The sequence below is a fragment of the Ambystoma mexicanum genome, chromosome 1p (genome assembly GCF_040938575.1).
Source record: "Ambystoma mexicanum isolate Mex_15411 chromosome 1p, UKY_AmexF1_1, whole genome shotgun sequence".
NCBI lineage: Eukaryota > Metazoa > Chordata > Amphibia > Caudata > Ambystomatidae > Ambystoma > Ambystoma mexicanum.
This window is the reverse complement of record NC_090921.1, coordinates 1,090,644,867-1,090,789,045: the sequence shown is the minus strand read 5'-3', so window position 1 is coordinate 1,090,789,045 and position 144,179 is coordinate 1,090,644,867. Positions and strand designations below refer to the sequence as shown.

General features: G+C 46.1%; 1 protein-coding gene across 4 annotated transcripts; it reads right to left on the bottom strand.

Moving 5' to 3' along the window:
- Positions 1-38,233: 38,233 nt before the first annotated feature.
- On the bottom strand, positions 38,234-137,773 carry LOC138448292 (persulfide dioxygenase ETHE1, mitochondrial-like). Of its 4 annotated transcripts, XR_011260145.1 has the most exons (8): positions 137,625-137,773; positions 112,814-112,958; positions 86,805-86,953; positions 76,757-76,886; positions 73,623-73,712; positions 63,596-63,695; positions 46,344-46,460; positions 38,234-38,455 (listed from the first exon to the last, which is right to left on the bottom strand). XR_011260145.1 is itself a non-coding variant. In XM_069604682.1 (7 exons), the coding sequence occupies exons 4-7, from the start codon at positions 76,815-76,817 to the stop codon at positions 38,406-38,408; spliced, it is 318 nt and encodes a 105-aa protein (XP_069460783.1). In that variant the 5' UTR covers positions 76,818-76,886; positions 86,805-86,953; positions 112,814-112,958; positions 137,625-137,772; the 3' UTR covers positions 38,234-38,405. The 4 variants fall into 4 exon arrangements, 1 of the variants encoding a protein (XP_069460783.1); XM_069604682.1 differs by lacking the exon at positions 63,596-63,695 and having other exon boundaries at positions 137,625-137,772; XR_011260142.1 differs by lacking the exons at positions 38,234-38,455; positions 46,344-46,460.
- Positions 137,774-144,179: the final 6,406 nt, after the last annotated feature.

Here is a 144,179-nt window from a genome sequence, read left to right as displayed (position 1 = left end):
AGACGTGTTGTAAACTGGATGATTCTTTTCTTTGCCTTGGCATCATTGCCCCATCCCTCGTCACTGGTTCCAGCTCTTTTCTATTGTTCACTCTGTGGTGGGTTCTCTGGTACATTGTTGGCTGGCAGCTCCATGTGGGGCTGAAGAGTGATGTTTCTCCACTGCCTCTCTCTTGCAAGGCATCTTCACTCCTAGCGGCATGTCAGGTGATCTGGTCTACAACTCATTCAGGACTGCTAGGGAGAGGCTGGGGGGACTATAGCCCCGGGTCTTTTGATTGTAGCCCTGGATAGAACTCAGGGGATACAACCAAAAGGCTGGCTAGCCCCGAGCCCCAACATTAGCTTAGCCTCAGATCTTTTACAATACAAGCAACACCCCTGATGCCACCACTTCTCGGTCTCCTATCATTTTCTTCCTCAGTGGTCCCTTGGAATGGGTCAAATGATCACCCTTAGGAAAACCACCTAACTTTGGTATAGCAAGTCGAATGTTTGTCACAAATAAGATTAATAATTTGGATCCTTTTTGTGTCAAACTGGGATGGATGAGCCATGAGTTGAAATGCCAGGATTCAAACTTCAAATTCGATACGTTCTCTGAATTGCGGATGGACCTGAGGTTTGGCCCAGCACCCCTAGGGTTTTAGAGCATTGGTCTGTTAACAAACAGACAAACAACATTCATTATAAAAACGTTATACCTCCAAACAAATCCATATGTGACTTTTTGTATAATGCCATGCCCAATAATCCTTTAGAGCTTGAACATTTTTACAATGTTTTGGGTCTCCCTCCCACTGCACCCCATCCGATCTCCATGTCAGTACGTGTAATGCCCATTTGCACTTGGGGTAGAGCAACGGGTGTTTATCAGCCAATCATTTTCCTTGGAAGGTTTCAATATTTTCTGGTATCTGTTGTCGATTCCAAGTAAGTTGTTGCTTCACGTGCCTCAGTATTTGCTTCAGCTGCCTCCCACTTCCCTTTTACATCATCCCAGCCTTCTTGGCAGCTCTGTCATTACTAATCCAGACATTTTACCCGCACATGTTGAATGCATTTGCCTCAAGAGACAAGTCTTCCTCTACTTGGAGGGCTTACAGGTGCCAGACTGAGCTTTGTCATTGGTTTTTCATTGGAATGGATACGAAAAGATAACTTACCCTACCTGTTTTTTTGGGTAGTCCTCACTAACAATGAAATGTAAACACTGCAAGTGATTTGTTCACATGTCAAACGCAATGGCTGCTCATGGCGTCTAAGCACATTGCCTTGTCTGTATGCATGTCACTCAGCCACTCACCTGACTAATATCTGGATCACTGTAGCCTCATTCCCTGCATTTTCAGGCAATAACAGCGTTTAATTGCCCATAACCCACAATAACTGCCCTTGCTTTGCTCTGGTCCATTACCTCAGACTGTAGCAATTAAGAATGGGTTTTGACTTCAAACGTAGAATATGATTTATTACATTGGAAGAGTTATAATCCATTGTTGTGTAGAAACCAGGCGTAGTAGTTAACGAATGGGAAGAACGGTTAAAGACATATCCTGCCGTAATGGGTGGAGCAAGAGACAAGGGGGAGAATGTGCTCAAAAGATGTAGCAGGTGTGGGAGGGGGGCAGTTAAAGAGCCATGGGGAGAACTGGGCCCAGAAACAAGGTGTGGGAAGGGGCAGGCAAGAGACATGATGGAGAAAAGAAGGCAAGAGGGGACAGTTGTGTGCAAGAACAGATGTCTAAATGGAGTTCAAAAAGCTGTGGGAGGGGCAAGAGATATGGCAAAGGAGAGGCTCTGAATGGGAAACAGACGGTGTGCGAGGGCAGTGCTTAGCAAAGAAACAAGTAGAAGTACAGAGCACAGACACCAGTCTGGGGGGTGTAGGTCAAGAGCAATAGGGAAAATAGGCCTTTCAGAGAGGCAAGGTGCTATGGGGCAGACTTTGAGACATGGGGTGGAAATGGGCCTGAGCAACATGGGTTTGGAGCGGGCTCCGGTTCCTCCATGTGTCCAGGAATCTGCAGCAACACATATGTAAAGTTGGCTGTCAAGACTGGAGATAGAAACTCTTTCCGAAGCGCAGAATATACACCCAGTGAGTAAAATAAATCTGGATAAAACATCAAAACAGAGTAGTCAAGGAATCTAGTATTTCAAGTATCTGCAAACACGTGATGTCAACGAACAGGGAACTGCTGACCTGCTCAAATCCACCATAGTCCAAATAAGAGCATGTAAACAAGGCCCTTTGAAGAACACAGGCTTGCTAGACTCCTGCAGGCGAAGCCTGTGTTCTACACCATGCCTTGTTACTAGATTCCCTGACTACTCTGTTTTGATTATTTATCCGGATGGTTTAAAGGACTCAGATCCTGAATATTCTCTTCCTCATTTCATTCACTTTATTGAATTTACTCTCGGCAAGGTAGACCTTTTTTGTTCCCATTTGATTTAATATTCTTAACTATTCACCACTTGCATGGCTTTAGCATGCTAGACTAGGGTGATTATTTATGGTTTCTGGCTATTGCTCCATTAGCATACTTTGCATGGTTTCACCACCCTGTCACATCCAGTTGGCTCACAGCTATCCATGGGATTTTGTTACTGATGATATACCCGCATGGAACATGAATACCCTGTGGGAAAGCACCTAAACTGTCACAGGCCCTTGGGCTAGATAGGAATCTATGTACTTGATCATTATGTAATATATACAAACCCTGTTAAGATTGTTTCTGTTGTTTTTTTTCCAGTCTGAATTGCTCTTGGAGAAGGGGTCTCTACCCCAAAATGCGCCAGCTCCTCTCAGACTGTTTACTCTTGAAGATTCCGATGTTATTAAATAATCATTTTTTTTACTACAGTACTCTGTTGTGTATCTATTTACATGATCTTTCTTTACATTACTACGAATCTCTATTTCTAAATATTGGCTTATTTTACAGCATTGTAAAGTGTGCAGGGGAGGGAGGGTCCTACCTTTGGACCTCACTTGGTCTCAGTATTTCTTGTGACTTTGTGTCAGTGTCCTAGTTCCTCCCCTGCACCTAGAACTCCTTGTCACTTTTGTGAATTTATACTTACTTCTTTGTCTTAATAGGTGTGCACTAACGCTTTTTTTGGGTTGAATATCTCTTTGCAATTCAGGTAGTGGTGGGGGTACTGGTGGCCTTACCTGTATGCTGATAAAAAGGAGTTTCTACCGACAGTACACTGCCCCCCACCCCTCCATCCGTGAAGCCAAGGTACCACCGCTGTCTAGGCTTTCATTTCCCCACCAAATTCACAACAGAACATGTAGTTTTAGGACACGTGAATGGATTAAATTGACAGTTATGTGCTAACCTTATTGTGTCGGTTGTGGGGAGAGCACATGACTGACCTGTTGCTGAAACATATAGTATAACAGTTTGCTCTTGACTGTTCTTTGCAGGGTTGTTATTCTCCTTTTCAGGTGATCTTCCTCTGTATACTGTCAGGGAAACGGGATCTTTGATTATTTACAATTGCCTTTCTTTGGCTGAGGAAATACTAGATGTTATCTTGTTCAACTATTGCTTTCTCTTTACTTTGATAATCATGGTTACACTTGGTTACCATGGTTACAAGTATTGTCCCCTCTTTACTTTGCCAATGATGATTGTAATCTGGGTTAAATATTGACCCCTTATTACTTTGGCAATGGTTATCACAATTCCTCTTCTCTCGCTTTCCTTCAATGTGTATATCAGCCCACAAATACTTTAATTCTGCCGCTTAAATCTTCTCTTCTTACGTCGGGTCCAGGGTGTTTGACAGCTCCGGTCATACTCCCGCAGCCCGCGCTTGCTGCAACAGGAGCTTGCCACTTTCCTTGCATGCTCCGGGAATGCCAACCACAGGAGTCATACTGGGCAGGGAGAGCTCTTCTCTCCCACGGGACAGCCAGCAACTGCACCGTTTCCCGCTGTGCGTCATCTGCAAGAACCAGATGCTACTACTCTGTCAGAACCGCATTCCACTGAAATCACAGCGGCGGTCCCACCGTCTTCTTTCTGCTTCTCCCACTGCTGCTATCCACTTCTCCTTCTAATGGCCCACACGTGAAGGGGCCTTAAATATTCAAAGGTCCCACTCACATGTGCGTCATTTGAACCACTAGTGTGCACATCACTGTTCTGCGCCTCTCAGCTCTTCTTCCTCTTCCCAGTATCTGGAGTATTATGGGACTTGAAGTCCCTAATGTTCTTGTTCTTTTTTTCACCAAAAACCTCACTCTGTTTAAATGACCTTTGAAATACATTTTATGGGGAGGTTTGTAAAGGAATCAATAGTTAATTCTGGGCTTCATCGCGCACACCCAAGCGGGAATCATGACCATCAAAAGTTGTGATACGGATCCTCTGACTCTTACATATATCATTCCCCTGTTGATTCTAAGGGTTTTCACTTCTGACAACTTGGATAGTTTTGGGAAGGGATGCCCCAATCTGACACCAAGCCATTGGGTATTCTGGCATCGTGGAAATCTCCCCCTATGAAAAAGAAGACTACAGCATCTCTCCTAGTGGAGCCATCCTATTCCCTCTGGGACCTTCTCCTCCCAGGGGATCCACCCGGCTAATACCACCTCCAGAGTTAGGATCTGTAGCAGCTGCCTTCCCCTGGTCACCTGGGAGGAGACTTTAGGCTGGGATTCTGTGAGGTCTCTGCAGGATTCATCACATCTTCTAAACACACAGAAATGAGCAGGCAACAGGCACTAGGGGATGCGGAAATCATGACCGGGTCATTTCTTACCCTTTCTTGCATCTTTCCTTAAGTGGGACTGCCGTGGTTTAAATCACAGCTGTAGTAACACTTGCATTTGTATCCCCCAAGCAAGGATAGAATTTCTTTTTTTTTTCATATTGCACAGTGCCTGCCACTTAAAATGCATTCCCAGCGCCCACATGGTTGAGGGGAGCAAGTCCTACAATGTATGCAAGGGGGCGGACAAGATCATATTTTGCACTGCCACACAAAGCCCCCAAGAAATGCGCAGGGCACCTTTGAGAATAAGGTAAACTGTCCATTTCTAAAAACAACACAATTGAAAAGAGTGCATACTCTATGTTCTTTTCATTTGAGTAACCTTTTAAAAATCAGGCCCTACGAATCATTCACCAGGCTTACTGGGGGTTGGGCATGGGTACCGTCAGATGAAATTGTCCTGACACTGCACTAGGTCTCTTAAAATCTACTTCTTCAATGTCTATGTGTGTCTAGTGCCTGGTGGCCAAGAAGTTAGAAGACTGGTGGAAGCGCTATGGGTGCTGCTGGGCCGAGACTTTGCAATTAGCTACTTACTTCCCTCTGAAGAGCACTATCGCTTAAGAAAAGATCCTAAAACCGTCATTTTAAACAAGCTTTCAAGCTACAAGAGCTGCCCCTTTGCATGTTGTGCTTCCATTTCTCCCCCAAGGACTGCTTCACCCCCGTCCCCTTCTTGTTCGTATTGCACTTCGCCATGGGCTGCTCTGCGGTGACGTCAATAGAGTTTTGCATGATGGTTTTTTTTGTGTCTGATGTGGTACTTCCTTGCCCTCTGCTGCTCCCCTTGCCCACTGCACTTTTCTTTTGCTACTCTTCCCCTGCCTTTAGCCACTTTCACACATTGGTGCTTAACTGGTTGAAGACCATTTGTTTGCCCAGGCACTGATTATTTTCAACAGTACAATTGTCACGCATTATATTTATGAAGCTGCGCCAGACAGAAATGTGAAATGGAGTGTAGGGATAGCCCATTTCTCCGTCAAGCCACATCTCAATTGTATTGGCCGGTTTGGCGTTTCAAAGCCCCTCAAACTGTTCCTCTTCCAAAGTACATTTCCTTCAAGATATATATACCTCTTTTTTTAGAAACCTAGCAACGCTAGCCTCCACGATGTCTGCCTGGCTGATACGAATACAACGTGATATGGTAAGTGATGATAACGCGCCTGTACACAAGTGTTTTTAGGCTCACCAAGACCAGAGCTGGAGGACAAAGGGAGGACAAGACACACCATATTACTAGGCCTTGTGTCATTAAGATTGTGTAAGTGCGGGGGGTGGGGGGTAAAAGTGGGGAGTGCAATCGGGCAATGTAGTTCTGAGTAAGTGCGCAGCCAGTGCCGGGTAGAGGGCACGTTTGTGGGACTGCACATTTTATTCACACCATGCATACCAAGACATATGCCTGAATCAAACAGTACTTATGTGTTTTGAAATCAATACAAACTAAAGGACAGTATAGAGAGATGGCAAATGTTCCTCATGTGAAGTATGACAAAAATCACCCAGTCCTGGTTTACATCCTCTTTTATGCTGGTACTTGTAGGTTTTATTTATAATGTGTAAAAGCTACAAATAATAAATGGGAATGAAAAATGTCATGCACAAAAGAAGAGGCCACTTACTGAACAGGGTCTAGGAGCTCCTTTCTTCTTATTTTTGATAACTATGAGTTTTAAGTTGGGTGAGAAATGTGTGAAGTCGTTTATTTGCATGGATAGCCTTAGAGGTCTCAGGAATCTTTGAAAATGCTGATAGGACAGTCCTATTTCTGCCTTTTTCAGACTTTTATCTGGGCCTTTTATCCCTGTGATGAGGTCCCCTGGCTAACCTCGGGAACTGACACTGGGGTGATCAATGGGGGTGGGTGTCTGCATGAACAATGGATTCTGGGCGACCCTCACTAGGTCCCTGCTCTAAGGCAGGGGGAAGTTACAGGAATGCTCACCTAATACAACTTATATGCATAACCAATAAAGGGGTCATCAGAGGGGCATGCGTACCCCCAATGGCCTATGATAATATGCAGGTCCACAAAGGGATAGTCACAGAGACCCTCACATCCGCCTCACCTATCCCAGGGTCCATCAGAGGGAGAGGGGTTGGATCAAACCCATAGAGGGATTCATTCCCTTAACGTGAAAACATGCAGTCCATAGAAGCTCAATGGTTACAAAAGATGTGCTTGAACAATGAAGTGACTCGCTTTAAAAGCGTGAACAAAGAAACAGACCAATCCCTATGCCCCAGCCTCATAGGGTCTCCAAACGTAGAAATACCCTATGGCGATGGAAGGTTAAATGTAGTGAACTGCTTCCCATGCTTACCAGAAACATTCCTCCTTTCCAGTTCTCATGAGAGGAGACCAGAGGGGCCCAGACCAATGCCATAAATGACAGCAGTGCTTCCTTCCAGGGAGATAGAGGGAGACTCTGCATCTGTCCACGAATCTTCTGGAATCTAAATTGGCAGACGGCCTGTATGTAAGCTGAGGAGAGCTCCTTCCAGCCACATGACCGCCCATCTATGGCCTAATCATAAACCAGCACATCTCTCAATACACAGGTGTCTTCAATATCATTAAGCATGCTCACACACATGGGTGACCTGCTGGAGGGGACTCGTGGACTTGTCCAAGCTCAGAGCACACTGGCCACGGAAGACCCGCTATCATTCTCAATCAATGAGGATTTAGGTACTCTGCCAACCTTTATCCTGAAGACAAACACCAGGACTCTTAGTGGGACACTCAGCAGGCGTGGACAGACCCCATCAGAGGAACTGTTGTAAGAGACCTTCTTTATGGTTTATGACTAAGACTTTGTTTGACTATTCATTTCTTACTATGGTGTTCAGAGTAACTGCTTGTAGGATACTGAAAACTACCCATATATCTCCCCTTTGCCCTCACACTTAGCTACGCTGTCACATCTGTAATAGTTCTCTCATGAAGCCCCTCACTACGGGCTATTTCCTTGCTTTGAGAACTGGGTGCAAGGCACCGGTTACAGTTTGCTGAACCCAGTGGTGCTACGCGGGGAACAAGCTCCCTCTGAAGAACAGACTGACCTACCGATGTGCTGCTTGTCCCCCATAGCAGCTTCTGCCCAATGATTGTGGTGCCGAGATGGTGAGAGAACGGATCATGGAGGTGCAGCACAATGGCTACTTCTACAATTTCCATCTAAACACATTGCAGAAGGGATCCATGTATGTATGTTCCCATGGCAATTCTTTCATAAGAAAGCAAAAGGAATCAGCATTTTCAAGCATGAGGTTGGTGTAATGGACTTTACTGATTCCTTGCTTTTGTAGTGAGGGTGCACAATGAATGTTCACAACAATGAAAGAGGTTGTTTTAAAAAACAAGCTTGGCAATTCCAATAGTTTTGGCTTTTGTAGTTTACTGCATTTTACATTTAGCAAGGAGGGAAGGCAAGAGGAATCGCAGCACATGGAGGAGGTAATGGCAGCATGGGAGGGAATGAAGAGCAGTGTGGGGGGCGAGGGGCGAGGGAAGCATTCAGAGGGTAGGATGAAGAAATAAATGGCAACACAACAGAGAATACAATAATCCAACTGATGAAAATCTAGACCAGAAACCGTTTTATTTTTATATAGCACTACAACATCGACCCAGAGGCATAAGGGCGCTACAAACAAAAAACCCAAACAATTGGACGACAAAGAATATCAATCTTTGGGGCACACATATCACAAAAACCAGAATTACTACTAAATAACATTACAGGATAAGAACATAGCTCAAAGCTAAACATAATTAATCCAATACAATTTTTAAATTAGTCACGGCAGATGTAAAACTGACATTTTTGCAAAGTCTCAGGAAACAAGGGAAGTTGTTCTGGCCACAACCAATTATTATATAATCTTTGTTAACCCCATAACACCAGTCCTAACATCCTGAGCTCTGACACAACCTGGGCCCAATCTACCCTGCAACCATAACAAGACTTTATTTCTAAGGGCTTCTCTGGTTTCTTGTCTCTACGGTCTATCTATCGTGAAAACTAGGATCACAATGTAAACAAGCATTGGCAAAGCCAAAGTATTTTTCTATTACATGCCAAGTGCTTTTCCACATGCTCCCATAATACCATTGTATGCCTGGCACAATCACCATACCTTAAGCAGGGACAGTGTCAGGGCCTTTCAACTTTTTCAAATGAAGGCCTCGAGCCTCAGGGGGTTCCCCAGCAAGTGCCCCCCCCCCACATATTGCCAGTCACCAATTTTGTAACATGGCAAACTATTTATTTCTCTATTTTCATTCTAGGGCTTAAAATGTGTGCTTTGCAGCACTCTCATTACAAGCTGCATTTTCTCTTTCCAAAGGATATACAGAAGTGTTATCACCTCATTGCCTTCTAACACTGGTTCCTCCACATCAGCCACTTGCAGACAAAGAAGCATTTAGAGCTCTTTGGTGGGCATTTTATGTTTAAGCTCCCTGACGTCAAAGGGTGCAGTCAAGAAAAGAAACTTTTTGAACACATAGGGTTCATTACAAGTATGGCAGAGTGGTAAAAAATGGGCGTTAACGGAATTACTGCCACTTTTTCTACACCACCATACTATGAGCATGGTGCTGGAGTGGGAGATATACCTCCAGCATTATGCTGGAGGTAAATCCTACCACTTTCTGCTGAAAAGCAGCAAAATCATTGGAATTTCTGCAGTGGTAATTCCGTCAGTGGTAATTACACCAAAAATGCCCCATAGAGTCCAGAGGACTCTGTCAGTGCCACTTGTAATTCAGCGCTAATTCCACCAGAACAAGTGGTGGTAACAGTAATTCCGTTGGGCAGTATTCCGGTAGGATTTACCACTGGAATACCGCCCAACTTGTGATGAAGTCCATAATACAGGTAACATTCTAAGACTGTCACCTCATATCGAAAGTATGCATTTTCCATTGCATTTGTATTTCCATCTAGTTATTTATCGAGTGCCCTATTTACAACATTTGTAACATACAATTTTTGTTATTGTCATTTTTGGGGGAGGGGACCACCAACGATCCTTCCCACCTGGGGTACAATCTGGTCTAAGACCGGCCCTGATTCTGGTCAACCCTGAAGTCGGTGCCACCTGCAATCCTGCGATCCTGAGGATCCTATCGAGAGCCGACCTCTGTCTTGGATGACTCCGAGCTAATAGAGGTGTCGTTCACAGAAGATCCCTGGCTATTCCACAACAATAACCAGTTTTTCCTCCTGAAGGGGCTGTCTCCTACGCGCACTCCTTCTTAAAACTTCAGAAACCTGAATTGTGCTCTACATCCTGTGAGCATGGGGAAGCAGCATTTTGGATGTTCCAATTTCAATAGATTTATAACAAGAGCTCTATCAGTGGGCATTACAAAAAGGAGGACACTAAGAGCTAAGCACAGCCTGCACTGGTAATCACAAACAGTACATACTAGGAACCTGAAAGAAGATTTGGCCCTCAAAAGGTTGCATCAATCACCTGCCCTAACAATATGACCAGGAACACGTGCTGCCAATAAAATCACTACACTAAGCGCGCACAGGGGCTGCAGCAATCCAGTAGCCCATGCATACAGGACGCCTAATCAGCAAAGCTAGACTGCCCGCTGCGCTGCCTGCCTATGCAGGATACCTTAAACATGGCGCTGGCTCAAGAGGAAACGAACTCCGATTGGTACGCCACAACCGATCCCCACAACCAGGCGTCACGGCCAGGACACTGCATGCCATGGCTCACCAACTCTGACCCGGCCAGGGCTTCTGCCCCCTGCATCAGCTCCTCTTGGGCTTGTGAGACAGACGTGCCACTGGACTAGAGGGAAAAGCCCAAGGAATGTATTGTGCACCATACACAGTACACAGGAGCATTGCATAACATTTGAAGGAAGGAGTGACAGTGCGAATGGGGGGTGGGGGGAGAGTGACAGAGCAAATTGGGGTAAGAGTGACAGTGCATGGGTGAAGGTCCGACAGCGCAGGCGGGGAACGAGTGACCATGCAAGAGGGGAGATATGACACTGCAAGGGTGGAGGAGCAACAGTGCAATGGGGAAGGAGCGAAAGCACAGGGGGGAAGAAGCGACAGCGCAATGGAGGAAGGAGCAACAGCACACGGGGAAGGAGCAACAGAACATGGGGAAGGATTGACAGTGAAAGGGGGAAGAGCGACAGCGCAAAAGGGCCGGAGAAACAGTGCAAGGGGTGAGGAGGGACAGTGCAATGGGGAGGAGGGACAGTGCAAGTGAGGGAGGAGGGACAGCACAAGGGGGAAGGACAGCACAAGGGGGAGGAGCGACTGCACAAGGGGGAAAGCAACAGCGCAAGGGAATACATCTTTTGGTTGTACGTATAATTGCACCCTTTTGTCGTAGTTGTTCTATATCGTAGTTTTGATCTCAGTGAGGCTCACTTCCGGTGCGGCACAGTGTAAGCAAAATGCGTAAAATCTTTGTGCAAAGGCTTTTATTCATTTTGCTTACGCTACGCCGTATTTTCAATCATTTGTATGGTGGAGAGGAGGGGTAGAACCCAACCATACGCCACCTTCATCCCTCTCCTCCATACAAATGCTCCTGAATTTGGGCCAGCAAGCATTTTCATTCCAGCGCAAATGCTGGAGATCCCCAAAATGAAGCAGGCAGACCCCATAGGGATCCATTGTAAATGTATTTTTTTTGTGAGATTCTGCCATATGTTGGATATACTAATCTGGCTTTACTGTGGCAATGCCAGCATATATTGTTAGCATAACATCATGAAACTGTTTTACAGCTGCAATGTTTGTTTGTATTATTGAAACAGTGACCATGAAAATGTGATGTAAAATGCTACTGTGTACAGTTGGTGAATTGGCATCCATTTTTTCATGTATTATTCTACAGAACTGATTCTAAATTCTTTGGCTTTTTACCTATTTTTTTCCTCAGAAATAATGCTGTAAAAAGCACAATTTCAAGCCAGTATTTAAAACAATATCTCGAGGCAGAGCTCTACCAAAATCAGCCTATTCTGATTGCCGCTCCCTTGATATGCTCGGCCGCTCACACTTACTTGGGGAAATAGTGGCACACCTCACCTAAAGTAAAAATCACAATCCGCCACTGACTTTGTATTATTTATAATTGAGGTGACGCCACAGTAGCCTCGGCCAAGCTGGCACCAAAAATGGCCTTTGCCCCTTGGTGTCACAGGCCATGTTCCATCACTTCCTGTGATGTCATCGGTGTCAAAGGCCATGGGACATCCATTTCTGATGGGCTAAGGCTTCCTGTGAGGTCTTTGAATTTGCTCGCTGGCCCACAGGATGACAAAAGGTTCATGATCCGGCCGCACATTCAAAACGATGTGACAAGTGGGAGCTAGGAACACATGTTTCTGGACAGTGTAGTTAAATGAAGTTGATATACGCTATATATTGGAACAGCACGTGCAGTCTTGAGGCATGCTACAAATTGGAAGCCGGAGAGCAAGCTTCAAACGTGAATGTGGCAGGTATATATTTTGAGAAAAGCTGCTTACTAAAGCCTGGAGAGAAAGTTGCTCAAGGGTAGGGGAGTCCTTATGAAACCAAGTTGCGCGCAGTGCATTCTGGCACCAGCACAGAATGCGCCTTAAGCAAATGAGAGTCATTGGGAAAACAACTTGAAGCACACTGTATATAGGAGCTAGGAGCGAAAGCTCCTGAAAAGCACTAGTCTCTTTGTGGAGCCAGGTTAAGCCTCGCTGCATACTTGAATTTGGACAAAGTTCCGAAAGCATTTGAGAGTCTTTGTGAATTCAAGTTGAGAAACGATGCATGCAGTATCCGGAAGGGAATGATGAGAAATGATGTTCGCAGGAACAGGGAGAGCACGCTCCTGAAGTGTTTTGAGAGTATTTGCAACCTTAGTTTGAGAAGTGCTGCTTGCAGGGAGTGGGAGAAGCAGTAGCTCCTTAAGTCTAGTAGAGTCCTCCAGAATCCCAGGTGAGAAATGATACATGGAGAAACTGGTAGAGATTTTTTTTTTTTTTAAAGTTTGATTTTAATAGAGATTTAATCAGACAGAACGAACACCATACAATTACGATTTGAGATACTTCACAGTCATACAATTCGTACTCTTCCCTCCTTCCTCCATAATACTCAAACCTATCAACAATACTGTGATTTGACCCTCCTCCCTCCCCCCACCGCCGGAACAGAGTTCCTTCTGTATAATACACATTTGGTTTATGTTCATACATGCGTTGTACATGGACCCTATGTGGGATACAATCGATTCAGAGGTCCAGGTTAGAAGGTTTCAATTCTGCTGACAGCTCATTGGTACAAATGGTGGGCTCATTCTTTTTGCAAAACATTAGCTATTAGTCAATGATGGGATTTCTCTTAATTCCCTCTGTGTAGGGTCCTATCCAGTGTCAGGGATATACTCGTTTACAAAGTCAGTCCACATTGTCTCATTTGGGGCTGCTCTGTCATGAAGAGCAGCTGTGATCCTTTCCATCATATAAATGTTTGTGGCGACACTGACCCACTCCCTCCTACTTGGGAGTTGGCTTGCTTTCCATTTAATTACTAGTCAAGCACGTTCTGCGAGCAGTAGAGGCCCCACTATTCCCTTTACCCTGGACACCTCATCTTCATGTTCCTCTAAACCGAACAATACTAGGAGGGGTGTGTTTTCCCGGGAGACCCCATCTACTTTCTTGATCCATCCCAAAACCTCATTCCAGCACACCTGGACTCGGGGCATTCCCACCACATGTTCCAACTGTTGGCCTTCTCCCCGCATAAACACGAACACATAGGGCTCGTGGCTTGGAACATTTTTGACAGCCTGTAGGGATCGTACTGCCACCTGTGTAACACTTTAATAGCATGCAGTTTATATTGGGCAGCAATCGAAACCTGTGTTGCCCCTTTACACATCTTTGCCCATAATCGTGCATCTAGTTCTCTACCAAAATCTCTTTCCCACCTGTGCTTCAGATCATTGGTTGATCTCTTCCCATTATCTAGCAACACTCTGTACATTTTTGAGATCAAGCCTTCAGTTTCAGTTACTGTGTCAAGTAGTTTTTCAAAGGGAGTGAGTTCTCTCTGTACCTTCTGATGCCATTCCCTTCTCATCAGAATGCCTTTCAGTCTCAAATGCAGGAAGACCGGGAGTGGGCATATTCCCAGCGCCTCTTCCAGCTCCGAGATCGTAAGGAAGATGCCGCCACACCATAGCTGCCCCACCCTCTCCAGGCCTGCATCATACCAGGGCTGAAACTGTGAATGGTCAATTATCTCTTCTCGCAGCCCTGGGGCCCATAAATGACTTAGTGGGGAAGGCCACGTGATGACATCCTTCATATCCACCCCTTCCCTCCAGATTTCCCATATCGTGCCAAGTATGGGGCGTTCTCTAAGCATTCAGAGGAGTTTCTGCCTAGGTACCCACAGCCATTCCTAAAGAGTAGCGGGGGTCAGGTTATGATTGTCCAGGTCCATCCATTGTAAGTCCTTTCTCCCTCTGAGGTGGGGGATCAATATCCTTAGTTGTACTGCTTGATAATATAATCGTAAGTCTGGGAGACCCACCCCTTCTTTGTCTTTTGGCATGATGAGTACCTCATATGATATCCTCGCTTTCTTCCCCTGCCATAGGAACTTTAGGATAGCTCTCTTTACTTCTCGAAATAGTATCCCCGGAAGCTTCAATGGGAGCATTTGGAATGGGTATAAAAATCTTGGAAGACATACCATTTTCATTGCGTTAAGTCTCCCCATCCAGGATATTGTAAGATTCCGCCACTTCGCCAAATCAGTGTAGAAGGAGGCGTGGAGGTGAGGGAAGTTTGCCTCATACATGTTCTCCAATCTCCTCGTCAGATTGATTCCCAAGTACCGCAAAGTGGTTCCTCCCAACACTAAACTAAACTGGGAGAGTCTAGGTGAGTCCTCTGGCGTGGATTCTTGCAACGTGAACACTATGGATTTAGACATTGATTTTGAAGCCTGAGAGTGCTCCGTATCTTTCTATCATCTGTATGGCTCTCGGTATTGATGACATGGGGCTTCTGACATGGATTAGAATGTTATCGCGTAGAGGGCTACCTTATGTTCTATCACATTTATATGGAGGCCCTGGATTTGACATTCGGTTCTGAGCGTTTGAGCGAGGGGTTCGAGGGAGAGGACGAACAATATCAGAGTTGACCATGACAGATGTCAGAGGGGACGTATAGACAGCTCTAACTCCTTTCCTGAAGACGGGGCCCAGTCCAACTTTACACAACACATCTTCCAGAAAGCCCCACTCTACTCTATTGAACGCTTTCTCAGCATCAATGGATACGAGCAAAGGATCACCTGTCATCTTCTCTGATTCGTGACTTTGGTGGAGGGTCTTGCGCATCGTATCTGCACCTTGTCTCCCCAGAATAAATCAGACCTGGTCAGGGTGTATCAATGTGGGCATATTGATCTCTAGTCTAGCTGCCAGTACCCGAGTATACATTTTTGCATCTATATTAAGGAGGGAGATGGGACGGTATGACCCGCAGTGTTTGGGATCCTTGCCCTCTTCAGGAATCACAGAGATCAGGTCTTGTGAGAAGGATTTAGGAGCTACTCCCGTTTGCAGTATGTTTTTGAATAGATCAACCATAAAAGAGAGAAGGGACAAGTTAAAGGTCTTATAAAATCCCGCTGTATACCCATGTCACGGCCCGCTCCCTTCGCTCCCGTTCTCGCTCCCTTCGTTCCCGTTCCCGCCACTTGGGGGCATGTTTTGGGGTTTATTCCCTACTGGACATTTCCTTCGAACCTTATGCTGCAGTGTTCTGATGAATTGGGACCGTTAAAACCTTATTTTCCAAGTTTCTTCCCTTCCGGATCCATTCCAGGTTTTTGGCAGCCAGCATGCTACTTAAATCAAATGACTATGCTTCCCAGAATGCCTTGGCTCACTGCTTCACCTCCTGCTTCCCAGAATGCCTGGCTCACTGCTTCATCTCCTCCCTTGCAGGACAAGGCTGGGTGGAGGATAGGCAACACCTGTGGCTGCAGGTGCAGCAGGCGGCACGCCTGAGGGGTGTGCTCGTTTAGCAGCTTTAAAAGCCTCAGTTTGCTTCAGTCCGGCGCTGGTCATTGTAGCAGTGTTCCTGTTGTGACTAGTCTCCTGTTCCTTATTCCTGGTTTCTGTACCTTGTACCTAGTTCCAGTTCCTAGCTTTTGTGCCCTAGCTTTAGCTCCTGTATCTTGTTCCTCTGTCCTGGATTTCGGATTAATGTGCTTAATTGATTTATGCTTTCTGCATTTCCCTTTCTATCTTCCTCTGTCTGCAGACAGCCTTTCTCTGTGCTTTACTATTTGATGCAGCCCAGGTTGCCGGTGCGTTCTGTCTCTTTATGCTGCTCTGGTTACTGAAAGACTTGATGCATTAACCTTACTTTTGTAGTATTAGTTTACTGCCTTTTTCCCTTGGTTGGGTGGGAAATGTTTTCTTTGTAATAGCGTTTCCCCTGCTCCTGATCCTACTTTATTCAGATTCCATTCCATATTTTCCATTGCACTTCTGCATTTACTTTCCATCGCATATTAGGTGTGGGTGTTGTTGTAACATGTTCCAGTGTGTATCCCCTTTTGTTTTCCTCACAAGTTAATATCACAATTCATACTTGCCCCTGACTAGGGTTATTGTATTTTGTTATCTTTAACACTTTGCTTTTACAGCCTTCTGGGTTCCTGTTTGATCTACAGGGTTCGTGAAATTACTGACATTCTAGTGGTCTTTCCGGTCCTCGTGAGTACTGTTTGAATGTTCCTTATTCAGTATTTTACAGAGTGTCAGTTCACAGAATCTGTACTTGCTTGCCCGCTACGTGGGTTTAGCGCCGTCAGTATCTGTAAGAGCATAGTGGGTAAAGAGTTTGCTGACTTTCCTTTCAGTTATAAGGAGGTCTTAAGTGCTTACCCTACATTCCTTTTTCGTATATTGGTAAATACTTTATTTGCACTCCTGGGTTTATACATACACAAGCCTTGGGTATTTTATGCACGTTGTTAGATCCAAAGTTGTTCCCTGTGCAATTCTGTGCACTTTTCCCCTTGCCATAGTCAAGGCCTTCTTCCTTTCTTAACAACCCATCATTCCCAGGTGCTTTACCCAATGTGAGTCTCTTGATCGCCCTTTCCACCTCCTCAGCCGTGATAGGAGATTCCAACTCCTCCACCTTGTCCCTCGCGAGTCTCGGCATGTCTACCTCATGTAAGTATTGCTGTATGCCAGATTCCTCCTCTGCCTTTTTGGATCTGTACAGTTGCTCATAATAGTCTGCAAAGGCTTTGGGGATGCCCCTCGGATTTCCCTTATGAGATTCCTTCACTCCCTCAATGTCGGAAACCCACCTCTCGGCCCTCTGTCCTCACAATCTTGCTGCTCGAAGTACATCTGCCTTGTCCCCCTTTTCGTACTGTTTCTGCTTTAGGAACTGGAGCTTATGTATAACTACCCCCTCTATCAATCGGTGAAGTTCCTCTCTTTTCTGCAGTGCTTCTGCTACTCTTTCTGCTCTCCCTCCTGTAGGATTTTGTGCCGCAATATCCAATTGTTTAATCTCCCTCCTCAATCTATTCTCTATCAATGTCCTCTCTTCTCTTCCGCCCCTTCCCTTATCAAGATGCCGCGCCATGTTGCCTTTTCTGCCTCCCATACCACTCTTTTGGACATCTCTCCTGTGTAATTTATTTCAAAGTACTCCTTAATCTCCTCTGCTAGTTTTTCACGAAAAACATAGTCCCTCCATAGTGTCTCGTTACAGCGCCACTTTGAGGTCTTTCTGCGTAAGGCAGGGAGACTCATCTCAACGGTGACCATATCATGATCCGACCACAAAATCGTAATAATTTCAGAAGCCACAGCTGCCTCGCACAATCCCTCTCAGAGGTATAGGTAATCTATTCTCGTGTACGTAGAGTGTGATGCCGAATAAAAAGTGTACCCAGTTTGATTGGGATGGGAGTATTGCCAAATATTGTGTAATCCATACAACTTCATCATTTCCACCACTTCTGCTCTGCCACCGTCTGCAGGTTCATTTGCTTCAGGATTTTCCACTTTCCTATCAAGTGTGGGGTCTACCCATATGTTAAAGTCACCACCCAGGATGATCTGTCCTACAGCTTCGAACATTATCTTGGAAACCATGCGTTGGAGGAAGTGGGGTTGTCTAACATTGGGGGAGTAGACACATCAGTCCACACCTTGGTAACTTCAAAGTTCAGTCCCTTTCTCAATAGTATTCCTACTCCCGCTTTGCGTAGAGTCCCAGAGCTCCAAAATTCAACTCCAACCTTAGAATACAAAACCTTACGCTCCTCCCCACGCATATATTTGGTCTCTTGGAGGAATAGCACATCTAGGTTTGCCCTCTTAAATTCCCTACATACCAATGACCGTTTGGTGAGAGAGTTAACTCCTTTGACATTCAGCGTGCTAGTTCTAAGAAACCCTGGTCTACCTGATGTAGACTCTGTAATGATGACCATTTCCACAGTCCCTTCGCTCACAGGGTGACCATGTATCATTTCTACCTAGTGCCTTGAATAAAACCTTGCATGTGTCTGTATAGAAACCTTCCTCTGCCATACACCTTTGCCCATCCTCCCTCCCCTCCCCACCCTCCGTCTGCGGCAACCGACCTAGCAGGATTATCGTCACCCAGCCAGTCTCGGACCACCCATGAGGACCGTACATCCCACGGTCCCATATAAAAACCAAGAAAAATGTGAGGCACTTTAAATCTTCCACCCTGCCCCCATTAAACTCCAAGAATAATAAACCTGAACATCATTGAACGTGGATTGGTCTTCCACCATAGTGTCTCTTTGTCTACACTTGGGTTTGGTGTGTCAGTCGATCTTCTTTTCGCTGTCCAGTGTACACTCAATTGAATATCACAACATGTTCCGTCGGTGCTTGCTCCAGACTCAGGGCAACGCCTGAAATTCCACTTCTTCCCAGTAGAGTCCCACCCTTGGGATCCGTCTTCTCTAGAGCTCGTCTAATCAATTTCTAGTGATGTGGCAGTCTATTCTACTCATTATTCCGCCCCCGGTGAGGCATTCAGAGTGAGGGAAGATAGGTCTTGAAAAATCAAGACATTCGCCGTATCCAAAGGGTTTTGCAGGGAGCGCCTGGCCTTCTCCAATATTCTGGCTTCAAATGCGTAATTGTGAAACTATACCAGCACAGTTTCTGGTCCGCCCGCTGCCCCACCAGCCCTGTGTATCCAGTCAAATTTCGGTTTGTTGACTGTATCATCTTCAAACAGGGTTTTCAGAATTGTGTGTAGGGTCCTTTTCAGGTCTTGCTCCGTTTCCCCTTCCCGATTTGGTATCCCGAATATTCGCAGGTTGTTTCGACATTCTCGATTTTCTAGATCGTCCATCTTTAAGCAAAACTCTTCTTCTCTGGTTTAAATCCCTTTGGCTCATTTGGGATTCCAGGGTATCAATGGAGGCTTGATAGTGTTCAACCCGTCCAGTCTCTCTTCTATTTTGTCAATTCTGTGTGTTATTTTGTCTACCTTACTGTCAATGTCGGCCCTCATGCTTTTTAATTCACTGAGTAATGCCGGAACGTCGGCTTTGGTCACTGCAGCTTCTCCCCCCGATGCCTCCATTGTCAGTTCTGCACAGCTGCCTTTATCATGGACGCGTGGGGCGTAACAGTATTGCATCAACCTCTGGCGAGTGCCATGTATTTGACATGTGGGCCAGTTTCTGAGTGGTCTCTAGGTGCTTCGGAGTGCGTTCTACATGGTGTTGCTCCATCTGGTTCACACCCGACACCTGCATATCATCGTGGCTCCTATTTTTGGTTGATCCCTTTGTATAGTGCAGAGCCTCTTTCCCTTGTACCTTTCAAAGTGCGGTCTGGAGGAGGGCACACGCCTCAATTGTGAGGGCCCAACCCTCCACACGGTGAGCTTGCTGTCGGGTTGAGACTTTTGGGACAGTCTGAGTAGCAGGGGGTTTAGCGCCACTGTGTATAATCGTGGGGCAATGTCCCGACAGTTCAAAGGTGTAACCCTCTTTGCCGGTGAATGGGCACTGCCTGGACAAGGGTCCTCTAAGGGATCAATGTAGATCACTGGGGGTGGTCTCCAGGAGCCTCGGGTAACCAAGTAAGTCGAAGGAGGGCACTCGCCCCAAATTTGGCGGCCCAACCCTCCGGGTAGTATCTGCGAGGTTGCCACTTACGTTCCTGGTGGGTCACTTGTTGGGTTTACGTTGTGCGTAGGACTCCAGTGGCTTTCCAATGCTGGATTTGTATTGCGCTCTTTCTGTGCTCACTTCGCAATTGAGATATATACCTGATCTTAGGAGCCTTGATATTCCGTGACCTTTGCATCTACATTTGGACGTGATTGGCTTCACTTGGGCGCTGTGCTTAATCACTGCCTCATTAGATGTGTAGATAGAGTCTTGATCCACCTCAGAAAGCCGCAAACTGGCCATACTTTTTGACGATGCCGGTTCAGTCTCTGCTTGATGCAATTTGTGACTTTATCCTTTAGACTACAGGGGCAATCTCATCGGTTATTACTGTCTCCAGCGATCTGGTTGCGAAGTATCCTTTGGGGGAGGTTCTTCTGTTGCCCTAGGGGTTTGCAGATTATCGCAGGCTCCACACTTAGCGTTCTCTCTTTGTGCGCGCCTCACATTGCCCAGCTGTGGGAAATATTTTCTGAACTGTACTGTCATACAGAAGAGTCACAGTTATGGTTGGATGAGTTCAGAATGGTTCCAGGATCGTACCCTGGATTATTTTCATTCACGTTGTAGGTAATGGTCGACTCTAATTATCTTCCCTACTCCGGGAAGAGCAGCCAATGTCACAGTTCGGTGCGCTCAGTGACGTTGTGTATTTTTTATGCGTTTGCGGCCATCAAAAGGGCGGTGCAGCCTCAGTCGTGCCTGTGTGTGTACCTGCTTGACGCGGCCTCTCAATTGCTGTAACCTCTTTTTGTTCCCCAGATAAGTATCTGGTGTGCTATGGCAAACTTGGTATGGCTGTTTTTGCACTTAGTCTGTGTTGGTGCATGAGTTGGTGTTTGATGGTCAAAGGGTGGAGGGGCCTCTTAATGTTTCTTAACGCTTCCGGTGATCTTTCCACAGTTGCGCAAGTAAACCCCACACTTCACGCATCCGTGCCTATTCCTCCCCAAAAGAACGTAACCGGCCATCTGATTCAGGCGTAGTATGATCAGTGGGGAAGGTGCACAGTGCTCCGATCGGGGGATGGCTGCTTTGAGAGTGTTGAATTGCTCCGGGCCGTGTGCATTGACCGTCTGATATGTGTTGCTGGGAGAGGGCTGCGTGGGCATTTCGAGCGTGGTGCCCGGTTTACAGATGTATGTGTAAATATAAGTGTATCTATCTGTGTATCTAAGCTCCTAAAGCATATGGGAGTCTTTGTGAAGTTAATTTGGAAATGGTTGCAAGCCATGCCAAAATGCCAGGGGTAGCGGAAGTGACATCACATGACCCTTGATTCTGATCACATCACAGGAAGTGATGTCATTTGACCCCACCCTGAAGTGATATCACAGGAAGCAATGGAACATGACCTTTCACCCTTTGACAAAACAGGAAGTGGCATCATATAGCATTGTTCCTAAGTACAATATGGAAAATATGGTTACGATATCACTGTACTGTGATATACATTTTATACAAGAAAGGATCGCCATATGTATAATAAAGATCAGTGTGTATGCACTTATATTTCCAAATTACTGTGAATGCAAGCAGACGTCCATGGCCAAATGATAATGATGTGTTATTATATAGCACTTACGCTTAAGCGCTTTATATAGAACACATAAACATACAATATCACCCAACCTGTGTTGTACTCATTTATCAATGTTATAAGGTTGAGTTAAGGTCTCTAAGAACAGGCTAAATCAGTGACTCACCCCCTGAGGTGTGCCTGAGAAAAACCTTTAATGAGTCTAGCAATTATTGTATAGAATTCCAGAAAGACAAATTATTTGTTATTCCTATTCTTTCTTATTTAGTGTCTTTGCTTAAAGTGTTAGACTTGTTGAACCCCTGTTTTATTTTTTTAAGAGGCCTGAACAAGAAAGCCAACCACTCCAGAAGCAAAGAGCCACAAGGTGCTGGCCAGGCCACAGCCCAGGAGCTTTCATAAAAAAAAGGTTTTTCATTTTTGGACATTTGTTTTAGGGGTAGCAAGGGACTCCTCAGGGGTCACAGTTGCGACCCCTTGTCACCCCTACATGAAATCCCTTATGCAAGGCTTTGTGAAGCCAGCTTAACAAATAATGCTTATAGGAAGCAGGAAAGAAAATTACAAAAATTATTGTATGGGAGTCTTTGTGAGACCAAGTGGAGATACAGTGCATAGAGGAACTTTGCTGTAAAGTTCCCAAAATGTTTAGAGAGCATCTTTATGAAATGAAGTTGAGAAATGCAACCCACAACTGGGAATAAACATATTGAAGCATATGGAATCTTTATAAAACAGGAACCAGGAGAGAAACCTTATGAAGAAAAAGAAAGTCTGTGAAAAAAATGAATGTACATCTTCTAATGCTGGGTGGATAGCTCATGAGTTAAGCGCTTGCCTCAGATGTGGGCACAGCCTGAGCTTTCTCAGGTCTGAGCCTGGCAGCAGGGCTGACAGGACCTTTATGGTTTTGAAGTCGATAAATTGAACACCATTAAATTGAGTAATAATAACACCACCTACTGTAGTGCTTAGGAGTGGGAGGGATTTGGCATTAACCGTTGTATAAGAACACAAATTATTATTATTATTATTGGAACTGTGCAAGAAAGTTCCTAAACCATGTGAAAGTATTTTAGATGAGTGTGAAAGCAAGTTACAAACTGGAAGCATGAGAGACTCTGTAAACCTAGAACTAGTTCACCCCAGAAATGACTGAAACTCTACTACTTGTGCGGGTACTCTTTGCGGCTGCCATATGTTATGTGGCTACACTTTGAGCAAGCTATATACTAGTAATTGTAATTCTAATTGTTTATTTGTACAGCACTTATACACAGGTGGAGTGCTTCAAACCGCTTCAAGGCGGGAAGGGGGAAAGGGAGTATAGTAGTCATTCTTAAGCCTTGAAGTTTCTGAATGATCTAACAGTAAAAACTAGCATGCTAGGCTTGACGTCATTTCTCCTAGTACAAGTGCATAGGTGTTACAGTCACGGGGAGTGGGGACAAAAAAAAGGGGAGGGACAGGACAACGAACTTGATAGTCCTAGCTCATTCAATCATGCATACGTATGTACAGACGGAGGGGCGAGGAAGGGGCATGGGAGAACAAGTGCGTTCAGTCAAACAGGGTTCCTAATTAAGTGCAGTGAGGTTGCTCCGCACATGGAACGTAAGATGAAGGTGCAATAGTGCTTAGCAAGTGCAGCAGCCTGGAAGCAAGTGCAAAAGACTGCAGGTGGGAGCCTGAGACCTGTAACGCTCTCGAGGTGAACCAGGCAGCCAATCAGCAAAAACTGAACAGGGTTTGGGAGACGAAGGAGCAAAGAGGGTGTATTAGTAGACAGGCGCCTCTGGATTTGGGGCACCTGCAACCAGTGACAATGTGAATAGACAAAAGACACACACGTACACCACACACATTGCCACCACTCACCCCAAGCAGACAGCAGTAACTCTGGCTTGTATCGCACAAGCGGCACAACCAAACCTAATAGCAACCGTTCCTTTTCTCACACTGCTGCCACTCATCTCATCCACATCAAGGCACTATACTTGTAGGACACTTTGGGCCTGACAGTGTGACGGGGACGGTGTTACCATAGGTAATACAGGAAATAAAACCGCACTGGCCAATTTAGAGTTGTGCTCTCTCTGAAGCTACTGCCCATTTTAGACTGGACCTCATTTATGAAATGCAGTATTACTGCAGAATCTGTTGCATGCTTTCATGCATTTGTTTGGTGGTAACTCCCCGCACACAACATCAGGCAGATCTTTTGCGTATGGGTTTCCAAATCCATAATAGTGGGGAAGAGGAGAACAGGCCATAGTCTGAAATGCTGCCTGTTTTACTATGTTTGTATTACTCGTAATGAAGCCTTAAGCACAAAGAAGCTATGGGAATCTTACTATGTACGACCCAGAAACATAGTGAACATGGACACATTTTGATGTTCTTCCCTCAGTACCCGCAGTGGCGCTCATAATCAGGGCGGTTCCACACAGCTTTGATGGACAGCTTTCACCGCCTATTGAAAGGCCATTCTCTTAACAGGAATAATAAAGTCCACACTGGTGTAGTCAATACCCTGGAAGTTTATTACTATTTTTTTTTTTTTAATTTCAGTTTTATTAGTTTTCAAAAGGTAGCAGTTTGGTAATCATATACAAGCATTTACCACCAACAAGACAGATAAAGATTATTGCAAAAAACAGCAACCATGTATAGAACATATAAAGTCTTTGCGTAACACATACATTTCCAATAGCAATATAGAAACCAATTGCCTACACCCTACCACCCTACCCCCAATTCCCATGTCGCCGACTGATGGGCTAGAAGACACCAGATCTTACATTAGAACCATTTTCTTATACATAACATGGGACACATGAGCACAAAATGTCCTGTGAAATCTACATAGCAGACAACATGAACCATCGCATAGATTATCTCTGGGTGTAGTAACGCTCTGCGCACATTCTGTTTATGTGACATATTTAGCACGAAATTCAGACCATGCATTCTCAACTGTGGTGCTATCCCCCTGCAGGGCCGCAGTCAGATTGTCCATTCTGTATATGTTCAGTGCAACCCCCAACCACTCTGTTTTGCTAGGGGGCCTTGGTCTCTTCCAAGCCATTGTGAGACAGGCTCTTGCGGCCATAAGAAGGCCTTGTATAATTTTGGGTGCTTTCAAGGTCGTGTCGTCCGTTTCAACCAGGCCGAACAGAATCAGGAGTGGTTGTTTCTCCCATACATCCTCATCCAATTCCTTGATCCAGCTGACAACCTCTGACCAATAAGCTTGGACCACCTCACATCCCCACCACATATGCCAATAGTCTGCTCGCTTCCCACAGCCCCTTCAGCAGTGTGGGCTTACCCCTTGGTACATTTAAGCCAGCCGTGTCGGATCATACTGCCATCTATACATCAACTTGACGGCATGCAATTTGTATTGGCAGGATATAGATGATTTCGCCGTTCATCTACAAATTTGTAACCATAAGTTTTGTGAAATCTGCCTGCCCATATCTGATTCCCATCTGTTCTTGAGTGTGAGGGATGGTGTAATATCGACCTCAATCAGCGCCGAGTACATTGCACTAATTAAACCTCTAGAGGTCGTACAGGTGTCGAGAATTCTGTCGAACGGGGTGAGGTCCCTTTGTAGCTGATTTTTCCATATCGCCCTTGTCATCACCCCCTTGAGTCTAAGGTAGAGGAAAACTGAAAGCGAGCCTATGCCAAGTGCCTCCTGAAGCTCCTGAATAGTAATGAAGGTGCCATTCCTCCAGAGTTGACCAGCCCTCTCCAGTCCCGCGTCATACCAGGTGTCATAGCTCCCTGGTTCCGGGATTGCATCCCGGATCCCTGGGGACCAGAGGTGTCCCAATGGAGAGGGCCATGTTGTAACTCCCACCATTTTCTTGCCTGGCTTCCATATTGCCCATATCATTCCAATAATGGGATGATTTTTGACACTATTGCGTAGCTGGGGACCCGGAACCCATAGCCATTCACCCAGAACGAAAAGGAGGAGATGGTAATTGTCCAAGGCTATCCATTGCAGTTCTGACTGCTGCCTGACATGCGGGACAAGCACACGCAGTTGGGCTGCCCTATAATATGTTTCTATGTCCGGGCGGCCTACCCTGCATTGTCTTTTCGAATCTGGAGCAAAGATCTGGGGACTCTTGGCTTTTGATTTTGCCACAGGAAGGTTAAGAGGGACTTTCTAGGATCCATAAAGTATTCTTGGGGCAATTTGATGGGGAGCATTTGGAACAAATAAAGTATTTTGGGAAGAATCACCATTTCTATTGCGTTTAGACGGCCCAGCCAGGAGATGGTGAGTCTGGACCACCTTTGGATGTCGTTTTGAAGGACAAGTGACAGAGGGGGGAAGTTAGCCTCATATAGGGACTCCAAGTCGCGTGTAACATTGATGCCTAGGTATCGGAGTGTGGAGAGGCTGACTTTTACACCTAGAGGGGCAAAGCGCTCCGACTCAGAGTCTCTACTTTTATCAATTGGGAGGAGGATAGACTTTCCAGTATTAATTTTCAGGCCGGCCAGTTCGCCATATTCCTCGATTATATCGATCGCAGCTGGGACAGAATTCAGGGGGTCAGTTAGGTGTAGTAATATGTCATCAGCGTAGAGGCCTAGTTTATACTCGCGATCACCCACTATGATTCCCTTAACCTTACCATTGTTCCTTAACCTCTGTGCCAGCAGCTCAAGGGACAGTACAAATAGTATTGCCGACAGTGGGCAGCCTTGCCTTGTTCCCCTTTCCAAGGGAAACCAGCGTGAATATCCCCCATTCACTGCTACTGACGTTGTGGGGGATGTGTACAGTGCTTTGATGGGGCGGCGGAGCTTCAGCCCGAGCCCGTTCCAGATCAAAACCCTTTCTAAGAAGTCCCATGACACCCTATCAAAGGCCTTCTCGGCATCCAATGACAGAAGAGACGGATCCCCACCCATTCCCTGTGCTTCATGAATAAGGTGAAGTGTTTTCCACATGGTATCCGCACCCTGTCTCCCAATAACGAAGCCAACTTGATCGGAGTGTATTAGCCGAGTAAGTGTGATTCAAGCCGGGCCGCAATGACTCTAGCATATATTTTAGCATCAATGTTGAGAAGAGAGACGGGGTGATAGGAGCTACAATATTTGGGGTCTCTACCCTCCTTTGGAATGACAGCGAGCAGGGCCTAAGAGAAGGACGGGAGGGCTTGGCCTGTATCAAAGATGTGATTGAACAAGGATGCAAGAAAGGGGGCAATGAGTGTGGAGAATGTCTTATAAAACCCAGGCGTGAAACCATCATCCCCAGGGGCCTTTCCCGTCTTCAGGCGTTTTATGGCTTCCGTGACTTCCTCTTCTGTGAATGGTGTGTCTAAGGATTCTGCCTCCACGGATGTGAGCGTGGGGATCTGCACTTCTTCGAGGTTTGTGTCAATACTCTTGGGAGGAGGGGGAGGGTCACATGTATATGTCTTCATAAAAGAAGGCAAAGGCTTCTTGTATGCCTTCGGGGGATGTTGCTGTCGTGTCTGTGAGGGTACCGTCAGTCCTCTCGATGAGATCGACCCACCTCTTTGCCTTCTGTTTATGAAGAAGATCCACCAGGAGGGCGTCTGTCTTGTCGCCTTTTTCATAATATTTTTGTTTGAGGTATTGTAGGGTTTGAGCTGTTTTGCCCACGATAAGTATTTTCAGCTCCTCTCTGAGCTGTTTAGCTTCGGCAAGATGCTTGGGTCTCTCACATGGGGAGGACTGTGCTAACGTTTGGGCTGTGGAGAGCTCCCTAATATTCTTTTCTATCAGGGCACGTTCTCTTTTTTTTGGGCCCCCTCCTTAATGAGCACCCCCCTCCAAGTGGCCTTGGCTGCTTCCCATACAGACGTCTTCCCAACCTCTCCCGTGTCATTTGTGGCGAAGAATTGATCGATATCAGTTTCAAGAGTTTCTTTGAAAACCGAGTCTGCCCATAAGGAGTCATTACATCTCCATTTTGTATTTCGAGGGGCCAGGTTGTTCCAGCATACGTCCACCGTAACCATGTCGTGGTCCGACCATGCTGTGGGGTATATATTCGCGGCGCAAAGTATTCACAGGAGGCCATCGGAGAGGAAAATGTAGTCAGTTAGTGTGAGTGTGTCATGAGGGAGGGAATGAAAGGTGAAGACCCTATCCACTGGATGCAAATGGCGCCAACTGTCAGTGAGGCCATGAAGGTCCAGGGTTAATTTGATTTCAGCTTCATCTCGGGAGGTGGGTGGATCGTGTGCATCGGACCTAGTCTGTCTGTCCACAGAGCTGTCCATCCATGTATTAAAATCTCCACCTAGCGCAATGTGTCCCTTGGCCATGCTAAAAACCTTTTCAGTGATTTTGTGGAGGAACCTATTCTGCCCTTGGTTAGGTGCGTAGAGCGTGGCTAGGGTGACAACTGTGCCTCGAATGTTTCCCACAACCACGAGAGTCCTTCCTTCCTTGTCTGACCAAGTCTCAAGAGTCGACATCCGAAGGTCCCTGCGAATTAAAATCCCCACTCCCGCTTTTTTTGAGATAACAGAGCTCCAGTAGGAAGGGCCCACTTCATGTGATGGAATCATCCCCTCCTCCCCGCTTTGGTATCGTGTCTCCTGCAGAAAAAGAACATCTACGTTTGACCTCCTGAATTCTCTGGCCACCATGGATCGTTTCGTGGGGGAATTTAATCCCTTCACATTAAGTGTGCATATTCTTAGTGTGTCGTTAGAGAGTATAGGCGCCATCTTGAGCGTCATGTGAGTGCTTAAGCGACCATGTCGTCTGCATCATGGTCCGTGTCGTGCTTGATAATGCAATGCATGGTTCATTTCTCGTGTGTCTGGTCTCCGCGAGTCCTGAAGAGGCCAAGGAGAGACCCTTCCAATTCGCGCTTTGATCCTTCATGGCAGAGGTCTTCAAACTGTGGGGTGCGCCCACCCAGGGGGGCGTGGCCGCCTCCTAGGGGGGGCGCCAGAGCCCAGCATGAAATGTAAAAAAAAAAATTTTTAAAAAAAAAATTTTTTTTTTTAGATTGGAGGAAATGGGAGGGTGCAGCTCACATGGTCAGACTGGACCATAAAACGGTCTTAGGCACCAATCAAAACAAGGGCAGCAGTTGCAAATGGATATTCAGTCCTTTAGTCACAGGGCCTCATTACGACCCTGGCGGAAATCAGAAAACGATGGCGGAAATGCAATACCGCCATCGAATAGCGCTCGGTGCGACTATGACCCGTCACCGCAAAGTACGAAGCCATTAGCGACACCGTAGTGAACGCCAACGCTAACTGCACCAAGTACGCGCGCGCTATGCCAAACCGTAAATACCACCATGGCGCAAGGGTACGCGAATTCCGACCCTAGCGGACATGTACCTAGCGCCATCAAGCATGGCGGAAAGTACCATTCCGCCATGGTGAGAAGTACGGCATCGCGAATCAACTGTAAACGGCCCCACTGAGTGCCTGTACACCGCTCCCTGCCCACAAAGTACAACTCCCCGTAGGTGCAATGAAGTCACAATGCAACCAGTGAAATGTACAAGTCACCCATGCATGCCAACGAACAAAAGAATCACAAGAGGGGCCAATGGGAGCTGCAGGGCACAGATGGCACGAATACAGAAGCCATTCCAATGGACATGACCACAGTCCCCCCCCCCCCCAGAAACGCACGCAAACACAGGCACCTGTGACCAGCAATATTCCGAAAATCACATCATTCCACCAGTCCACCTGGCTGACCGGCATCTGTTACACAAAACCCAATCCCCCGCCCCTGAGCATGACAACATTCAAACAGTCATATTGGCAGCCCCCATCCCTGACCTCACTGGGCTTCGTAGGCAAACGCGCCCAGCACAGTACCACGCAACTAAACTCCGAAGCTGGAACCCAATGCAGATCTCCTCACAATACATCGCTCCCCAAATAGGAATATGCCACATCACTCGCAAAGAAGAACGCTACACGGCCCATATCAGAATAGAAATTTAATGCACAACAAAATCACCAAGCCCATACAGCCATTAGGCCATGAACTCCAAAACACATATCACCATTGTGGGCTGCATCCGCAAGGAATGACCAGCTACTACTTGTGTGACGCCCTGTTCCATCATGGTACACAGAGCCACATTCACGTACGAAAAGGCAACATGGAAGCGCACAGAACCGCAGGGCCGTCCCAATGGGGAGGCACTAGTCCAGCTGAAAGGCCGAAATGTTGCTCCGAGCCACTAGTACTGCGTAAGGGCATGTGGCCCATTGGCGATCGTCCCATAAGATCGTAATGCTGCTCCACTGATTAACACGAAGCAGCAGGTGTCGGGAGTAAAAGCCATCTGCAGGAATGGCATACAGATGGCAGTGGCAAAAGGGGAGGAGATACCTGTCAACCAAAAGAAAAGAAAAAGAACAGAATGGCCATCAGAACTACATTCGAACAACTCACTTCAATGATCACACTAAATCCACAGCCATATGCATGCTAGCCCACTCCAAAGGATCATCACCACCCCAAAACCACTTGCGACTCATAACCATCTATATCGAGGTGTAAACACCATCACAAACGAGTGTACCTGTGCATGCGTCTGTCAAAACAGAATCCATCAGATGGGAATGTTAACGTGCATGGACACAAGTGTCTGAAGGCGCGTCGAGACAGGGAGGGCTCAACAAGGCCAGATAGACGATGGTCCCACTATGGCAGCCCTGCATCACATAGCGCAGGGGAGGCGGATAGATTCCAAGAAGCCCTGTAGATGGCAAACTCTGTATCAAATCACCTGCCCATGCATCCATTCATCATTCCCTCATCCCGGTATAAAAACGCCTGAATATTTACTCACATAACATTAGAAATATCCATTGAGTCTGTGCGTTATGCAGCCTGCAAAATCCACAGTGCCCCAGCCCGTAATTCCAGTGTTGTGAAGTAACATGTATTTGGGAACGTCCGGCCTCATCGCCCACGTCGCTATTGCGCATCCCAAACTATTCATATCAATCATTGCATCCTCGCCATGGCCCCTGTCTCAAGGACATTGAACAATAGAACGTTATATTTGCAGTCAGACCTGTGGGCATCTCCTCGCCGCTAGCTGAAAACCGAAAGCGCCGCGCTTCGAATTCCTCATTTGCAACATCACGTCGAAAAGGCATCTGTGGCCGTTTGAAATCACAAATTAATCCATCTAGTGCGGCTGTGTGTGAAAATGGCAACTGCCTTCACCCACAAATGGGACGCCCCGCCCGTCGTTGCAACTCGGTACAGTGATGCATGAGGGCCCACCGTTACTCGAGTACTACGTTCCACTGACCCATCACAAGTCTGTTCGCGACTGCAAAGATTGTATGTGAAACAATGGGACCATAGCCGAATGTACATATCAACAAATGTTACATGGCCATCGGGTACAAATACATGATTGCAATAGCAAGATGCCATTCCTCGAATTGCAGCGTTGTGTGCGGGACGTGCTCGGCCAAAGGGGAGAGCAGCTTGCACAGGTGGAATGAATCACCACAGGTGGAGGCCATACAGCCTGAAAACACATAAATTGCACACCCAGTCTCCTCCCACAACCACACCCACTCCGAAATGCTACCGGCAGGACTCGCGATGTTGGCCCTGGGGGACCTGATAGCACTGCAAGTACTCCAACTCCAAAAAGAAGACGAACACCAACTACAACCGGCCGCACGGAGGAGACGCAGGAGGAGGAGGAGGCCAAGGCAGGGCCAGCAAGGGCCGCCAGCACAGCCACTACCACCACGCAGGCAGCCCGCAATCCCACGCCTCCGAGCACATCCGTTCAACCTCACTGATGAGCAGATCCACACCCTCTACCGTTTGGACCGGGACACCATAGCCGCCATTGTGGACATGACACAGGCTGACCTTGTCAGCATGATAGATAGCCCAACCGCCATCCCACCCCTACTGAAGGTGGTGTCTGTACTCCACTTCCTGGCCACAGGCACCTACCAGCACACAGTCGGACAGTTGCATGGCATTTCTCAGCCACTGTTCTCACGGACACTATTGCAAGTGCTCGATGCCCTCCTGCAGCACGCAGACGACTACATCTCTCTACCACACTCGGAGCAGGAAATTACCAACACAAAAGTGGGATTCCATGCACTTGCCGGCATACCGGGTTGCATTGGTGCCATCGACTGCACCCATGTGGAATTGGTCCTCCCACATGCCATGGAGGCCCAGTACCGCAACCGAAAACAATTTCATTCCCTGAATGTACAAATGGTGTGTGACTCCAACAGGATCATTACACATTGTTGTGCCAGATTCCCTGGATCAACCCATGATTCTATGGTCTTGAGGAACTCTACTATGCCACGCTACATGGAGCGACACGCAAGGAACAGATCCTGGCTACTCGGTGAGTCTCATTTCATGCATGATGATGTGGGGTATGTGATGCGGCAATGACCTGGCAGGAAGGGGGGGGGGTGTGCGTACGTAGCAATGGCATTCCACATCATACGTTTATCGTCCACATACAGGTGATGCTGGGTATCCACTGAAGAGATGGCTCCTCACACCAGTCCGGAACCCACGGGACCAGCATGAGGAGGACTACAACCATGCCCACTCACGTACCCGTGTAGTCATTGAACAGGCATTCGGCCTACTGAAGACTCGTTTCCGCTGCCTCAGCAGGTCTGGCGGGGCACTCCTGTACCGCCATGAGAAGGTTGCAAAGATGGTCATGGCATGTGTCATGCTCCACAACATGTGCGTACGTAGAAATGTGCCCATGCCCCCTGACGCAGAACTGCAAGCACCTGATGATGGTCATGATGAGGGTGGGGATGTGGCAGCACCTCAAGGAGTCTGCGAGGCACCGGAGGGCCGTGACATTCGTCAGCATCTCATTGATGCATGCTTCTAGCACTCACGCCTGGTGGCTGATACATGGACACGGGACTCGTGGCACTGTGTGTGTCTGGTACATGCACAATATGGACTGTACGCCTATGATGGCCTAGTACACAAAGATCATTGTCCACACATCTCATTGGTTGATCGTGCACTGTTTATGGCATATGTGATATCATGTTGAACACCCTATCGACCCGCCACCCAAGTGAGCCCAACACACCCCCTCCACCCTCCTACCTCCGCCCCGAACACCAGTGTCCAAAGATGCTCATTGTCAGTGGGCTGTCGTTATTGCAAGCCCCATTTGCGGGTATCAGGGGCACCCCTGCCTGTGGAGCGCAGGTTCCTCCCAGATCTACGTTGGGGGCTGCCCTGGACGGAACTTGCAACGGATGATGTCTCTGCCTGCTCACGTCCATGCATGTCCCTAAGGGTTTGTGAGAGCTCAGTGAGCACACGGCGCACTGCGGCAAGTTCGGCACATATGTCTTTGGACGTCGCATGCAGTTCCCCCCTCAGGCTCTCGGTGCTTCTCTCCATTTGGACTCTCAGGCTCTCGGTGCTACTCTCCATTTGGACTCTCAGGCTCTCGGTGCTACTCTCCATTTGTACTCTCAGGCTCTCGGTGCTACTCTCCATTTGTGCCCTTAGTGTCTCTGTACTTCTCTCCATTTCTGCCCTAAGTGTCTCAGTTGATGTTTCTATGTCTGCCTTAGTGCCCCCACATTCATCGGCATGGTCCTTGAGGAGCGTGGCCAGTTGCTGCTGTTGCACGATTAACTGGTCGAGGGACTGTTGCCTCTGGTGGGCCATGGCCATTTGCGGGGGTGTCACAGAGGGGCTGTTGACCTCATGTTGCCTTGCCACAGGGCTTGTGGGGGATGGCCAGTCGTCGTCTTGTGGGTGCCCCTGCGTGGTATCCTCATGTTGTACGGGATGGGACAGACAGGGGGATTGGGACAGGTCATGGATGGATCTGACTTCGACATCCCCGTCTTCTGTGTCGGAGCATGCTGCCATCAATGGGGTGTCACCTATGGTGCTGCTGCCACCAGAGGCAGTGCCTTCTGTGGCATCCGTTGGGGGGACCTGTGGTGGTGGTGTTGTGGGCATGCTGGCTGCTGGGGTGCCTGTTGATGTTCCCTCCTCTGTGCTGCCACCTGATTTGTGCTGCTGCCGTGTCTTGATTCGTGCAGCTGAGGTGGAGGGTCTTTGGCCGTTGGTCTTGGCCCTCTTTGCAGGTGTGCTGGTAGGGGTGTCCTGATGCTCGTCGTTTGGATCGGACCCTGTGGTGGAGTAAAGGAGGGCGAGGGTTATTAATGGGTCTGTGGGTATTGGAATGGCATTGTATCACATGCATTGGGGTGGTACCTGAGGGTGATTTGGTTCGGGGCCTTGGAGGTGCTTTCATTTGTGTGTGGAGTGAGGGTGCAGTTGTTTGGCAGCCTGCAGTTAGGGTGTGCCTGCTGCACGTGTAGTGGGTGTTTTAGGGGTTTTTAATTATTTATGTATTTATTGTGAGTTTTAAAGTGCGCTATCAGGCCGATGTGTGTGGACGTTCTCCTGGACATGTGTTTCTGTTGCACTATGTGGACACATGGTACTTCACATGATTGGACATTGTGGATTTAGCATTGTTTTATCTGGCCCACCTACCTGAATCTTCGGATGTCTGCACTCCTTTCTCCATCCCTCCGACTCCCTCTATGCTCTCCATTCCGATGGTGGAGGCACAGATTTCTTCCCAGGGGGTCAACTTGATGGGTGATTCAGGACCTCCCCCGGTGGCTGTGGCAATGTTGCGGTTGGCAGAGAGTATGCTGCGGACGCGTATCCGCAGGTCGTCCCATCGCTTTCTGCATTGCTGTGGGTTGCGGGGTGCGGTCCCCACCGCACTTACCCGCTGTGCCACCAGAGCCCATATGGCCTTCTTGTTCGCAAGTGCCGTCCTGGTCATTTGCGTGGAGAAGACGACGGCAGCATTCTCCTGGAGGGTCTCTGTTAGCACGGTGAGTTCCTCACGGGAGAAGTGGACCTGCCGCTTGCGGTCGCACGCTTTCTTCGCTACTTTTCCCATTTTTCTTGGTTTCGCTAGGGTGGATGACGGGTTGGGGTGTGTCTCAGGGTAGTGTTTTTAGTGGTTGTGTGGTTTTTGTGGTTTTATAGGTGTACGGCGGGATGTTTCCCGTTCCGGGCCCATGTTTTTACTTCCGTTTCCGTATATTTACGGTCACCGTACTTTCCGGTAGGCGCACACTGCGGTGTCCGCTGTGATGGGTGGCGGTATTGCACCTAGGGCGCCGTACGGCGGCGGTGTGGGCCGTTTTGGGGTCATTTCCGCCATCGCGGACTTTGCACTTCCGCCATGCCGTGGTGCTCGTGCCCGATGGGTCGGAATGGGCCGCACTTTGCTCCTTCGTGCAATGGCGGAAACGCTATTTACGCTGTGGCGGTCCGGTCAGTCACTTTCCGCCAGGGTCGTAATGAGGGCCACAGACTGTTTGAATAGTACCCAAGGGGTGGTTTTATATTCAAATGTAAACAAATTGTGATATTTAAAGAATATTTATTCAGCAACAATGGTCAAAACTACTAGCTGCATAGTGAAGCAACTCCTCAAACTGGCCCACATTGGCCAAAAAAGTGGCCCATTTTGATTGGCCTACACTAGCGTTTTGCATTTTTGGTACAGCCATCGCCCTATTGCCCTATAGGCCAGCCCAAGCCTGCCGACTCATCCATAATGGGTGAGGGGGTGTCCACCCACTGCCACCTCACCCATTATGGAGGAGCCAGCCCAGTGAAACACTGAGCACTCCCTCAGCTGCTTTTTCCAGCTGAGGGAGTGCTCCCTGGCTGGCTGAACTGTCAAAGGGAAACACTGTTTGCCTTTGACAGTTCATTTCCCCAGCCGCACATGATCACTGAGCCAGGGTGTTTTGCTTCGCCAGCCTTGCATAGCTCATTGGAAATGCTGGCTGGGGCACTGCATGTATGTATGTTCGAGGGGGTGCTCCTGCGCCTGCTCGCACATACGGGCAGAGCAACCTGGAGCAGGACATTTTAGCAACCATGCGCAGGCCCCTGCAGAAGGTAAGTTCATGGCGATGTATTTTTTATTTAAATGTGTATGGATGTGTGGATGCTTGTGTTATGGGACTCTGGTTGGAGCAGGATGGGCGGCAGCACTGGGAAAGTGGTGGGAGTATGGTGGGGGAGAGCCCAGGGTCTGTATTGGGAGTAGGGTGCGGTGACGGCACGCAAAAGTCCATAGCGATTTCTACGTACTGTCCATCCGGCACTTTTAGGGGGGCCTGGCCTGCCCAAACTTGGCTCAGGGGGGGCCCGAGCCAAAAAAGTTTGAAGACCACTGCTTCATGGTCCCACTTTGTGTACTTCCGTCCCCCAGGCCCGTCTTCTCATGGATCGTATGTCTTCTTCCCAGCCCACCCTTTCCTCCCTCCCCTCCCCCCACAACATTCAGCGTCCGACCCGTCCAGGTTGACATCACCCATACCAATCACCCCATTGTACCTTTGCCACGTGCAGCTTAACGTGACAGCCTGGAATCTGGGTCAATGTTCCATGTCTTGTGAATTGTTCATTCTCCCGAATTTTCGGGATCCCTGAATCCTCCTGCGCCGCGGGCCCTTAGTACGCCACTCACCCTCACCTCCTTTCGATTCAGCAAGGGAGGGCCCTTCTCCCTGGGGACCCAACAGGTCCGCTATACAGTCCGCAATGTCCTTTTCCGAAACTAGTTTCGTTGTCGAGGCCTCCCAATCAAAGGTGAGTGAGAACAGATAACCCCACCGGTACCCGATACCTTTGTCCTTCAGCATCCGTGTAATTGGGGAGCATTTCTTCCTCATTGCCAACGTGAGCGATGATAAATCTTGATAGATTGAGATGTTCTCTTCGCCCAGTGAAAGCTGTGGTGCGTGTCTGGCCTTTTCTAGGATCCTAGCTCTGTCTGTGTAATTGTGAAAACGAGCCAGTATGGATCTCGGGCCTCCTGGTCTGCCTCCAGCCCTATGGATGCGGTCAATTTTGGGTTCATCCACTAATTCATCCCTAAATAGGAGCTTAAGAATGGTGTGTAGGGTCTGTTTTAGGTCAAGATCGGTTTCGCCTTCCTTTTTTCGGGCACGCTGAACACACGAATGTTGTTACGGCGCTCCCCGTTTTCGAGATCGTCAACCTTTAGGCGTGTTTGTTCTTCCCTGTGTTCTATTTCTGCAATGCAGTGATCCATTTGTGCCTCCAACGTGTTCAGAGAGGTTTGGTTGTGCTCGACTTGTTCCAGCCTGTCGTCCATTTTGTCCATTCTTTGTGTGATTTTATCGATTTTGCTGCCTATATCTGCTCTCATGCTTCTCATCTCGGTAAGCAGGTCAGCAACATCTGCCTTGGTGGCAGCGGCGTCAGATCCTACAGTCAACATCTTGGACTAGGCGGGTGGACTCAGGGAGTCGTGGGCTGGTGTAAATCTATATTTTGCCAATTTGCCCTTAAGGTCCATGGGTTGCGGGACCCCAGTGGCGAGGTGCGTGGGTCACAGCTATACACAGAAAGCCCCTCCAGAATGGTCTATTGAGAAGTATACGCTTGTGTATACAGGCTTTGTCCTCCAGTGGCTAAGCGTGATGGCGGGATGTTATTAAAAGCTCCGACAACAGATAGCCCCTCTTATGTAACTAATTGCCCTACAGATCTTCCTGCTTTATCCAACTGGGGAGCTTCCCGTGGTGTAGGACAGCACGAAGCTCTGGGGCAGTACCCAAGGAAGAGAGATTTCAGTTTGAGGCCTGCGGGGTGCTGGCTACCGTACCCAGATCTTGTAAGTTCAGGAGTATGCTTGGGTTCCCAGGAGGGCACACGCCCTGACTGTCAGGGGCCCAACCCTCTTTTGTGACCTGTTTAAGATCTTCTAGCGCCCTTAATAGGACCCGAGGCGCATTGGCTTGCTTATTCCCTCTGGGGTCCAGGTGCCCTGCGCAGCCCCCCAGCCAAGTTGCGACTCGGGAGAGGACCCGCCGCCTTCCCTGTTCGTGATGCGGGAGGAGAGTCTACACGTGAAGGGCTGGGACAGCTTCGAGCGGATGGAGCCGGTCGTCTCCTTCTAGAGTGACCGGGGCGCACGCTCGTACATGAAGTGACAGCGGAGACCACGTAAACTGGGCCCGCTCCACAGCAGTCCTCCCACAGGCACACACGGTGCCCAGTCGGGCCCCCTCCGGGTCCCCGGCACACGGGGGTCGGGGGTGCGTACCCATGCACCTGTACTTGTCGGTGGACTCTGGGAGCGGTGTGCGTCGCTGAATTCTCCCTGGTTCCGCGTGTATCACGGCTCTGCGGTTGCAGGAGGGCGCGGCGGGATCTCGCAGGCCTGCCCTTCCTTCCTTCGCGCGCCCAATCTTGCAAAGGGGGTTTCTCCACGAAAAAAGCTCAGTTTCAGTCCGGGTTTTTTCCCAGTATGTGCTGAACACTTCCAATGCTTATTTCCGTCGAAGTTGTGGCCGAGGGGGAGTCTCGTGGTGGGGGCTCAATCCACTTTTCGGGTCCCTTGCACGGAGCCTACACGGAAAGTAATCCCATCCGTGCGCCCCCTGGTGGCCGATCGTTTATTACCATTTTAACAATAATTGAGCCCCTTAAGTGCCAGGCTATTATGCCAGCCTATGCAAAAAGGACAAGCATACTCATAGTAACAGTTGACACGTGCATAATTTCTATAGGATTTATTAAAATATCTCTAAACCTCAAAGCATGCATCATGGACACATGATGGACGCATATACAGTGCACATTAGGTAGTCAGTTTAGCATGAGGTCGGTGTTGGAAAAGTAGCAGCTAATGATGGGAGCACGTGTCTTTTTCATTCTGTGCCTTGGAAGTTAAGCTGCATCCTGGATGCCGCATGCAAGGTTAGCTGGAACAGCCCAATCTGAAAATTGAAACCAAATGAAAGTCAGTTTAGAGTACTTTAGAACATTTAGGTTTGATGTTGTGAAGAAAGGTGTATGCTGAACACTAAGGGGACAGTTCCCAAAGCTGGAATACCTTCGATTTACTCTTGACAAAAGTAGTAACTTACTAAGTAAACAAGAAACAGCAAATTCACAAAATGACTTGTGTCTGATTCACAAAAAGAGGTACAACTACTGGCGCACGTTAGGAGAAAGTTACACACAAATGTATAACTTTGGAATGCTTGATTTACACTGGCAAAACGGAGTGTTCACAGCAGCATTGGGGAGTTGTGGGTGTACTAAGCGGTTCTCTCAAAGAAGTACACAGCCACAAAAGTATAACTTTACATGTAGTCACAAATCTTCCACACTTTCTTAAAACATTTGTAAATTTACAGTATAGTTAATTTAAGTTAGACATCATGTCCTAGATGTGACTATTGGCTGTAAGGCGTGAAAGTACATACAGCTCTACATACATGTGTACAACGTTTGAGTAAGAAGGGATATTCTGTGGCCAAAATATTTTGGAGAAAAACAGACCATAAAAGAATATTGCATTTTGTGTGACATGGAGCAAAATATTCTGGAACCAAGTTAGATTACCCATGTTGGGCATGAGTGGGACTTTGTGTGCATCTTTTGTAAAAATTACAAACATTTTCGGACAACAGTAAGTTGCACATGATTTCTTTGCAAACGCTCTTTTCACGCTTTTCAGGATTACGTTTTCCCCTCTTTTGAGGTTTACTCTTTTGAGGTTTACGGTATGTCTAGAAACAGAAACAGAAGTCACTTACATCTGGAAATGGAAATCTTTGTGAATTGTGAATTGTGCCATATAAAATTCCACAGCCCAAGTGTCTCAATGTGAACTTGCCATCTTTGTTATCATAGCAAATGGAACACAGGTCAATACAAACTCTGTATATGCATTGGTTTTCTAGAACGCAGAAACAACCAATAGATAACTAGAGCTCTCATGGTGATGGTTGTATGCTTGAAATGAATGCCCTTGTTTCTTTAAGGGCTGCCGGTTTTAGCTTTGTGAATACACTATGGGATAGACATTTCAATATTGAGACATTTGGACTGTGGGATTTAATTTATTTTCTGTGGCACAACAGTGTGAAATGTACCACCTATAGGGACGTTTTCATTGGAAGGAGAGGCTGCTCTAAACTATTGTTGTAACCAGGTAGGTCTTGAAGTATCTTCTCTAAGAACGATTCTTTGTCAAGACCGCAGCTGAGCATTATGCTTCAACTTCTATTTATTCCTCTCTTCAGCAGTTTCAACCAAATCACACTTTTTTTTAAACTACATTTGCCTCTTTAATACAGCTTTATGTAGTCTATCACATGTCCAATCATGTGCCCATAGTCCTTTTTATCCGCTTGCTCCACCTCTTTTTTTCCTGCTCTTCAGCAAGATAAGTACCTTTCCTCTAAGCAGAGAGCGGGACTGATTATAAAACATTGTATCGCGTAGACTAATGAAAGAGTGCTATGAAGCTAACAAGTATAGAAGCGTAAGCACATCAGAGAGTTGCAATATTTGGAGCGCACACGACCAGCGCAAGGTAAAGCATGAGAGCGGAGCAGACGAGGTTCCGTGTCGCACTACCGAGACCTCCGGGGACTCGAGCCGCCCACCACGCAAACAAAAGAGAGCACAACAGCCCCCTCCCCCATGGCTTGGGGGTGGAGCCTTGGGAGCGCTGTCATCAGAGCGACTTGCAAGGGTGCGACCGACATTCCGCGACACCCAGAAGGGAAAGGCAGCCACATTACTAGCAGATAAGAGCACGGCTTGCGCTTCAATCTTCTGATAAAGGGAGAGGTTGCATACTCCTATACATATAAACAAAGGAGTTCAAAGTAACGTGCAGTGCAGATCACACTGCAGCCTCCCACCACGAAGGGAGGGACTGAGCCCAGACCCCTCATAATGCAGGGAATGAAATTAAGGGACAAACTAGACTAGGAAGGTGCTGGCCACGTGGAATAGCACCACAGCGCAGCAGTGGACGTGCCACGGAACCTGCACACACGTAAAGGCACAAGCACTCAGACAGTTAAAAGGTCAGAATATGAATGGAGCGAGGAGCAGCAGGAAGAGGATCTAGCTCCCAGCTTCAGAGAAGTACTCGGGAGCTCGCTAGTGGAAGCAGTGGCCCAAGGGGTAAAACCGCTGCAAGACAGACTGGCTACGAGAGAGACTTTTTTGAGTCAGAAGCAAAAAAGCACAGAGAAAACAGAGAGCACGTCCACTACGACCCCACAAGGAGGTCCACAGGGGTGTACTGAGACCCAGAAGAGGAAAGTCTCTTCTGACCCCCAGGCCACCATTACATGGTAGACAAAGAGGCACCAGAGTCTACCGAAGGCTTCATAGTTAAGTTAAGGGACGCTTTTCTGCATAAATCGTTGGTGCCAAGTCTCACAACCTCCGACCCAGGGGAGAACAATATAAGAAATGAAGAAATAGACTCCACCAGAAACTCCCCACTCTTGACAAGCAGAAGAAGAGGCAACACAAGAAGAGTTGGAACCCCCAAAGGGTAAGAGAGTAAGAAAAGAAAAGAACCTGAAAGATAATTAAGAGATCTCAGATATGTCTGTACCGGAGAACATTAGAAATCTCAAGTCCTCCGACTGGCAGCCATCCCCACGAGTAGCTAAATACATGACACAGAGACTGCAAAAAGGGCTAGAGAAGGGAGCGAGGCAGCGCATGAGAGCAGAATGCCCAATACGAGAGCTGTCAGGCAAGGTAGCGGAAGCTCCCGAACTAGATCCAAAGATGCTAGCATTTATGTCTAATACATCTAGAGACCCCCGGAAAGGGATAGACAGATCCTGGATGAGTTGTCAGGAGAAGGTGTTGGATCTCGCGGAGCTGCTCGCCAAGATCATGGATATAGCAGAGCGAGCCAGAGACATAGGAGAGGAAGTAGACCCAGAGGCACTAGCAAACTGGGCACAGAGAGCGGTATGCCTGCTGGGGATCGCAAACTGCGCAATCTCCCCAGAAAGGAGCCAGGGATCGATTCCCGAGAGGGCATCGAGGAAGAGGAACGGGAAGAGGACAGAGCTTGCCCGCAGGTGAGACACATTACATACCCACCAGACGACACATTGATTTTGGTGAAATTGGCACGCGCTTTCCAGTGACGCATGGGTGTTGCAGACAGCCAACGGAATGCAACTAGAGTTCATCCAAGAACCACACCAGTCACCCCCCACAAATACACATGGCCTAGTCAGAAAGAGAGAGCTTGCACAATGAGCTGCTGCAATTAGAGCAGAAAAAAGCCATCAAGCCATGCGTAACGACCCCAAGGTTTAAAAGCAACATGTTCCTAGTCCACAGAAAAGAAAAAGTGAGGCCAGTGATACATTTAAGAGAACTAAACAGTTAGGTGACATACTGCCACTTCAAGATGGAAGGGATTCACCAACTGCGAGACACCCTAAGAGAAGGAGACTGGCCCTCAAGCATTGACTTAAAGGACGCGTACCTGATAGTACCCATCCAAGAGCAATACGGTCCCTTCCTGGCGTTCTGCTGGGACGAACAATACTGGCAATTCACAACAATGCCATTCGACTAAGCATCAGCGCCATTGGCCTTTGCCAAACTCATGAGACTGATAGCAGCAGCGATAAGGGAGAAGGGGATCTGTATGATCATTTACCTGGACGGCATTTTACTGCTAGCAGACGACAGGGAAACCCTCCGATACCAGGTGGAATGGGTGAAAGACCTAATCTCCTCACTCGGATTTTTTGTGAACCAGGATAAATCCAACACCATCCCGCAGAAGAGAATAGATTTCCTCATGTTCATAGTAGACACCAGAACAGCGACGTTAGAATTACCAAGAATAGTAGGACTGTTAACATCGTCTATTATAGCCATATTTCCAGGGCCCTTACAGTATTGAGCCCTGCAGAGACTGAAGATAAAGCACCTGTAGGAGGGCTTGAAGTACCATCAAGCAGTACCGCTAGACCACAAAGCCAGAATAGAGCTGGAATGGTGGCTACAGAATAGGGACGCATGGAACTGGAAGGCCATTTTTGGAGACCGGCCTGATTTAATGATAGAATTAGATGCCAGCAGAGTAGGCTGGGGACACTAGAAAGAGGAGGGAAAAGGAGCTCAGAGGAGCTCTAGATGTATATAAATTGCCTAGAGCTTCTAGCGGGATCCTTCGCGATCAGGGCATTCACGAAGGACAAAGTGAATTCATGCATCCTGTTGAAGATGGAAAACATCTCAGCAGTCAAATACATAAATCACTAGCAAAGGACTTCTGGTACTACTGCCTGCAATCAGCTCCTACCAGGGGTGCTCAACGTAGTGGCGGACTGGAACTTCCGATACTTGTCGGATGCCAGTGACTAGAAACTGAATGTAGAAGTATTCCAGCAGCTAGAGCAGCTGTGGGGCCAAGTGCACACAGACCTATTCGCATCCAGACTAAACACACAAAAAAGCAGCTACTTCAGCTGGAGGTTAGATCTGACAGCAAGAGGGGCAGACACTTTTTTACAAGATTGGAGCTGAGAGCTACACTATGACTTTCCCCCATTCATGATGCTGAACAGAGTTTTAGCAAAATTGCGAAAGGAAGAGGTGGAACTGATTTTAGTAGCTCTGATATGGAAGTCACAAGTGTGGTTTTTGACACTTAAAGAACTATTGGCAGACTGGCCCAGAGTCCTCCTCTCGGCAGAACACCTTCTCACTGACCCAGTTGGGTCATTTCATCCTCTGAGAGCGAAAGGGACTCTCCCACTAATGGTGTGCAGGATAGCTCGAAACGCTCTGTTCTGCCAGGCATTTTCGGAAGAAGCTGCATGGCTCATTTGCAGAATCATGGGCGCCATCCAGACGGCGGAGCTACGACACAGCATGGAGTAAATGGTTGCAGTGGTGCAAAAGGAGACATTGTCATCCAGTTTCTGCCCCTATAGTAGCAACCCTAAGAAGCCTGCTTTAGAAAGCCCCCAGAACCAAAATACGTACACTTATGGGACGTGACAGTAGTACTGAGACTGCTCACTAGTTGGCCAGCAAAAAATTGTCAGGTAAGATAGCTATGCTCTTATGTCTAGTATCATGCAGGAGAGTAGCGGGCGTTAAGGCCCTAGATATAAATAGGAAGACATTTGTTCCGCAGGGGCTTACCTTTAAACTCGTCAGGATGACAAAGACAGGGTCCTCATCAATATCATACCCCTACTTGCACGAGTACCCAAAGTGGTTTGTAGCAGCATGCATAAGAGAATACGAAAGTAGAACAGCAGAAACACGCCCCCAAAGGGTTACGCAGTTATTGATGGCGCATAGGAGGCCATACAAAGCAGTCGTGACAGCCACCTTAGCCAGATGGGTATGAAAAGTTATGCAGCAAGCAGGAGTAGACATGTCTAAGTTTGGAGCGCATTCTGTGAGAGTAGCAGTGGCTTTGAAAGCGCTAGTGAAAGGAGCGACGCTACAGGACATCTTACAAGCAGCTGACTGGACCAGTGATAGTGCTTTTAGGACATTTTATTTTAAGTTTATACAATCAGTAGCAGCGGCAGAATTGGGAAGCTTTGTAAAAAACATAATGCTCACCTCCGGTTTTGACATAGAATAAAGATTGCCCCTGCTAATAGCGCAGGGAGTCTTCATTCTATTAAAGATAAGGAGGTGAGCATTACTTTCCCGCCCAAGATATGCACTGCAAATGTTATGTGGTATTCATGTATAATCTGACATTGCTTCCCAGTATGGAATAGGGCAGTGCATTCTCTGCCCTAAACATATCCTTTGTATCTTGATAGGAGATGACCAGAAGAACAACTGATCCAGGACAAGATAAGGAGCAGGCTTAAAAAAGAAGGCAGCAGGAATAGCCGATCCGAGCAAGGAAAGGAGCAGAGCTATCTGTAGAGGTTTTGACAAGGCGCTGTATTTATCCAAGAGTTGAAATCCAGTTACATGGTTTAGAGTGCAGGTCAGAGCATTCAAAGAAGAGGTGAGCAAGAGGACAGAAAGGACTATGAGCATGTGACAGGACATGTGATGGACTACACAAAGCTTTATCCAAGAGGGAAAAGTAGTTTTAAAAAAAAAGAAAAAATTGAGGGAAAGTTTGATTTGGTTGAAACTGCTGAACAGGGGAATAAATAAAAGTTGAAGCATAATGCTCGCCTCCTTGTCCTTAATAGAATCAAGACTACCTGTGCTATTAGCAGGGATCATCTTCATTGTGAACCGTAACACACATACAGTGATAACTGGGGACATGCCACAAAACAGCCCACACACACACACACACACACCCTGTTTTGCACCAGGCTCGTTTTAATTCTTTTCCATAACCAAATTCGCTTTGGTTGTTGTGCAGAATAGAAAGGGTTAGCACAAGCAGCTTGAATAGAGCAGGCATCCACTCTTGCTTACATGGTCGATCAGTTTAGGCCTAGTAATATCGACAGCATTGGAATTGGACATGATCACAATCTTTACTGTGAATTGGCCTTCACAGAAGATTGTACTGGAGTTGCTGTACGGAATCAAACAAATTACCTTTCATACCTACTGTATGATATGCCATTGCCAGCCATTGATTGGGGATGTCCAGCCCCTGTGGGTAAACCAAGAAATACTCAAAGGACCTCCTGAAGACAGAGCCCCAATCATGCTCTCTGCTCTATATGATATGACATGTAGAGAATGCTTCTTTCAAAGAGGTCCACAGCACAACTTTCTGGGCTCTATTCAGCTGACCTTAGTTTCTAGTCCTAGGTCTCTGAGTCATGAGTCGGCTATCCCCTGTTCACAGGCTGTCACAGGCTGCTATGCACACTCACCACGCCATTCCTGTGAGATTGCCACAGGTTGCTGGAAAAAGTGCAGATCAGCAAAGTGGCTGTTTGCTTACTCACCATGCTTTTGAAGGAGAGGACAGGGAAGTGAATTTTGCTCTCAGCAGATCGATTCCAGAGGGCCCTTCTGAAAGCTGGCCAGGCAGGGAATTAGGGGTGGGCCTTGGTTATCACGGGATTGCATTAAATGCTTCTTTTAGTCTTGCTCAATTTTGTAGTACGTGAAGCATGGGATGTGCATTGTATACATTCTATGTATTGTATATTCTTTGTTGGGCTGTGCGAGAGATTTTGGAATGTGGGAGGCCGTGGGTTTACAGTGAGAGTCTGCCAATATACAGGATGTACTACACAGGATTTACAGTTGGAATGCAAACATATATTGTTGGCATAGTATCATGAATCTATTTTACAGTTTATATTGTTGAAGCAGTGATTATGAAAATGTGTTGTTAAATGCTACTGTGTACAGTTGTTGACTTGGAATGTAGTATTGTATATGTTTTACCCTACAGAACTAACAATAAAATGTTCCGCCTTTTACCAAAGTATTCTCCGACTCAGAAATTGTACTGTAAAATGCTCAGTTCAGCTCTTGGGGCCTGGTGGCTAAAGGTAGGAGGTGGTTTTATATTCCTATAAATTCAATAAAGTCTCTTCTGTTTAACATCTGTGCCACCACATGGCTTAACAACAAACCCGATTCTCTGCAATGGGGTAAAAGCGTTGTCTCATAACAAATATTTTCCTTGTCGAAATGGAATTTTATGCTAAAGTATGTAGCTACTCTAGTCTTTTCTAGTAGGAACATCAAGGCAGTGGGTAGTGGCCAATGTCTCTAGTCGTCTCAGCCACTTGCCTGACATTATGTTTCTAAGGCCGCCTCTGGGGATTTGCACGAGTGTGTCACTGTGGCCTGTCTCTTGGTAGGTTGTCATGAGCCAGAGCAATTGAATCAACACCAAACCACCCTTACCTATTTGCTTTGGTTTGGGTAGATTCAGATTGTTCATGATCCTGCAGAACTCCGACAGAGGCTTGGTGAGCCTTGGGTTGAACTGCTTCTCCTCAGATACGCTTGTCACTGTTTGACCTGCAAAAGTATTGGAGCAAATTGAACATGTTTTAAAACCTGGTAACGTACAACTTGTAACATTCAGATACCCTATGCACCAGATTCTTCAGAGAATATAAAAAGAGTTTCAGAAACCATATAAATTTAATCTGACGCTCGTCACAGCCTACCCTAATGAAAGGAGATTGAGTATTTACCATACTAGTTTCAGGAAAAACTCTGCGACCCCCATAAATGGAATGATTTATTCACTCTTTTGAACAAAGATAATGTAGTTTGCTGGCCCAGGTCTGTATTTATTTTTAAATTTATTTATAGGCATTTATCATTTTTACATTTGCATGACATACAATATGTCCATAGTTGGAGGATAATAAGCATTTCGTAATAAGACATTAACATTTAACAATTCAACTTTAACTGTCTCCAAGTGCTCCTTCCATCATGGCAGGGCAGTCTGTCGGGTCAGAGGGAGTTGGGCAAGCCGGGGGTAGGGGGGAGAGGGGACTTGAGCTTGTAAGGACCCAGTGAAGTTGTGGCTAGTTGCTCTCGGGGTCCTGTGATGTTGGTTGTGAATCCGTTTTCCATAGGTTTGTTCTTGTTCATTGGGGCTTGTCATCCGAGGGGTGAAACAAGGATCCTGTGAGTTCTTTACAGGCCGTTAGGGTCATGCTCGAGGCGTCCGTGGACCTGGCAACACTGTCTTCCCATGCCTTTGTTTCAGCTTGTACCCAACATTCCAATTCTCTGTGCCATACCTTTTGTTGGGGTCCTGCGGGTTTTTTCCAGGACATTGCAATTGTCCTTTTTGCCAGTATGCACATGATGTCCATTAATTTGGCCAGGTGTTTAAGTTTGGCCGGCCTGGGGTACGTTCCCAGAAGGCATTCGTCTGGGGTCCACTTGTACCTAGTCAACCCTGCTTTTTCGCTTGTCAGCTGTACCGTGGTCCACAGGGACTGTGTTTTGGTGCACAACCAGAACATGTGAATCAGGTCTGCATTATTCTCTCCGCACCAGGTGCAGACAGTGTGGTAATTTATTGAATTTCACCGGCCTGGATGGGGTTAAATATGTTCGGTATAACAGGTTCAGTTGTATTTGTTTAAATCTGTGGTTCCTGGAGACTGCTTTAGGGTACGCTAGAGCCCTCTCCCATTCTCCATCAGCCATTTCCCGGCCCATGTCCGTTTCCCATCTTCTTTTCAGATAGGCACTTTGTGGGTTGGGGGTGTCACTCAAGTGGCCATAGATCTGGGACACTGGTCTCCATCCCTCTCCCAAGCTGTACAATAGTGTGATCAGAGGGTTTGATTCTGGTTCCTCCGGCCATGTTGTCCACTTGTTTCGTGCTGTAGTCCGTATCCTTTGATACCACAGAAATTGGCCCGTGTGGATTCCAGCTTCCTCCTGTAGTGTTTCAAATTCCTTAAAGGTGCCATCATCGTATAGGTCTCCCCACGTATATATCCCTTTTTCTTCCCAGCGTCTGAGGTGTTGCAGGTCCATGTCGGATCTGCATAGGTCCGAGATCATTGGTATGTCTGGGGAGTAGTGATGGGCGAGTGCCTCTGCTCTGTGCCATACTTTTCACCCTAGGGCAGCCAAGAAGGGGGCATTTCGCATGAGGTGGCTGGGGGCCCAAATAAGTTCCTTCAGATGGATCGGGGAGACCAAGGGTTGTAGCAGGGGCCTCTCAGATGTGATGTCGTCTGCTAGCCACTTGGTCACAAAACTGAGTTGCGCTGCCAAATAATATTTCTCGAAGTTTGGGAATTGAATTCCCCCTTGGCTATGCGGTAGGACCAAGGTGGTGAGTGCTATCTTGTGTCTTCCTTTCCTCCATAGGAAATCACGGAGTATCACTTCTAGCAGGCGAAAAAAGGAAGCATTGATATAGTAATGTAGATTTTGGAACCTGTTTGGAACCTGTACAGGAATCTAGGGAGGACAATGATTTTAATTATTGAGGCTCTGCCCATCATAGACAGGGGAAGTTTTGCCCAGAAGTTCATGGATTTTCATAAAACGGGGATTGCTGTTTTCGTGTTGTGTTCGTGCATCAGTGCAGGGGTGTGCATTATGTGTATTCCCAGGTATTTAAACGAGGTGACCTCCCACTGTATCCCCACAGAAGGAAGTTCTACAATATTCTTGCTCTTGAGGCCAGCTAGAGGGAAGAGGCAGGACTTCGCCCTGCTAAATTGTATGCCTGAGACCTTCGCAAAGTTGTCTAAGACGTCTAGCATTGTGGGCATGTTATTGTGTGGGTCCGAAACATATAGCAGCACATCGTCTGCATAAAGTGAGAGGATGTGGTCCACTCCCCCCAGGTGTATCCCTGCATCGAAGAATTGTTTCCGAAAATAGATGGCAATAGGTTCCAGTCCTAGTACATAAAGCATGGGGTATAGTAGACATCCCTGCCTAGTGCCCCTGCATATGTCCCACACCTCAGATACATACTTTCTGGTTTTTACCCTAGCCCTGGGTTTTGTATAAAGTATCTTGATCCACCTAATGAACCCCGGGCCAAAGCTGAAACCTTCTAGAACCACTAGGAGCCATTCCCAATATATAGACTCGAACGCCTTAATGGCATCAAGGGATAGCAGTGCACATGCCTCCGTGCTAGCCTCAGTTTGGTTTATAACCTGTTGTAATCTGCGTAAGTTCATGGTCGTGTTCCGGCTCGGTATGAAGCCGCACTGATCCATGTGCACGATCTCCATATGATTCTAGCCAACCTCTTCGCTAATATCGTTGTCAGTATTTTCACATCATAATTGAGCATGGCTATTGGGCGGTAAGAGCCGCATTTGTCGACAGGTTTGTCAGGTTTAATGATCGGGATTAAAAGGGTCTCTCTCATGCTGTCGGGCAATATCCCTCTCTCATAGGCTTCTTGAAAAACCTCATGTAATAAAGGTGTTAGGGAGGTCTCGTACGCTTTATAAAACTCAGCGGGTAGCCCATCGGTCCCAGGAGTCTTGCAGTTGGCCAGCGATATAATCGCCTCTGTTATATCTTCGGTCGTGATGTCTGCATCTAGGGCCTCAGTCTGTTCAGGGGTTAGTCTGGGGAGTCCTATTTCCTCCAAAGTATCTGTGATTTGGTCTCGGGGAACTTGGTCCTTGTGGGTGTATAGGTGTTCATAAAAGCGCTTGAAGGCGTCGTTTATGCCTTGTTGTGTTTGGAATTCATTGCCCTCTGCATCCTGTATCTTGGTGATTGTGTGCCTGGGGTGTTCTTTCTTGGACAGCCAGGCCAGCATTCTGCTCGGCCTGTCGGCTTCTGTGTGTGCTCTGTTAGTCTTGGTGGTGTAGTTAAATTTAGCTAGTCTATCCCATGCCGATGTGCATTTAACTCTAAGTGCTTTGAGGGTGTCCTCTCTCTGGTGAGTATTCACCGGGTTGGCCTCAAATTGCTCAATCTCTTGCTCCCACTGGTCTAGTTCGCCTCTCAGCTGTTTTCTAATACCTCCCGCTTTTGTTATAGTTTCCCCCCTTATCACTACTTTACGGGCATCCCACATCATGCTCAGGTGGTTGACACTTCTGGTATTTACCTCTATAAAGTTATCTATAAAGTCGTGCAGCTCCTCCCTGAATGCCAGGTCACCCAGGGCGTCAATCGGCATTCTCAACATAGGGATAGGGGGTCCAGGGCCAGCGTGGTTCCATTCTACTAGAGGTGACGAGTGATCTGAGATGGTTCTCCCTAGGTGTTGTGCACTGTCTATTTGTGACAGGTGTTCTTTGCTAATGAAAACGTAATCTAACCTCGTATGAAGGTCATGTGGGGAGGAGAAGTACGACTATCCCCGGGCGTTGGGGTGCTGCTCCCTCCATGTGTCAGCAATATCTAGTCGGTCTATTTTTTTTTTTTTTTAATTTTCCTTTATTGGTTTTACAAAAACAGAAGACAAAAGAAGGGCAAACAGTATTCAAAGAAAATTGTACATCATCCAGAGGTACATGTCAGAGAGACAATGCAAAGTAACAGACGCTATTAGAATGGCTTTGTTTTGTGACAGTTCCATTTGCCTGGGTATGTCTCTTACACTGTTCACCCCAACCCGCTCCCATTCCCCTCGCCCTCTTGGAACAATGTACATCGTGAGTATAGTCATTTAACATAAACATTGGGAGCACATATTTGGCATAGTGCAACATCTGTAATCACTGTGGCCACTGGGAATGAGTCTACGATCCTTTGCAGTGTTCTTTGGAATTTGACATCGTTAAGTTAGGCTTCTGAGGGTTCTTCTGACTGGGAGTCTGTGATAGGTGTGATGTGTTTATTCTTAAAGTCCGTCCATAGGGTTTCACATTTAGCTGATTTATTGTGCAGGGAGGCTGTGATCGTTTCCATCACGTAAATGCTCGTGGCCAGTTTAATCCATTCGTTTTTTCCTGGGGTTAGAGGAGACTTCCATTTGATCGCTATCAGGGCTCTCGCCGCCAACAGCAGCTGGGGGGCCAGACCTCTCACCCGGAGCCAGTCTTCATCATCTCTCTCAAGGCCAAACAACACAAGGAGTGGGTCGAGCTCCCTTTGGATGCCATCGATCTCCTTAATCCATCCCAGGACCTCGGTCCAATACACTGTGATATGCAGGCAGCTCCACCACACGTGCCAGTAATCAGCAGTTGATCCACAGTTCCTCCAGCATCTCGGGCTCAACGACTGGAACATTTTAGAGAGTTTGAGTGGATCATAGTGCCACCTATGTAGGAGCTTTATGGCATGGAGCTTGTATTGATTGGACAAGGAGATTTGGGTGCAGCCCTGCACATTAAGTCCCATTGGTCGGGGAGTATCTCTTCACCAAAGTCTTTTCCCCACCTGGCTCTGAGGGGGTCTGTAGATCCACCCCCCGCCGCTATTAGCGTCTGATACATCACAGATATAAGACCTTTCATTTCCGTTCTGGAGTCTTGTAGTTTCTCGAAGGCGGTAAGGTCTCTTTTCAGTTTCTCTCTCCACTCAGGTTTCGTTAGCACCCCCTTCAATTGGAGAAAGTGGAATGTCGATAAATTACCTATCCCCAATGCTGTGGTTAGGTCTGGTAGCGTTATGAACGAGTCCTTTCTTTGGAGTTGCCCTACCCTCTCCAGGCCCGCCTCATACCATGACTGAAACCATTCTAGATTCGGAATGTGGTCGTTTATGCCAGGAGACCACAAATGACTGAGCAGGGATGGCCAGGTTGTGACTTCTCGCATCTCTTTCCCAGTGCGCCATATGCTCCATATGGTAGTCAGTATGGGATGGTGTTTGAGTCTCCTCTGGACCCTCTGGTAAGGTGACCATAGCCATTCCGCTACCGTGGCGGGGGACATGTAATGATTGTCCCTCTGTACCCATTGCAGGTGTTTGTGGTCTCTAAGGTGTGGAATCAAGACACGTAACTGGACGGCTTAGTAGTAAGTAGTTAGATTGGGAAGGCCTACTCCTCCTTTGTCTTTGGGGAGTATGAGTGTGTCATATGCGATCCTTGGTTTTTTCCCCTGCCAAATGAATTGCATCATGATCTTACGGGCCTCTGTGAAGAATTTTTTGGGCATCTCAATTGGGAGCATCTGGAAAGGGTAAAGGAAGTGGGGGAGGCACACCATCTTGACGGCGTTGATACGCCCCAGCCAGGAAATCGTCAATCTACTCCACTTCTCAAGATCTGTCTCGAATCGTCGGAGGAGGAGGGGGAAGTTGGCCTCATATAAGTCGCTAAAGGATCTAGTAATCTGAATACCCAGGTATTACAGTTTCGTATGCTCCAGATTAAGCCCGAGTGATAGGAACTTGGCATTGTTCTCATCAGAGGTGCCTTGGAGGGGGAAGAGAGTGGACTTTGATTTGTTTACTTTAAAGCCGGAGTATTGGCCATATACTTCTATTAGTTTTAGGGCATGGGGAATAGAATTATTGGGTTTGGTCACGTGTAGAAGGATATCATCTGCGTACAACGCTGCCTTATATTCCGTTTCTCCCAACCGTACACCCTCTATTAGGGGATCTTCTCTAAGTTTTTGGGCCAGGGTTCAAGGGATAGTGCAAACAAGATCGCGGATAGGGGGCATCCCTGTCTAGTCTCTCGCTGTAGCGCAAACCACCTGGAATACTCCCCGTTCACGAATATCGATGCTTTGGGGGAGGTATATATTGCACGTATCCCATCGCAGAATTTGGGGCCTATCCCTACTTTCTGGAGGACTGCTCCCAGGAAATCTCACTCCACCCTATCAAAGGCCTTTTCTGCATCAATGGATAAGAGGACCGGGTCCTCTGGTAGATTGTGTGCTGCGTGAATGAGGTGCAGAGTTTTACGCATGGTGTCGGCACCTTGCCTCCCAAGAATAAACCCAACCTGGTCAGGGTGGATCAATTTAGGCATTAAGGTTTCCAGTCTTGCGGCCAATACTCGAGCGGCCAATACTCGAGCATAGATCTTGGCATCGAGATTGAGGAGGGAGATGGGGCGGTATGATCCGCATAATTTGGGGTCCCTGCCTTCCTTAGGGATGACTGTTATGAGGGCTTTCTTGAAAGATTCCGGGGCAGCCCCATTGTCCACTATCTCATTAAAGAGTTCCGTGAGGAAGGGAGAGAGTTGGTCGCTAAAGGTTTTGTAAACGCCTGCCGTGAAACCGTCCTCCCACGGGGATTTCCCTAGTGTTAATCGTTTGATTGCATCTCGTACCTCATGCTCGAGTATCTGAGTATCGAGGAGCTCGGCTTCAATGAGCGTTACTGTAGGCATGTTGATTGAGGACAAATAGGAGGATATGTCATATTGGGCAGAGATCAGCTCAGAGCTATATAGGTTTTGGTAAAAGTTGGCGAAGCACTCGGGTATTGAGCGGGGGGGGTTGGCCGGGGGAGTAGTGGGGTCTGTTATCTCTCTCACTTTACGTTCTTCCCTCCATTCTCTTAGCCTGGCAGCTAGTAGTGCACCGGCCTTGTCCCCTTTCTCGTAATATGTTTGCTTGAGGAATTGTAGTTTTCTCACCACCTGGCCATGTTCTAACAGTCGTAGTTCTTCTCTTTTACGGTGGGCTGTGTCTAGTTTGGTGGGGTCTACCCCTGCATTATCTCTTACTTCCGCTTCCAACTGGTGTATTTCATTACGCAGTTTATTTTCCATGATCTTACGTTCCCCCTTTTTTAGAGGAGCCCTCGCGCATCAGTACTCCCCTCCCGGTGGCCTTCCCAGCTTCCCAAATCACTTGTTTGGAGACCTCCCCATTGTTGTTTACCTTAAAATATTCTTCGATCTCGGTCTCCATTTCGTTTTTGAACACTGCATCAGTCCAAAGGGACTCATTGCAGCGCCAAGATCCCCCAGCGACTGGTAGGTTGGTCCAATTGACATCCGCTAAGACCATATCATGGTCAGACCATGTTATTGGGAAGATTCCAGAGAAGCTTGTGAAAGGTCAGGAGAAAGGAATATGTAATCTATCCGTGTGAGTGTGCCATGGGGATGCAAATAAAAGGTGAAGCCACTTTCGTCCGGGTGTAGAGTCCTCCACACGTCACGTAGGTCATATAGATCCATCATGGCGGCGAATTCAGTTCGGTTCCCTTTGTGTTAGGTCCTCAGGCCCGGCGTGCCTGGTCTCCAGTCCACGGGGGGTCTACCCATTGGTTGAAGTCACCACCTAGGATGAGGTGACCCGCGGTTTCTAGTACAATTTTGGGGATCGTCTTTCTAAGGAATGCGGCCTGTCCGCTGTTGGGTGAGTATATTGAAGCAATTGTGACTTGGACTCGTGCAATTCTCCCCACTATTAGAAGGGCTCGACCACTCACATCCGACCAAGTCTTTTCCAATTCAAACCCAACTCCCTTCTTGATGAGGATTCCGACACCTGCCTTCCTGAGTGGGCCGGAGCCCCAGTATTCCATACCCGCGCATCTTCGCAGGATTCTTCGCTCCTCTCCCCTTGAAAATTTCGTCTCTTGGATGAGAAGAATGTCTATGTTAGATCTGCGGAATTCTCTGTGGACCAGTGATCTCTTAGTAGGAGAGTTCAGTCCCTTCGCATTGACAGTCCCAACTCTCAGGAGACCCTTGCCCTTAGACTTCTCAAGTGATGCCATCGATGATTTGGGTTCGAGGATCGCTCATCTGTTGCGGCCAGATAGGTTTGCCGATTCTCAGTGACATCTGAAGGGTGGCATTCCAGAGTGCGCCCAATGATGTGTATACATTTCCCAAGTGTCTCTGACCCCTCACCTCTCCCCCCTGTTCCGCTATATCTGGTGGAGCTCCATTGAGCTTGGGAACTGGGGGTGCTGCCTGGGCAGCTGTTGACGGCGTCCGGTACGGGCTGGATGACATTGTGCGGCCCGTTGGCGGACAATCAGTTGCTTCACGGTCCCGGTCGAATATACCATCACAACTTAAGGGTGAGCCCCCTTTTCAATCCCCCCCAAAAACATTTTAAAATGTTAACATTTCAACAGTAATGGCAACAAGCATATAAAAGTGTAACGTTACGTGCGTTCCCGGGGCCTCCCGCGAGAGTTCACATCGTCGTTTAGTCCAGAGGGGTGCCCCGCCAGCGGTGGCACCCCAACGACAGATATTACCTTTTCGGAGCTCTGCGGGGGCCGGTGTCTCGTTCTTCACCGGTGGTTGCATTTTGGCCGGGTCATACACATTTTAACTCCCTTACTCCTTGTCAGGCGTGTTGTTGGCACGTCTATATTTCCTCGATCCCTTCACCCTCTTGCGCCTGGGGCCCTGGAGCTCCCACTGTGGTCCCGGCTGCTCATTGTCACCTCCTTCGTTGCCCTTCGAGCCCGCGCCAAGAAAGTCAGCGATGCAGTCTTTGATTTCGTCCTCAGAGCGTAGCACTATTTTTCTGCTCCCATGCTCAAAAGTGAGCAAGAAAGGGTAACCCCACCTGTACCGTGTACCTTGGTCCTTGAGGCATTTCGTCAGGGGGCTGCAAAGGCGTATGAGTGCCAATGTTAGTGACGATAAATCTTGAAAGATCGTGATTTGGGCGCCCCCCATTGTGAGTGGGCCTCCGGATCAGGCCTTCTCCAGAATCCTGGTTTTGTCTTGATAGCGGTGGAATTTGGCTAGGACGGAACGCGGGCCGCCGGGCGGTCCACCAGCTCTATGTATGCTTTCGGTCTTGGGCTCATCAATTTCCTCATCAGCGGTGAGTATTTTTATGATATCATATATGATATCTCTGAGGTCTTTTTCAGTTTCTCCTTTGCGCTCTGGGATACCGAAAAAGCGGAGATTTTTCCTCCTCTCCCTATTTTCTAAATCGTCCATCTTGAGCCGCGCCTCAACCTCTCTTTTTTCAATGTTACGAATCCGTACATCCATCTGAGTTTCAAGGGTGTCAATCGACGCTTGATTATTCTCCACACATTCCAACCGTTCCTCAAATCTGTCCATCCTCTGGGTAATTTTATCGATTTTACCGCCTAGGTTGGCTCCCATGTTTTTTATCTCATTCAGTAATGTGGAAATGTCTCCTTTGGTGGTGGCAGCACTCTCCTCTGATGAGTCCGTCGACATATTTACTGCAGGCCTGCGTGGCGGGGGGAGAGGGTCGTAGGCAAATCTGGCTAGTTTGTGAAGTGGGTCCATACAGTGCGACCCGGGTAAGAGGAGGCACACGCCCCTGAGTAGGGGGCCCTACCCTCTATGAAGACATGCAGGACTGCAGGTTCAAGGCTGTCTTCTAATTTTGGTATCTCGTGTGGGTTGACGTGAAGCCATCGAAAGTTTAGGTGCGCATTCCATGGGAGGGCGCTGCAAGTGCTCTAAGTGGTACTTTCAGAGTTGAGTTCTGTGGGGGGGGGGCAATGATTATCGAGTCTGCAGTCCTGTGCTTCGGACCTCTCCCCCAGTGTCTTGCTCCCGGGGTCCGTGCGCAAGATTGAAGGTACCTCTCGCGGGGGCACTGTTTCTGTGGAGCTTCAGCTTGTTAGAGAGTGGAGGGCTCGAGGGTGATTCCCACAGTCCCACCGTTCGTCGTGCCCTCAGTTTGTGAGTCTCTGCATCAGAGTTTTTCTCTCGTGGAGAGGGGGAGGCAAGCCCCAAACCTCTCGCGCTGACCAGTCTATAGGGTGGAGGACAATGGCGGCTATTTGCTATCTAGGGGGTCGGGCGCTTCATCTTGGGTCCCTCGCCACCCCTATATTCCCACGTGGCTGCAGTCAGGATCAGGGCCACATAAGGCGATGTAGGTGGGGGGGTCCGGTTCAGTCCACCGAGTGACAGGCTTCGGGACTACGAGGCACCTTGATCTCATCTGGCTGTGTAGGCCGCGCTCGGCTCGGGGTGCGGCCTACCTCCCTGGCAGGTCCTTCTGTTGTTCCACAGGTCAGGAGTGGGGGTCCGCGCTGGGGAGTCAGCGGGGGCACTCCAACACTGAGGGCTGCAGTCTGGGGAAGACACGCCGACGGGCACTCCAGAAGTCGAGTATTCTCCTCTAGGCAAGCCCGCCTTCCAGCGCGGCCGCATCGGGTCGACTTAATTTCGTTTTCCAGCTTCCGAAGAGGTGAAAACTTCAGATGGGGTTTTCCCGGGCTTCCCAGCCCCGATTTCGGTCGGGTTTTTTCCTGCTCCGTGGGGAAGTGTTCCGATGCCTTATTCACGGGTTTGTCGCCGTGGGGGGGGTCGCGACGTGGGGGCTCAAGTCACTTCACGGACCATCGGCGACGGAGCTCACACGGGGTAGGCGATCATCCGTGCGCCCCCTGGTGGCCAGTCCTAGTCCGTCTATTAATAGGGATAGGGCTACCGTGGCTGCTGAGGGACCTTTCGGGTGGGGCTGGGACCTATCAAGGTTGGGATCTCGTACACAGTTGAAGTCCCCTGCCCAAAAAAAGATGTTGTACCTGTATGGGGCGATTTTGGGATACATTGAGTTCAGATGTGCCGGAATATTAGTGTTGGGAAGATAGGAGTTCACTATACATACCTCTTCCTGTTCTAGTCGGCCCCACAGTATCGTAAACCTGCCTTCCAGATCTATTTCGGACTTAATAAAATGGAATGGGAGTTGGGGGTGAATCCACGTGTCTACTCCTCTGGCATATTTGGAGTAGGTGGTTCCAATTTCTTGTCCTCCCCAAAGCTCGCCTAATTTGGCCAGAGAGTCCGCCGTGCAATGTGTCTCCTGCAACAGTGCTATTTGCACTCCCTTTCTGTTCAAGTAGGACTTGATTCTGTTCCGGCGTAGGTAAGTTCCCAAGCCCCTCACGTTCCAAGTCATTATTTTTATTCTAGTTGCCATGGTGGGTTAATAGGATTTCCGCTGCTTCAGTCCAGCAACCGTCAACCTCTTCCGTTCGCTCACCCCTTTTTGGTTTCTTCCCTCTGTGCCCGTCCTCCCCTGCACCACCTGTTACACCTGTTGGAGACTTTTTAACTTGAGTAACTCCCATTGTGTGAATGGGGAAAACAATAAAAAAAACAACTCGAACTGCCCCTAGCAGTTGCTTTCAACTTGCAGCGCTCAGGGGCTCCCGAGCCTTCCAGGCCACTCCTGGCCTTCCGGATCAGGTAGTGTGTAGGCAGATTGCCTGCACAGATTCTGGTGGGGTGGGTCGCCTTTCTTTTATTTCACGTGGTCCTCCGAGCTCCTGCCCGATCAGTCTTACATCACAGTAGGACTCAATTGTAGTATAATTGTCTGCTGTCTGTATTCGTGTGGGGGAATCGCTTTGCTCTTCTTGCCATGGCAGGTGCGTAGTCAGCCCAAGTCTGACCGTGGTGGTTCCTCCTTGCCATCAGCCAAGTTATTATGTTCGAGCCACATGTTTGTTGCGGCTGGGGTCTCCAGAAATATCGCTCTTCCTTTGTACATAATTTTGAGGCGTGACGGGTAGAGCAACATGTATTTTAGGTTGAACTTTCGTAATTGTGCTTTTATTGGGATGAAGGAGTTCCTTGCTCGTTGCACTGTGGGGGTATAATCTGGGTACATGACTATTGTCAAGTCTTTCCTCTTGATCTCTCTACCTTCTCTGGAGTATCTCAATATAGTTTCTCGGTCACGAAAGTTTAGAATTTTGGCAATGATTGGGCGCGGGTGTGAGCCGGGTCTGGGGCATTTCTGGAGAGATCTGTGGGCTCTTTCAACGGAGAACCCTTGGGTTAGGTTACCTGGACCAATTTCCTGTTCTAGCAATCTTTCGATAAATTCTGTCGGGTCTGGGCCTTCCAAGTCCCCTGGAATCCCCAGTATAAGAATGTTATTTCGGCGGGCTCGACCCTCGGCATCCTCGGAGCGCTTCCAGCCTTGCCACTTTTTGTTCCAAGTCTTGGACTTTTATCTTTAGATCTTGGGTACTCTCCACGTCATCTTGCAGGGTAGTTTCTATCACCGTGACCCTTTCAGTTAGGTTTCGGGCGTCCAGACGCATGAGCTGTATGTCCGATTTCACCTCCTCTATCTTCCCTTCGACTGATGTGCGGAGGGCCGCTATTGCCTGCAAAACTTGCGTGTGTTTGAGGTCCTCTTCTTGTTGAGGCGGCTCTTCCGAGATGTCCTGGTCTTGTTGTGATTGTCTTTGGGCTCTGACTGTCATGAAGGAATCCATCGTAACCAATTTCGGTTTATTTTTGGAGGGAGACATCCCTGGTGTCCAGTCCCACAGTCTCTTATGCCGGGTCCGGTTCCGCAAGCTATGCAGGCCATCCCTGCGGCCCCTGGTTTGCGTTATGGTTTTCATGTCTTTGGGTGGAGAGTAGTGGGTCCGTGGGTCGAGTTGGCCACCCCTGCTTATTGGTTGGCCGTGTGGGCTCTGTCGCGTACCCGCACCCGTGCCCCAAATCTGGGTGGTGGGGGGGTGGTCCCCGGTTCTTTTCCGCCTCACTTACTATGTTATATGCTGGCTGACTGCGCCCGCTGTTTCTACGATCTTCCCATCAGCTCCGCTCGACTGCACCATGAGTGCGTCTATCCGGCCCTCGTTCCTCCCGCGGCGACGCCTCCCCGGAGTGCCTTCGCCGCCGGTATCGCTGGGATCGAATTTCAGTCTCTGTGGTTTCTCCGCAGCTGGGGAACGAGTGGCCTGCCCCGTCGGCTTCGGTATGGGAGAGAGTCCTTTGTTGGCGCGCTCCGCAAGGTAGTTTAGGCCTCCGTAGCTTCGTTCTTATTCCGCGGTGGGCGCCGCCATCTTGTGGGTCCCAGGGGCTCAGCGTCCAGCTTCGCGTTTTCAGCCTTCCCTGCCCGGGTTCACCCCAGGAACAGGGTCGAGTGTCGGTAATCGGTTCCCCTTCGATGTTGTTCGGTTTTTTAAGTTTGCAGACCAGTTATAGCTCGATTTGCAAGGATCTCGGAACAGAGCTCAGCGGGAGCCTGTCCTTACAGCATGCGTGCTAGCCACGTCCCGGCCCTGGTCTGTATACAGCAAGTTTGGATATGTCAGCAGCGTTCGACAGAGTGGAACGTAACAAATTGTGTGAAAAACTGGAGGAATGGAAGATACCCCCTGGTTTATTAAACATTCTACTGCTTTTGCTTGCATAGCTTGCTAGTTGAATTACATTCAGAAGGCTCTTTGACAAAGGATGTGCAGGTTAACGCAGTATTACGACAGGGGTGCGTATTGGCCCCCTGTCTATTTAACCTGTGTATGTCCGATGTGCAAGAGGCACTGCAAAAAACACATTTCTTTCCTCCTAGAATAGTCTCTTTAGGGGTGGGGTGGTTGGTGTATGCAGATGATGTGGTCCTTTTTGACTCCACCCCTATCGGGCGCCAGCGGATTTTAAAATATTTCGAGAACTATGCCAGAGATAATCATTTTGACATTAACATAGGAAAAACGAAAGTAATCAACTTCAATAGAAATGGGTAATATACAAATTTTAAATGGTACCCGTACAGTAGTCTGGTATGGGTAGTTGACCAAATTACCTACTTATGATTTTTGATCGCTAATTAAAAAATTAAGTCACTCCAAAAAGAAAGGTCATGGGCCAAAATGGATGCCTTTTCTAAGCAGATGAAAGTGATTAAGGTAACAGTTTGCTCATTGTCTTTGTCCTCCCTAATTACATTCTATAAAACAAAGGTTGTCCCAAGCGTGACATATGGTCCAAAGCAATGGGGATTAGAGGGATAGTTGTGGTGTGCAGTGTTAAGCGTGCCTTCGTCATTTAACATGGAGATGATTCGTCTTGAGCTAGGGTTACAGTCCCTGAGGTATACTATTTTATGGAATAAATTAAGTTTGAAGTTGAAATTTGATGTTGGGCAGAACCTGTATGCAGACCTGGGAAGGTGATATAGGAATGCTGGGGCAAAACCTTGAAGGAATTTTCGGTTAGCTGTGAAGAGGTTTTTGCAAAAATCAGTTTGGTATCTAATGACAAGCTACTAGGAATCAGATCTCTAATAAAAAAGAAATTGAAGTTTGTCGACATTATTCAAGATAGAGAACATGTATATTCCCTAAAAGTGCATAGGGAGTATGCAAAATGTCTTCAACTGCTAAGGTCACTGATGGCTTATATTGTAAAATGGCCTTCCTTCTCTGCTAGATTCTGGTTCCTACGATTCAGGCTCAACACCCTGCATACTCTGGAAATTGTGGGTCCGTGTTTGAAACTTGATCTTTCCCAACGTGTCTGTAGACTCTGTAGGGAAGAACGTGTAGGAAACGTTACATCATCTAGAGTTGCCTTGTAAAATATTGTCTGCTCGTCCGTCGTCTGTTTTTCTTTGAGAAATGTATTCATTCAGGAGAAAGGGTGCTTACAGACACGTTTTGCCTTCGCTTGATGAATGGCAGACAGCTCTCCTTAAATTTAGCCCTGGGTGCCTTTGTAAAAGAGATATTTTTATCACTGGAAAAGAAGACGGAAACAAATATGCAACCCGCAAAAGATGGATGACAATATTAGAACTCCAATTTTCTAACCCGGGCACGGGTAGCAAATGGGTAATTGGGTAGCAAAGGTCAAATTCAGACCCCAAGTTGATTCAACTAACATTGAGAAGTACCAAGTAACAGCATCCTGAAATATTTTGTCCATAACATCTGGTCTTTTAATGGACTCCAATTTGCTTAACCAATAGGCAATCTCTCAATTCCATATGTATGATTTTTAGAGATACTATGAGAGAGCTGCTGTATACAAATTAGTCCTGCTCAGAAGTGTATGAGTCAGGCAGCCAACCTGCTAAGATTTTGTTGTAATATTGTTCTGTTTTGGATATCAATTATATTTGCTCTGAATTTCCAATTCTTCCTTGCTTCGATCTTCTCTACTTTTGATTTTGACTTCTAGTTTGCTTCATTCACTTTATCTGTATACATTATGTATATTTAGAAACTGTTATTATTAATCTAATACATGTGATAAAGAATGAAATATGTGACTTTTACATAAATACTAAGTGTCTAGCACAGTGTGCAGTAGCACCTATAGATAAGCGAGCTGCTACAATGACATACTACTAAGTGTTATTAATAAACACAGATGGCTGGCTCGACCCTTTGAAGTGAGCCAGCACAAGGACACTATATTAGGTGTTAGTTACACACACCTACCACAGAGTGTTAGCGACTTAATGAGACAATCCACAGTGACTCCTCCCGCGTTTAAAACACAATGGGCCACATTACGAGTCCGGCGGTAACCGAGGCGGTATTACCATTCTGCCTCCGTGATTCCTGGAATTATCGGGGCATTACAAACCCGGTGTCCCGGGAATTCCGGAGGCGGAATGGTGTAAATCCCCATTTCCTTTGAGTCCGGGGATCATGGAAACTCGTGATGGTGCCGGTGTTTCCTCGTCCGCCTGCAGGCGGGCGGTGGTAAACCCGCCAGGTCAGACCTGACGAGAACGCCACATCCCGCCTCCAGGACTCGGGATCGGGCAGTCCGGAATTAACAGTGGCGGCGGGACCGCCCGACCTGTAATGAGGCCCAATGTCTTTTCTGTTGGGACACACTTTCCTGTATGATTGCTAGCTCAATATCCCAGTCCCAGACAAAGTAGGGATTTCCCCTCCAGTTTAATAATAATAACGGTCGAATTCAGACTGCCTTTCCGCTCGCCTGTATGTTCAAAAGGAATTTATTGATATTAATATAAGATTGATTTTAACAGGAGGCTTAATGATGTGAAATGTATTTCAGGATGATCTTATTATTTTGTAGAAGGTTTTATTTTGCAAACCGCATCACAATAAAATAAAATATTTAAATACAAGAGGTTCCATGTAGCTGTGATAGCAAACAAAGCAAGCGAGAAATCCCACATCCAGTGTAGAATGCAGCAGACGATAGGAGGGAAGTGGGGGATGGCACAGTTGAGTTGTGGAGTGGGTCCTGCTTCTGATTTCACAATATCCTATGCCGGCCCAGTGATTGGTAATATACAGAAGTCAAGCCAACGGGAAAGGAAATATGTTCACTCAAAAAACATTGTTCCACCGAATAGAAGAGGGAAAGTCCCCTTGCACACAAAACAGATCACCATACATAATACATGAATTAATGTAAAAAATCTGTTTATTTATTTCAATTTTATATCCCTTTAAAAAGAGTATTAAATCATCTAAAACTTTTGTACAATGTACAACAATATGACGTACAACTATATAATGAAGTGCATACTGTGATAAAAGTGCTAATTTCAGGTATTGACTGCTGAAACAATTTACAAAAGAATGAATCACACTAGTCCTGGATATTAATGTGAGCGTCCTGTGTAGGATACCCCAGACGAGTGAGGGAAATCACTCGGATAGGGAACCCCCAATCCCTCTAACAAGCCTAGCAAAAATATATATGCCAATAAAGCAGACTAAACAATGTAAATAATAAAAAAAAGGAAAATCAATTATGAAAGTCAAATTAATAACAAACATGAAACTAGAAAAAACTAAATTCAAAAAGAAAAAACAATAGAACACACATACTTAATTTAAAAACTTTTACATATACATATTTAAACACGAAAGAGGAAGATGTTGCTCCTAAAACAAAACATCGGGGAAAAAAGAAAAAAAAAGAAAGAAAAACACATGATCAATGACAAGGTTAAAAAGCTGGCGATCTGTGAGTGTAACAAGTGGCACTTATCCCACATCAAACACGGTTCAAACATGTCAAATGACATAATACATAAAGAGGGAGAAAAGGTAATTACCATGATCTCTACCCCATAAGGGCTGGTCCCGAAGGCCTGTCTGTAAGTCCAGGAATTGACAATCCGGCCACGCCAGATGGAGATCTCAAATGAATTAGATCTAAAAATGCAAGGTATAAGTACACAACTTAATTGACATGGCCATAAAGCTATATGGTCAATAGTTTCTCCAGAGTTAGAGTGAGAGGAAAGAAAAGAGCCCCCAAAGGGGGGTCATGCTATCCTTATACCAATGGAAATGAGAGAATGAAGCAAAAAGATTAGGCTATGTAGAGCAGATTAGTGAACATTATAAAGGCTAGTGTTGGAACAACGCCTCTGTTAGTACACCGTGTTGGGTGGCTAAAAGATGAAAGTGAGGAATAAAATTTAGAATCTAACATCTAGATCAAAACAAACCACTCACAAGTTACGTCATCTACTGATTGACAGTCAAAGCCTGGAAGTCCAAATGTAATGGAAAAAGCTTTTGACTTGGGTGTCGTCATGACCAGAGCAGTAATTCAATGTATCGTTTCGTTCCACAATCGCTGGGCCTCTAAACTCCAAAGCGGTCGAAGGGAAACCTAATGAACACGGATATGTGTGTTAATATATCCCGTGAACAAAACTGTATGAAAATTCCACACAGGAAACAATGGGAAAACCGACAAAAGAGAACAATTTAACAATTTAATAGCCCCCTAAACAAGACGTGCAAGAGTGATTCTAACCCACACAGCGCCCGACTAATTATCCAACTACTGACCGGAAGTTAGGGCGATAAAAGAATAATAATAATGCTACCCGCAAATTGGTGCGGGAGCTCGATTCACAAAAGGCAGCAGACAATGCCTGTTATTCTTCAAAACCCTAGTTTGATGTCGTAGTTTAGGGAGCAAATAAAAGCTCCCTCCCACCCACCACGCGAGAGAAGAAAAAGGACGAGAAGGAACACAGCGTCTGTCTAAAAACGACCCTGTAGCTTACCTGTTCTTTCAAAAACGGACATGGACACAGGACGCGCTCGAACCAGACCAACCGGAAATGCCGGGCTGCCGTCTGAGCGACGCGTACTAACTTAAATACACGTATGAGACGTGTTATGCATGCCGTATCTTGTAACAAGTGGGTGGATGAAAGAAAGAAAAGAAGGGGGGAAGGGAAAAAGAACTAGACTGCTCTTTTGACTTTCGGATACGTAAGTCTACTTACTGCCTACCCCATGCGTGCACAACGAGGAAGAAGAAAGACATACCTCCTATTTCCTATGGCACGTCCGCACGCTCACTCAATAGGCATTGGGCATTCCAAACGCAACCGCAGAAGCAAAAGGCAGCGGAATGCCTAATGACAAAAGTTAACCCCTAAGAGAGCGGGCTGCACGCCTGGTCTAGACTGGACTGGCTAAGGACTCCGACGGGAGAAAAGGTGCATGTTGACGCACTGTGAGGCCAAGGGCAGACTGGATCACTATGAAAAGACACCTGCCAACAATTACAGAGCGTCGCTAGGCGAGAAAACAGTTTGTAGGGTTCTGATAGCCATGAAGCAAATAAATTAAAACATTTTGGGGACCATAACAGTCCATATGTTGATGTATATTTACAACAAACAAGTGGAAAAGTTCATATGTAAAAATAAAGAGAGTTACTATGATCTACCACATAGGTAAAAAGACAATAAACCAACATAACAAAGGATAGATATATCACCCTCTCAGCTTGAATCTCAGGCAATCTATTTGTTGAACACTGATTGCCATTCTTCCTGGGCATTCAAGCCCAACATATGACTTTGGGTGTTGTATATCCACCAGTGTTCACGTGAGGCGAGTCTGTTGGCTGTGGCATATTGGTCAGGCCCTGATATATGTTCCAAGTACCACCATCGTAAGTCTTCGCAATTGTGTAAATGTTCTATAAAGTGAGCAACTAATGGTGAAGAAACGTTCCGAGTCCTGATTCTGGACTTGTGCTCAGTAATCCTGAGTTTAATAGGTCTAGATGTTTTCCCTATATATGTTTTTTCACATGGACATGTGACAGTGTAAACTACATTTTCTGAGTTACACGTTGTATGGTCCCTTAGCTTCCACGGTTTGTGATTAATAGTCACAATTTTAGTCGCAGTGGTGGTTCCACACAGACAACATTGGCCACATGGGTAATGACCAGTAACCCTTTCCATACCACACATCTCAGTTATGGTTTTAGCTGTCTGGGGAGCCTGAAGTCTATCTGCCTGAGATGGCCAACTCTGGCCCAGTGATTGGTACATGGAAGGTATGCTGTTCTATTTATATCAAGTCCAGATTGGACAAGAGAAATAGTGAGATGCAGACTCCAGGTATCGGAGGCTTGTGTACGGTCTGTTGAGGGGCGGTCTGTGCAGGATCGGTTCGACCAGAGGAGTCAACCAGGAACCATTTGCTCTGGAATCTACACTGCTCTGATCAATGTTACGTATCACATGATAGCATGCTCGCTCCTTGACAAAATATGCAGGCAAAACAGGACCACATTTCCCCAATTGTGCTCTGGTCGTTCATTGGTGTCCTTCAGACATGACCTTAAATACCCCCGTGCCTCCCTCTGTTGAAATGTGAAAAAAATGGGAAAATCTGTCCCACATCTTACTCTGGCTAACCAGGTGTGCAGGTCCTTGGGACTGAAGGTACTATGCCCCTCTGGTTACTGATGCCACCAAAGGCATTACATCTGCCTCACTCAGTATGGGTTCCGGCTCATGGGTGCATTCAACAGATCACATTTGCCTCACTCCGTGAAAATTCCATCACAAGGACCACAATGCATTTTCCCACTTAGTATAGAAGGACACATGGTGGATGTTATTTCCCAAAGTGCATATTGCCTTTACTGATGAAAGCAAACACCAGCAGGGTTTACCTACCCAGTATGCACCTACACAAAGTATGTACCACGTCAACTAGTCGGTATCAATTAATACAGATATCGCCAAAAGCTCCCTGCGTCACGCTATTCAGATGACCACTCCACCACACACAAAGGACTGCATGCCTCGGAATGCGCATTGCTCCGCTCAGTATGCAAGAGCCCACAAGGCTATCTTTGCACCAATGCACTCTGCCTCCTACAGAACAGAGGCCTATGTGCCACAGAATGTACTTTGTATCACTAAGTTGAATTGGCCCAATAGGAATACCTTTCCAAAACACACAATATCACTCAGTTCAGAGCCCACTCCAAAAGGGCAACGTGTCTCAGAATACCCCCTGCCTCACTAAATAGAGATGCTCATGTCTGGCTACAATATTTCAATGCACGATGCCTCACTTACGACTATAAGAACACGCTATCACAGAATGCCCCCTTCCTCAAAAGAGGGATGCCCTGCCTCAAACAACACTACTTGTTTGTGGACGAATTGTGCTTGACTAAATAGAGGGGAAAACTCAGGTTCACGAATGAACTGTGCCTCAGTACAGGAAACCGCTCACATCGTCACATGTCCCAAATATCGCTAACACTCCCTGCAAACGTTACGGAGGTTTTCACTCAAATGTCTAAATGTCGGTAGAATACACTAAAACATCTCCCCACAATTCCCCCCAAATCTCGCTGATGTTCCCTTAAATGTGCCAAATGTTCACGCCAAAACAGCCTGATGCTCCATCCCAATAACATGGTATAATGTTGCTCCATCCCAATAACATGGTATAATGTTGCTATTAGAATAGACGCGTTTCGTTGTGCTGTATACCCAACTAGATTGAAGGCAAAGCCTGCCATTCTGGAATCAAAATTGTGACACAGACACCCACACACAGACAGACACACACACAGACACACACACACACACACACACCCCGCCCTAACCAAGCTAACTTGATGTGCCTCCTTAATGTTCTTGCCAGATCTCTCTGATTTGCCTGCCATATGCACCTGATGATGTCCCCAAATCTCACTGAGATACCTTGAAATTCCCTTCAATGATCTTTCAAAAACACCCAGCAATAGCAATTTTCCCAAGACCTTCCTGCAAATCTCCCTGATGTTCCTTGGCAATCTTGCTTCTGTGTGAACAGTGTAGTCTTATCGACCAACTGAGGGATCATTATTGCGGGATAGTACCCATCACCCAAATGATGGCCCACAGTGAAGCAGAGAGCCACAGGTTGAGGAAGAGTCACTATTTCAAGTGACGTTGGCCCAATTCTGAGATCTACAAGGCGATCAGCACACAGTGGCACTAGCAATATAGGGGATGAAGTACAAAGCTATTGTAACTGTGAGTAAAGTGAATACACAAAACTTGCTCGTCAAATGTGGTTTTATATGTTAATATTTAAACAACAAGGTTGCCTTATTAGGGTAAGCATTTTAATTGTAAACTGGTTTGTAGTGTAACAGTGTTACCATAAGCGTGCTCTAGGGGACAGATTAAAGAAACGTTGCATCAGTGCAAGTACAGTTTTGCACAGCATTAGCACTAGTGCAAAAAAAAACATTGGAGTCACATTAGAAAACGTTTCCACAATGGCAAGTGCAATTTTGCATGGTGTTAGCACTAGGGCAAAAACATCCCTAGTCCAAAAAACATATTATTTCAATGAATTTTTGCACCAGGGCAAAGTTTGCCATGGTGCTATTACCATTCCGTATCAGCAGTAAGGGCACACATTGTCCTAGTGCTCATACCATGAAAAATTGCAGTTGTGATTGTGCAAGCTATTCTAATATGGCCCACGTGTTCTTTTTTTTGCACTGGGGCACACTTTATACTAGCGTCAATACCAGTGCAAAGTTTGTATTTGTATTTTATATAAATGTATAGAGCGCTTTAAGCCAGAGAGCTTAACAATAGAAAATAAAAGGTACAAATCAAACGGTAAAATGACAGAAAACCCCAAATTTACGAGTAAACAGGTGGGCCTTAAGGCCAGAACGTAAGAGAGTATAAGAAGAAAGAGAATGGAGAGAGAGAGAGAGAGAGGTGCCAGAAGAGAAAAATAAATAAAGCGGGATTGTGTGCAGGGAACACGAGGGATGGACAGAAGAAATTGGGACTGAGAACAGAGAGATCGAGTGGGCGAATAAAATGAAAGCCGGGAAGACAGGTAAGCCAGGGCCACATGCTGAGCATTATGGACCGAGGCAAGTCCGGCCTTCTAGTTTTACTAGATTTATTGGCCACGTTCGATTTATTAGATCACAAGTGACTCCACACATCTTAAAGGGCACTTGCCACTGCTCTGAAACAACTTGCAAATGGATACACTCCTTCCTGACCGGAAGGCTGTCTAGAGTCTGCTGGGTGGATGCCACTGTGGAGCCCACTCTTTCCACCTGTGGGGTGCCGCAAGGAGCATGCATGTCCCCGATACTTTTCAACCTATACATCCTATCTCTATGCAGCCTCTTGGAGGAATCTGGAGTCTTTTGGACCAATTATGCAGATGATACTCAACTGGTCCTGGAGATCTCGGGGGGGGGGGATTATGCAGCCGATAGCCTGCTCCTCCAAAACATCTACAATCAAGTGGATGCCTGGATGGTGGACAACTGGATGTGCCTCAACAATGGCAAAACTGAGCTCCTTGTTTTTGGCTCCCCCCACTCTAGGGCTTAACTCCCTTATTGCTACCAATCCTTCTGCATCCCGGACTGTAGCATTCAAGTAAAGAAGAAAATTAAAACACTTGGTGTGCAAACCGACTGTACCTTAATCACAGAGACCCATGTGAACTTGGTTGTCAAAAACTGCTTGTACCACCTGAAACTGCTCAGGAACATTCACCTATATCTTAATGAGGACAACTCAGCCACAATCGCCTTGGGAACTAGCCTATAAAGAATAGACTATTGTAGTGCGCTCTTGGTGGGGGGGGGTGTTAAAAGAAGCATCCAGTGGCTACAAACTGTCCAAAATGACGCAGTCCGGATCATAAAAAAAGACCCAAGAAAATGTCACATCTCGACTCACTGGCAGGGCTTACACTGGCTCCCTGTCGTGGTTAGGTGTCAATTTAAAGCAGCGACCTTACTTCATAAGTGCCTCTACGGGAAATCCCCAAGTCACCTGAAGTCAACTACTTCATGGTATGAATCTTTACCATCTTTAAGATCTACAAACACCAAACTTGTTGCTCACCCCCCCCATTTAAGAAATCAAAAGGGCTGGGCAGATCTTTTGCAAATTCCTCATCCAGAATCTGGAATGGCCTCCCTGTATCCTTGCGATCGGACGCAAACATTAGAACTTTCAAAACAACATTGAAAACCTTCCTCTTTGAGTAGATCTGACCTGATCCTCATCTTCCCCTCCCTATCGTCCTGTGCTTGCTGATGTCTTGCGTGCATTTGTGCACCCTGATGCCCTCGGTCTCCAGCACGTTATAAACAAACAAAGAAATAAATAAACAAATAAGGGGGCGAGATTATAGAGAGACTTACAAACAAGACATATGAAGTTAAATTTACAGCGAGGGTGATAAGGTAACCATTAAAGTGTAGACGGGGCTAGAGAGATGGAATCCTGCAGGGATAGTGAATAAAGGAGCCCAATTGAAGAATTATAGAGGGCTTAGATGAGAAACAGAATGTGCAAAAAGAAGTGAGGAACAATAGAAGCGTCAGGAGAAGATAAGGGAGGAGACTAATACCCTAGTGGCATGAAAAGTAAAAAAAAGCTGAGAATTTTCAGATATTTAAGAGATGGGTCCTGCTCGACCGAGAGAGGGATGATATGTGAATAGAAAAAGAAAGGGAAGGATCAAGATAGAGCCCAGATTCCGGGCATATAGAGTAATAGGAAGTGAGGAGGCAGGAAAAGAGATTGGCCATTTCCTATTGATCATTGGACATGGAAGGAGACATGGAAGGAGACACCTGGCTGCTGTGGGGAGACTCCCCGCCTCTGTCTAGGTCAGCCTCTTCCCTCCAGACGTGGATGATGCAAAGACTAGACACAGACATAGCTAACAAAGGGTACCGTTTGGCTGTGCATGGGGTCAGAGCCCTGGCAGGCAAGTGGGAGTGTCCCATAATGTGTGTGCAATGGTGCCAGGGCAGAGGGCTGCCCACGGAGATGGAAGAGGCAGCACAACTCTTTGAGCCTCATTACAAGTTGGCCGGTCCAGAAATCAATGCTGGTAATAACATATACCAGTACTTTTCCGGACCGGCCAACTACAAGTTTGGCAGTAGGGTGGAGGATTTACCTCCAGCTCTGAGCTGGAGGTATATCCACCAACCTACTGGCAGAAAACTGGCAGTATTACCGGCCCGGTATGGCCGACAAATCCCCCCATGTAGTCCTATGGAACTCCATGGAATGTGGATTTACCAGCGTTTCCGCCACTTGGAAGCTGCTGGTAGTTCCATCAGACCAAGTGGTGGAAAACAATTTTCCAGAATCCCGCTGATACCAGCAAACTTGTAATGAGGCCTCGGTTGTCCGCCCGGGAAGCAGTGGCCAGCATCTGTGGGTTCCTGAGATGCTGGGGCTGGGACATGCTGCTTTGCAGACCTTCTGTTGCTGCCACTGGGGAGATGAAGGGTGGGTTGAGACCTGTGACTTCCTCTTCCTAGTTAGAGGGCAGACTCTAGAGTGAAATCGCATAGAGGAAAACAAATGTAACCTTATCAGTGGAGGGTGGAGTCGCCAGACACCATCTGTGCCCAAGGGGCTTCTGCAGTCAGGTACATACGTCTATTCCTGGGGTTCATTAGCCAGCATTCACAGCATATACAACCCAAATGCCAGTGTCAGCACTCAAGGCAACCTGGCTTCAGACCTCACTCTCTCTCCTCACAAGCTCACTCTTTTTGCTCGCACCCCCTTACTGTTTCTCCCTGCGCAGGTACACTCTCTCCCTACACAATCTTTCCTCGCACATGCACACACTCCCTCCCTCGTTTGCACCCCCAGTCACTCAGCCCCCCTCTGTCACTGGCATCGTCTTTTGCAACTTTATCACTTCTTACCCCTACTTTCTCTCTCGTACATACCTCCCTCACTCACAAATTCCCAGCCCCAACCTCTCTTGCTCACGCCTACTTTTGCTCACTCCCGCTGTCCCCATTAATGGCATCCTCCCTGGCTCACACGTTCACGGTCTCACTCTTTGGTCTCAGCCTCTTGCTCACCATTGCATCCCCTCTCGCATTTTCCCACAGGCCCTTGCGCTTTTTCCATTTGCTATCTGATACTTGTAAATGCAATAAACAACAGAAAATGCCCAAACTATTGGCTTTGCCAATTCTTGTGTTTTTTTGTATGATCAGGTGCTTATTGCAGACACATCCGTGCTTCTGTTTGTCCCAACTGTTTTTAGACTCCTGCTTTGTTTTCTGCATGTGTCAAATTGTCTATGGGGGTCATTACGACCCTGGCGTTAAGGGTTTAACGGCGCCGTAAAAGGTGTCGGCGCCGTTAAACCCTTAACGCCTGATTACGAGGTCCCTTTGCGGGACCCGACCTTAACGGCTGGCTTTACCAGCCGTTAAAGTAGGGTGCTGCAAAGGGACCTCGATGCTAATTACGGTACCGCAATTTGCGGTACCGTACTTAGCGCCTTCCCCAGTCCCATTGAGCCCTATGGGGCGAAAATGGGAATGGGGAAGGGCCATGGTGAAATGGGGAAATACCGCCCCGCCAACCTTGGAATGGGGCGGTATTTCCCCATTCCACCATGGTGGACTCGTTACAACACCAGCACCAACCATGGTGCTAATAGCGCCATGGTTTAGCGCCGGGGTTGTAATGAGGGCCTATGTCTAAGTAACTGAGTAAAGATCTCAAAATGTGGTTTAGTTAGTTTAATCCTTTGGCCCTCATTACAATTCTGCCGGTAACCCACTGGGGCTACCGGCCGACTCACCTTACTGTTACCAGTGCATGTTATCCTTGTGTTATGGGGATATTACGGGTGCCGGCAATGGCGGTAAGTTCCCATTCCTTGGAGGCCCATTGGACCGCATGGGATGGGCACTACTAAATCACCAACACTATTGTTAATGTGATTTCTCTGCCGGTAGGGGCCTGAACTGCCGGTAGGTCAGGGCCTGATGGTAGTTCATGCCTGCCGGTAGTTCACTGCCCAAACCGGCATAGTCAGAGTGAGCCGGTTGGGTCAGAGCCCATAGTACCTGCATTCTTTCGGGCATTGTTACCAGACCGGCTCTAACATAATGAGCACCTCTCAAACAGCCGGACGCCCCTACCTTTACCAGCATGTTAGCAAAAACTACCAAAGCCCATTAACACAAGGGCTGATTATTAATACCAAAAACCTTTTGCTAATGGATGGGTATGCCACTAGCTGCTTTAGAAGACTTGTTGGCAGGACTCATACAACAACAGAGAGTGTGACGTATAGAGGGATGACATTAAAGTGAATATCGGGTGCAAAGTCAGCACACCGGAGGCAGTTCTCCAAAGGCCTTGCCCAGGGATTAGGTGGTGGGTCCAGAATTGTTCCGTTGTAAATTCTTTGAACTTGATGCCCAAGTTGATGATAGTTCTACGTTATTACAACAAAGTAAATGACTTTGTGGTAATTTACTTAGCTGCAATCGCTTTGATTTTTTTTGTGTGGAAATGTTTTATTTTATTTGGGCGAGTCCCCCCAGAAATCCGTTCCCCTTTACTACCATCCCTACCCCAAGCCACTAAACCCCCGTTTTACCCCTTAACTCTTAAATACATGTACCAATTTCGAAGTAATTCGAAGTGTTTGCAAAGAAGCAAATTACGACTAAGTGATTTACTTAGTTGAAACAGCGGGAGACCGTGACAATAGCGCCAAAGGCACGACCTACCTTGCAGGAGGTGCCTTAGGCTTAGACCCACTGTGTGCAACCTATATTTTCCACGCTGCACAGGCATTCTTCAGCTGCTTTCCTTATGGAGTCAACTGCCCAGTTAAAAGCCTCCCAGGGCCAATATTTTGTCTCTGGACTTCAATATTGCAAACAGATAATTCAGACACTCAAAGCTGTGTTGTGTTCATAGATATGTAAGCAACTCCAGTGGTGAAGGAAGGCAATGCATAGATACTTACCCGTGTAGTCATGGGCTGGGTAGAGCAAGCACTCATCCGGGAGGGTGAAAATCTGCTCATGGACAGATTTGTAGAGTGTCTCAGGACTCCCTGAAGGATGAAAGGGAAGGTGAAGGACGACAAAGAGAAGTGACAAATAGGTGAAATTATTTTTATAATAAAGTACCCACTACAGCACTACCTCAATAGGTGGCACGCATGGTTGCATGCATTCCCTCAAAAAAATTATCTCCCACAATGCTGTAATGCAGGGGACTGCGGGCGTATTTCTTTGGACATTCACAACTGACGCACAAGCAGCTTAGTTAGTAAAATAGGTAGGGACCACCCATAGACACAGGGAAGGTTAGGCCTTATCTTACTACTTTAATTATCTTACTACTTTAATAGTCTGTGTCCTTCTTCTGACTCACCACAGTGTGCAGCCAATGTGTGTGGGGGGCAGTGTGGGTGGGGGCTATGCATGTGGGTACAGTGTGTAGGGGTCAGTATGTGTGTGTCTAGGGACGGTGTCTTTGTTGTGGGATTTTTCTGTGGGAGGACAGTGTGCCTTGTATGGGGCAGTGTGTGTGTCATGGGTGTAGGGGTTCAGCAGATTGTGAATAAGGGGGCAGTGTGTGTGCATGAGGCAGAGTGAGTAAGTGGATAGTGAGTTTGGGGCTGTATGTCTGTGTGTGTGTGTGTAGTGTGTGGGAAGTGAGTTTTTGTGGAGAGTGTGTGTGTGTATGGAAAGTGTCTTGGCAGTGTGTGTGGGGGGGGGAATGTGAGGGGAGAGGGTATGTGTCAGGGCAGTTTATGCATGGTGCAGTATGTGTGGGGTGGGCAGTGTTAGTGTGTAATGTGTATGGGCAGTATGTGTAGGGCAATTTTAGTGTTTGGTCAATGTGTGTGCATTGCTGGCCAATGTGTGTGAGAGAAAGTTTGTGAGGGGGAACTGTGTGTGTGGGGGCAGTGTGTAGGTTATGTGTGGGGGCTCTGTATGGGAGCAGGGGTAGTGTGTGGACATTGGGTGTGTGTGGGGAGTGTTTAAGGGCAGCATGTGTGGAACATTTGTTGGGGTTGTGTATGGGGTTTGATGTGTGTGATGGGAGAGAGTGGAGGCTTGGGGATAGTGTGTTTGGACACTGTGGGCGGGGCTGTGTGTGGGCCAGTGTGCATGGGGCAGGCTGGGCGTGGTGTGTGTATGGTGGAGCAATGTGGGAGGCAGAGCGTAGGGTCAGTATGTTTGGAGCCGTGGGACAGAAGTGTTGGGGGGATTGTGTGTGGGATTCGTTGTGGGTGGACAGTGTGTGTCAGAGCAGTGCAATGTGTGGGATGAGTGGAAGCAGTGTGTGGCGAAAATGTGTGTGTGTGTATGCGTAAAGTGTCAATGTTTGGCGGGCAGTGTGTGTCTGTGCATGAGTGGGCAGTGTGATGGGGTAGTGTTAGAGTGTATGGGAAGTGTGCATGTGTTTGTGTGTGTGTGGTAATTGCAGAATGTGGGCTGTGTGTGAGGACTGTGTGTTTAAGTATGGTAGTGTGGGGGAGCAGTGTGTGGGGTGGCATTGTTAATGGTGCTATTATGTGCCAGTATGGGGTGGGGTTATGTGTGGGTGTGAGCAGTGTATTGGAGCAGTTATTGTGTGTGGGCAGCAGTGCGTGTGTGGGAATTGTGTTTATGTGAGCAGTGTGTGCGTGGAGTGTATGTGTGAGATTATGGCTACAAAAAGAAGGAATCCCATCCCTCAGCAGGCATCTTACTCCTTTTCCCCAAATCAAAATGATGGTCCTGTCGCAAAATGTGGATCAAATCTGAAGAGGACTAAATATTGTGTTATCTATGCCAAATTATACACTGTTGCTGTGTGTGCGTGGAGTGTATGTGTGAGATTATGGCTACAACAAGAAGGAATCCCATCCCTCAGCAGGCATCTTACTCCTTTTCCCCAAATCAAAATGATGGTCCTGTCGCAAAATGTGGATCAAATCTGAAGAGGACTAAATATTGTGTTATCTATGCCACATTATACACTGCTGCTGGCCTAAATCATACCAAGTATGTATGTTCCTTACACTGGGCCTCATTACGACCCTGGCGGATTTTTTCCGCCATCGGCGGACTTTTCCGCCATGGCGTAAAGTCCGTTTACGCCATGGCGGATGGTGGACTTACCGCCCCATTCCGAGGTCGGCGGGGCGGTAAGTCCCCATTGACCCATTTACCCTTCCCCATTCCCATTTCGGCCCCATAGGGTATAATGGGAGTGGGGAAGGAGTTAATTACGCCACCGTAAATTACGGTGGCGTAATTAACACCAAGGTCCCATAGCGCCATGGATTTTTACGCCCGCAAAAAGCGGGCGGAAAAATGACCATGGCGCTCTGGGAACTCGTAGTTGGCGGTAAGGGGTCGGCGCAGCTAACGCTGGCGCAAACCCCTTACCGCCAGGGTCCTAATGAGGCCCACTATGTTTTTGGATCCCATTAGCCTAGGGCACATACATTCTACTATTCTTGGCCCCGCCAGACCATTTTTCATGACAACGCACATAATGAACAAAATATTTGCCTTTAAACATATACAGCAGATAACCCATCAACAACATGCCTGCTTCATTTCTGCAGTGAGTGTTAGCAGCAAAGGCTAGCACTCAATAATGTGAAAGCCGGTCGCTAATGGGAGCAATGCTGGGCAGTTTTGGTTCCTTTGATTTTCAGTGGGTCTACTTATGAGGAAAGTCATCTTACTGGCTAAGTAGTTCTCAAACACTGGGATAACCACTGGGAGAGAGCCTCCAACACACCCCAACTATCACCTCCAACACACCACAACTGAGCAAGGGCATCAGCACAGTGCTGGGCATGCTCTTTGGAAGACAACAGTTGAAATTGCAATCATTTATTTAGGATCTGGGTGACCTCTGTAGTGCGGCATTACAGTGTGTTATGCAGGTTTCATAACACAGCAAACATGTAATGTAGGTCACCTTGCGCGATTCTTTATTTTAATCCACCATGCCAACACATGCGTGTGCAGATTACACATGCGTGTGCAGATTAGTGTGATGTAGTAGAAGAAACCAGTGAGGATGTGCTGCTGTGTTCTGAATCTAACACAAACTGCACAGGAATGGCTGCACTCCACTCTTGCTTACCCTGCTGGAAGTCGGTCCTTCCGCAGCCTCTGATGAGCAGTGCGTCTCCCGTGAAAGCCATGCTGTGGTCTGTGAGCACGTAGGTCAAGCACCCAGAAGTGTGACCGGGTGTGGCTCTTACTTCCAAACCCTGCAATAAAGGCAAGACAAGGTTATGGAAGCACGGAAAGGATGTGTGGTGCTGTTTTGCTGGGGTGCATCCTGGTGAAAAAGAGCCAACCAGATGTGGTCATGGCCAAAGCCAAATACCAACACAGGGCTTGGAGTAACAGATGATGGTTGTGGATGTTGATGGGCGATCAGAAAGAATGCACAAAGTGAAAAAAGTCAGATTTGTTAATGAAACTCAACAGAGTGCTTGAGGGAAAAGGAGAAGTCTGTTCTACAGCATGTGGACTCACCCAGAGGCTAAGAACTTGTGAACATGTATAGTGCCTATATGTGCCTCTAATGTCTATATGTACAGTGCCTGTATTGTTATCATGGGTGAGAAACATTTAGGCTGGATCTCTTGGGCTACCTTGGACAGCTCTGGATCGTATGCTTCTCCCCACCGGTTTACGGAATACATGGGGGTTGTGTTGTTTGTCCTGATTTATGGGAGTTTGTCTTGCATTTGGGATGAAATGACCTAATGAATGGCCCACTGTCGTCATTTCAAGCACAGTGTTGTGTATGCTTTCTGGCCTGTGGATCAATGCCATTGGCCTGATATTGCCTGTGGATGTGCTCCCCAGACATTCATGGATGTATCTTCTGTGACGGTCATCTGCAGAGGAGGGTCTGGAATGGTTGTCACTGGCTTTCATTCTTTGCTGTCCCCTGTTTTTGAGCATGGACGACCCTTGGATTTACAACTACGAGATACTCTCACTCCCCTTCTGCCTGTGGCCATTGTGCATTGAGCTATTACTTCATTGCTCTTCTATGTAGCTGATGAATTAAAGATGCCATCATCCCTATCTTTCACTTGCATTATCCTTCTCACTGTCGGGGATGGGGATAACTGGTAAAGGGAAACTGGATCCAGGAAAGCAAAAATTCTCTCACGGAATGGAAACAAAAGCGCTCTGACTGGACCTACTGGTGCACCTTGGAATTTCTATGTCTGATTTAGGATAAGAACCTTCTTCTGCAGATTCTCTGTAAAGCTCAAGAAGTTGCACTGTTTGGCTTGTGGCCGGAGGACACCATGCAGACATGCTCCCATGAGTCAGTCAATTGTCCATATGTTGGCACACATGTACTGTATTCCTGCGTAGAAGTTCTACTACCACGATACACATATTGTACACACTCCTGGGGCTAATTTGACCCTGAACTGATGATTTATTTTATTTTATTGGATTGCCTATATAGTGCGCCAAGCCCAAAGGGATCTGGGCGCTTGCTTATGTTATGTTATGTTATGTTATTTTGCACTTATATAGCGCCTTATATACCATTGGTATGGTCTGAAGGCGCTGGTAGGTTGAACGCCCTTGGGAACCGAAGTTCAGATCAGTAGAGAGAGAACGGAGAGTCAAAAAGGTGCGTGTGAGCACCGGGTATGTGTGCAGCTCGTGCGGTACTCGTGTAATAGCTGCTTCTTAGCGGTAGATGTGGTGGTTTAGAGATCAGGAGAATGTGTTCGTTCTGGCAGGATTTATCCGGAACGGATGTGGCTGCGTTAGGCCTGAGGAAAACGCCTGGCTGGGGGTGTGATACCAGCAGTGTTTACATAGAATGATGTGGGGTAAGCGGCGGATGTTGGTATGAGAACAGTTATACCGAATGGTGTCATAGTATCTCTGTGTTCTAGTTGAGTGGTGATGTAAGGAGAGAGTAAGCGTGGTGGTGTGATATGATGGGTTATATGCTCTTTCAATGAGCACACTTCTAAATGCAACTTTCCCAGAGAGGGTACTGGGCGAACTTCTAAATTCAATTTTCCATAGCAAGGCTACTGGGCGAACTTCTAAATACAATTTTCCACAGAGAGGTTTATTGGGCACACTTCTAAATTCAATTTACCAGAGAGGCTATTGGGCAGAGGGCTATTGGGTACACTTCTAAATGCAATTTTCACAGAGCATCTACTGGGCATACTTCTAAATTCAATTTTCCAGAGAGGCTATTGGGCACACTTCTAAATTCAATTTTCTAGAGAGGCTATTGGGCACACTTCTAAATGCAGCTTTCACAGCGTGGCTATTGGGCACACTTCTAAAGCAGCTTTCATAGAGGATATTGGGCACACTTTTAAATTCAATTTTCCACAGAGAGGCTACTGGGCGCACTTGTATAATCAATTTTCAAAAGGCTATTGAGAGCAGCTCTAAATTCAATTTTCTCCAGAGGCTATTGGGCACACTTCTAAATGCATTTTTTTACAGAGCGTCTATTGGATACACTTCTATAATCAACTTTCAAAGAGGGCATTGGGCACACTTCTAAATGCCACTTTCATAGCGAGGCTATTGGGCACATTTCTAAATTCAAATTTTCCACAGACAGGCTACTGGGCGCACTATTAAAATCAATTTTCCAGAGAGGCTATTGAGAAGACATCTAAATTCAATTTACCAGAGAGGCTATTGGGCACACTTCTGAATTCACAGCGAGGTTATTGGGCACACTTCTAAATGCAACTTTCCAGAGTGTCTATTGGGCACACTTCTAAATGCAACTTTCACAAAGTGGCTATTGGGAGCACTACTAAATTCACAGCGAGGTTATTGGGCACACTTCTAAATGAACTTTCCAGAGTGTGTATTGGGCATACCTCTAAATGCAACTCTCACAGAGGGTCTTGGGCACACTTCTAAATTCGATTTACCAGCGAGGCTGTTGGGCACATTTCTAAATTCACGGAGAGGCTATAGGGCACACTTTCTAAATGCAACTTTCACGTGCTAACAATCACAGTTCCATCTAGATGCGACGCAGGCCAATATTCACAATTCCATCTAAGAGTGGACATGCTAACATTCACAATTCCATCTAAGTGTGGCCATGCTAACATTCACAATTCCATCTAAGTGTGGACATGCTAACAATCACAGTTCCATCTAGATGCGACGCAGGCCAATATTCACAATTTCATCTAAGAGTGGACATGCTAACATTCACAATTCCATCTAAGTGTGGACATGCTAACATTCACAATTCCATCTAAGTGTGGACATGCTAACATTCACAGTTCCATCTAGATGCGACGCAGGCCAATATTCACAATTCCATCTAAGAGTGGACATGCTAACATTCACAATTCCATCTAAGAGTGGACATGCTGACATTCACAATTCCATCTGGGTAGAAAAGACTATCACCTCTGATCAGGCAGGGAAACTCGTCTTGAGGGTGGTCTCCTGTAAAACCGCATCCGCAGCCTTCGCTAGGGACGCCACCACTCCTTCAATAGAGGATTGACTGGTGAACCTGGGCCTGCATGACTGGGCGGGCTTGAGGCCTTCATCGTGGAGGGAGGGTTACTGCCCCGCTCCCCCTTGGCTTTCTCCGTCGGAGTCGACTGGGACTTCTCCAGAAGTTCACTCAGGTTGTCCGACTTACTCTTTGCCGGAGCGTTGGCTCATGGTCGAAGGTGCCGGAGACGCCGCTCCTGACCTGGCCTTATGTTGGGCCCCGTCGCCGGAGCGCCCTCAAAGGTCTTAGAAGACCGCTCAGATTTACTCTTGCTGGTTGAGGCTTGCTTCCGGGGCTGAACTGCAGCCGGGTTCTTCGTCTGGAGCCACTCGGAGAGCCGCTTGCGACGGTCCTTCATGGAGTGGCACCATATCCTTCCAGAAGGCACAGGCCTCTTCCACGTGCGTATGGTCGGAGTGTAGACAGCAAAGGCACAGGGAGTGCCCATCGTCCAGGAAAATGTTCTGTAGGCCACATCCAGGGCAGATCCTGAACAGAGGCATCAAGTCAACTTCAGCCATGTTCACCCGGAGTAGGCCTCGAATCCTCCAAGAAGGGAACTCTACCCAAAAAACAAGCCCTTGAGAGGCATATAAAGTTCAGAAAAACGGGTCCCCGTTAGTCGGAATATGGATCGATGGAGTTTGAGGCGCGATTGACTGGAAAACTAAGAAAAAGCGGAAAAAAAAGCAGTAAAAAGCCTGACTCCCACCACTCAAACGTGGGGTAAAAATCTGAGGATGGCTGCTAGAGGAGGGGCTTGGGTAGAGGGCAGTCGTTGGCCGGTGGCAGCACGACCCAGAGACCAGCGACTGGCCGCAAGGAGAAAGTTCAGAAGTGAAACCGATTCTCTTTACCGAGGACTCCCAGCCTGACGGGGAATACCCACGAGCATGTGAATCCATCCCAGCTAAGTGTGGGACATGCTAACATTAACATTTCTATCTAGATGCGACACACAATAGCGCATGCCAACAGTCACAATTCTCTTCAGGTGTGGCACTTGTTAACATTGACAGTATGCAATGCAAGGCAACATTCACAATCCTAGCATGAATAATATCAGGCTGATGGTCACAAATCGGTTTAAGTATGCCTGGTCTAAGTCTATGTCAGTCTGTTATGGTAAGGTAGAGTGGCGTAGGCTTCCTGGAATAGAGTAATTGCTCTACACCACACCCATGCCACACTTGCGGTTTTTATTGGTGTGTTAACTGCTGGCTTCCCCTCAGACACGCTGCCATTGTAGGAACCACCCTTGGCCTTGGGGCCCTTAGCTGCAGGGGTTGCCCATTATAAGGGGCTTACATAAAAGGTTACAGTTCTTACAAGGGTTACAGGCATACAGTCATTTTTAGGCGACATCTTTACATGTTAAGTCATCCAGTAGTCATTTGGAAACATTTATACATGTCTGGGGATAGCATGCATGAGTTACAGTGTTGCTGGAATTATTACAGTGGGATTTCAGAGTATAATGGTCTCAGGTGTTGTACGTTAGTTGCACACATTTTCAGTAAAGAGGTGTGTTTCAAGCTGTTTACGGAAAATCCAAAAGGATTCCTGAGCTCTTAGTTGGACAGGCAGGGCGTTCCATAGTTTACTGGCCATCGTGGGAAAGCTGCTGCCACCAGCTTTTTGGAGCTTGAATTTGGAGGTGACAAGGAGGTGCTTGTAGGCTGCTCTAGTAGGCCTGGAAGATTGTGCTTTGGAAATGTTGTCTGCCATGTAGGTGGGGGCTACCCGGTGAAGACATTTGTGAGTCAGCGTGAGCTTGGATGGCTGATGGCTTGCATGCAGACAAAAGGGTATGTAGAGGATCAGGTGGATGCTTTTTCACTAGTTCCCGCCCCCTTACCGCCATCATATTGCAACAGCAGGAGAGAGCAGTAAATTGGACGCCATGTGTTGTCCCTATACCGAATTGAGCATACGAGAGACGATATGCACTGAGACAACGAAACAGAATGTACCCTTGCACTGAACAAGTGGAAGCATATCACATGGAAGGAGGCCAGCACGCACCATTGGACATCGTGGAGTGCTAAGAGAAATCTGACGAGGGCAGAGTGATGTCATAAAGAAGATATACAAAGCTATACTGAAACAATATGAAAATACCTAAGAAGTAAAGATGTGAAAGAAGCACCAAGGGAAACATGTACCGAAAGACAAAGTAATCATCAATACAAAGAAGATAAAGTATCTTACTGACCAGTAACTGTAAATACACAGTACCACAAGGTAGAAGAGACATATAGAAGCTTGCTATAGAGTTAAACATAATGTGGCTAAAACGGCCATGATAGGAAAATGGACGTCGGCTCGTGTCAAATTCAACCCAGCTACCTCAGAGACAGATCAAGGCTGCAGAATCAAGAGACGCTGGAAGAACAGCTTTGTGTGCAAGATAAAGATGAGTCTATGTTGGCCTGGGATCAATGATACTATTTTAAGCAATAATTCCAAGGCACAATGGGAGGAAGACCGATAAGTCATGAACATGACACATATTTCTATTAGATTAAAGAAGAAGAAAACATCTGTACAAGCCGAGTATTGGCAATTAAAAGTGTATAACGTCTATACAAGATGGAGTGAGCAAGTCTCTAGAGGCTAAGAGGAGTAACAGCACCCACCATAATTGAATTAAGTAGCAGTAAATAGAAGGTCGAAATGGACACATTTGTGGTCTCCTAACACATGATCCAGAAGTCGAAAACAATGGTTATTCATTAAGCTGCAGACTATAGAAAATATCTAAAAAATAAAGCCACACTTTTGCCCACGTGGCCTTTTTTTCTCCTAGGTGTACCTTCACAGAGGGCAACCCAGTCAGGGCAAAACAATCCCTCACCCTGTGACAGCTGGCAGTGCCAAGAAGCCATGGGAATGGTGAATGCTGCCATTCAGACATAACACTTGCCATAACATTACCTATGCTTACATGACAATATTTATGTGAGGGTGGCTGATTTTTGTTTGTGTTGAGAGACAGATTGAGATATATATAGACAGATGAAGATAGCTATGATAAAGATGGGTATATTGAGATAGAAAGTTAGATAGATAGATAGATAGATAGATAGATAGATAGATAGATAGATAGATAGATAGATAGATCAGACTACCTCCACACAGCTCGTGTCAAACACACATTCTTGTTGTGATGAGCAGTTTGTAAACCTGTGTTTCTCCCTGTGGGCCAAGATTCAGCACAGGAACACTGTCTCAGTGAACTTTTACCACTTCGCTCTGTCGTGGCCAAGAGCGGCCCCATCTCAAGGGACGGCCTCAGCTTGGAGCAAATAAGCAATATAAGCATATAATGGGAGGGACACAGACTGATGGTAAATCAAGCCTCTTGCATTATATTACAAATACATGGCAAACAGCGGCCTTAGCAGGGAACCCAGCATGCAAGTGTTCAGGCAGTTGGCCCACAGAGCTCTCTCTAGGCTCCCCCCCCCTTAGAGGGCCGGTTTATATAGTATATCATAGGCAAGCACTAATATGTCTCAGTACTTTCACAATGGGGGTGTTACTTGGCACGATATTGCATACATTTGCCAAGAACTGTTGACATCTCACTTGTGACCTTGTGATGAGCCCTGTGGGGACATCGTGCTGTATTATGGATAAGCAGCATTCGCAGAACCCCTACTAATATCTGACATATATGGAGCTGCGGCTATACTTGTAGACAATAAGCAGAAGAGAAGGTCTGACGTGATATCTGCCACAGGAGTGGTGTTGGGCATGTCTGGGGTGCTGCGTGTAGAGCAGGCAGCGGGAGGCAGAGGGAGGTGACATGGAGGGTCTGAGGCCTAACTGTATGGGAGAGCTCAATGTATCATACCATACCATAGCATTGCATAACACAGCATAGCATAGCATAGCAATCCTGTATAACATAGCATAACAATCCTGCATAGCATAGCAATCCTGTATAACATAGCATAGCAATCCTGCATAACATAGCATAGCAATCTTGCCACATCACCACAAATATACGCTTCATCTTGAAAGATGAGCATTTCGCCTTCTCCCACCTCCCCAACTGACCGCGGTGAAGAACTGGGCGGTGGTTGCCACCATCTGCACGCAACACGAGAGGGGAGGAAGGGCCAATTTACAGAAAAATCGCAATGTCTTGTGATATGCCCTTTCACCTAAATACCACTATACACAGTGCTGAACAGATTACTGAGCAATTCATTTAGGCACAGCTAAAACATAACCTTATTTAAAAAATATATCGAACACAAAATTGATGGTAACATTTAAAGCATTGAAGAAAAACGGATCCAAAGAGACAGTCTCACGGGGAGTACACCGCTGGTTGAATTTGTACGTGTGCTCATGTGCCTTGGGAAAATGAAGTTTCCTAGTTGCATATTCAGAAGACCTTCTCCCTCTATGGGCACAATTAGGCAAACAAAAGGGCAGAATGCGATTTGCTTTAGCAATTTTAAGTGCTTATGGATTCACACACGGGATGCACTGTGGCAGATGGGGAGCAGGTGCAAGTGGATCTAGGTCACCTGGCCTAAGCCCCGCCCACCTGGTGCCTTCCTGCCTGCCGCTCTTTTTCACCACTTAGCAGGCCCCGCCGAACTGGTGCCTTCCTGCTTGCCGCTCTTTTTCACCATTTAGCAAGCCCCGCCCACCTGGTGCCTTCCTGCTTGCTGCTCTTTTTCACCACTTAGCAAGCCACGCCCACCTGGTGCCTTCCTGCTTGCTGCTCTGTTTCCCTACTTAAGGAGCCCTCCAGCATCTTTTCCTTTGCAGATGGGGAGCAGGTGCCAGTGGATCTAGGTCACCTGGCCTAAGCCCTGCCCACCTGGTGCCTTCCTGCCTGCTGCTCTTTTTCACCACTTAGCAAGCCCCGTCCACCTGGTGCCTTCCTTCAACATCACGTCTTGTGGCCAATGCTGGATTTGACTTTTATGGACTTCATTCATTCACGGTGCGTCCCTCTTTCTCAACTGTCATGCTTGACTTCCTTTGCATCTTGTACTCATGGTGGCCCTGAATCATGCTGTTCCCATCTTCATCTTGTATCCTGGCTTGCAACATTATGTGTTACTACTGACTTCTGCAATTGTATGCGCTCTCCACTCTTGCTTCTCCACTCTTTTTGACTGCTTACTCTGTTCTCTCCTCCTTTCCCTTCTCCCTTTTCCTATCTCCTCCCCTTACTTTCTTCTATGCACTTACGCTATCAGAATTGTCCCTGGACCTAATATGATAGCAACCTCGTCTGTTTCCTCCACCCTCCCATTACTGTTTTTTTCCTCCCACCACCCCTCCAGCACTATCTGAAATGTCGTCAGGCCTAGTACGATAGTCACTTGTTTTGTTCCTCCCCTCCCTTTCTGCACCCCTCTCCCTCACCTTTTGTTTTTCTCCGGCTCTACCAGAAATGCCGTCAGGCCTAGCACGGTAGTCGCCTGTCTGTTTCCATTTCCTTCCCACTCTCCCTCTCCCTTCCTTATCTATGTCTTAGCTCTTGCAATATCTGAAATGTCGTCAGGCCGAGTACGATAGTTAATTTCACATCCTTACTGTTCATGGCCTGTAAGAATGTGGTTGTATTTTCCCTTGTTCTCTCCCTTGCCTTGAAGAGCTTTGAAACACATTGTGTATAGGCGCTATATAAATAAACGATCATATCATATCATATCAAATCAGTAAGGAAAGCATCCCTAAATGTGCGATGCCTAGAAGGGGGATTCCCGAACCGTCTGTGCATGCGGTGCTTGCCTTTCTCTCACTAACAGGGACAGAAACACCCTTTATAATTATTTCACAATGATGGGCCTTTTAAGGTCCCATCATATAAAACTGCTCTCTCAACACTCAGGTAAGGGGCAGTAAGTAGTAGTATGTTATTTTGCAGAGGCTGCAAGGGCTTCATTTGCGCTGGCAGACGCCCTGAAAAATGTGAAACAATAACCTATATAATCCCCTGAATCACACAAGTCAACAAAACACTTCCCCTTTACTTTTTTGACTTGTGTGATGCTTTGCCAATCGCCACTTAGGGGTAACTCAGTTGTGCAAATGATGTGCACAATACACAGTTGTCCTTTTCAGTTTGTAAATGGGCAAATTAGCTCTGCACATGAATCTGTACGAATGTACCTTCCAGGAGATGGTTTAATAAGGAACCCTCTTTCTCCCTCAGCTTTCTGTGTGACCAAGATGGAGATTAGCTTGCCCTACAGGGCAGACGGTCATTTGGTGGCCCACAAGTGCTAAGACCTCGTCACACTTTTTTTGGGTACCATACCACCAAGCCCTGACCATGCTTAGACCTCGCCACACTTTTCTGGGGCCCTTTACCACCACGCCCTGACCAGGTTTAGACCTCGCCACACTTTTCTGGGCCCCTTTACCACCACGCCCTGACCAGGTTTAGACCTCGCCACACTTTTCTGGGCCCCTTTACCTCCACGCCCTGACCATTAGTCATTATTGCAATGCTTGAAATTAAATACATATGAATTGCATGATCCCCCTGCCCACTCTCCCTGCAGCGAAGGACTGGCACTCAAAGACCTTGCCAAACATCAATTTTAAACCACCGTGTTATTGATTAAACATTCGACTAATGGACATACAGACACCAGCTACTTACAAAGTTGCCAAACTTCACCACATCGCCGTCCTAGACGTGCAGATCAGCCTTAGCCCCGCTGTTGGCAGCAATAACACTCCGGCAGCCTGGCATCTCTGCCTTCAGCTTTCCTGACCCAGTCACATGGTCTGCGTGGCAATGCGTATTGGCTAGAAAAGAAAGAGGGAAAACGAGTTCTGTAAGATTTTAAAGACCCACCAGCAACGGTATACATTTACCTTCAAATAAGGGTGCACAAGAATACACTATGCATGCAATACTTCAGTGGGATAATAAAATGTGGTGGTCCCCGGTGAACCTCGCTGAGGCCCCTTTAGCCCCCATTCTCCTTGATGAAGTGCTCATGTTGCTGCAGGGGTGCGGTGCACTGGGTGAATGATGTAAGCATGTTTTTTAATCAAACCTTACATCTTTCACCTATCATAGAATCAAGGGAGCTACACCTGGTGCATAAGTGTACCAGCCACCACTGTGCATGGCCAGTGACATAACCATATGCATGCCGGTGGTGGCGGCAGCCTTTGTTGCCATGGGGATGGGCAGCTCCTGAGTTGTTATTAGCATTGTAAATCAGGGTTTGAAATTGAAGGGAGCTCGGAGCTATTTAGCTCCTGCATGTGGCCTAGTGCCTTTTTAGCTTAAAACCAATAGTTACCCGGATCTACTTTTGGCTCCCCGGGCCAACTGATGCCGAACAAACACAACTATGTGAATGTAACTCATGCATTTGGGACAATCTATAAGTAAACATTAAGATACATCTCTATGATATTTAAAGCATAAGGGGTCATAAATAATGGATACAATAATATGTTTGCTTTTTATGTGGCAGTTAGATGTGTGTGATGCTATCTACTAGCACCTCATTCCCCAGTGGTAACTCCTGGTGACTGATTACTGCTGGATACCCAGCAGCCGCTTATGCCTCCTGCTTATTCAATCTTAATTTCGGGCCCTGTAAATGATTCAACGATTTAAGGTCAGAGGTAGCAGATGAACATTTTTAGTTGAGGGCTGTTAATATCTCCCAAAAAGTTGAATTAGCGACCGAGAGCAGTGAAGGGGACTTGCTAGAGGTGCTTGTCCCTGGGAATGTTTTTAAGATAATGGGCCTCATTACGACCCAGGCGGTAAGTTACCGCCTGGGTCGTACCTTTACCGCGATGGCGTTAACTACGTTTACGCCATGGTGGTTGGTGGATTTACCGCCCCATTCCAAGGTGAGTGGGGCGGTAAATCCCCATTTCCCATTTACCCTTCCCCATTCCCATTTTCGCCCCATAGGGCATAATGGGAGTGGGGAAGGAGATAATTACGCCACCGTAAATTACGGTGCCGTAATTATCTCCAAGGTCCCTTAGCGCCATGGATTTTAACGCCTGCAAAAAGCAGGCGTTAAACTCACCATGGCGCTAAGGGACCTTGTAATCAGGCGTTAAGGGTCGGCGCCGTTTACGGCGCCGTTAACCCCTTAACCCCTGACTCGTAATGAGGCCCAATGTGTAGAAATGGGGAATTTTACAGCACTATATTTGGAGATACATGGGGTAAAAAGCCACACAATGTGTTCTCTGCATTAACACATGAAAAAATCCAGCAGATGTCATGCCACCAACAGTACATGAGCATTTTACACTTTCATAATGTCTCTGTCCACAGCATTGTCATTTTAATTCGCTTTCATGCAGCTGTGTCCACAATCTATGCCAATATGGTCACTGTAAATCACTTTAAGATGCTGCAAAAATCTATGCTAGTATGGTCACAGTACATCTATTACATGAAACTGCTGAAACAATATGTGCTGTGCCAGCATGTTAACTGTAAGTTACCTTTATGAACATGTGGCACAATCTACGACCAGTAATGAACCACTGTTATTAACTTTTGTGAAGCTGTGGTCACACTCTATGCTTGCAGAGTCACTGTAGATCACTTTCATGAAGATGTGGCCACAATGTATGCCAGTATGGCCACCGTAAATCACTTTCATTAAGCTGTTGCAACAATGTAATCCAGTATGGTAACTGAAAATTACTTTCATGAAAATGTGGCACTAACTATCGTAGTAACGGTCACATTAAATAACTTTCATGAAGCTGTGATCATGATCTATGCATGTAAAGTAATTGAAAATCAATTTCATGAAGCTGTGGCCATAATCTATGCCAGTATGGTCACTGTAAATCACTTTCATAAAGATGCAGCCAACATCTATGCCAGTAGTGTCACTGGAAATCACTTTCATGAAGCTTTGTCCGCAATCTTTCCTACTAACAGTCACTGTAAATTACTTTAATGATGCTAGGGACACAATCTACATAATAATTCCCAATACAGTACTTTCATGACCCAAACCAAGACATTATCACTATAAATATAATGTACCTCATTACCCCAACACACACAGACACACACACACATACTGCAATAAAGTGAAACATGCACACATACCATTTTTTATTTTTTATTTAACCTCTATTTTACTTGCCTTTAAGTTCACATGCATGTGCATAAGAGACCTGGTCCAGGCGTCTGTATCATGGTGACCCTCTCCAAATCGTTTTGAGTGTACACATATTTTAGTTCTTTTTCTGAAAGGAATTTGTGCTTCCTCTTTTTCAATGAAGCATGCCCACGTGATGTCATCGTGGGGCTTCTGCTGGTGTGGCAGGAGCGCCACATCCTCCAGTAGTGTGACTGGGTAGTGGCATCAGTGCCCCGCATTGCCCTGCCCCCTCCCACACACCATGGGAGCTGCTGGGGCTTCTGCTAAGCCAGTGCATCCTTTTCTTCGGAAAGCAGTGCATAGGCCTGAACAGGCTGTGTGTATCACTCTGCTTAACAATAGAAATTGTAGAAACCTTGATCCCTCTCATTTAGGTGTTTCCCCAACTCCTCCAAGGTGATAGGTTCAGGATAACAGTATCTTCCTTTCTACTTCCTCCTACACCTCAGGAAAACCAAAGAAATTCCCTACACTCGGCATGCATATGTGCCCAGGCAGAGACAATCGCTGTTATGTTATGTTATGCTATGTTGATTTATACCGTGCACCGCTACCACCCAGGGGCAGACTCCAGATGCTCAGCTGGCTCTGCAAGAGAGGGGGTGGGGAGGTTAGTAGGGATAGGGTGAGAGGATAGGTTCAAACCAGGAGGAACTGGCATCTATGAGTGTTATTTTGCATGTGGTAAATGTGGTAATTTGTGCCAGAGGCATTGTGCATTGCAACCGTATGGGTAAGTTTCAGTGCCTCGGGTGTGTGGTAGAGTTTGCGTTGGTGTTAGTGTGTTGTGTGGATTATGGTGGGTTAGATCGTGCATGCTGGTTAGATAGTGTCCATAAGGTATCCAGAGTCACGGGTGGCCGTAGCAGTGAGTTCATCTGGTATCTTGGTGTGTAGTTGTGTTGTTGATGGTTTTGTGGATTATGTGGGTGGTTCACTCTAGGTGTACTTCAGCCTCTAGAGATGTTGGATGTGAACATAGTGTTGATTCTCTGTTTGTTTATGGGTAGTGTGGCTATTCCAAGGTGTGATGTAGTGGCGTCAGTTCTGTTGGAGGAGCGGGAAGTGGAAAAAGGGTTAGCAAGTAGGTCAGTTTGTTGGAGCCTCTAGCACAGTTCTTTGGTCGCCGCTTGAAGGTATCTAGCCAGGTTCTTGTTTGTGTTTTTTGGCCCATCTTGTTTCCTCTCAGGTTGTTTGTCTGTGGGGTTGTTGTTGTTGGTATCCCTTCGAGGTTGTCATTGTCTGCTGAATAGCCATTTCCAGAAGGTGATGTGGTCTTCTGTGATTCTAATTTCTTTGGTCTTGTTACTCCAGATGTTCGAAATTAGAAGTGAGAACGCTGCTCCGCCAAATTTCCTTTTTTCGTAGTGTTTTGCCTCTAGCTGGATCTTAGTTCCCTTCCTAGGCGGTAGCGGCTAATCTTGTTTTAGAGGAATTATGCTCCTTGTCTGTGTAAGGCCTTGTGGGCAATGCAGAGTGCTTTGAATTTGATGCACTTTTTTACTGGTAACCAGTGTAGGTTTTTCAGTGCTGGAGTGATATGGCCTCTTCTGTGTAGCCTTAATAGGATCCTGGCTGCTGTATTTTGCACCGTTTGGAGTTTCCTGGTAAGTCTTTCCAGCATTCCTAGTTAGAGGCTGGTTGCGTTGTCAATTCATGTAAGTGTCAGGGCTGTGATTGTGAGGGTTCTGTGCTGGAAGGAGAGGTAGGGGAGGAATCTTCTGAACAGTCGTAGGAGGAAGAAGCATTTTTTGATGATTGCTTTTGTGATCCTAAGGCCTGGGAAGTAGGGGACTGACCCTGTGCTGATCCTCATCTGGTAGCTTGGCAACCCTGACACCACCTTGTGACATAAGTAATCCACATGGCATAAAACCCTTTCTGAGAGGTGGCTTACTGCCTTGGGCCAATGTGGACAGTCCGATTCTCTAATCACATGGGGACTCCAACTCCCAGATTAGTAGCCGGGAGGCAGAGCGGAGACCAAACAGAAGTGTTGCCTCCGCCAGGTATCTTAAATCAAGGCTGCTTAATACTGTGATGTTTAAAAACCACATTGTGTCAGGTTTAATATTGTCATAATGTGAAACTCTTAATGCTTGATCCTGAGAGCACTCTGCTGGTCAGCATTATATTAAAAACAATATTCTATTAAAAGTAAATTAACTGTGGGCAATTTATATCTGTCTGTATACACATAAATAGCTGCATTTTGTCAGCAAGCAGCCTTTGAAAGTATACCTTTCAAGTCTTTAATAGTGGCAAACAAGTAATGTCTAATGCAATCCTACATTGGAACATATACAATCACCCTGCATTCATGAGAAATAGTATCATATGTCTGTTTTTACACACTGTCTTCCCCAGGGCAAATTAACATTCTGCCTGTGGGAACTCCTTATTCCTCAATTTGTAAAAGTCCCGATACTGAAGTGAAACTTAGCTCAATATGATAGAAAATCAATATTCAACATATCAAAATATGCTTAGATCAGCATGGGCATTTTACTAGATCGATTAGGATGCAGCGGGGCTTGCGGGGGGGCTGCGTTCTAGCTCCATTTTTATAAATGATTTACATCCATGACATTGCTGACTCGTTTGCAGACGTGTGTAATAATCCTTCCCACGATTGGGCTCTTTGTGCCTCCAATATATGGCGTATGCCGATGATCTGGTCATCTGGAATCAAACGCCAGTTGGCCTTGAACATGCGTTAGTTGCTGTCAATAACTTTCTTTTATCATTCGACTTAACTGTCAATCAGGGGGCAAGTCCTAACTTAAAAAGTGGAGGGACTCATTAACATACCAATTGAAAGTGGTCACACGAGAAATTAGCATATGAATGTACACGCTGAAAAAGTGGGGGAGTCCTTCCATCCACTTGTACCCTTGACTTGAGCCCTAAACACTCATTATGAAATCGTTGCAGACCAGAGGATCCAAGCTACCTAATTTGGGTTTTATCTAAACAAATCACGTATTGAGATAGTTAAACAATTTAAATATCTAGACGTGACTTTTCAATCTATTCCATCTAAACTGGAAGTTTTTAATAACTTGCGTTCCAATGCAGCAAATCAATTCGGAATCTTCGAGCGTAGATTTGGGCAGTTTTCTATCGCCCCTCTTCTGTGTTTCTACCCACAGAAGCTTCTCCTGAAATTGATGTATGGGACTGAAATCTGTTTGAATGAGGTAGACTGGAAAAAAATGTAAGCTATTATTTGGCAAAGAGTATTGGCTTCACCTAAATGTGTGCCAATAGGTATCATTCTACATGAGTTAGGATTCGGTAGATTCAGCATCTGCATCATTATTTGAAAAGCTTGCGGAACAAATTAAGCTACATAGTTGTAAAGTTCTGGTAGACTGGTCTTCACTTTGTAAAGAAATTCTGATGGCACTAGAATCCCATGAGAGGGAGTTGGTATTATTTTCACAAAAATTAAAGCACAAAATCAATGAGCAGGTTTGGATTAATCACAGAGAGCAAATAATGGACTACCTACTTTACCTTAGTTGGCACTCTATTTATGGAAACATCCTTCCAGGTAATTTAGGACCGCGTTCCTCAGATTCAGGTTAAACCTGAACTTAACTAGAGAAGTAGTAGCTGCGTGATCCAACGTTGACACGGGCACAAGATTACATCGACATTGTAAAAGAGGTATTAAGACGTTATGTAATTTATTAATGTTTTGCCCTGTCTTATGGTCTCTAAGATGTGGCACTTTAAAGAAATGTGTACTATATTTATTTTTACATTTATAGAGCGTGCAAAGCCCAGGGGCATCCAGCCGCTGTGACATGACCAGTTACTTTCATGATAGTACAGGCATTGTAAACATGCAGTGTGAATGGATTGACAGTTTGGGTCTGGCAGTACTGCTGTGCTCCTAGGGTGGGAGAGGTAATCGGCTTTTGAAGTTAGGTGAACAACAATGTTTTTAGAGCTCTCCGGAATGTCTAGTATTAATGTTCTGCTTGCAAGGATGGGCGGGAGAAGGGTCCAGTGCATGGCTGCAATGGCCGGGAAGCTAGAGCCTCCAGCTTTGGCCCATTTTAATTTGGTCTAGGTGACGCAGTGGCATGGGTAGTCCTGGTGGGTCTGGAGGAAGACAATTTAGTTAATATTTGGGAGAGGTATGGGGGCATCTTTGCACTATCATTTGTGTGTGATGGAGAGAGTTTTGAAGAGAATCCGCTCATGAACAGGGAGCCAGTGGGCTTTCTTTCTTGCTTCAGTGATGTGTTACACTTTAGTGATATTCAGTGCTGCTCTAAGTGCGTTATTCTGAATAACCTGCATTTTCTGAATGTTGTTGTTTGTGGTGCCTGCAAAGAGGACATTGCATTAGTGAAGTCGCAAGCCTACGTTGGCTCAGGATATGGTTAGATTACGGAATTTAATTGTGTATACTTGATTGTTAATTGTGTTCTTCCTTTTGTGGTCCTTGAAAGTTGTTTATTTGTCTTTTTGCATAAGGTTTGTTTTAACCATGAGTGCAAAGCCTTAAAATTTTTTTTTAAAAAAATAAAAAATAAAAAAAATAAAATATATATATATATATTGATATTGATAGTTTATTTGTATCGCGCTCATACACAAGTGTTTCAGAGCGCGACGAGGCAAGGGAGGGGAACAAGGGAGAACAAAAACAATGATCTTGCTAGGCCCAGCGACATTGAGAATGCGCAAGTGCAGGGGAGAGGGAAGCGGGAAGGGGTAAAAGTGTGGGGGGAGGGGAAGAGCTGGAAAGTGCTGAGCAAAGGAATAAAACAACAACACTCGTAGTGCAACCAGCAACTGGCAAGTGCTAGGTTTAAGGCACAGATGGGGGTGTCTGATAAGGGCAGAAAAGGGGGGCTGTAGGGTTACAGATACAGACCCAAGTGCAATGGTTGCCAGGAGGCATTGCGAGTGCGTGGCAGGGTGAGCAAATATCTGGGCCCGAAGTCAGAGGGTAACCAGATGCACAATGCCAAAGCAGAAAAATATTCAACATAATCTATGCAGTTTATTTGTCATTCTCATTTCCCTCATGCAACTGTTTTTTCTTCTTTATGTATACTGAAATGTTATTAAACAGTCCTATTTTATAAACGTTAGCGTAATATGCATAATTTGATTCATAGCCATAAAGTTCTTGAAAAAAGTGTTAATGAGTAAAAACCCAAGTCTAGCAAAGTACTACAGTTTTTGCATTATCCTTCTCTGCATTTCAGCTGTGTTTTATAATAAGCTATGTATAGCATATATCCTGAGCTCTGATCATAGCCATTTGGTTGTTTTACTCTCCATCACCATTAATATATTTTCGGAACAATCTTTCCATTTAATGTTTTCATCAATTCCATCTCACTGAACTTTGTCCCCTACAAGGGAAAACAAGTATGCCATCCTCAACGAATGGGCACCATAGTTTGTATATCCACTTTGCACTATGCTCCGCCTTTTCGACTACCCACCGAGGCTTCCCTTACTCCCATGCCTCCTTTTCTTTTCCTCCTTATTGAGCACAGTCAATGTCCTCCACCAAAGGATGGTTCCTAGAAGTCCTTTCCTCTATTGTGTCATCTATTACAAGAAAATCCGAGAGGGTCTCTCTTACAAGGACAGGATTCTTAGTCCATTAGAGCCAAAGTCCATCTTCTTTTCTTCCCAACTTTAAAGAATATCAACCTGCTATCACATCTCTACTTCTTCATTTGCAGTCATCCAAGCGCATGGTTTCAGTGTGCTATGCTCTTTTAAAGTCTCCTGGGTCTGCATAAGGAGGGTCCATTGCCATTTCATATTTTTAGTGACCCTGCACACTTCTTTCAAGCCCATCGCCATTTTACAGCAAGTAAATATTGTGTCTTCAAAGCCCAATCTTGTGGATTTAGAAATAGAAGCCTCTTGGTAAAGTTACATGATATGTACATTTTTGGTCAGCATAAACACGCGAAGGATCTGTGAGCCGATTACCCACCACCCTCACCCCATTTCTATGTTGCTTAGGCAGAGTAACATGTGCACCTACCCTTGCCTGATAAGTAGGAACCATAAACATCTTGTATGGATGAGAACTCTGAACATCGCTACCAAGCATGAAACACATGTAAACTCATTGTAATACTGTTATTATTGTAATTGGTTATTTATAACGTGCTCGATACCCAAAGGTTTCTAAGCGCTGACCCGGGGATCGAACCTGTGTTGCTCTGCATCTCGTTTTGCTTCCATGACGAGCACGTTGCCCCTGAGCTATCGTCCCAAGCCATTATGATTCACACTGGCAGAATGAATACAGTGTGTAGTTTGAGATTAGGGGATGATGTCATTGCTCCAGGAACAGACTGGCAGATTTGTGAGAAGAGCAGCATTGCCTGTTGTAAAAGTTGGGTGGGTTGACCCAGCCATTGTTGCACCAATGGAGGCACTGTCCAGATACCTCTTAAATCCCAGTTCCTAGTGCATGGTGCTTTGCCATATAAGACCCTACACAAGATTATAGTGCCCACACATGCTTCAATACCCCAAACACACTCTCTGTATGGCTGCATTCCCTCTTGCACCATGAGATGTTACGGTATTTGTCATGCTATAATAAACCGATACATGACCATGCCACATGCTGTTGTGGAGAGATGCCAGGCTTTCCTCGAGGTTTGAAAATATCATCACACTTTTGGGCTATGGCCATGGGCATTGTTAAGTGGGGAAAAGTAAGCTGAACCCACCTTTTGGAACCGGATGTGCAACAGCACGCAGATCCAGGGCTGCAACTTTACCACTCGTGACTTGAAGCTGGTGGTGTTAGCATTGTGGAGCGAGGGCAAGGAATCAAATGGTTGCAAAATCATAAGACTGCTACTGTTTTACTCAACCATGCCATCCGTGAACAGAGATTGCAAGGTGCATTTGCAATACAGCTGCTTAAACTGATACATCCATGCTCTTTTCTAAACAGTAGCTTACATTATGACTGCCCATTCCCTTTACTAATGGGTTTCCCTTTGGTGTTGTCCCCAAATAATTTATGAGGGCGGTCCAGTGACTGCTGATGGTACGGACTACCGGGCTGAGTGCTAGTACCATTGCTATATCAAGACTTTAACATATATGTCAGACAAGGATGAGCTCAATTCACGCCCAACCTCATATGGTCATCTCCCTGCCCCTGTGGAGAAAGAGCGGGCATAGATTTGCATCACGGTGTCACCTGCACCTTGTGCATGCGTGTAGAGTTAAATGTGCTTAGCCAACAATGCCCATCAGGAGTCTCCAGCCTCTGCTGTGTCCAGTGACCATCTGCTGGATGCTGACAGCACTGACTTGGAGAATGACATGCTGGGAACCACAGTATCAGAAATGGCTGCAGAGGCTAAACTGCCCTGTCCTCCAAGTGCAGGATATATCATTATAATTGGTTATTTATAACGTGCTTAATATCCAGAGGTTTCTAAGTGCTGACCCGGGGATCAAACCTGTGTTGCTCTGCGTTGTTTTGCTTCCAAGACGAGCGCGTTGCCCCAGAGCTATCCTCACGAGATATGCAGGGTTGGTTTGCTTGCTTCCTGCCAAATCCAAGGTGCTACCAGAGGCCTCACTTGCAGTAACTGACAATGTTGCTGCCTTTGTAGAGGCCCTGAAAAAAGAGCCTCTTCCTGGTTCCCTGGATAGTCACGATTCTGCAGTGGCCTACAATCCAATGGCTGGCGCTGAACAACCAAAAGCATATTCATAGGCCCTCTTGCATTGTCTTAACTTCATCGTCAAGACGTTTTCTCTTATTACCAGCAAGTCCTTCGGTATTTGACCATCCAGATTGCTAATGAGGGGATGCTGCGGAACCATCCCCATGAGACTAGCGGAATTAAACAGGACCTCAGCAAAATGGTTTTGGCAGAAAACAAGGAAACCAGCCCCGTATAGATGACTCCTACAGTTCTTATGCAAGTACAGAAGAGACGTATCATATCCCCAACATAGTGTTGATGGGACTGTCCTTCAAGAATGACATCTCTTCTCCTTACCTGGGGGCCACACTTGAAAGTGGTGATGAGGGCAATCTACATATCCAACCACGGACCCGTCACCTACCTTGGCAGAGGCGTATGTTGCAAATCGCCCACTGAGAATATGGAACCTCTGAAACTGTCCTTACCCCCACCAGAATAGGTATGGGAGATCATTGCCAAAGAAGAGGATTTGTGGGTTCAGCTTTAATCTGCTGGCCGATGGCAGGTGACCGAATTATAGGGTTTCCATTATCCTTCGGTGCCAAAGTAATATATGGCTATTATGAAGGCCAAATAGGATGTGTGGGTTATGTAGGTACAGGACACGGTCTCTATTCATTTACTAAAAAGGCACTGACAATAACCACATGCTTATTTTACCCTTGAAGGAGACATCCATCAGACTCCATTTGGAGGAGTCTGCGAAATGCTCACAAATTAGCACTGTGTAACAAAAGAAGCAGGGCGAATCCATCTTCACAAGACATTTCTGCAAATGCTCTCTATTCTGTCTCAATGTTTTCTCTTGCTTATTGTTCAAAAGATTTTAAGAAAGTGTGATTAGATGCAAGAACTAGATCCAACGAACACCAACTGCATGTGCGCTTGCACATTTTAGCCAAACCATATAGCTTGTTGAAGTATTTTTTTAAATTTAGTACGCGTTGTGTGTTATGCGACCATTTTGAATAGTTCTATCGTTGCAAATTGCCATTGGGTGGTAAGCAAGAATAGGTTGCAAAAAGAAAACAAAATCTGATAAGCGATTCCCCAGGCCAGTGTCAATTTAAAATGAAGATAATATTAATAATAGTAAATAACAATGAATTCTCCCATCATGGCGAATCCTTCACGTCTACAGAAAACCCCAAATGGTGGCGAGGTTAAGATTCTTAGGGACCAGAATTAAGGACACGTTTGAAAAATGTAAATGAAAAGTGTAATAATGGTATGAAAAGGATAAGAACATGTGTTTAAATATGTACATTAGCACTGTATCTGACACGACAAATTAAGAATGTAGGCATATCCAATTTCCTTGACTGAATAATGAAACCTGGTGCATGAGAAGAGAGCGCCTGGCTTGACCTTGGTGGGGCTATTTGGGAGTATGGTAAGCCCGAAGAGGAGCCAGTGACTGTCTCAAGTGTCCAATTTTTCACAATAATGTTGATAAAAGATTGCAAAAAATCCAACAGGTGGGTGCAACCTCCCTCTGGGAGTTACCATGTGTTCTAGGTGGAACCGCTGAAAGTGTGAAGCAGAATCTGCCGGCAGGGCACAGTGTTCAGGAATGAGGGCTAAGATTCACCACTGAGCAAATGGTGATCCTCTTGGGTTTCAGTTTCAGATCAGGAAATTGTAACATTTGCCTGGCAGATCACGTACAAGATGATCCTGTTTTTCGAGAAAGTGGGTGGGGAAACCCAGCCCAGGGTTACACATACTATTGTTACACCTGGCAATAGCATCAGAAAAACTTGTCTGCATTTAATTATAACAAAGGGTTAGTCACCATTCAAAGGACAATATTCTAAAGAACCATTGTTTTCCTACTTATTATTGGCATATATTAGTCTTCTCTCAAATTCTAGATGTAAACAGATCATTATCTCAACATGTGATACATGTGCTTGAAGGAATACAATACACATGCACTTTTCAGTTTGAGCTTTTAATCAGTGTTGCTCTACCTCCCATCATAGTGGCCATGTGGTGAAGCAGGGACCCGAGGTTAGCATGGTTTCTGACAGCCTCTCAAATTGAGGCGTATATGCTCTTTAACGCACTGGGCCAAATTATGAGTCTGCCAGTCTGGAAACAAGGGTGCCGGTAGCAACGTACTGGCACCGTTTCTGGATCAGCAGACTACAACTCTGCCTGCAGGAGCAGATGCGCCTGGCAGGTCTGAACTGCCAGCCGCATCAGCCCCGGTAGGCACAGTTGTCACGGAAGCACCGTTACAGCTTCTGAGTCCCCATTCCCATGGTGTTCTATGGAACTCCATGGGAATGGGGACTAACAATTTCTGCCGCCTGATATCCCGGGCCGCAGGGACTTGTAATGCCCCGGTGGCACCGGGATCTCAGGCAGCAGAAACAATGTTAAAGTCTGGTGGCAACCCACCGGTAGCACCAGCGGGTTACCACCGGACTTGGAATGAGGCCCACTATGTTTGAAAGATCACATTATGTGTGGTTTGTTATTGTCATTTTGCGACTCGCTCAGTGCTTGGTGTCGAGCGTGGTCTGCTGGCACACATTATATTGAAAAACAAGAGAAAAATAAATAATGCTCTCTGATGGGGTTATTTCCTCCTAGTCTCACTCTCATGAAAAGTCTCTGTAGAACAGCAGTCCCGGAATGAGATATGCACCTGTTCAGATATTTGTTATTCACCAGCAAAGATTATATTATTTAGTTGCAAAAGAAAAAAACAAAGGGGGAATTACTTCCTACTGATTTTACTTGCATTTTACCCATTGCATCCTGCATTCCCAATCCTTCCCCGCTTGTCAATACCGCCCCTTCTATGGCAATTTCTTACAATTCTTCTGAACTAATTTGGCATCTTCAATTTTCCTATTCTCATCTTTCTTCTTATTTTTCTCTTGTAGTAACCGACAATGGTATACTATTGTCAACTGTATCTCAGCCCATGGCTTCGTTTCCATCCCAACTTGTTTTTTCATCTGCCTCTGTACTGGCTGGTAAAATAATGCCACCGCCTTTTCCCACGGCTTACGAATTTCAAGTTGCCATTTCTCCTGAATATCCTGAATCTTAGCAATAGGGTTTTCATCTTCCATCATCTTATGTGTCATAATTGCACTCATATCTTATGTGTCAGGATACTGTACCCCGAGTGCCCTCCAAACATCTGCTCTGCAATTATTAAACAGCGCTCCATCATGCGCTGTATTCTGTGTGGTCACACTTGAATATCCCGCTCTTCTCCATATGTCATCAGCCCTTTCCCCAAGAAAACTGCCAGGAGACCTTTTAAGTCCTCTATGGCCAATGTGTTTCCTCCTGTCATTTTTTCTAATTTGTATATTCATTTCCCAGCGCCCGAAGTCGAACTCTGGAGCTTACACCTTAAATTATCTTTGTCCATCTGTGGTCATGGAATATACTGTGGTCTTGCTCCCCCTTTTTCCAATAAGGGAAACTGAGTGTACCGCCTACCAGAGTCAGATCCCATCATTAGTCGATCCACGGCAGGGATCGTCTCTGTCTGTCTCCTTGTGGGTAACGACCATAACCTGCTCACATATGGCGGCGACTCTCCCTTCTCACTGTGCAATCATCCTTGGGGCGCTGATACTCAGGATATGGTACGGGATCTGGTCGTCCTATCCCTATGTTGTTCCAGATCAGACCATCTTACTTCTTTACCCATTTGCAGGCTTCCTTCAGGGGCGCACACGCTCCCTCCTCCTACCTCGAGAGCAGACTCTCTTTCCTCGTCTGACTTGTCTTGTCCCCAACTAGTGTGACTATCATCCCCTTCACCCTTATCCAGATTCAGCCTACTTAAAGACAATGCTCGATGTTAATCACTGAACAGGCTTCCCTCCTCTCTTCGCGATTGAAGCTTTGGGGATCGATCAACATTCCCTCGAGTTTCATACTTGCTACTTCGCCTTAACTGTTGACAGACCTTATCGATCCTTTCTCCAATGCTTTCCGCATCAAATCTTTCTTCGTCTAACACAACTCTAGACGTTGCTTGTGTTGCTTCCTTTATGGGAAGAAACTCTTCTATTCTGTCTCATCGTATTTCTGGGCTTGGACCTATTGGTTCCTTACTAGTGAGACTGGTATCAAGACCTCGTTGTCTCCTTTTTCGTTCCATTTCTTCATCTACTTCTCTTCACTTTCTCGCATCCCTTGTAATTCTTTCTTCCCCTTGCCTTCATTCTTCCCCTCTCCTTATTCCTTCCCTTCTTTCCTCTTCTTCCCTTCATCTATGTAATATTTTGTCCATTAGTCTTTGCACTTTCTCCTCTTCTTTCTTCCTTTCTTGTCTATCCCTCTCTTCTATCACTCTGTCTATTGTCATACTTTCTTTGTTCTTCTCCCTGTTCATCTTTCCTTTGTTGCTCCCCCTGATATATCTGTTCTCGTCGCTTTATGCTCTTTGTTTTCTGCTCGTCTTCTCTCAATCTCTTCTCTCATTCTTTATCCTTTCTTTTATTTTCATCCTTGTCTTCACTTTGCCTAATTTCCTCAATACTATTCCCATCTATTTTAAGTAACATCTGTCCTCCCATCAATTCGTTCTGCATGAGCGCTATCTTGTCAGCTCTATCCTTCTCTCCTTTCCATCTCTTAATCTCCCTATCTATTTCTGTCAACAGTTTCGACCGCTCATTCATTTCTTCTTTATCTTGCATGATTTTATAGATCTCTTCTTTTCTCTTATTCTCCTTTGGACCATCGTCACTATTGTGATATCATCACTATTGTAAACTGGGGGTTTGTATATCGGATTACTATACCCCGTTGCCGCTTTCAACTCCTTTAAAGGATATAACCCTATTTCTTCCGTACTAGCATCTTTTACTTCGGGCGAGGAAGGGGGAGCTGAGGGCTCAACACCTTCCTCCTTTTGTTTACTAAGCATCCACTCCTCAGGTGGCAGGTCTTCCCTTTCTTCTTGGTACATTTTCCAGAGCTCTAAAATCGCTAATCTTTTCTCCAATTTCTTCCCTGTGTATGCAGCGTGCAAGTATGTAGTCATGTGTTGCAATACTGCTTTTGACAATGATCCCCCTTGTGGCCATGAAAATGTTATCTGCCGTACCTTTCACCCATTCCGCCCTATACTGTTTGAGCTTGGGCATGTGGTTTGGTATTGTTTTGCATAAGTGCATCAGAGGAGTGTCTCCCATAATGACAAGTTTCAATTGAATGTCAATACTTACCAGACTCGTTTTAAATAACCTTTATATTTTTTCTTAAATCACCACTTTTCAACGGCTTTAAAACAACAAATATGAGCATGCACCATCAATCGCTGCTCAAGCCTCTCATTTCTTAGTTAGCTATCTCTACCTTTTGATTGGCTATCTCTACCTTTTGATGGGTTATCTCTACCTTTTGATTGGTGCCAATCACTTCGCTATGCTCAATCACTGTTGCGCCTAAACTTTTTCAATTTCTTCATAACCTCTATCGCTCTTCAATATTTTTACTCAACAAACAACATTCAGACTAATCAACATTACACATTTATAAAAACAGTAATTACCTTTTGCTCTCTCGCCTTTACTTTATACCCTATACAGTGTTTGAGATATCACCTTATGTAATTCTAATTACGCGTCATGTGTTTCTGCTTTACCCCGTTGGGATTTGAAACATATCCTTCTGAAATTCCCTTGAGTCAGGACTCCTAGGGCTACCTTTTCTTCTCTCAATATTTCCTGTTACTTAAAAATGATCACATTCAAATCCCCTTAATTTGCCATTCACCTTAGTCTACTCACCATTCGTTCGTTAATCGACTCGAGGTCTTCGGTATCGACTCCTCCTTCAATCCGATCACTTTGCCTTCCATCTGCAGAGTGCCCATGGAAAACGGGCAGGGATTTTGTCAAAGGGTCACCTACCCACAGTCTTGGTTCTTCTTGCAAGTTTATTTCTATCGGCCGCTCTCCACAGGACACCCTGCAATCTTCCGGCTAATGGCAGAGGATGCTCGAGAGTCTGAAACACTGGAGTCAAACTTGTTTTGATCTTTTTCAACCATACTCACCGCTACCATGTGAATTTATGGTTCTTTAGTAATGTGCATGCAATGGATGGGTTCACAGAATAACTCTGAGTCCAAATAATCAAACCAACTCAGGAAGATGGCAAAGGTTGCTGTTTTATTAACAATTATCAAAAACAGGAAGGTTACAACAGACATCAATTGACATTCGCTCCGCTCTCGTCAATTTTCTCATTAAACATTGACTTTATACAAAAAATTCATCCTATATGGCAAATAAGAAAAACCTACACGGGATTGTAATTGGTCTAAGGGCAACATCTAAGTATACTTTCTATAAGGACTATGATTGTGATTGGCTGCCCTACTGCCAGGTGGAAAACGTATGCCTACCTCTAAAACATGTAATCTCCAACACTATTAAATACACAGTTTATCATTGGTTCTCAAACTATAAGGCCCTTCGTTATACGGCTGTCTACAATTGGTTGGCACGCTTGTGCCATGCCTGGAACATTCGGTTCACTTAGCAGCACATAAGCTCAGACACAGGTTCCAGGAGGTGGAATTGACTTTACCTCCCCACCCAATTAGCCCAATATCTCTCATCATCCATGCCTTCTGCCATGAAGATTGTCTTTGAACTTGGCCTTGCAAAGTATCCTCGTCTGTGGGAATATATGGGAGTGCAGTCTCTCATATCGTTGTTCTAGGACTCCAAGCTCAACTCTATTTCCACCCTTGGCTCACGTGACAAGAGACCACGATTTGGACTACTCTGCAGCATTTAAATGTCCTAAACAAATATAATCTGGTACTCTTGGTGTTCTTTCTTTGCCCCTTAATAACGGATGATTCATCCTTTGCACATTCACTGCTTTCAAGAATAGATAACTGACCTTGGCTGCTTCAGTTTGGATGCCAGGCCAGACAGCCTTGCAAGGCGCTTCCACAAGCTCAGTTTATTCTTGCTGTGACACAATTCTCAGCCTACCATGAGTCCTGGCTTACTAAAATTCATGACACCGATGTCCAGCTTCTATACAATGGCGGCTTCACCTGCAGTCTATTCACTACATATAGCCAGCTTCTATGATGACTTGGTCTACTTGCGTTTCAGCGTCTGTACAATTATTGAACGGTTGATTTTCTGTAGCACTTTTGCACACGTGCAATCTTCTCTCCGCATACGAAAGTTTACTCGATTCTTAACTTCGTCATCAGTTTCTGTAAGATCCATGCATTCCCTTCAGCCAGTATTCTCGGGATGGCACCCTTGTTTCTTGTGAGTCACTAGCTTCTCTCTTTTGCTCCTTTTCATATCCCTTCAGGGAGTTCCTCCCTCAGACTGTCATCTCTTCAGGGATACATTGGATAGGGTTTCCTCAGTGGATACCTTTTTTCAAAGATTTGCTGTAGTATTGGCACAACTGCTGGTGTCAAACATGGCACAGTCTTAGACTTCCAACATATAGGAGGTGGGGGGGTGGGATTTCCTGCAGAGGCATGCAGCTGCTCCTCTACACTACAATATGGATATCTGCAAAAGTAGTTTTGGAGATGTAGCTTTCTAAGAAATCAATGACCATCTTTCCTCATCAATATGGGATGGATTAGTGGTAGTTGTGGGTAAAAATGGGAGGTCCTTTCTTAAGACCATTATAGCATCTTTAGCTAGAGAAGATGTTGAGAGATGAATCACTTGAATGGCAGTTAATTTTCCATTGTGTCTTCTCTGTTACCCCCTCTATGATTAGTTTGAGATGAGGGAAACTGTGCCCATTTGTTTTTTCTCATACTACTCTAATTGAAAATGACCTTTGTGGAGTTGTCACATCTTTCCCCCCTTCTTACCTGTCTGTGTTCTTTATTGGAGTTCTTTGAAGGAGTCTTCTTGCGCACAGTTCGGGTCTTGTGTAACCCTGTGCGAACGTCCTCGGGTTCCAGCGTGTGTTCAGCGTTTTCGACTCCTGGAACGTTCAGAATGTCCGGGAAGTCCTGGAAAACGATAAAGAGTGTACTCGGAGACAGGTACACGGAGATCCGGGATGCAAGAGGTAATAAACGGGAAGGGAATGAATGAGGAGGGAAAATTAGGGGCCAGGAACCAGGAATCAAAGAAGGTAGCCAGAGCGAACTACGGCAGCACACTTCTAGCCACTGCAAGCGGTAGCGCTGAGACGCGCAGGATAACGGGGGCGTGTCTTCTTTATAGAACATGCTGCGTCCGATGCGGAAGCTGGTAAACAACGTTCCATGTTTGACGGCCATGTTGGGAGTATTGCTGAGTGCAAGCCCCTATGTGTCAGGGACCAGGAAGTCCAAAAGGGACGCGTCCGATGGTTCATGACAGGAGTGGAGTAATATCTATCTTTCTCATTTGCGGTTTTTCTTCATCATTCCCACTAGAGTATAAACTCTCAGAAGTCTCTGAGAATGTAACAAATCTCTGCTTGCTCCTACCCAGTTACATGTTCTATAAGTGCATACATTCTGTTCCTGAAAATAGATTTATTGTAAGGACAGGTAACTTTCTCCTTATCAAATTCATGAACATCTTTTTTGAGTTATTCAGTCTTCTGTGGAGTTAGTCGGTTGTTACATTTGTTGATCTTTTATCCACAATGTGTCATGAATATTATTTCGCTTTTGTAATTGAATGGTTCATTGAAAACTTTCTTTGAGCTGTTTATAGTCTACAAATAGGCCAGTTTCTAGAACGTTTATTTCTGAAAAGGCTAAATTGACCAAAAAAGCCTCGAGGGACATTGTTAACCTGTAGGACAGGCTTCTGGTATGCGTTTTGCCATTAAATATTCTATCCTCGCCTTCACACGTAGAATAGTGTGAATTATTTTTGGCCCCATTCATTTGCTTATTGAAGCCGCTTCACTGTGGCTAGTGATAGCATTTTGTGAGAAGCACATGGACTAGAATTGACTGGGTATTGATCCATATTTTTAATTGTTCACCACTGGAAGCTAAACAATCAGCATCCGCCATTGCAAGAGGAAAGCGATGCCAGAAGTCATTTGCCACTAATTATATAGACCAACAATCACGCAATACCCATGAAGCAATTTACACCTTATGAATATTTAAAACAATTGAGTACCTTCCTTAAAATACAAATGAACATTTTAAAAACAGACCATGGTTATTTACAAAATATATTGTACTTATTTGTGCTACAAACTCTAACTTCTTACGAGCTAAGATTATTGGTGCCTGTAATTAACATTTACAAAATAATCTCAGCCAACGTCAATGAACCAAGGTAAAAGTAATTGCCTACATGAGCCTTATGATTTAGAACATAAGGGAACCCGACACTCCTCTAGCTGTCGTCATAACCTAGTCTCATGGATTGAAGTAAATGTTACACATATAACACACAGCTACATGTTTGCTGTTGCCGTTAACGTGTGCATCACAATTAGCACATGCGTGAATGCGGGCAGTAGTGTCAATTTCAGTACACTATTACAGAGCTAAAAGGCTACACAGTCAACATTGTTTTTGCTGTAACGAGTCAATTAGCACTAACAGGTTCGTGTTAATCACCATCAACATGCGCTTCAATGGGCTCCAGTGTAATATGGCGACGCACACATTCTTCGGTATCAATTCACGGCCACCACCTGTCATCGCCGATGCTGCCAAATTCAATTAAAAATAAACGCCATTACTCTTCCCTAGTGCGCCTAGAAAAATGACTGTTTAGGCACCAGCTAAAGTGCATGAGTATTGCAAACCCTATTCGCCCCACAGACAGATGTCCAATCTACTCCTTCCTTGTGCCAGATTCGGTGTGTTCGAGAAGGCTTATGCTCCCAGTACCCTTACATGCATTAGGGTAAATGTTGACTGTAGTGCAGCCCCCCCGCCGCCGCCCCACCCCTTTAAACCTAAAGCAAGGGGGAAAATAAAAGAACGAGTTGAAGCACACGCTGAGTCCCCCAACCTAAAACATTGCAAGCAAAATATAAATATTTCCTTCAGCGCAACAATCAACCTTTGTTAAATGTGTGTGTTTTTATCATCAACAGTTAGCGTCCATATTTACAGTGCTGTCCTTACTTTTTTGTGAAAGCTCACTGCCATCCAAAATGAGCTATTCATTTAAAAAACAAAGTAATTGAGTAATATTTCCTAAAAGTGACAATTTGGAAGATAGGGCCTAAAAAGCACTACATAGGCCCATGCCAGTCTCTTCTTCCCTTTCAAGTACACAGGCCGAGTTAGCGTTTGCCAGAGCTTCCTCTGTCATTTCTCTGTTTATTGAAGCAACCCGGGAGATGACTGCAGGCACCAAAGGGGCAGATCCATCTTCCTGGGGGATTACAGACTCAGCTACCTTAAACAGGCTGGTGATTCACCCCCCAGAAATATCACCATCCTTAACCATATGGACCCATTTCACAGTTTCCTTTGTATTTCATATTCGAATTAAACCATAGAGAGGAGCATTAACACCCCCATTCCTTCATTTTCTGCATTTTCAGTAAATACATTCTCCCTCTCTTGCGGGCACAGTCTCCCTAGCCCCATCACCTGCGGCTTGTCCCAAGGCTCGTGTCTCCCCGACCTTCTACAATATTGTCATGAAACCGCTATTTAACCTCCTCGATAACATGGGCATGTCCTACACAAATTACTTAGATGACACACAGATCCTCATCCTACTAACAGGAAAATATGCCACGGAGTCTAACATGCTGCACTCCAAACTATCTGATGGCTTCCCATCTCTTCTGTCTCAATGACGATAAGATGGAAATTCTTCTGGTCGGATTGCCGTCTCTACTCAGCAAGCTAGGCCATGATTACAATACCTTCACTATTGACGTCATTACTATTACAGTCTCTAGTGCTGGCAAGACCTTGGGTGTTCACCTGGGTGCCGCCCTATCATTTACACCGCAGGTCAATCGTATCGCATCGTCTGTTGCATACCCCACTAATCTAATCAATGCCAGCAGACCTTTCCTGTCCTCAGACAGCTGGCTCACCATCGCCCGAGTGCTTATTGGCTCATAACTGGATTATTGTAATGTTCTCGTTGCTGGCACCTCCACTGAAAACATCAACAACTCCAGGCCATTTAGAACAATGCACTCAGGGCCATGTTTAACATCCCTAGGAGAGAGCACATTTCGGTGGGAAGAAGAAATGCTCTCTGGCTACCTATATGTGAGCGTATTATCTTTAAATCACTAGCCATTACCCACAAACGCCTATCAAACCCCGCCCCAACTTAACCATCTAACAAACTTAAAAAAGTACAGCCTTTAATACCCACACGCTCCATCTATGCCCACCGGCTCATCGTTTCAAGATGCAGACTAAAGACCCGGAGGTCTAAGCTTCCCGGTCATTGCCTCTAAGAATTGGAACTCCCTACCACCGGCTCTAAGATCAGGACAATCTTACTGGGACTTCCGAAAACATCTCAAGACACTGTTATTCTCTCAGGGACCAACACTGCACCGATTCATTCACATGTGCCTTTGTGTCTTCTTTACTTGTACCTGCTGTTCTAATTCTGTAACCAGCTCCTTGATACCCCTGGGCTTAGAGCACTTTATAAATGTGAAAATAAATAAATAAATCAAAAATCAAAACTGTCTTAAGTGTGCTTTCAGCGACTCGATTTATAAGTAATGTGTTGTCCTTGTATATTTTCCTTGCACTACATTCTTCTTAAAAACAAGCACAGGCAAGGCCACCGTTTTGGCTCTTGTATAGGCATTCAACATGCATCTGCCAGGCACTGCGATAATATGCCCAGGTACTAGCACCATTTGTCACATATTGCCATCGTATGGCCGGGTAGTACCATCATGGCAGTGTGTGGAAAATATGGACCCCATGTCTGCACAAAAGTCAGAACTGTTGGCTTGGCCAATACTTGTGATATTATCTAAACCACCCTATCAGTCTAGTGTTTGAGGAGACTGCTTCTCTAACAGTTCACCAGGTTTTTTCATCACACTCCTTGCAATCAGATCCAGAGTCTCCTCTTTTGACCCGCCAATATCAGTACTTCAGTACGTATCTTACCCACTTTTCCTGTCTGGATAACACAATAATGTCTGGAATTCCACACTACTAGCCCCATTTATGCCATAGGATGATCTCAGGTGTGCTAATATTTAGCTTATGCTCGGACACAGTAGGGAACCAGCTTAATATAAGCAACAGCTCCCTTAAAGAGCTCTCAGGGTCATAAGCACACAATCGGCATAGACACAACCTTGATTTGACATGACCCCACCTTAGCTACCTTCATGTTACAGGAGATCCTAATATTTTCCAAGAATGGCTATGGCGCTAACATTAATATCATTGGTGAAAAATAGCAACCCTAGACAGTCTGTCTGACTAACTAAAACATATAGGCCCTTGAGGATCTAAAGAAACATATACATGTCTCATGAACCTCGTGCCCACGCCGTTTTATAGGTCATTGCACTCTACTCTATCCACAGCCTTATTTTCAATCAATCTTCTTTCTTGCAATATCCTTCCTCCAACCCCCATCAGGACACAAAATGAGCATAAGCTGGTAGAGTTCAGCCCTCTCTCGACAAAACTTACTTTATATTCAATTTGTTTCGACAAATGTTTCTGCAGGTCCAAAGCCAGAATTTTGGAATGCAAGTTGTACTCCAAATGGACAGTGTTAATGACCTTAGTGAAGACCAAATGATTGCCAATGATCGCCACATGCTGAAGAATGAGTTCCAAAGGAGCAAGGATGCAGAAGGCTCCTCCGCAGCTGTGCCTTGTGGTGCCAGAGTATGTGTTGTATATCTCAGGAGGTGAGCAGAAGGTTCTGGAAAATGCGTAATGCTTACATTTCTGAATCAGGACAGAGGTGCCCGATGAGGGATGACTGTCCAAGCTGCTTCTGACTGTCCATGCTGGACATCTCTCTGGACATGAAAGTTGCTTGACAGTTTCCTACTAATCGGGAAAGAGTACAAAGTGAAAGAAGTTTTGAGAAATGTTTACCTTCTTGGTCTGAGAGGTGACAGAGCAAAGCATCGTCCTCATCACAATTGAACTAAGCTAACAGCATTCACCTAGGAATTGTGGTGTTGTCCCATTTAAGGTGTTGAGTCATGACTCAGTCATGAGTGCTCCAAATAAAAGGAGCTCACACTGGCACGTGAAGTTAGTACAGCGGCAGACTCTGTGAATGGCACTTGTGTCTGTGTGTCTCATTGTGTGCCGGTTGATGCCATGCGATCACATTACTGCAGCACCCCAAGCTAATCCGTGTGATCATGGACCCGTATGCTGAGCCTGGGTGCACTCAGGCATCCACAATATTGATAGGTTTCCCCGCTGTGTGCATCCGGAAACCTGATCCCCTGCTGGATGCCCCCAGCACTGACCCAGCCAGCCTGTGTGACCACAGGTCCAGCCCATAACAGGTATGACACAAAGGGGCTTTGGGGGGATTTTATTCTGAGTTGAGTGGTAAATGAAAGTGGAAAATTGCTTTTACGCTTTCCATGTTCTGCTCCAGCTCATTTTAGTCGCCCTGAGGCAGAGACAGCAACACCCCCCCCCCCCTTTGATTTCTTCTGTCGTCTCAGGAGAGCACTTCCTTTTACATCTGCATTAGATTTTCATGCAGGCGCAAAACGAATGCTAATGAGTAGGCAGATTCCATTGGACACCATTATAAAAAGTTGCCTGCAATGCGTATAGAGCGCCTGGAGACTGCCCCGCGGGCCGCTAGTGGTGGTGCGCAGTGTAAATCAACATAACATTTGCAGGGAGCGGCCTATTTCTCTCAAAGTGGAGAGTAAAGGTAAAGAGTCAAGGTGACTCTGCACTTATTAGAGTGTTGAAAATTGCATGCAGGCGATGAGTAACACGCAAGTGTAAGCATTGGTGGTACCCCGAGTACAATTATCATTGTACACACAATGACCCCCAATATGTGTTATCTAGACTTCGACCTGCACCAGCAAGGCTCCTCCAAGGAGCAGATCCTCTCTCTGCACTGAAGCCCAAGGTTCTGTTCCTGTTTCTTTGGCTTTTCTATGGCACAGTTCCCTCAATTCTGATGGGACACAGTTGATCACAGATCTTTTTTCTTCTTCAGGGAACTGGCATGCTGCTCCTCATGTGACAAAAGCCTGCTCGAGTGGTATGACATTTTCTCTTCTGGCGTCAACTCTTTGGGAGCCAGTTCCACAGTCAGGTAGCAGGCCAATCAAATCCTGGCACGGACAACAGTATCTGCAAATCTGCTGCTAAGGGAGCAGCACACATTAGTTTCATGGGGATGTAGTGCTTGGAGTTAATCACTGCAAAAATGTGACAGATAACATAACATGAGATTTGGGCGAGAGATTTGGAAGAGTAGCAAAACTTGCAAGTGTGGCACCAGTGAGCTAGAACCCTAAGCCCAGCTTTGGCACTTGACCAAAATGTTGTGTCAATATGAGAAAATAACTGCATACGGGTCTCATTGCGAGTATGGTGGTGCGGGGAAAAAGTGGCAGTAGTAATGATAATAATAATTTAGCATTTATATAGCGCTACGAACCCAGGTATCTGAGCGCTGCTTATTAGTGTGGTGCTCATTTATCGACCTCGGAAGGATGAAAGGCTGAGTTTGGCCCTCCCGGGATTCGAACCAACGCAAGCAGGCTCTGCACAGATGTCAAAGCAAGTGCTCTACTTGCTGTTCTATCGGACCAGCACTTTTCCCTCTCTGCCATACTACGAATTTGGCACTTGCGTGGGGGATTTACCTCCAGCATTGTGCTGGAGGTAAATCCTCCCACTTTCCACTGAAATATTGGCAAAATCGGCACAATTACTACAGCAGTAATTCCACCAGCAGTAATTCCTCAGAAATCCCCCATGGAGTGCTATGGACTCTAAATTAATGGGGACTAACACTGCCACAACCAGTGGTAAATCTGCTGGACCAAGTGGCGCCAGCAGTCATTCTGTCTGACAGTATTTTGGTAGATTTACTGCCGGAATACCGCCCAACTCGTAATGAGGCCACATCTTTGTCTCAATTCTCTTCTAAGACTTGCCAAAATTAAGAGTGTGCAGAAATCTAGCCCTAATAGCTACATTCATAAAACATTAAATACAACGCCAAGACTGGGTTATCACATTACAAAATAAAAAAACAAGAGATATGGGAAAATATACAACTGTTTAGTGCATCCTCATGGTGAAGCCACACCTGGCTCAATCGACGCACATCCGCAAAGACCCCCTGCACAGAGGAAGCCAGCATTTTGCACCTGATGTGAAGTAATGTCTAGAGTCATTTTATTTCAGTATTTCTTGACTGAATGGCACTCTTGCACTGCACAGGTTTGTCGACTCTGATCCCTCGGGCACGTTCTCCACTCTTGCCATTCTCGCTCTTGTATGAGCACCTGCTCTGATTCATTTGAAAAGATCAGACTATCTCTCTGCATTCCCAATAAACCCCTTCAGGTATTTGCCTGAAATTGATCAGATATGTTCATTTCCCAACCCAACAGAGACAAGATCTCAGCCATCAGCATTCAGGATGACACCCATCAACTTATTCAGGACTGGCCTTGCTTGATGGATGCACCGCCTGATCAGCCATACATGCATATTGCACCTGCCCAATACTGCACCTTTACAGAACGAGGTTGGTCCCTGTCTGAACCTTTTCTGGGATCTTCTCCTTTTACAGAAGATCTCCAGCCCCGAGTCTCCCTTGAGAATGATCAGCGGATCCCATTACCTGCATATAGCAGATGCAGCCCAAGCTGCTTCACCAGCCGCGCATCCCGCCCCACGGTCTCCAGGACGGGGTCAATGATCACCGCCTCCTTGGTTTCGGCATCGGCCAGGAGGTACGTGTACGTGGAGCTTTTCTGTTCGAAGAGCTGCAGGACAAAAATACATGGACATGAAACACGGACTAAGGGTTGACAACCCACTCTTTGCTCGAGGTCCTCTTTAGATCAACTACAAAACATTTAGCACGCACTTGTTTTGTGAAACACCTGCCAAGCATTCAACGCTGAAGGTACTTTTCAAGCTCTCTTACTCTTGGAATGAGGAGATTGAATGATGGGAACACATCACATCCTTGGTATCACATTACAACCAGATCTGACGCTCGACTCAAACAACTTTCATCCTGTGACTCTCTGAATGGAACGGCATCTCAGGCTTCCAGATTCACAAAAGAGTGTGCTATGAGCTTCCGCCCCCTGGCCTGCACTGTTATTTCGCCTGACCATGGGTGGCTTTCCACGCGCAGGCAGTTCAGGAGGCCAGAGCGTCGTCCAGCACGGCTGAACTCCAGTAAGGGAACTGGGGAGTAAGGTCTGTCACACTGGACAGGCCAGCAGTACCTGTGTGTATGGCCCGCCAGTTGAGTTCAGATTCAAGCACTGAAACCCCTGTAGGCAGGCTTATGCTCATCCCTACCACACAGAGGAAAACTGTAGAACAGAGACGGGCAATTATTCCCCTTGCCATAAGTATACAGATTGTCGGTTTCAGAGGCCTCGTGTGCCTTTCTGCACAGCAACATCAGAGCGAGTTATGCTCATCTTAGAATAGACAACATCGCTGTAAGGCACAATCATGCGATCGGACTCTGTGATCGAAAATTGTACACTTCACACCCCTCCTTCCTTCTCCTCCTCAGACTATTGACAGTGCACTCTTCTCCACACTACGCCAGGCAATGTTGAGAGGCGCAACCCAGGATGGGGCGCGGCTAGGAGGAGTCTTCTGCTTACAGGGTGATTCAGTTGTACTGTCTGAACCAACAGAAGTGAGTGTATGGGGTGGCTCTTGGTTTCCATTTTCTGGTGTTTATGACAGAACTGTTAAGGGTAATGGTAAATGAATGTAGTCCACTTTTAAAAACCTATGAGAGCCTGAGAAATCAGCATAGCCTATTTATGATGGCTTTGGGTCTCAAGCACTGGCGTCTGAAGAGACGCGACAGCCAGTGCGGGCTCAAACCTGGCTTGAGCCAAATGCCTGGCTCTGGCTGCAGGGAAGCACAACACGAGCTGGGCCAAGCATCCCCATCATTCGCTATGAGAGTCAATGAAAGCAACTCTGTCAGCCAGTGACAACTAACAGATCTAAATGATCCATTCACAGTGATCCCTTTTCTGACCATCAGGCAGGTGAGTTGGAATGTTACATGTACCTATTAATGATGAGTGGTTATGATACGCCCACATGTAATAAGACATAGCAGAACTTGTAGAGGCAGAGGCCCAGGTATGCATCTTTTGCCGGCTCGTCTCATGTTTGGCTCGTAGAGGCAACGCATTTCGCCTCGGTCGACTCTGGCTCAGCTGCACCCAGGAACTATATGGCCCCTCCACCACTAGATGTATGATGGTTTAGATCAGGGTTGTCTATCTCCAGGCCTCGAGGGCCAGAATCCTGACAGGTTTTCGGGATATCCATGAGATAAAATGTACATACATTTAGAATCATTGTATGAAAATGTATCGCATGAATATTAATGAGGGGTAGCCTGAAACTCTGACATGGTTCCGGCCCTCGAGGCCTGGAGTTGGAGAGCACTGGTTTAGATCCAATTTTCAGAAATTCTTGCAAGGAAAGAAAGCATGCAGAATGGGTTACTCTTTACATGCATGATTTCAAGCAATGCAAAGCTCTCCTTATTCACAAAAGGTCATCTAGGGGGCTCTGTAAAAGCATATATGAAGCACTTGCCGGTCCCCTTGCATGTGCAGTACCCTAGTGTATACTTTGCTCCCTGCATGTATTTCACTGGGACTGGTCCCTAAAAGTCCTGTCATGTGAATGAGGACAAGGGGAGAATCTCGAGGATGTATTCTATATTGAGGGCGGCAGTTCCTCATGACCCCCTTAAGGTGCACCAACACTGGGAAGTGGATCGAGGGCGGGCCATTGATGATAAACTATGTGGTTCTGAGGGTGGCTAAAACCTCAGTGTCATTGCAGTACTAAATGCATGCGTTTATATTGTTGCATGGGTGGCAGTACACTGGTATGTACCCGTGCACTAGGCCATTTGGTTGGCAGGGGGGTAAGGCAGAGGTATTGGAGGGAGGTCCTATCGTGGATACAAGACCTGGAACGCATAGAAAGGCAGCTGAACCCCTGGCTCATCTTCTTTGGCCATGAGAAGAATGAGGGTAGATTGGAGCTGGTGCTGGGCGGAAAGGCACCCGCGAGTAGACCTCCTAGTTTGCCGGTCCGGTAACAACGGTACCGGCAAGCTTACCAGTACCGTTGTTACCGGACCGGCAACCATGTAATGAGGCCCAATTTATTTATTGTGCATTTGTAAGGCACTTATACATCAAGTAAATTGTGCTTCAAAGCGCCCACAGGACAACAGGGAGGGAACATGGGAATGAAAAGCAAATACAACAGTGAAAGATAGAGGCGGAACCTACTAGGCCTTGTGAGCATTCAGAACGTGCAAGTGCAAAGAGAGAGAAGGGATGAGGGAGTGGGGGTAAGTGCTAGGTGTAACAAAGAGGGAACTGCTAGGGAGTAAACGGCTGTTAAGTGATTAGGCGAGACTGGTAAGCTGCCAATAAAAAAAGTGCAGGCCTGTGGTGGAATAGGCGAGTGGGTGCCAAGGCAAGTGCTGACAGCAGGTGGAGGCTGAAGGCATTTGCTGTGGCAGGCCACGACCACACATAAGGGCCCTGGTCACCAATCACAGCAACTGCAGGGTTCATCAGCGGCGGGACAAAGGGAAGGAGAAGGTGAAAATGATCATTTATTTTCAGAGATTCCTCCAGGCACTGAATCCCATTACATGCCAGATATAGGGGGTGGCCCACCATCCCACTCCTAAACGCCACGATGATCTCACGATTAAGGTATGGCCTGATCCATGCTATTCTCGGTTAATATTTAGTCAAGTGATTTTTGTGATTTAAGAAAATTACTAAAATTGAATATTAGGTTGGTGCCTTTTTTCAAATAGCCTGAACAAAATTGTACCCAACTCACTCCCTTTTTGTCGGTGTTTTTATATTAGCGCAAGGTAAATTTACACATATATGATGAGAATGTTGCATAATCAAACCATACTGGCACAATGTTACTAAGAATGTCAAATTAATAATGCAGGTGAACCCGCCTATGGTGCTCCAAGTATTAATTTTGGTAGCTGCTGATCCTGCTGATTCTCGTGCCAGGAGAGGTAGTCATTCCCAATCAATTACACATATGCTGGTGTTGGCTAGAAAGTCCCCATGATCCCCATACACCAGAGAATGGTGGCCACAGCAATGGATACAAACATGGGAACTCTACATACTCAAAATACCAAACCTTTGGACGGTCCGGTCTCCATTCCTGGTTTATTTTGAATGCAATAATGTTCCCGTCAGACACCACAAACCGAGGATTATGGAATCCTGTTCCTTTAAGAGCTATAGCAAATTATAACACAATGGATTTGTCTAGATTGGAAACAACTATTTTAAGAATTGAATGAACTGCGCAGGGGCGGTTGGGTGGGTACAGGTGTGTGAGTGGCACCATGTTTCCCCTTAGGGATCGCCACAAGGGCCGGCTGTGGTGTGGCTGTCACAGCTGCTGTTCCACAGCTGCTGTGGGTGCAGCACCTGCAGCAGCATGTACAGTGCCTCCTGTGCTATCTGCACAGCTGGTGGATGGGCCTCTGGGCACAGATGTGGGGACAGTGGATGTCTCTACGCTTAGCATGGCTGACTTAGTGCTGGTCTCATGTGGCCTTTGTGCCACCCTCCGGCTCTTCCTCCCGCTACTCCCATTGCCAGCCTGCGCATGGGTGGAGGTGGATGTACTGCCAGCGGTGGAAGTCTCCTGGGCAGTGGAGGGCCCTACCTCTTCAGCCTGAGTCAACTGTAAACCTGTTGCTTGGATAATGAAATGCAGTCAGTCGTCATGCATACTAGTAAGCGGGCTAGCGAAACATTCACGCAACATTAAGTATGAGCTTCCTACGCACATTTTATATGACGGGCATGGTCAGTTTCTGGCCAATGAGTACATCTAATGCTAGGTGGGAGTATTGTCTGCTGAAGGTGCACACGGCACATGCATGGGCACGTTACCTGTTGGCCTGCCAATATTTCTTGTTGTGGTGGTGGCGCAGACGGTTAACTTTACAGCCTGGACTGTTACAGCAAACATGGGTGCTTCTCATGGTTACATGGCTTCACATGCACATTTCCCCTATAGTGCATGTGCATTACAACAGTGATTGCCATGTGGTTGCCCATTCCACTGACCATTGTGCTCATCTATGCTGGGGGACACATGCTTTAGGCCAGTGCATTCACATGGGAGTGGGAGCTGAAAGACTCACCATGATCCACTTGGATACTGGCTCCAACTTCGGCTCTGCCAATCCCCTCTATCCCTTCCATGTGGATGATAGAGCTGCCCTTTTCCTCCCATGGAGTCCTGGTGAGGGATTCCATGGTGCCACTTCCTGTGACTGAGGTCTCTCGCTTATACCTGGCGATGAGGCTGCAGACCCTGCCTTGAGGTCATTCCAGCTCTCACGGCAGTCTTCACTGTGCCGTGGGACAATGCCCACTGCCACAACCTTGTCCCTGATGCTGGCCCAGATGGCAGCCTACGCTGGCCAGAGGTCCTACGCTGTCTGCTCCCATACAGCTCCTCAGGGTGGTAGACAACCTCATCCACCAGCACCTGGTGTTCTGCCTTTGTGAATTTTTGTTTTTGCAGCATCATCTCTTGCACCTTAGATTTCCCCTTTTCCTGTGACATGATTCTGGCAAGTCTTGTCTCTGGATGGCAACAGGAAATGGGTGCTGCAGAGTTGATTGTACTTTTAAAGATGACCACCGGCAGACTTCCCGTTTTGGCGATGATGCTATTTCCACCGCTGTAATAACAAATATGGTAGCGGTAATGGTAAATCTGCCGAATCTGGGTGGAATTACCTTTCAAAGCCCATTTATAGCAGTAATTCAGCTGTAAATGGGCTTTTACATTCTGCCGTGTGGAATTACCGCCATATTACCACCAAACTCAGCAGTAATTCAGCTGTAAATGGGCTTTTACATTCTGCCGTGTGGAATTACCGCCATATTACCACCAAACTCAGCAGTAATTCAGCTGCAAATGGGCTTTTACATTCTGCCGTGTGGAATTACCGCCATATTACCACCAAACTCATAATGAGCCCCAATGTATTTTATTCATTGTATTGTATTTGGTTATTTATGTACTTGTGTGACCTCAATGCGCTTTTCCTCGGTTGGAACGCCCTTGGAGACCGTAGTCGATTTGGTGGGAAATTCCAGGGAGTTTAGCTTAGGAGATGCGTGTGTGCATATTGCCGTTCTAAGACTTGGGTGGCTGGCATGGCTCGACTTTATTGCAGTAAAAACAATTTCTTAAACAGTGTAATGGCATTGGTGGAGGTGTTTTTGTCTGATATTGAAATGCCGTCCTGAGGCAATGGGTCCCAAATAAATCCCTTACATGGGAAAAGACATGACCCTGTTGTATGTGACACCAAAAAGGATCTCAACATAGCCAAACAATACTTGAAACGTGAAGTGGTGACACCAGCAATTCAAACTGCACACAGACTCCCAGCAAATTAGAACCTTTTCAAACTGTGCTGCACCTTGGTGGTACATGCACCTTTGGTTATCAGTGGGCATAGGTTTCCCAGAATGCCAGTTAAGAAATCAATGCCGACCTTCCAAGCGTCATCAGCATTAGTGATGACATTCTGTCATGAATTGCCATCTGGCAGGTGTGTGAAAGCTCTGGATTTTTCATTTCTATTAAATTGATAAAGTGATGCAGGTAATTCCATCTCTCAAAGGGTAATTTGCTGATCAGATCAGATTCCCCTTTCATAAGCTCCATGACAAAATCAGTATCCTGACTAGCAGTGCCTGTTCTACCAGTGGCACAGAGCAGGTTCAGAGGCCACAGTTGCCAATTTGACAGGTCCAGTGACAGCCAAGTATCTGCAGCGCAGGTGCTGCATTTAAGTTATGCACCCCTGTACCAAATTTTGATGAACATAAGCAGTCCATATTGGTGACAGGGTATAATCTAAATATAAGCTATGCCTGGGTTAAGTAATAATGCATGGCACTACTCGTGATCATTGCAGCCACATCCAATTTGATATCACACATCTGTCAGTTCCTGTGAGCCAGCTCAGCTGTGGAAGGTGAAAGTGTATTCAGGCCAGACAGGCTGATCCTGCCAATTGACAGGACAGGAACCTAAATGGCCATTCCTCTTCTTTGATCTCTTTTTGAGGGTAGCTAATATCCTCCTCCAGAGACAGCGACACAATAGGCAGCTATCCTGGGCCAAAGCATCAGAGGAGCACACCCATTCAAAGGGAGTATCCTCACACTTGTGTGCTGCATTTCTAAATGTCTTTGATCCTAGTGGGAAGGGAATGGGCAGGGTTATCATAGACAGGAGAGCTCTGTACAGTTGGGGGAAGATGTTTGCCATCTTGTTTCTCATTGCCTCTCTCTCCCCTTCGTTTCCCCTCCAGTTCTTCTAGAGAAAAGCACATTGGGTTTGAAGTCAGAAGGCCTAAGTCCACTTCTTTCAAGAACAGGAATTGGACCACTACAGCAGGCTAGGTTTAGTGCAATCACCTGCAGATCTTTACATTTAAAAGAAGGGGTCTCACACCACTCTTTGAATCATCTTTGAATCATTTCTGGACTCCACAAATTAAAGAAGATGCTGTTGGATCCTTCTGGGAGTGCAGTCCTTTCTAAAGTCCACCAATTGTGAGATGAAGGCAGGTGTTCCAAGGCAAAGGCGAGCACAGTCCCCTTACTATACTCAGGGACGATTGCAGGTGAACTCTGTTGCTGGATCAAGACCTGCATCTCTGCCATCCACACTGTTGCCCAGGGTCCAGCATGCTGCAGGTCCCCTGAAGTTGTGTGCCAGCCTCCCCCATGTTTGGGAGCCCAAGAAAAGGATTAATCTTGGCCTTTGAGACCCTAGAGTGGGACTCACAACTCAGGCTGTGATAGATCATGTTCGGTGCTGAGCAAACCACCAGGAACCTTTGACGCTGATTTTGGTGTTCATCGTTCTTCAAAAAGCCATTTGCCTGTCGACCCAGTTCGCCGCCACACCACGCCAGCTGAAGCATGTCATTGCTTCAGCAGGTACCAAAGTAGTACTGCTAGCTTGTATTGTTGGACTGCCAGCTTCTTCATTGCCCCTCCTGTAAGTTGATTGACCCAACTCCAGTGTGCCCCAAATAGTGACATCTGAGCCTCTGCATCAATTTGACTCACCCGCACAACCGGGTACAAGCTCATCACAGACAAACCTCAACCTCTGAAACTTGGTGACTGCCCGATCTGCATAGCTTGAGTCAATGCGTCGAAGCCGCAACAACCTCTCATTCTGCCCCAATCAGACACCAGCTTGCCGTTGGACTGCCGCATCCTCGAACCAGAAAGACCCTGGGAACAACGCAGAGAAGCATGGTTTGATGCTATCAAACCACCAAGACATTTGCAAAGGTATTACTGACTGATATCTGCCCCCCCTGGTCTATCTTTGGGCCCTAGAGACCAGGTCATTTTAATCTCTTTGGCAAACTCAAGAAATATCCTTTTTGAACATTGTGGTCTTTTAATTTCCTTTTCTCCACCTGTCTCATTGCCCAGAGTGCTGCATCAGTTCTATCTTTGCATATTCTGTGTTACAAAGGGATGGGTTTTTTAGTGTTTTCTAGTTAGTTATTATTATACACTAGTGTGAAAGCCTGTGTACACGGGCCAAAGTGCATGAGGAGAGTGATTCTCAGAGTGTCAATACGTTATGTGGTATAATCATTGGATTTTTAAGGCAACAGCTCTCTCTTGCAGTGACAACAGGCAAAGCAGGCAGTCTTCACTGCGCATGACTGCATCAGACCAACATATATTTGGCCTTTTTATTATATTGTATGATGGTGTGCTTGATTAAAGTATGTATATATTTTTATAGAAACTTGATTGGACATTCCTTCATTTTGTACTGTTATACTTTCCTATTTGGGTTACTACTGAACCACACTGAGACCCCTCTTGAGAGTATAGCCTTCCCTCGCCCCACATGAAAGGCAAAGGAGGTATATCTCTTAGCTGTTCCTGTTTTACCTTTATGATTGTGTTGGCTCTTGGTTTGTAGAAGTGTGAGGGCAGTGGGGGCGCTTTAACCTCTACTCATCCTTGTACTCCTGCAGGGCAGAAGTCAATTCCTCACACATTATCATCCATCCACGGAAGGAGTACCAACATCACAACTGGCTGAGATGTGGCACAGGGACTGAAGGGGCTGAGGATACACACAAATCATTTTGGATGTGTGTTTTCATCAGATTGGGTGTCAGCAGACCACAAGCAAGTGGGACACGTGAAGTCAACATCTGTACCTCAAATGTGTATTAAGTGAGAAGCTTTCTTGGTATGTTCACATACTGGTGACGATTCATGATCATACAGATATTAGCCACATTGATAGAACACACATTCAACAAGATGGATTGGAGCTCAATGCTCTTACACGAGGAAGCATTGCAGGCAATCAAAGATGCCCTCTCAGGATAGGCTTCATGGAACATTTCATGAAAATAGTTCTAATTTGTTTTCTCTTTGAGCATCTAATTTTGTAAATTTTAAAGAGATGTGTGGCCAAAAATGGACTATGTCCAAACAAAGTCCTAATTGGTTATCATCTTTACAACATGCACAAAAAACATGATGCTATCATTGCGCAGTGTTGTACATACTAAGAACACATAACACATGTTTTAACGTCTCCAATTCATTGGGCACTTTACACAGATGACATATACGCTCATCTCTGGGAACCCCTCTCTGCGCCCTATTGATCTCAAAGGTCTCCAAAAGATTTAATTGAAATTTTAGACAAATTCTATGATGTTTTTTGTTTGGAAAGAATATAATATATTTTGGAATAGTTTCAAATTTTAACAGATGTAGATAGTTATCATATAATTTACTATTATTAAACACCTGTAGCCAATTATTCTGACAATCCTATTCATATGACTTTTTCTTAAGATTTTGAATATTTTTCTCTATGGGAAATAAATTCATCAGAATATGTACAATTAATACATTTGAACATTGATTCATTAATTGCTTTACACATCATGAGCTGCTTATTTTTGATATGTTCAATTGCTCTCTTAAAGGTCTGTTTAATATCTCTCGAATCTGCTAGAATAAATGTGAGATAAAATATTGCAGCTCTAATATTTATGATAGAGAGAAATGAAGTTAGACCCAATTCTAGTCGTATGAGTGCTAGTGAGGCATTACGTGGCAAGCCTATGGCAGCTTTCCAAATAATTCCTCAATTTTTTCTAATATGACTTCAAGCCACGATTATCGAGTCTGATCTTTACTGAAGTATCACTGTGTAGGCCCACTAAGCATGTAAATCATTCCATTGGCAAGCCTGCACATTGTAGCTTAGAGAAGAGACAGTTCTGACAGATTGTATCAAAGGCTTTTGAAGAATCTAAAAATGCCACATATGGTGGCAGAGAATATTTCATATAGGCGTCTTAAATTAGCACATTAAACATCTCCAGACCATGTGCGGTTGAGCAAGATTCTCTATAACCGACCGATTGAATTACATGTTACCCATCACCACTGTTTTCAAAATAGCAATTTACAGAATGTTTTTCCCTGGGTAGCAAGCAAAGCTATGAATTGATCATTCCTATGGTCAGATATTGATCCTATTTTTATAAATGGGAATGATAATAGCTTTTTCCAAGAAGCAAGAATAATTCCAGTTTCCATGATCTTGTTGTATAAAGGAAGAGCATATGATGCCCATTTTTCAGGTTGTTGAGCTAGAGTAACATTTTTTAATTATGTTATAATCTTCATTGAAGAAGTCTTGACATCTCAGGGTCCCAAGGTCTCTACTCAAATCTCTTGTTTTAAGGTTTACCTCTTTATCATAATTCTTCTGAAAGCTTACTGTAACTGTACAAGCCAACAGCTTCTGCATCCCCGAAAACATATTTGGTGTGCTTACTGGTTAAATCAGAATATTGCTGTATCACCAACTCAGGGTTAAAATATCTAGGACATTCTGGAACCATCTCAAAAACATTGTATATTTAATGATTAAAAGCCAATACATTTGTATCCAACCGTAAGGTTACAGTGCCACGTGTATTCAAAGTGATCCTCTTTAGCAGAACATTATTTCTGCTTGGTTGGATCACCGATCTCATAGTCAGAGTTAAAAATGCATGTCACTATAACAATTCTTGTTAACCACTAATGACAGACATTTGTGGAGGTTTGACTTGGAACCAAAAATTTGAAATTAGATGTTTGATAGCATCTTGTAAAATTGCCTGGAATGTCGGCCAGAATTTGGCCATCAAGTTTCAACAAATGTCAAGAATTACAAAATTCCATCCATTGGCATTCCTCAGAATTCCCCCTTTTTTGGAATAATAATATAGCATCTGGAAGCTTCAAACTAGAGTCGTTCAAACTAAATCTCAACAAATTTGGAGCTCAACATCTGGCATTCAAATCTCCTGCACATATGATCAATTAATCTACACACGTTCAGTCCAATTTTCCAAAATCATATCCAAGCTTGCAAATAGGGACTGGACCCCTTGTGGGCTGGCAGGTGCATAACAGTTTATTAACAAACCAACTCCTGCCCACCTTGGCTTGATAAGATCTCCATTGCCAGAGCAATGATGTTAGGGCTACAGGTTTTTTTTTCATAAAAGGCAAAGATTTCAAAGTATGAATAACACCTACATGCAGACCGCCTTTAGGATAGCCCAGCTTTCCATTCCACGCTACATTGTTCTGTAATGAATAAGCCTCACACCACAGTGGTGTTGTCAGACAAGATTCTTGAACCAAAAGGATATCATGCCCTGTAAGATGTTGCCATGATTTTGAATTGCCAAGAAAATCAGAGGGAGCTTCTAGAGTTCCACAATAACAGGTGTTGGCAAATTAGTGCTGTATTAGGGACGCAGCATTCCCCCTCTCATCAGAGCTTCAGGAAGCCAATTCCATTCCACCACACTAGTATTAGGAATTAGTATTAGGAACTTTATTCGAAATAGAAACTACAGCTTTTTTACTGCATTTCTAGCAGAAAATGTCATTTGTAAATTATCTGAATGCTAGTATGGACATGCAGGATTTTTATTAAGAGAGATCTCAGGGGCCAGATAAAAAGCAAATCCCATGGCACATATACTTTCTAAGTTCTCCAAAATCATTTTGATGGTCAAATAAGAATTTAAATTAATTTTTGCAATCCGTAGAGCATAAGAATCATCAAATACCACAAGGGCTGTTTCAGCCGAATCAATCCAACATAATGGATTTCAACTTTGCCAAAATATGGGCCCTGTTCAAGGGAATCTTTCTGTCACCAAAAAGTTCTTCCAGATACCAGTTCAAGGATGTTGAGGACAAGCAATCAAAGTCTATGTCATCTTATCTACGGATATATTTTGCTTTTAGTATGGTTATTGGCTTACTAAAACCCACAGCATTATTTCCTTTTGTATGGCCATCCCAGTGAGTAGTACCTATTAAGACGATGCCAGCAATCCGATTATCACTGTTAATCTCTAGAGAGGTAACACAATGATCCATATTGTCCTTAAGAGATATCATGCCACTATGAGAGGATCGAGGTCCCTCCTCCGTCTCCTGATCTAATACCCACATAATTGTTAGATCCTTATTTTGGTTGGTAGATTTTTTGTTATGGTTAATCGTCTTTTGGGGATTCTTATTGTTTGTTTCTTCAATTTTCCCAAAGTACCCATGCAAGGCAACGTTAGTATAAACTCGTCCCCGTCCAAATCTGTGAGATTTGAAGACGTAACAGACATTCTCAGCTTTAGGCTATTTCAGTTAAGGAATCAGATGTAGGGACATTCACGTGTTGGTCACCCCGTCTTTTTTTGCGATTTTTGTCCTTTATAGCATTGACCAGATTTTCCAGAAGACCCCCCCCCCCTCTTCCAAATAAGGTGAGTCCGGAATGATAATTTGTGGAGATTTTTTCTCCCTTTCCATTATTGCCTTTTTAGGAAATCACCTTATGTTTGGATTATTGAGGGCATCAGTTAAGAGTTGGTTACAAATAGCAGTCACTGGTTTACCCAGCTCCTTTAATACTAGATGCAATGCTCTCAGCTGTCGTTTTGGGGCTCACTAGGTTGGATTCTACCGTGGAATCAAAAGGACCGAATTAGGGGTATAGACAAAGCCGTTCCATTAAGAGTGCTGGAATCCAAAAGGTGCCTCCACTTTCTCACCCTTCGAATGAAGTGATCCTGAAAAAAGGTCCTGCTGTATGTTCCTCGCCACAATGGTAACATGTCTTCTCCTGTTCCCGTATGGTTTCGGAAGGAAGGGCGGATCGGTTAATCACTTTAAATTGTAAACACTTTTCACCCTGAGCGGGAGCCAGAGTCATAGAAGTTAGCAAGTTTGCCATAAGTGAAGCTTTATTTTTTTTAAAAGAAGGATTTTCATTTGAACCATTCTCAAGTCTTTGTCAGGATTTCACCTACCCATTATAGATGGGTTTTCAGCCACACATGATTGCTTCAAGATGGTAATGGGGAGCGACTCACTTAATGCTCAACATCAGGGCGACAATTAAGGTTATATTTAGCCATTTTTCTTTTGTTGTGCAGATCGTGTAAATAAATAAAATAGATATTTCACCTTACGAACCCCGATTTTGTCCAATTGTAATCCACAGGGTTACGTTCGTATGAGGAGGCAAATGTCCTTCATAGCACCATACACTCAACTGCGGGTAACTGCACTTTGCTCGCGTTGATGCAAAGGCACGAGTTCAGATTAATATGCCTCCCACTGGGAAATTAAAGTGCTCTTCTCCTTTAGCAACCGACACCGTAGTCCGCGGGTAACTGCGCTTTGCCTGCACTTCAGAATTACGGACATAGTCATCCCTGACAGTTCACATGCACAGGTTGTACTTTGCCTCATTAAACAACTTTACACACAGATTGAAAATTAAGACACTGCTATCCAGTGGGACTTTCAACACTTTCATCTGTAGGTCAATGGGTACTCCTTTTTTAGCATGTCTGACCACACGTCACTGATGCCACTGTTTCAAGGATCTAAGTCCTGGCCCTCAGTGAGGACCCAGCAGCTGCAGGTGTATCATTTTAAGGTGTAGTATTGCCCTCTAGTTGCCAATCTGACAGACTGCCTTCCTTGAAATTCATGGCCAGCATTGAAGGCACAACTGGGGTGGGGGGAATCAAAATGCACAGAACATGTGTGACTTAACTAAGACTGTAAAAAAACAGTGGTGTTAAAAAGGGATGAGAATGCCACTCAGAAAGATGAGAAGATTAGTGTCTGCAGGTGACAATCTTGGAGCAAAGCACCCTGACAATGTATCGTTCATCTGAGTATCTATAATACTCGTGAGTGGTCTGAAACTGGCCCAGGGGCTGAGAAGAGCAGAACAGCTGATTGCAACCTCTCTTGTATCTTGGGGCCAAAAATATTGGTATACATTAGTTCAAGGTGCTTGGCAAGTCTTGGCATAAATCAGAGAGATGCATGCGCTGGCATTCAGTTATGCACACATTGTACGGGTGGTAGAAATTCTGTTTTTTTTTTGCTACTGGGAATTCAGTTTCAGCTGGTTGTTTTGATTGTGTGATACACATTGTTTGTCTGCATAAGATGACGGTATATGAGCGTGCAGGAATGTAATCGTCTGAGAAAAAAAACGTGAAGATCAGGTTGAGCGGGAGTACATGACGAGTGTAAAAGTCTTTACAATGTATCCCGGGAGCAGCTGAGTCACGATGATCAGCACATGGCTCCTCTTACACAAGGTAACTCAGTGCCTTCGTCTAAAGTGATCAGAAGTGTGGAAGCATTGCCAGAAACTGGCCAGAGTTCCCTGGATCCAGAATCTGGTCCACGCGATCGCCTGGATCCACAACGTCCTCATTGACTCCGGACATATTTTTACCTCACATCCGGATTCTAAGGCAGCTCAATGAGTATATATGCTTTGTGGTTACATGGACTGTACTGTTAGGGTGAGCACTGAAACAATTCAATCAGAACCAAGCCCAGAGTTCACAATGTACACAGTGATCCAAGAGTATAACCCTCCAGCTTGCCAAATATTAAGAACTGGCCGTGCTTATGTTCTCAAAATGGCCTTTTATTTTATGCAAAGCAGTCACGTGGCATTATTGGTCCTTGTTGCCCTCTCCTCTTTCTAACAGGGCTATTTCAAAAGAGCACAAAAGGAGTGTGCCAGACTGTCCATCTTGGAAAAATGACATTCTTCTTTTGTTAAACAAATGTTGTCAAGAAACCCAAATAAAATCAATGTGACATAATGTATATTGTTATTTGTCATTTTACAGTGTGCTTTAGACATCAATATATACTGGAAGTATACATTAATATGAACACTGTAAAATGTAAAGAAAGCCTGTTTACAAAAGTAGTACAGGTAAATAATTTCCTTTTTTTTTAATGCAAAAACAACCTGTTCTAAGGGCTGCACCCAGTGGTAACAGCCCAGTGCCTGAGTTAAAAGGCCTGAGCACAGCACAACTCTTAACAAGAGCCATTTGCTATATCACTCAATACAGTAGGTACAGTTCTTTCTGTGTTCTTGTATTGCGCCACTAACCCAAAGGCCTCAGGGCGCGCACACAGTTGAGTATTGTGGACCTCATTACAAGTCTGGCGGTATTCTGGTGGTAAATAGCACCAAACAGAATTACTGTTGCCTGCACTTGGTCTGGCGGATGTACTGCCTCGATTGCAAGTGGTGGTAGATGGTATTAGTCCCCATTTATTGGAGTCCATAGGACTCCATGGCGATTTCGGTGGAATTACCACTGGCGGTAATTCCGCTGATTGTGCTGATTTTCAGCAGATATACCTGCAGCTTTTTGCTGGAGGTGAATCCTCCACTAGTGAGGCAGAAACACTTCTCAATTATGAACAAGTGGCAAAGCAACAAAGTTCAAACCCTCCCAAAGACTGTTTGGAGATGTTCACCTCAAAAGTATACATTTTCAATAATTGGTTAAAATGCAAACATTTTCAGCCATTTTTCAAATGGCATTGCAAAGACAAGGGGCCTCATTATGACCCAGGGGCTAAGTGTTTAACGGCGCCGTAAAAGGCTCCGGCGCCGTTAAACACCTAGCGCCTAATTACGAGGTCCCTTTGCGGGACCCGACCTTAACGGCTGGTTTTACCAGCCGTTAAAGTAGGGACCCGCAAAGGGACCTTAGTGCTAATTACGGTACTGCAATTTGCGGTACCATAATTAGCGCCTTCCCCATTCCCATTGAGCCCTATGGGGCAAAAACGGGAATGGGGAAGGGCCATGTCGGCATGGGGAATTACCGCCCCACCAACCTCGGAATGGGGTGGTAATTCCCCATTCCGCCATGGACCATGGTGCTGATAGCACCATGGTTTAGCGCCGGAGTTCTAATGAGGCCCAAGGACTGGATTTACAGGCAGTTCTGAATGCCTGGCAGAGTTCAATCCATCTGATCCCAAGAGTGGCAGTGAGGGTGCTCAGTCCTGGCGTTGGCACCAACAGAAGCGGGTGCAGCAAAATATTGTTAGGGGCGTCGATGCCAAAACAAGTATAATATGCATCTTCAGTTCACTTTTCTGTGAGAGAACCATAACTCACAAGGTGGCTCGTTACAAGTATGGTGGTCAGGGAAGAATTGGTGGTAACGGAATTACCGCCACTTTTCCTGCACTACCAAACTACAAATATGGCCCTGGAGTGGGGGATTTACCTCCAGCATCATGCTGGAGATAAATCCTCCCACTTAGCGCCGAAGAATCGGTGGAATTACTGCTGTAGAAATACCACCACAGTAATTCTGCCAAAAAAGCCCCATAGAGTACAATGGGGATTAACTCTACTACCACCACTTGTAATCCGGTAGTAATTCCTCTGGACCAAGTGGCGATAAAAGATCTACAGTTTGTTGGTATCTGGGTGGAATTACCACCCAGGATACCACCAAACTCTTAATAAGGCCCAAAGACTGTGTTGATATAAATGAGCAAAGAAAATTCAGCTTGCAGTGAGCACTCTATAAATGACTACCACTTTAGTTATATAGGGTGTAACCATGGAGGCTATTAAACCATGTATGAATGAAACCTTCTCTACATAAAACACTAAAGTAAATCACTCCTGGGTAAACCCACTTTTGGTATTTTCAGAAGCGAAAAACCACAGTTGGACTCATTATGAGTATGGCAGTGTGGTAGGAAGTGGTGGTAATGGAATGAATATAAAATCGTGAGGTGGGGTGGGAACCACTCTGCGTGTGTTCATATTCAGTATATCAATTTCTGTACACGTCAAGATAATATTCCAAGGTGCCTGCCTCTTAAAACACCTCTGCACAATGTGTTCAAAAATATAACAGCAAACAAGACAGGGTGTGAGCCCACGGTAAGGGCAGCTCTCTAATAAACAGTCATATAACTGCGTAATTTGTTCATAGTACGTAATTCAGACTCCTGCACTGACCATCAACATTTCTTTACAAACATATTGAAGGTGGAAAACTTAATTATTTATTCATAATACCGGCAAACGCCAAATGGCCACTGCATTTTGGACCTATACAGGCACTACAAAAAAATCTCTGTTCGGGAGGATAGCTCAGCTGCAACGTGCTCGCCTTGTAAGCAAGACGACATGGAGCAACACAGGTTCGATCCCCGGGTTCACGCGTAGAAACCTCTGGCCATTATGCGCGTTATAAATAACCCATCATATCATATACATGTGCCAATTGGTATTGAGATACCGTTCGTTCGTTACTGCAACTATAGGTCTCCCTGGAGGGTGAGTGGTATGTTTGTGTACTTTAGGTAACAAGTAAAATGTAGGATCCCTAGGATGCAACACTGTCAGATATTACTTTGTTTTCTCAGTTATCCAGACCATATCTGATGCAGGTTTCAAGATACGGTGTAGGTTGCGCTCTATATCAGTAGTTGGATCTTGTTCTAGGGGAGAATATGTTGTGATTTCCCCACGCTGTCGATGACATGCATATGGGCCTCATTACAAGTTTTCCGGTCCAGTAACAACGGTACCGGCAAGCTTACTGGTACCGTTGTTACCGGACCAGCAAACTACGAGTTCTGCTCGCGGGTGCCTACCCGCCTGCCAGGTCTGACCTGAGGGGCGTACTGGCACCAGCAAGCAGACACTGCCGGTAGCACCGGCACCATTCTGAATGGTGCCGGTGCTAACTGCCTCCCCATTCCCATTTGAGCCCTATGGGCTCAAATGGGAATGGGGACCAAAGGTTTGGGGGTAAAAGTTTCCGGCCCCTGGCAATGGGGAAATACAGGGTCCGCCAGGGTTGTAATGGCCCTGTATTTCCCCATTGCCAGGGGCCGGAAAAAATCTCATGTTTAGCGACAGCCTGTCGGTTTTACCGGCAAGGCTACCACCGAACTTGTAATGGGGCCATAGTCCACGGTGCCCTGAATCACTAATGTGCTGCTCTTGTCAGCTGGGTGGATTGTGATACTGTCATCAGAGTAAAGGGACTTAATCTAGGATAGTTCTCCCCTACTCAAATTAGAGTATCTTGGTTTCGTAAACAAGAGTTTGTTTATATTTTTAAGGATCATGCTCTGAAAAACATTGATAGATGGTACTGAGATAGGCGGTAGAAAAGTACTTTTGGGTTTAAACACTCTGTATTCCTCATCATCATCCCCAGATGACATATCGGAGGTAGTTCAGCCGTAAAGACTTTGGGCCTCATTACAAGTATGGCGGTGCAGGACAAAATTGGCGGTACAGTAATTACTGCCACTTATCCCACACCACCATACTACGAGTATGGCTCTGGAGTGGGGGATTTACCTCCAGCATCATGCTGGAGGTAAATCCTCCTGCTTTCTGCTGAAAATTGGTAAAATCAGTGGATTTACCGCAGCGGTAATTCTGCCAGCAGTAATTCAGCAAAAAATATCCCATTGAATCTAATGGACTCTATACAAATGGGGATTAACTCCGCCATTGCCACTTGTAATCTGGCAGTAAGTCTGTCGGACCAGGTGGCGGTAACAGTGATTCAGTTTGCTCTGAGGCCTCATTACGACCCTGGCGCTCCCGTAATGAAGGGTGCCGGTACGGGACCGGCACCCTTCATTACAGGAGCGCCTATTACGAGGTTCCCTTTGCGAGACTCGGAACAGACGTCTGGTAAAACCAGAAGTCCTTTCCAGGTCCTGCGAGGGGAAGAGGGAGCTAATAACGGGCCATTTGTAATGGGAATGGGGAATGGTTCCTTCAAGGAGGAATTACCGGGTCCTCCAATGTTGGAATGACCCTGTTATTCCTCATTGAAGGAACCCGGTTTTGGAGCCCGGTATGGAGGCAGCCATGGAGCTAATAGCACCATGGCTACCTCCATACTCGTAATGAGGCTCTTGGTATCTGGGTGAATTTACCACCAGATACCACCAAACTCCTAATGAAGCCCTTTAAGCTTCAATTTACATACAAATATAAACAGATCAATTTTAATACTGAATACATTTGCATTAAATGAAGGTACACAGTTTAAACCCTTTTGTGATGTGGATACCTCTTTCGGGTGTAGCACGCTACTCGACAGATTGATAACTAGATGTGGCTGCTCTGGAACCGGGTCTGCATTCCATAACAGTGTTGTCCTCCTTCTGCCCCTCCCCACTCTCTTCCTCTTTGGCCTCTGTCTAAAAAAGATTTAGGATTACTGGGCACATCCAGTGTACCTGATGCAGCGGGTGCCTCCTGTTTGTTCTTCTCTCTACTGATCCCCTGTCTTGTCGGTAGGAATATGCTCAGAGTCTAAACTACCCAATTCTGATGAACTGCTATCCTTGGGGATAAGAATGTTGGGTTTTATTTATCTGCCCAGGTATAAATCTCGTTGTTAAGGTAATCAAACGTATCTCGTTTAAACTTACGCCATTTTTTTGCTTGCAGCTCAGTCTGATATGACTCAAGCCTAGTAACAATAAGCAGAATTAACGTCAGTAACCTCACTGCTATACTGCATGTTTGGCGGTAATGTGAAGGTGATACCCCCAGCACTTGGCTGGGGCTATTTCTTTGACCAATGCATCAAACTGTGGAGGAATTGCCACTGCAGATTTACCACCCACGGTACTGCCACCAAAGTCTTCATGGAGTGCTTTGTACCCAAAAATGGGGATTAACACCATCATTCTGCCACTTGTAATCAGGCAGGTTTTGCCCAATTACAAGTGAAGCTAATCGTAATCAACTCGTAATGAGGCGTAGTGAAGCCAAGTGTATTGCTTAGGTTGGCATAATGTGTGAAGTGGGAAGCTGGGATTTGAGCCCTTTCTATTGGTCCCATATTTTGCAATTTAGACAGCAGAGTGGGCTACATCTTTTCCTGGTCCATCTTCAGTTTTAGAAGTAACATTCAATGGCTTCTGCGTAGTTGTCTTCCAAGTACAAAACCTGCACTCACTTCAGTTAATCAGACGTGCCAAGTAGCAACTCACACAATACATCAACATGCAATCAGGGGCTGGGCCGGGCACTGGCTTGGCAGGGCTTCAGCCCTCCCTCATTGAGGAAAGGGAAGGCAGCACTCTGTAGATGGCAAAGAGGCCACAACAAGGGACTGACAAATCTAAACACACAATAACAGGCAACAGAATTACACAGGTAAAGCGAGCTTCAGCGCATCTTCAGCATAAGTACCCTGGCAGTAGGGGGAATGTTAGTACAGCATATAGGATGCTGGTGCAACATATCCAAAGATGCTTGGGTACTGGAGACAGTTTAGGGTTTCCACATATGTCTAGGCGTGGAGGACCTACAGTTGTTATAGGAAGAACTGATGGGTCTAGAACGCAAAGTGGCCATAAGGCAGGTGACGCACTCCTCAGTAGGATTCATAAGCAACATGTTTCTAGTTAGAGGGAAACACAAAATAAGACTGATTATCAATCTGAAGGGGTTGAACAAATTTGTGGTATACAGACATTTCAAAATGGAGGAGATTCACCTTCTAAGGGATATACTCTTGCAGGGTGACTGGCTCACCAGGATAGACCTGAAGGACGCATATCTAACAGTGCCTATAGCAGCAGAACACCAGAGGTTTCTGAGATTTATCTGGGGGCAGGCAACATGGGAATTGCGATGCCTACCATTCGGACTAGCTCCCTGGTGTTTTACCAAGTTAATGAAACCGGTGGTGTGACATCTGAGAGTGCAGGGCATCCTCCTCATAATATACATGGGTGATATCTGAATAATGTGCCAAGACAAGGAGAGGCTACAGGTACAGGTGCAGATCACTGTGGAGCTACTCCAGAAACGGGTTTCTTATAAATTAGGAGAAATCCAAGGTATACCCAGAACAGACCATGGATTTCCTGGTTTTTGTGGTGGACACGATCCGGGGATCTCTCAGCCTACCCATCACCAAGGTGAACGATATCAAAAAACACATCAGGCATACTCTAGCAAGGAGAGAGATGTCATTGAGAGACACTGCCAAACTGGTAGCACGTCTAGCATCGTCAATTCAGGCCATATTCCCAGGGCCACTACATTACAGGGCCCTTCAGAGGTTAAAAATTCAATACCTCAGAAAGGAAGCATCTTACGAATCGAGAGTTCCAATCTCCCAGGAGGTGAGAGAGGAATTGGAATGGTGGCTGCATAACATGGATGCCTGGAATGGAGAGCTATATTTGGCTCATCCCCAGACCTGATCATAGAATCCAGTGCCAGCAGATGGGGCTTTGGAGACTTCCTTACACATCAATTGTCTGGAACTTCTAGCCGGATCCTTTGAGGCGACATGCTGAACACAAGAGAGAGCACAGAGATGTGTTCTACTCAAGATGGGCAATGTGTCGGCAGTCAGATATATAAACAGACTGGGAGGCACTAGGTCCAGGATGTTGGCAGAGATGGCGAAGGAAGTCTGGAAACTTTGACTCCAGAGACAGGTCTCAGTGACAGCAGAGTACCTGCCAAGACACCAAAACGAGGTGGTCGACTGGAACTCCAGATATCTCATAGACGCTGGCGATTGGAAGCTCGACGAGGAAGTGTTTTGAGACCTGATGGTTCGGTGGGGACCATGTCAAATCGATCGTTGCGTATCAAGTCTGAACCACCAACTACCTTGTTTTTTCAGCTGGAGGCCGGATCCAGAGACAGTAGCAACGGACGCTTTCCTCTAGTCATAGTATCAGGGCGGAGGCTATGCCTTCCCTCCATTCTCGTTGAATGCGAGGATGTTAGCTCAGATGAGGAGGCAGAAAGCATCCATGGATCTGATTTTTCTGAACTGGAGGGGTCAGGCGTGGTTCCCCAGCTTCTTAGAACTATCACATCACAATCCAGTGGCTCTCTCCAAACACAATCTTATTGTGAGGTATCCCAGTGGACTCAGCCATCCACTAGTTAGGGCAGACAAACTCAACCTGATCACGTGGGCGATTTCAGGGGGGCTTGGGTTAGACCAGGCTTATCAAATCCTTGGCACTAGGAACCCACAGAGCATATACATCTGCATGAGCAAACTGGAGTGGCTGGTGTATGGAAAGGGACATTCATCCCAATGGAACAGATGTGGTCCACGTAGCCAACTTCTTAGCCCAGATGGCAGCCCAGGGGAAGGCATATAGGACCATTAATAGGGCTCAGTCTGCGATATTGTCAGGCCACCCTAGGATCGAAGTGGTCGCCATAGGGGCACACCGTTTGATTTGCAGACTGCTAAGGGGAGTGACAATGTCTAAACCGCCCAAGGAGAAATATTCTCAACTATGAGATGTGGATACAGTGAAAAAATAGTTTTTATCATGGTCGGACAACCCCAGGTTATCCAAGAAAGCCATATCGGCTAATACTCTCTATGCTCTTGTGCCTTTTATCATGCAAGAGAACATATGACCAACAAGAAAAATGTATCACCGAACGAGGTGACATTTTTTATTTCGAGACGGACTAAGACAGGATTGAAGAGTATCATATGAATCTTTTTCCGACCAGCCCAAACTATGCCCACTTAGATGCTTGGCAGCATACTAGGATATTATGAGGGAACTGAGACCTCCAGGGATATCACAATTATTTATAGCATAACGCGAGCCCTATAAAGCGGTGGCGCCGGCGACAATAGCCAGATGGCTAAAATGGGTGATGGCGCAAGCGGGCATTGACGTGGTCAACTACGGCGCACACTCTGTGAGGGGTGCGATGGACACAAAGGCCTTTAACATAGGTGCTAGTCTGGAAGACATCATGAGATCAGCAGATTGGTCGAATGAGTCTACCGTCAAGACCTTCTATTTTAAATCGATGGAGAGTATGGCATTGTTGGTGGCGAGTAAGCTTTGTACAAGCATAATCCGAGCCTGCGGTTTTGACGTAGAAAGATTTTCAACATATTCGTTCCAGAAAGTCATAATTCTATTAAAGAAACAGAGGAAAAGGATTAGCCCACCCTTACAATCGCACGGTTTGTTAATGCATTGTTCTTTCATGAAAAATGTTTACTGTTTTGCTTATATAACTTGTAATACTGTGACTTACGATTGTTACGCCCCTTGGTTCCATCTGAGAGTATATATTTTGTCATACTAGGTACTGTGGTGGAATCCAAGCCGTCTGCGAGTTGAGAAGTGGTTTTGATCATGCATTGGAATTGTGGATTACCATTTGGACGCAGTTTCGATTCAGCAAAGAAAGACGAAGTAAGTAATGGAGGATGCTGCAGTGTTTATGTGCAGAGACTGTTACTGATTGGTTATGTTATCACATGGTTTTGTTCAAAGACCAATAATACTGAACTACCAAAGACTCTACCTAAGTGGGATTTGTAGTTCGATTCTTTGTTAATGTTTATTATTGGTTTTCTTTGCAAAGAGAGAGAGCATATTCCTTCGCCTCTGTGTCTTTAATAGAATGATGACTTTCTGGAACAAATGTGTTGAAAATCTGAATTCCCAGGACCAGTAACTTCTCACCATTTACTCTTATTCTTCAGGTTTTTTCCACATTTATTTCTAGGGAGTTGTGAGCAGGGAGACAGCTTTTGCATGCCGCCGCCGCGTGTTACACAGGCAGGCCAAAGAGCATAACGCAAAGGCACAACACATAGGGCCTCATTACACGGATGGTGGTAAGGATTTACCGGTACCGGTAAAATACCGGTACCGGTAAATCCTTACCTCCTTACTAGGAGGTCCCTTTGCGGGTTCGGGGATTTAACGCCTGCTTTTTGCAGGCGTTAAAAACCAACCCGCGAAGGGACCCAGGGAGCTAATTACAGTACCGCAATTTGCGGTACCGTGATTAGCGCCTTCCCCATTCCCATTGAGCCCTATGGGGCAAAAATGGGAATGGGGAAGGGCAATGGTGGAAGGGGGAATTACCGCCCCGCCAACCTTGGAATGGGGCGGTAATTCCCCTTTCCGCCAAGGCGGTGCCAGTATTTTACCGGCATGAACCATGGCGCTATTTCGCCATGGTTCTCTGCCGTCCGTGTAATGAGGCCCATAGTGGGGATGCAAGCAAAAGTCCTTCTCCCCCCCCCCCCCCGAAACCATTGCCGCTGCCTCTGTCCCAGCATACAATATATAATAATAGAAATAGGTTTGCTAAAGACAAGTATTAATCAAGTCTTCAGAAAAAATGAAAGGGGCTGAGCCCGTCGGCCCCAAAAGGATTCATAGAGGTGCAGAGGCATTCAGGTCATGCACAGACCTCTAGCAACAGCCACTCAACCTGCCAAGCTATCATTCTAGGTCTGTGCCTCAAGAACCATCACTTAACTGGTAAAGACCGGAATAATGGAGGCGGACCTGCGGCACGGGCTGTTTAATGTCACTGTATTATCAACCGGGCAGTCCCTGCAAATGACTTAAAAGCGAAATTGTGTTTCATCACCAGCAGCAACGACACTACCGCACACGATGTGCAACCGGAAAGCGAAAACTGAAAACCTCTCTAAGAAGCAAAGTGACTGTACTCAGCGCCCGTGCTTTGCTTTATCTTGCATGCAGCATTGTAAATGTGCGGTTCCGGAGAGGAAACTCGTTTAAACTAATCTCCAACAGTTTCCTCCAAGTGAAATGTACACGTTGCGCCGGTAGAGCGGTGTAGATTAGTGATTCGCGGCTCACTCTGTCATTGTCACATCCTCCTTTCAGGGAAGAGTACAGGGTGTGACCGCCCCCACTCCGCCGGGGCAACCTGCTATCCAGCGGTCCGTACACCCCCCCACAGCCCCAGACACCCAAACTGCCTTTTAGCAGTAGCGCCAGATTTCCCTGTTAGCCGCCCACCTTCGCGTAGAAACAGTAGAAATATTGACAACTATTGGACAAGCCTTTTGCACCGCCCTTTTTCTGGAACCGTAACCTGTAGCTTTGGCTTACCTGTCGGAAGATTAAGCCTGCTGTACCGCTCATGGCTGCTGACTCGTCCTCTTTCTCTCGCTCTTTCTTCCTGTTTGTCAACAGAACAGTAGCTGCTCAGACTGTGTCTGGCTGAGGAGGCCACACCTCAACTCCACCCCTTGGAAACATGATCGAAACCATGCTAACCCGTGCCACACAAACATGTGTTTGTTCGGAGGCTATTCTCGTGTCTGTAGAGGGTTGCAAGAGCCAAATCGGAAAATACCCTTCCCCCAGTGGGATGAATTAACATACCTATGAACGTAGCTGGAAATAAAATGGTGACATGATGGCAGAAGAAACGACAATGAAAAACTTCGACATTATGAGTCAGTAAATGTTATACAGGAATGGCAGAGTATGTGGGTGCGCTAGTGTTATTTTTCTATGTGTGCTTGTATAGTTTGTTTCTTTATAACGCTTTCCAACCTACACTTTTCTTGATCAGGTTTTAAGTCCTTCCTCTTCTGCATAAATAAGTTCCAAGGAGTGTGATATTGCACTCACAAAGTTGCACATGTTATAGACACACAAATATAATCAGCCAGTAACACTGATGGATGAATAATTAAGCGACTTCTGGGTAGCAACTTCAGCACCACTACCTTTCGGGATACCCAGGGAAGTTTTCGCAGCACTAATGACCACCTTGTGTGATCACTGAATTCCTGAGCAGCAGTGGCAGTCATGGTGTATTGTAACCCCCTGCAAAAACACGTGGTACAAACGGTACCTCTGCAAACTCAGAGGCTGTGTTCTGTGGGTCCCCAGACCATGATCGGCTGAACATAATGCGGTGTGCCAGTACAGGCAGTAAGAAACTGCAGTCAAGCAAAGGCTGCCATCCGAGCACGTGACAAAGGAACTGTTTATGTGGGCAGTAACAGCTGTGTTTTCACATTTGAAGAATCATGTGAGCTAGGGTGGGTGGATTGGGGGTGCTATTACAGGCAGTTGGGGGATGTCAATGGGTGTTTGGACAACGATGGACAGACATAGAGGCGGGCAGTTGAGTGGAGGCGCCAGGGTTGGGTTGGGATGATGAACGGTTTGAGAGGTAGGTGGGCTGTAGGGGCTTATGTATGGGGGTTGGGTGAATGTAGGATAGTGTAAATAATGGGTAGTAATGCGGCAAGGCTGATATAAGGGCCAAGGAGTTGAGGTACAATTGGACGAATAGGAGCAGGATGACTGGGGGATGACTCGGGTGGCTGACTGAGCGGTTACAGCCTGTGCGGACAGTGGATGGGTGGTGAAGTAGGACAGACAGGTGGGGTGATGGGTGGATGAGAGTGGGTGGCGAATGGACAATAGACAGAATGGACAGGGTTAGGCGGGGATGGCAGAGATTATGTTCGGGGTTAGGCAACAATTAACTGTATGGGAAGGAGGAATGAAGAACAGACCAATGGGATTGGATGGCAGATGCATGGGGTGAGTTTTTCAGGGAAGGAGAATGACAGCTAGAATGGATGAGGTAGCAAGTGGATGATTTGGGGCTAGCAATGATGGATAGAAAAGGCAGGGTAGGTGGTTGGTAGAGGAGGATGGAAAAGACAGGAGGTCAACAGGTGGGTGAGGTGGGGAGGAAACTTCAATAGATGAAGTTGGATCAGTGGAGTGCTGGTGGATAGAACAGATGGGGTCGGGAGAAAGATGTAAAGGTTGGAGGTGAGGTGTTGGGGAGGATGCAATGAATGGGAGCGAGTGGGGAAGGATGGCGGAACATATGGAGGTGGAGAAGAGTTTGACACTGGTGGGGAAGGGTACAACAGACAGGTGTGTGTTTGTAGGTGGCGGATAAACAAATGGATGCGAGAGGTAGATTGGTAGAGGACGAGGGTATGGTCAAAGGGTTTGTGAGTGGCAAAGGGCACAATGGAAGAGCCTGTTTGGATGAGTGATAATAGACAAGTGGTGATGGCTGGAGGACAGCAGACAGACGAAAGTGGTTGGGTGAGTGATAATAGACAAGTGGGGATGGCTGGAGGACAGCAGACAGACGAAAGTGGTTGGGTGAGTGATAATATACAAGCGTTGATGGCTGGAGGACAGCAGACAGACGAAAGTGGTTGGGTGAGTGGTAATAGACAAGTGGTGATGGCTGGAGGACAGCAGACAGACGAAAGTGGTTGGGTGAGTGGTCAATGACAAACAGACAAATTCGTAGGTTGGGTAGGAGGAAGGGTTTGATTTGAGCAGGTGGGTGTAGTAAGAGATGGGAAGGTGTGGGACTGTAGGGGGACCAAACGGATGGGCTGGTTAAGTGAGGTTGGAGGAAAAAACAGGTGGTGGATGGTTGGCGAGGTAGAAGGATACATTGGGTGGGTGTGGATCCGTGTGTGAGGGACAATGTAATGGATGGGGGCATGTGGGTAGGTGGGGATGATAGAAACGAGGTGAGGGTTGGATGAGGGATGGGGTGAGTGGTTGATAACAGCAGACATCTTGACTACGAATGGTGGAAGGAGGGGATTATGGCCGGGTGGCTAAAGGCAGCCAAGTTACTGTGAGTGGGAAGGAAACAACATATGTCGTGGATAGATTGGTGGAGAATGACAGATGTTTGGGGGTGACAGACAGGCAGATCGGTGGGGCATGAAGGGTGGGTGACTGGGGACAACAGGCAGGTGGTTGTTGGGAGATGACAGCTCAACAGTGGTGTAGGAGATGATAGATGTCGATGGGAAAGGGATGACAGATGGGTCAGGGGGGAAGGGATGATGGAGGGATAGGCGGTGGCCGGAACTTAAAGAGATTTTGATCATTTTTGTGTTGACTATTTGGATGAGCTAGCAGCCGTATTGGGTCTGCCTGCCTTCAGATTCCAGATTGATAATAAGCCTTTACAGTGGCTTATGAACATGAAGGGAACATCCTAAACTGCTGAGGTGTCCCATTACTCTGCAAGAGCTTGACTTCACCATTGAGAGTATGGGGACAGTCATAGTAAATTCAAGTGAGCAAAACAGGGTGGAAACCACATAGGGAATTAGTGTACTAAGTACTTTATTCTGATGTACAGCTTGTGTTAGGTATCATACCCCTTTGCCAGGGGAAGCTGACTGGGTTTCCCAACACCCCATCCTCTTCTACCTCTTTTATGATCTGGTCAGTCTTGTACCTAAGGGAAAACTCCCGACTTTTCCTCACCTCCGCCTTCCAGTATATTCTTCTCCTAAAGTTCCTGATTCATTCTCGATGCCCTGCTACATGCTCAGACTTCCTTTCTCCGCAGGACACTATTATCAGTCATATAGCTCGCCTGCTCCTCATGCCTCTCCCCTTTAGCCCCTCCTTGGCTGCACTCTATCTCCTTCTTCTTCCTTAACTTTCCTCTACCTCCGTATTTCTTTCCAACTCTTCTTTCCTATGGTCTCTCCAAACATCCTTTACCTTTTTCTCTTTTTCATATATTTGGTTCCTTCACATTATTTTGATTCTCCATCTCCTCCTGGTATTTCTCCTTCTCTTTGCTCATTCCTTTCACTCTCTCACTCACCTGCTCCTCCTTAGTCATCACCTCCTCTTGGCATTCCCCCTCCTTCCTTCTACCTTCCATTCTCCAGTTTCCTTTCTGCCTCTCTAGCTACACCTCCTCTTCTCTGGCCTGGGTCTAACATACTATTTCACTGCCCCACCACTCTCTTCTCCAAATGCTTTCATCCTTCTGACCACACTCGTGTCTTATGTAGGGGTCTGACCCTGCTTAACTGTGCTCAGGTGTGGATAGGTCTGTGTGTCATAATTGGATTGATTAACATTCGCTTGATAAAGATTTTTTCACCTTTATAATGCCCTGCCTCCCCTTACATGAAGTTGGAGATAAACTATTTATTGGCCAAGAACCAGATCACAGGACAGGGTCCCAGTACCACGACGACAGAATCACTGAATGAGAACCTAGTTACTAATCTGTCCACAAGAACTCTAAGCCATTTTGAAAAACAAGTATTAAACAAAGGACTTTCTTTCACACCTTCTAATAACATAGACACCACGCAGACACAGATAGACCTTTTAAAATATATAAGGAAACTCAAACTCAAGAAATGTTTTCACAATAGAACTGAAGAAGTGGCAGAGGCTGAGAACACAAGGACTAACCCAGTACTTTCACAATGAAAGACATCAATGACACCAGACTGCTACTTGCTGCTTTGGACCAGGCCAATACTGTATGTACCCTACAGAACATAAAAGATCTAGAAATCGAAACAGACAACCTAGCGGACTCTAAGCTAACCAGAAAATCAGGACATACCCCCGCTTCATCGCAAGATGGAGCCATAGAAACCTTTCACAGTGCAATTGTGGCAGACTTCCAAAAGGAAATGGACAGCAAACGTAATTGGCATACATACAGAATGACTGACAATCTGACATTCGGACTGACTTTGCACGCAACCAATCCCTAATTATCAAGGAGGCTGACAAGGGGGGGCAATACTCTCATCCTTAACCGTACAGACTATATAAAGATGGGGCTAGAACACCTAGACACACCGGGTTGCTGTTGAAGATTTAAGGGAAACCGTGTTAAGGATCTTACGCAAGAATACAGCAGGCTAATTATGTATTGGCACGGACAGGGCAGTCTAGAAGACGATGACAGATCTTTCCTATGGCAGGACAACCTAATAATGGCAATGATATCTTTTTTACCAAAGGTCCACAAACCATTCCAGGAACTACCACAAGTCAGACCCATACTTGGTGGAATAGGGGGGTTAACGGAGAATATGTCGAAATGCATTGAAAAGTAGATCCAACCACTGGCTGTCAAACTTTTATGTTAGAGACTCTAAACATATCATACAAATACTAGCCACAATCAAATGGGAGGAAGTCTATAAACTAGCCAGTTTCGATATCAAGTCTTTATATACACCGATCGACCACCAACTTGTTCTAAGAGCATTTGAATACAGCTTTGCAGAAAGATCAGCAACTCACTACATGCACTTAGAATGTCTCAAAAATGTCTTAGCCTTTACACTTAATCACAACATCTTACATATGTTCAACAAATAAAAGGCACCATTATTGGCAAACCTATTTTTGTCTCACTTTGAGAGAACACTTGATTTGATCAACAACATCTGGACACATCACATAATAGGATGGCATTGCTACAATGACAATGTTTTCCTAATATGGGATGGAACAAACAGTGAATTCACCAAATCTACCACCCATATTAAACAAAACAGCTTTGGAATTGAACTGACAGGACATATCAATAGTAAAACGATTGATTTCCTAGATCTGCATATCTATATCATGGAACAAGAAATACAAACTCAAACTTTCTGCAAACCAACAGAAGTCAATTCTTCATTGCACTTTGGCAGTTGCCACCAAACGCATGTGATCAACAACATCCCAGTGAGGGAGATAAGAGCAAAATATAACTGTAGCAAAACTGACATTGTCAAACAAGAGTTAGGGCCTCATTACACGTTGCGCGCTAAAAATCGCAAATTACCGGCATGGCGCCCTTAACGTGTCCGCCCTCGCATGAGGGCGCTAATAGCGTACCATTACGAGTACGCGGACACGAGCATCGCGCCATGCCCGTAATGCCCCAACTGCCATGCGCTAAACTCCCCCAATAGTCCCTTACCGGCTTCGACGAGAGTGCAGATAGCATCTCCGCCTTGACCCAGCATGCAAATAGCGGTCACCGCTCAGGAACGGGAAAGAGCACGGCGGCCAGCTTTAAAAACACAATCCATTGCCATCCTCTGCCCCCTGGACCTGTTTGTAGTACTTTGCTGTTGGAAAATATCTGGAACACCCTTACCATGCCCAAGGCTCTCAAAAAAACAACTGACCGCCAGCGGAAAGAAAAGTTTGACGGAGGAGCTACTAATGCTGACACAGACCCTATCTGAAAATGCTGCAGTGGTCTTTGCAAACAACATGCGGCGGGAGACACTCCTCCAAAAAAAAGCAATCTGGGAGGAGGTGGCACTGAAAGTAAGTGCTGTGGGCACCAGCACCCGCAATGTACGTGAGTGCCGGAAAAGATGGGATGACCTTAGACTCTGGGTCAGAATGATCTTGGCAGAAAATCACAACATTGCCTCAGCAGGTGGATCGGGGTCGCAAATTAAACTAAAAGAATGGGAGGAGACATGTGCCAACCTCATAGGAGTTGAATGCATCGAGGGAGTCGGGAGGATGGAGCATGGCGTGGCAGGCACTTTGGATGGGGGTAAGTGTACCAATGAAAGCATGCAATGTGAATCAACTGGTCCCTGCAAATGTCAGCCCAGAATCACCTCATGGATGGCCAAACAGCCACACATGCATCCCACCCTGCCCATGTCAGTGCCAGACCCAAACACACACACATGCACACATGCACACATCAACAGAGCCAAGTGCCACACACAACACTGGATGAGCCACTGAATTGACACATCACCTGAATCCTTCACAATGAAGTCCAAATGCCCACAACTGCATTGATAATGTATCCTGCATTAAGTACATCGAACCGTAACCAATGCCATCCCCCTTCTTGTC

What these genes read in the sequence shown, in the direction of transcription:
- LOC138448292 (XM_069604682.1), bottom strand. Translation starts at nt 76,817, where the DNA reads ATGGCTTTCACGGGAGACGCACTGCTCATCAGAGGCTGCGGAAGGACC. An exon ending in AAGGACCGACTTCCAGCAGG is followed by an intron (nt 73,713 to 76,756) that starts GTAAGCAAGAGT and finishes TTCATCCTTCAG; the next exon opens with GGAGTCCTGAGACACTCTAC. An exon ending in CCCAGCCCATGACTACACGG is followed by an intron (nt 46,461 to 73,622) that starts GTAAGTATCTAT and finishes ATACTTTTGCAG; the next exon opens with GTCAAACAGTGACAAGCGTA.